This window comes from Onychostoma macrolepis, chromosome 21, assembly GCF_012432095.1.
Source record: "Onychostoma macrolepis isolate SWU-2019 chromosome 21, ASM1243209v1, whole genome shotgun sequence".
Lineage (NCBI taxonomy): Eukaryota > Metazoa > Chordata > Actinopteri > Cypriniformes > Cyprinidae > Onychostoma > Onychostoma macrolepis.
The window spans coordinates 24,053,541-24,180,983 of NC_081175.1; the positions used below are offsets into that span (position 1 = coordinate 24,053,541).

Here is a 127,443-nt window from a genome sequence, read left to right on the forward strand (position 1 = left end):
CACTGTTTGTGTGTCACTGTTGTTACCGTAAGAGCCATCACATCACATTTATATATAAAAGTTACTCTTTAAACTTTAAAAGTAAATAAACTTAAATGTTACTGACGTTATTCAATAGTATCTTGTAAAATTAAGCAGATTTTAGTTTTATACAATTAGCCTACTCCTGTTGAACATTACTTTGTCCACCAAATGATGTATTGCTGTTCTATGTAAAGCATTCCTGAATCTTAAATAGTAAAGCATGGTGCTGCTAGCAATGCCAAATTTGCATTGAATAATAAAACTGACATACAACATATCCAGCGCTGTATTCTGAGTGAGAACTGCACTGATCGCTGATGCACTGAAGACAGCTGTACATTTCTGTTGAGAGAGTGGAGAGATTTGACTATTAATATTTCGGTAACCAGTTATTTTATTATCACATAATTTATTATCATATCATTTACTTACAAACTACTTTTTAAATAGTCCGATTATTTATATGTTTAAACTAAAAAAAATATCAAATGCTAAATCTAGAGATGTATATGTGAATATTACACAATATAGTAATATAATATAATATAATATACATTATATAAAACAACATTTTAATGTATTTAATTAATGAAACCATAATATCATATGTTGGGTTGAAATAGTCATTTTTGTGCTAAATTAAAAATATGATAAATTTGTTGTTTTATATTGTAGATTGATATTTTGATTCTATTCCTTATTTTTGTTCAGGTGAAATCATAGACAGCTGTGTGATGAACATTTCAAATGAAACTGCCATATCTCCAACAAACGGAGCATGTAACATAACCTATCTGTCCAAATATTATAACATTGCACCCTATGATGCTACAATGTATGGCATCAGTATCCTGTTTGGTCTTCCTACACACTCCTATATTCTGTGGCTTATTGTCAAAGGGACAGGAAGAGGAATTGCATCTGAATTCTTCAATCTGAACATCTCTGTCTGTGAGATTATGTTATGTCTGCGTTCATCGATAACTCTGCTTGCCAAAGTATTTCCAAGGCTTTGGTACGTTAGAATGTTTTTGACAGGATTTAGCACCACTGCCCGTTTCTTTCAGTGTCTGATGTGTGTTGAGTGTTATCTGGCAGTGGTTCATCCTATAACCTTTCTGAAGTACAAACATCTCAGATACAAAGTTGCATGCTCTATTGTTACCTGGATAATGATTATTGCATGTTGTGTGTTTATTCTGGGACATGCACACCCATGTAATATACATATTTTTAAAAGCCTGTACCTGGTACACTTCATAGTCTTCCTCGTCATAAACCTGTTCTGCTGTCTAGCTGTCCTCAGAGCTCTGAAGAAGCCTGGACCTGGAGAGAGAGGAAGAGAGAGAGAAGAAGACAACCACATAAAGAGAAGAGCTTTTCTAATCATTCTAATAACTACTGTGACTTTAGTAATCACTTACGTCCCCAGTTCAGTTACAGGATTACACTTTATTTTATCAATACCTGCTAGCCTTGAACTAGAATCACTGAGTCTTACATGTTTCCTTCTGCCTGGTTTTGTGCAGCCTCTTCTCTTCATTCACAGGGTTGGAAAACTATCTTTCTGTAGGTCTCCATAGCTGATCTAACCCTCTTCATTAATAACTCAGTTTCTAAAGAATTAAAGAATTACATAACATGTTCATTGTTTGTGTACTCCAATAAAAACAATTCCCCTGAGCTCTGATTTTCATAAAGCTGCCATGAAGATGTCAAACTTCTCTGTATGATATTCATTAATACATCTTATGAAAATATGTATGTGCGTAAAGGTCTGTATATGTTGTGCATTTAAATATTATTGTAAGAGCTATCAAATCATATTTATAAATAAAAGTTACCCTATAAAACTGAAACAGTACTGATGTTATTCAGTAGTATGTTTGCAAAATTAAGAGTTCTTGTCTTTTACCATTGCCCATGTTAAAAATCATTTTGTCCACCAAAATGATGTATTGCTGTCCTATGTAAAGCATTAGCTCATAGAGCGTAAATCATGGTGCTAGCAATGCCAAATTTGCATTGAATAATAAAACTGTCATACAACATATCCAGCGCTGTATTCTGAGTGAGAACTGCACTGATCGCTGATGCACTGAAGACAGCTGTACATTTCTGTTGAGAGAGTGGAGAGATTTGACTATTAATATTTCGGTAACCAATTATTTTTATTATCATATTATTTATTATCATATAATTTATTACAAAATATTTTTTAAATGGTCAGCTTACATTAGACTAAAATAATCTAATGCTAAATCTAGACTGAATATATCGCATAATATAGTAATATAATATAATATACATTATATAAAACAAACCTTTAATATATTTAATTAATTAAACCATAATATTAGATGCTGGGTTGAGAGAGTCATTTTTGTGCTAAATTAAAAATATGATACATTTGTTGTTCTATATTGTGGATTGATATTTTGTTTTCTGTCTGATTCTGTTCCTTATTTTTGTTCAGGTGAAATCAAAGACAGCTGTGTGATGAACATCTCAAATGAAACTGCCATATCTCAAACAAATGGAGCATCTAACATAACCTATCTGTCCAGATATTATAACATTGCACCCTATGATCTTGTACTACATGTCATCAATATCCTGTTTGGTCTTCCTACACACTCCTATATTCTGTGGCTTATTGTCAAAGGGACAGGAAGAGGAATTGCATCTGAATTCTTCACTCTGAACATCTCTGTCTGTGAGATTATGTTATGTCTGCGTTCATCGATGACTCTGCTTGCCAAAGTATTTCCAAGGTTTTGGTACGTTAGAATGTTTTTGTCAGGATTTATTGCCACTGCCCGTTTCTTTCAGTGTCTGATCTGTTGTAACCCTTTTCATCAATAACCAATTTTTTTGAAGAATTAAAGAATGTTCAATGTTTGTGTACTCCAATACAACATATTGCCCTGTGCTCTGATTTTCATAAAGCTGTCATGAAGATGTCAGTCTTCTCAGTATGATATGCATCAATACATCTTATGAAAATGTGTTGGTGTGTACTTGTATATTGTTCTTTTAAATGTTATTGTAAGAGTCATCACATCATATTTCTGAATAAAAGTCACTCTATTAACTAAAACATTACTGTCATCATTCAATAGTATGTTGCAAAATTAAGCATACTTTAATTTCATACCATTACTTGTGTTGAACATTACTTTGCCACAAAAATTATGTTTTGCTGTTCTGTGTAAAGCATTGGTCCCACTTTATATTAGGTGGCCTTAACTACTGTGTACGGTACTTACATTTGAATTAATCATTTTGTACAATGCACTTATTGTGTAAATACATGTTTTTACATTGTGCTTATATTTTTAAAATACCTATATGTAATTACATCTGTAATTAATTTCTGTAATTACATTTATAATTACGCTGTTGACCCATCCCTTACACCTTAACCCACCCTTAAACCTACCCATACCACCAAACCTGTCCCTAACCTTACCCGTATCCCACCTCAATAGCAGCAATAGTGTTTTGCAATACAGTAGAACACAATAAGTACATTGTACTTATTTTTTAATGTAAGTACATAGTAATTAAGGCCACCTAATATAAAGTGTGACCAAAGCTCATACAGTAAATCATGGTGCTAGCAATGCCAACTTTGCATAGAATAATAAAACTGACATACGACATACGCAGCGTTGTATATTCTGAGTGAAAACTGCACTGATCGCTGATGCACTGAAGACAGACAGAAATTTCTGTTGAGAGAGTGGAGATTTGACTATTAATATTTCGGTAACCAATTATTTTTATTATCATATTATTTATTATCATATAATTTATTACAAAATATTTTTAAATGGTCAGCTTACATTAGACTAAAATAATCTAATGCTAAATCTAGACTGAATATATCGCATAATATAGTAATATAATATAATATACATTATATAAAACAAACCTTTAATATATTTAATTAATTAAACCATAATATTAGATGCTGGGTTGAGAGAGTCATTTTGTGCTAAATTAAAAATATGATACATTTGTTGTTCTATATTGTGGATTGATATTTTGTTTTCTGTCTGATTCTGTTCCTTATTTTTGTTCAGGTGAAATCAAAGACAGCTGTGTGATGAACATCTCAAATGAAACTGCCATATCTCAAACAAATGGAGCATCTAACATAACCTATCTGTCCAGATATTATAACATTGCACCCTATGATCTTGTACTACATGTCATCAATATCCTGTTTGGTCTTCCTACACACTCCTATATTCTGTGGCTTATTGTCAAAGGGACAGGAAGAGGAATTGCATCTGAATTCTTCACTCTGAACATCTCTGTCTGTGAGATTATGTTATGTCTGCGTTCATCGATGACTCTGCTTGCCAAAGTATTTCCAAGGTTTTGCACGTTAGAATGTTTTTGTCAGGATTTATTGCCACTGCCCGTTTCTTTCAGTGTCTGATCTGTTGTAACCCTTTTCATCAATAACCAATTTTTTGAAGAATTAAAGAATGTTCAATGTTTGTGTACTCCAATACAACATATTGCCCTGTGCTCTGATTTTCATAAAGCTGTCATGAAGATGTCAGTCTTCTCAGTATGATATGCATCAATACATCTTATGAAAATGTGTTGGTGTGTACTTGTATATTGTTCTTTTAAATGTTATTGTAAGAGTCATCACATCATATTTCTGAATAAAAGTCACTCTATTAACTAAAACATTACTGTCATCATTCAATAGTATGTTGCAAAATTAAGCATACTTTAATTTCATACCATTACTTGTGTTGAACATTACTTTGCCACAAAAATTATGTTTTGCTGTTCTGTGTAAAGCATTGGTCCCACTTTATATTAGGTGGCCTTAACTACTGTGTACGGTACTTACATTTGAATTAATCATTTTGTACAATGCACTTATTGTGTAAATACATGTTTTTACATTGTGCTTATATTTTTAAAAATACCTATATGTAATTACATCTGTAATTAATTTCTGTAATTACATTTATAATTACGCTGTTGACCCATCCCTTACACCTTAACCCACCCTTAAACCTACCCATACCACCAAACCTGTCCCTAACCTTACCCGTATCACACCTCAATAGCAGCAATAGTGTTTTGCAATACAGTATGAACACAATAAGTACATTGTACTTATTTTTTAATGTAAGTACATAGTAATTAAGGCCACCTAATATAAAGTGTGACCAAAGCTCATACAGTAAATCATGGTGCTAGCAATGCCAACTTTGCATAGAATAATAAAACTGACATACGACATACGCAGCGTTGTATATTCTGAGTGAAAACTGCACTGATCGCTGATGCACTGAAGACAGACAGAAATTTCTGTTGAGAGAGTGGAGAGATTTGACTATTAATATTCCAGTAACCAATTATTATTATTATTATTGTTGTTGTTGTTGTTTTTTCAAAATTGTATTTTTAGAATTAACAACATTTACAAATAAAATATGATGTGATAAAATTGTGAGATCTATAGTCAGATCTTGAGACTTAAAATGTTAAATCTGTTAGAGTTGTACATGTTAGTATTATACAATATAATTTACATTACATACACGTAACATTATTTGAATAATACTTTCATATATTTTGATGAATGAAACCTTATTATCTAATGCTAGGTCAAGGCAGCTGTTTTAAACATTCATTTTTGTAATTTTGTTTGATAAATTTCATTATTTGACATTCTAGATTTATTTTGTATACTATGGAAGCCCATTACTGCCACAGAATTTAAAAATTAAAAAGGTAATTGTGACTTTTTATAAATTCTTACTTACAAGTTAATGTCTTGCAATTCTGACTGATTTCTAAGTTTATATCTCACAATCCTGAATTTATATCTCGCGATTCTGAAAAAAAAAAAACACAATGTGAGATGTAAGCTCTGAGATACTGAAATAAAAGTCACAATTATCTTTTATATCTTTTATTCTGTGGCAAAATCTGGCTTCTATTGTTTTCTGCAGATTAAAATCTTATTTATTTTTTTGTTCAGGTGAATGCAAATGCACTTATATGATGAACATCTCGAATAAAACTGCCACACTTTCAACAAATGACACATGTAACATAACCGATTTGTCCAGATATTATAACAATGCACCCTATGATCTTGTACTACACGTTATCAGTATCCTGTTTGGTCTTCCTACACACTCCTATATTCTGTGGCTTATTGTCACAGGGACAGGAAGAGGAATTGCATCTGAATTCTTCACTCTGAACATCTCTGTCTGTGAGATTATGTTATGTCTGCGTTCATTGAATTCTGTGCTTGGCAATGTATTTCCAAAGCTCTGGAGCGTTATGATGTTTTTGTCAGGATTTGTCATCACTGCTCGTTTCTTTCAGTGTCTGATGTGTGTTGAGCGTTACCTGGCAGTGGTTCATCCTGTAACCTTTCTGAAGTTCAAACATCTCAGATACAAAGCTGCATGCTCCATTGTTACCTAGATAATGATTATTGTATGCAGGGCTGGACTGGGACAAAAAAAATCAGCCCTGGCATTTTTTGGTCCTGGTGGCCCACCACCATATATATATATATATATATATATATATATATATATATATATGATATACACTACTATTCAAAAGCTTTTGAACAGTAAGATTTTTATTTTCTCTTCTGCTAACCAAGTCTGCATGTATTTGATCCAAAATACAGCAAAAACAGTAATATTGTGAAATATTTTTACTATTTAAAATAACTGTTTCTTTGATGAATAGAAAGTTCAGAAGAACAGCATTTATCTGAAATAGAAATCTTTTATAACATTATAAATGTCTTTATCATCATTTTTGATCAATTTAAAGCATCCTTGCTAAATAAAAGTATTAATTTCCATAATTTATTTCCCAAAAAAATCAAAACAAAAATTATACTGACTTTTGAATGGTGTATTGTATTGTGTTACAAAAGCTTTTTTATTTCAGATAAATGCTGATCTTTGGATCTTTCTATTCATCAAAGAATCCATTAATAATAATAAATATTTCTTGAGCAGCAAATCAAAATATTAGAATGATTTCTGAAGGATCATGTGACACTGAAGACTGGAGTAATGATGCTGAAAATTCATCTTTGATCACAGGAATAAATTACATTTTAAAATATATTCAAATAGAAAGCAGTTATTTTAAATAGTAAAAATATTTCACAATATTACTGCTTTTGCTGTATTTTGGATAAAATAAATGCAGGCTTGGTCAGCAGAAGAGTATTCTTTAAAAAAAAAACATTCAAAATCTTACTGTTCAATAACATTTGACTGGTAGTGTAGATATGTATCATTGCATCTAGTTGTTTTGGATCTAAGTTGAGCTTTATTGTCATTCTGCTACATGTGTGGACATATAGTGGAACGAAATGTCGTGTCTCGCAGGACCACGGTGCTACATACTAGTTAGACATGAGATACACATACAGCAATGCAAATATAGGGAAAAAAATAAAAAAATAAATAAATTCAAAAATTTAAAAAAACACAATAGGGCTATACAACAGTGTAACCATCAGACTATACATATACTATAAATACTATAACTACTATACCTAGTTGACTACACATACACAAACTGAGACTGTACAAGAACTTTACATAAATACTGTACATGAAATAGTGCTAAAGAGATATTTGTACATGAAATTGTGCAGGAAATATATATTTTTTACATTAAATTGTTCAGAAGAGAGATTTTGTGGGAAGCAGCGCATAGTGCAAAAGAGTTAGTAGTGCAATGCTCCAGTAAACATTATTTTGATAGTAAACGACAGATAGTAAACGACACTCAGATAGTAAACGACACTCAGATAGTAAACGACACTCACCCACCTACCCCTACCCCTCACACTGGATTCCATCTACACACCAGTCACACTGACTCTGACAGGACTGTAGCATGTCTTGCACTGTACAGCTTGGAACAGATGCAGCTCCATCTTCTCTTCTGCACTAACTACTGCACTGCACTTCATAGTCAAAACACTAACAGTACACATCACTGTAAGTCAATATAAAGCAATAAGTCAAATATAAAAGCTATACATACATCTTTAAGTCTCTTGAGAACACATGTACTTACTATGTGTATATATAATATACTATGTGTATATTATAGAAATATGTATGTATAATGTATATTGTGTACATTATACATACATATATTGTGTACAACTGTATATTGTTTATTGTATACTGTGCAAATGTGTATATTGTGTAAAGTGTGTATATTGTTGTATATTCTTGTCTATGTATATTGTAAATTTTTTATATCTTGTTGCTTGTACTGCCATGGCACAGAGTCTGCACCTAAGAATTTCACCATTGGTACACTTGTGTACATGATGTGTGACAATAAAGAGATTTGATTTGATTTGATTTTGTAGTGCAATATTCAAGTAAACATATATTATCTTATTGAGTCTTTGTTGCAGGGAGTGTTTATAGAAAGTGTCTAGTGTGCATATAGTGGGACGAGTGCGTTACTACAGGTGGTTTGTATAGCCCACTCACCTGTGTGTAGCACACCCAGAATTGCACTTAGGAGAAATTTGTCAATAGTTATTTATAGTTGGGGGGCTGAGGTGTTCATGGTTTCAGAGCGGGGACAGGAAGATTGGAGTTAAGAGCTCTCACAGCCTGGGGAAAGAAGCTGTTGAACAATCTGACAGAACGAGCTTTGATACTCCGGTACCTTTTTCCTGATGGCAGGAGCTGGAAGAGGTTGTGGGAGGGGTGGGTGGGGTCCTTCACGATGCTGGAGGCCTTGCTGGAGCATCGTGCAAGGAAAATGTCCAGGATGGAGGGAAGAGGGGCACCGATGATCTTTGCGGCAGTGTTCACTGTCCGTTGTAGGGTCTTGCGGTCAGCAGCACTGCAGTTCCCATACCGGACAGTGATGCAGCTGGTCAGCACACTCTCAATGGTGCCCCTGTAAAAGGTGGTGAGGATGGGTGGAGGGAGACTTGCCCTTTTCAGCCGACGGAGAAAGTAGAGGCGCTGTTGTCCCTTCTTGTTGAGTGACGTGACGTTGGTGGTCCAGGTGAGATCCTTTGTGATGTGCACCCCCAGGAATTTAGTGCTACCGACTCTCTCCACAGTTGAGCCGTCGATGGTCAGTGGGGGGTGGTCAACAGAGTTTCTCCTGAAGTCCATCACAACCTCTTTTGTCTTACCCACATTGAGGGACAGGTTGTTAGCACCACACCATTCAGCCAGCTGTGCCACTTCCTCTCTGTAGTGCGTTTCATCGTTGTTGCTGATGAGGCCTACCACAGTTGTGTCATCAGCAAACTTGATGATGTGGTTGGAGCTGGACTTGGCAGTGCAGTCGTGGGTCAGCAGCGTGAAGAACAGTGGGCTGAGCACACAGCCTTGTGGGGCCCCTGTGCTCAGTGTGGTAGTGCTCGAGGTGTTGCGGCCGATACGGACTGACTGAGGTCTTGCAGTTAAAAAGTCCAGGATCCAATTACAGAGGAGGTGTTAATGCCCAGCAGGTTTAGTTTGTGGATGAGCTGTTGTGGGATTATTGTATTGAATGCTGAGCTGAAGTCGATGAACAGCATTCTTACATAGGAGTCTTTCTGTTCCAGGTGAGTAAGAGCTAGGTGGAGAGTCGTGGATATTGCATCGTCCGTGGAACGGTTTGAACGATATGCAAACTGGAATGGGTCCAGCGTGCTTGGGAGACTGGACTTGATGTGATGCATGACTAACCTCTCAAAGCACTTCATCATGATTGGGGTCAGTGCTATGGGACGATAGTCATTCAGACAGGACACATGTGACTTCTTTGGTACTGGGATTATGGAGGTGGATTTGAGACACGTGGGGACGACTGCCTGGCTCAGCGAGATGTTGAAGATGTCTGTTAAGACATTCGTCAGCTGTGCAGCACAGTCTCAGTACACGTCCAGGTATGTTGTCAAGGCCCGCAGCCTTCGTGGGTTAATCCTGGATAGGGTCTTCCTTACATCGGCTGGGGAGAGACAGAGTACCTGGTCGTTTGGAGATGTGGGTAGTTTCTGTGCAGGTGTGTCGTTCTGTATCTCAAATCGTGAGTAGAAGTGGTTGAGTGCCTCTGGTAGGGATGTGTCATCGTCACTGGCCTGTGGCGGGCCTTGTAGTCAGTGATGGTCTGAATGGCTTGCCACAGGGTCCGAGTGTCTTTACTGTCGCTGAAGTTGTTGTTGATTTTTTTAGCATACTGATGTTTTGCCTTCTTGATGCCATGAGACAGATTGGCTCTTGCTGTTTTGAGGGCTGCTTTATCTCCTGATCTGAATGCTTCATCTCTGGTCTTTAGCAGCCCACGAACCTCTGCTGTCATCCATGGCTTCTGGTTGGCACGTGTGGTGATGGTCTTGGTGACTGTCACATCATCTATGCATTTTTTGATGTAAGCAGTCACAGTTTCAGTGTACTCCTGTAGGTCTGTGTGGTTGTTGTAGATGGCTGCCTCTTTAAACATGTTCCAGTCTGTGTCCTGGAAGCAGTCCTGCAGTGCTGAGGTAGCATTTTCTGGCCATACCATGATTTGCTTTTGAACCGGTTTGGTGAGTTTCAGAAGTGGTCTGTATGCTGGGATTAGCATAACAGAGATGTGGTCCGAGTACCCGAGGTGGGGGCGGGGTTCAGCTTTGTATGCATTTTTCTCTATTGTATAAACAAAGTCCAGTGTGTTATTTCCCCTTGTTGCAAAGTTCACATGTTGGTAGAACTTTGGCAAAACTGTCTTTAAGTTTACGTGATTGAATTCACCGGCTATGATGAAAAAGCCGTCGGGGTTATTTGTTTGTTGTTCGCTGATGGCGCTGTACAGTTCACGAAGCGCGTCCTTAGCGTTTGCACACGGGGGGATGTAAACCGCGACAATAACAATGGCCGTGAACTCCCGCGGCAGATAGAACGGTCGACACTTCACAAACATAAACTCCACCAGCGACGAACAGTGTTTTGATACTAACGCAGCATTGTTACACCATTCTTTGTTGATATACACACACAAGCCGCCGCCGTGAGTCTTACCAGACAGTGATGAATCTCTGTCCGCTCGGTAGCAGGTTAGCCCGTGCAGCTGAATGGCGGAGACCGGGATGTTGTTCTTTAGCCATGTTTCAGTGAAAACAAACACACAACAATCCCTTGACTCATGCTGTGTAGACCGACTGAGTTGAATTAAGTCCAGTTTGTTTTCCAGAGAGCGAACGTTTGAGAGCATGAGTGTTGGAAGAGCCGGTCTTGAGGGGTTAGCCCTTAGCCTGGCTCGTATACCTCCGCGTTTACCGTGCTTCCATCCTCTCTCACACCGCTTGCGACGCCGCCTTGTGCGGGTAGCGTCAGTAGGCGAGGCCGCGGTCTCGAGGTCCGACTCCAGCAGTAAACAAAGGCCTCGTAGCTTCTCAGTAGCCGCCGGCGAGAGTTTGTGTTTGTATGTGTTGTCGATATCCAAAAGGCTTTGGCGATCATAGATGTATCCCGGAGTGATCTCCCGATGAATTAGCGGTAAATTGACATTGTTTGGAGACGAACAGACGACATTAAAGGACATTAAAGGACATAAAAGCACCGTCTTTGGGACCCGGAGAAGCCGCTGCGTCTGAGCGCGCCGCCATCTTGGATTTCATTTGGATTTCATTGGATTTCATTGGATTTCATTCAACTGCTCTCCTCTCCTCCTTCTCCTGGCTCTTTACGCCGCATCACTCACAGCAGAGCAAGCCTGTTCTTAATAAAGCTGCTGTGGGAAAACGTGGGAAAAGCCGTCGAGGAAGAAGTTGGGGTGAAGCGTTCTTTATATAGGCGGAGAAAAACACTTCATGGCTCCGTCTATAGCACATTGTGATTGGGTGGTTTATGCTGTCAATACAAGAGACAAACCAATGGGCCACTGGCTGCTCGTAGTCCCTGCGTGATGGTCCTTGGCAAAAAAAAATAATAATAATAATTCTGTCGGCCCCTTCAATGCGTCGGCCCACCGGGAAAATGGGTAAGCCATACCAGTCCAGCCCTGATTGTATGTAATGTGTTTTCTCTGCAACTTGTAAACCCGTGTTTTATGCGCGTTTTTAAATGCCTGAACCTTGTACACTTCATAGTCTTCCTCGTCATAAACCTGTTCAGCTGTTTAGCTGTCCTCAGAGCTCTGAAGAAGCCTGGACCTGGAGAGAGAGGGAGAGAGTATGAAGAAAGTCAAACTAAGAGAAGAGCCTTCTACCTCATTCTAATAACTACTGTGACTTTAGTAATCACTTACGTTCCCAGTTCAGTCACAGCATTACAATATATTCTATCAATACCTGCTAGCCTTGAACTAGAATCACTGAGTCTTACATGTTTCCTTCTGCCTGGTTTTGTGCAGCCTCTTCTCTTCATTCACAGGGTTGGAAAACTGCCTTTCTGTAGGTCTCCATAGCTGTTGTAACCATTTTCATTAATAACTCAATTTTTGAAGAATTAAAGAATTACATATGTTCATTGTTTGTGTACTCCAATAAAACATATTGCCCTGTGCTCTGATTTTCATAAAGCTGCCATGAAGATGTCAATCTTCTCTGTATGATATAATACATCTTATGAAAATGTGTTGGTGTTGTCTGTATGTGGTTCATATAAATGGTATTGTAAGAGCCATCAAATCATATTTATAAATAAAAGTTACTCTATAATCTGAAATATTACAGATGTTATTAAATATGTTTGCAAAATTAAGAGTTTAATTTTATATCAGTACCCCTGCTGAACATTACATTGTCCACCAAAATTATGTATTGCTGTCCTATGTAAAGCATTAGCTCATAGAGTAAAGCATTGTGCTAGCAATGCCAAATTTGCATAGAATAATAAAACTGATATACAACATACAGCATCTACAACAAAATGTACTTACCATGTAACTAAGTTATGGAACAGCCTGTAAATACAGTTTGTTATTATGTAGATGTAATAGGCAGCTACTGTTACACATATGTAACAGACCGAGTCTGTTACACAGCTACTTATGTAACCAAAAGATTGTTGCATATGTGTTGCAGACTTTATACAACGTAATTATAAATGAAGGTACACAGACATAAGCTACTTAAAATAAAGTGAATCAAGATTGTAATTAAGTGTACTTCATGTGTATCTATACTATACACCTTATCCAGCTGCACCTTAGTTTGATTTAACCCACCAGTCCACAGCTTAAATACATGTAATACTTTTCTAATTACATTAAAATTACAGAATATTACACAGGCATAAGCTACATAAAATAAAGTGTATCAAGATTGACAAGACAAGTAGCTGTGTAACAGACTCGGTCTGTTACATATGTGTAACAGTAGCTGCCTATTACATCTACATAATTACAAACTGTAATTACAGGCTGTTCCATAACTTAGTTACATGATAAGTACATTGTGTTTCATGTAAGTACAACAGCTACTACTAAGTACTAAATTAGGTAATTACTCTGTATTATGACACCTTAAAATAAAGTGTTACAGCATTACCCTTTTCATTTATTACTGTAGCATATTTCCTCTAAGTGAGATAAACATAAATCATAACGGGTTGTTATCAATTATGTATCCATGTTCAGGAATTAACTGTAGCGTTAATAGTACAATAAAATGATTAGTTCGTCCGCAGTACGGACCGTCTATTGACTCTAAGGAAAATTATTTCTCTGGCCAAGACAAATAATTTCCTTACTGAAACATTGCTCCTCGAGCATGTAACAAGACCGGACGTTAAAGTGACCTCGTTCTGAACTGACACAAGGCCAAAACCGCATAGACAAGCTGGCAGTGAAAGTCCAGGATGGTTTTAGGCATCAGACCACTGAGTTCCTGAGAGAGCTGTTGCACATCTCACGCTTCACAGACAAGCTCGAAGTGAAAACCCAGGATAAACTCAAGGTACCAGGTGGAGTGAAGCAAGAAACAAAGGAAAAAGTTGAACAGCTCCAAGAAGCCCTTGCAGTTGCTGAACGTGACCGACAAGAACTAAAGACTTCCCAGAAAGACATGAGAAGACATCTACAGTCTGCAAAACAGCTACTAGAGGAAGCCAAAACTGACATTAAAACAAAGACTCTAAAATAAATGCTCTGGAAGACCACCTGAAAAGGAATTAGAGCCAAGAAAAGAGGAGCCCTCATCAGCATCACCACCGCTGAGCAGAACGGAGTCCCCCATTCAAGAATTGCTACACAATAGAAGAAGTGAATGGCCGCAAACCAAAGCATCGCCAGCCCTCACCACAGAAATCTTCCCTTCTAGCAAAAGAAGAAAGCCCCTCCATGCATACCCCGAAACTGCACATGAGACGACTCTCAAAGACCTTGACAAACTGGCTAAAACGTCACGCAGTTTGAACAAACACTACAGAAGGCCAAGATATCCAGAAGTGGAAGCTCACGCGACTGACAGAGACAGGTTACACCTCCTCAGACCCACATCCAGTCCTGAGATTCAACCTGGTGCAAAGGTCCATGAACAGGTGCACAGCTGCATGCCCTCAGACCTTCAAACGGAACCACTGGAGAAGAGGGACCCAGGCAGAGACAATGCTGAACCTGACCAAGGTTAACACCCAAGCTGAGGAAAAGTAGAAACCACCTGTCATCAGTCATTTGTGATCCACCTGCCATCTGACCATCACGATCGACTGTTGTCTGAAGATGTCTCCAGGTGAACATTTTCAGCTAAAAGGGGGGAATTCTGTAACATCTGCTTATGATCCTTGATGGTCGTTGGGACTTTATGTCTTAAGAGACCCTTTTAGCCATTTGACATTTGCATATAATTCACAGCCTGGCCCCACATTCTACCTTTATATGGGTGCTAAATTGCCAAGAGTTGTCCCCCCCCACTGTCAAAAAGATGATAAACAGATAGACTATCTTTTCTCTCCATCGGACTTCAAATACATTCCAAGAGAACTAAATGACCCTCGGTACCAGGCCTGGGTGACCAGTGGACTACCCCCACGATTACAAGATACATAACACACACATGGAGGCATTTTCTTTATTTAGACCATAATTAATCAGTTACAAATGTATCTGGTATATGCATGTGTTGTTTGTATGTTTCCTTATTATATTAGCCTAGTTACCACTCGTTATTCGTATTAGTAAGCTCTAAACGCTCATATTCAGGAGTATGGATGTATCTCTGGTTTAATACCTTTTAGATGTCTCTTTCTTGATATCAAAATGATCTGCTCTTTATTCCTCACACAAGGTTGTACACTATGTGATCGTGAACACTATGTGATCATACTATTTTTACTGTACTGTGGGGAAAATTACACCAGTCTCCAGATCAGTCGTAAAACATGCAAATGAGGTGTCAAGTGGGGCAAAGAAACACTTTCCCGCTGAAACTATGTGCCTTGTTATTGGTCAAACTAACCAAAATGGGTGTTACAGGGAAACCAGATAAAACTTCTCCCACACCCAAAAGGCAGGTCTTCTCTTTACTTTCGGTGCCCTGGAGACACACATATCACCTTGGAAATCTCACGACTCCCCTTCCGGGAGGAGTCCGAGCTTCTGGCAGTTTTAAGATCAGTAACTTTGTCGATTCACTTCGGACTAATTAACCCATGGATGGAATGACGAAGCTTTCACTCCTAAAGGAATTCATCAGGAATCTACGCATTATACATGCACCAGGATGCTTTACTCAGCACCCACAAAACCATGCAAGTAACCGCTTGTTAACTATTTAGATCCGCTTCTAGGCTTCGACCCCTTTTAATTAAGGTGATGTGATTCTCTGATGGTTCTTAACAGGTTGTAGTTAGCTGATGTGTAAATCTTGCCATACTCTCTCTTGCGCGTGAGCACGTGAGCGCTCTCCCCCCCCCCCCCCTCTCTCTCTCTCTCTCTCCATGCCTTCCTTGTATTGGCATCTATGTTTAATGTGTGTATGTCTGTGTCTAGTTCGATGTTGCATGTTCCCCTGTAGTGTAGTTTAATAAACATCCATATGTATTCACACTTGGTTGTCTGTGTCTGCTGCTCTCAGAACGAGGTCACTTTAACGTCCGGTCTTGTTACATGCTCGAGGAGCAATGTTTCAGTAAGGAAATTAAATAGAGAAATAATTTTCCTTAGAGTAAATAGACGGTTTGTACTGCGGATGAACTAATCATTTTATTGTACTATTAATGCTACAGTTAATTCCTGAAGATGGATATATAATTGATAACAACCCGTTATGATTAATTATGTTCATCTCACTTAGAGCAAATTTGCTACAATTACCATACTATTTTAAAAGCACAAAAAGTGGCTGGTGGGTAACAGATGTCACAACATGTCATGCTCATTGTTTGTTCTATTCAGTAAAAACAAATGTCCTGTGTTCTGATTTCCATGTTGTCAATCTTCTCGATTATATAAATAGTATGAAAATGTTTGTGAAGGTGTGAACAGACATATACAGATGTTAGATTTAAAAACACTCGCCAACATTTGAAGTGGATCAAAACCTTTCATTAAAGTTGTCCTAAAACCTAAAACCAAAATGTGTTGTTGTCTCAGGACAACTTTGATTAACTTTTTTGATCCTCTTCAAATGTTGACTACTGTTTATAACTATTGAATTTACTTATTCTCACTTATTCATCTATGTATCAAGTATATAAAGACCTACAGTGTCCTGCTCTTATTGTGTGTAAATAAGAAATATATGTATGTTTTAGATGTTTATTTAACCCAAAAAACAAATAAATAAAATTTTTGCTTATCTCATACTTTGTTTGTCTGTGGTTTTGCACATTCATTTTAATATTTTTATTTACTCTGTTTTAATGTCAAGAAAGACTATATTCACTAAAAACACAATAATATGTCAAGTGATTTTTCTTTTTTTGAGAAGAAACATTTGAAACTAGCATGGAAATTAAATTTAAAAAAATTAATTCAATTAATGCAATCACATGCAGTGACATATGGCTCCCTATAGGGTGCATCAGACAAGTCAAGTCAAGTCAAGTTGAGCTTTATTGTCATTCCGCTACATGCGGGGGCATACAGTGGAACGAAATGTCGTGCCTCACAGGACCACGGTGCTACATAAATACAGGCATACAGCAATGAAGTAAAAACAATATAAACCTATACACAACTAACCTACTGATAGATTTGACTATAAATATACTATATATAAAAAAAATGTTTTACCTATACATAAACTAAAAAATACAAACAACACAAACTATACGAGTGCTTCAGATAAATACTGTACATGTGCGAAGAGAAACATTGTGAGTAAGCAGCTGGCTGGGGAACAGTGCAGGATGATTTGTAGTGCATGAGCATGTAAACATACGTATATTACTGAGTCTTTTTGTGGGATATGTATACACACAGCAGTGTGTGTGAAAAGTGACTAGTGAGCATAGAGGAGGAGAGTGTGCTACTACAGGTGGTTTGTACAGGCCCACTCACCTGTGTGTAGCACACTTCGATTTCACAAAAAAAGTTCCATAAGTTTCAGATCGTCCATGTTTCAGGAGGTAGGAGGGTTTTGTATGGGGGTTCAGAGAGGGGCGGGGTGATTTGAGTTCAGGGCTCTCACAGCCTGGGGGAAAAAGCTGTTGAGCAGTCTGGCAGAGCGGGCTCTGATGCTCCGCACCGCCTTCCTGATGGTAGGAGCTGGAAGAGACTGTGGGAGGGATGTGTGGAGTCCTTCACGATACTATTGGCTTTGCTGGAGCATCGTGTGAGGAAAATGTCCAGGATGGAGGTGAGACGGGCACCGATGATCCTTGCAGCTGTGTTCACTGTCCGCTGGAGGGTCTTGCGGTCTGCTGCAGCACAGTTCCCGTACCAGACAGTGATGCAGCTGGTCAGCACACTCTCAATGGTGCCCCTGTAGAAAGTGGTGAGGATGGGTGGAGGGAGACTTGCTCTTTTCAGCCGACGGAGAAAGTGTAGGCGCTGTTGTGCCTTCTTGGAGAGTGACATGGTGTTGGTGGTCCAGGTGAGATCCTCTGTGATGTGCACCCCCAGGAATTTAGTGCTGCTGACTCTCTTCACAGGCGAGCTGTCGATGGTCAGTGGGGGGTGGTCAACAGAGTTCCTCCTAAAGTCCATCACAACCTCCTTTGTCTTACTCACATTGAGGGACAGGTTGTTAGTGCCACACCATTTCGCCAGCTGTGCCACTTCCTCTATGTAGTGCGTTTCATCATTGTTGCTGATGAGACCTACCACTGTTGTGTCATCAGCGAACTTGATGATGTGGTTGGAGCTGGACTTGGCAGTGCAGTCGTGGGTCAGCAGCGTGAAGAGCAGTGGGCTGAGCACACAGCCTTGTGGGGCACCTGTGCTCAGTGTGGTATTGCTCGAGGTGTTGTGGCCGACACGGACTGACTGAGGTCTTCCGGTTAGAAAGTCCAGAATCCAATTACAGAGGGAATTGTTAAGGCACAGCAGGTTTAGTTTGTTGATGAGCTGTTGTGGGATTATTGTGTTGAATGCTGAGCTGAAGTCAATGAACAGCATTCTAACATAAGAGTCTTTGTTTTCTAGGTGGGAGATTGCATCGTCCGTAGAGCGGTTTGGACGGTATGCAAACTGGAGCGGATCGAGTGTGTTGGGGAGGCTGGTTTTGATGTTGTGCATGACTAACCTCTCAAAGCACTTCATTATGATTGGAGTCAGTGCTATGGGACGGTAGTCATTTAGACAGGACACAGATGATTTCTTGTGGAAATGATTGTTGTGGATTTGAGACATGTGGGGACGACTGCCTGGCTCAGCGAGGTGTTGAAGATATCTGTTAGGACATCTGTCAGCTGTACAGCACAGTTTTTCAGTACATGGCCAGGTAGGTTGTCGGGACCCGCAGCCTTGCGTGGGTTGATCCTAGATAGGGTCTTCCTTACGTCGGCTGGAGACAGACAGAGCGCCTGGTCGTTGGGAGGTGTGGGCAGTTTTTGTGCAGGTGTGTCATTCTGCATTTCAAACCGTGAATAAAAGTGGTTGAGTGTATCTGGGAGGGATGTGTCATCATCACAGGCCTGTGGCGGGGGCTTGTAGTTTGTGATGGTCTGAATGGCTTGCCACAGACTCCGTGTGTCTCTGCTGTCTGTGAATTGATTGTTGATTTTTTGAGCATATGACCGTTTTCCATTTTTGATGCTGCGGGACGGATTGGCTCTTGCTGTTTTGAGGGCTGCTTTATCTCCTGATCTGAAAGCTTCATATCTGGTCTTTAGCAGCCCACGAACCTCTGCTGTCATCCATGGCTTCTGGTTGGCGCGTGTGGTGATGGTCTTGGTGACTGTCACATCATCAGTGCACTTTTTGATGTAAGCAGTCACAGTTTCAGTGTACTCCTGCAGGTCTGTGTGATTGTTGTAGGTGGCCGCCTCTTTAAACATGTTCCAGTCTGTGTCCTGGAAGCAGTCCTGCAGTGCTGAGGTAGCATTTTCTGGCCATACCGTGATCTGTTTTTGAACCGGTTTGGCAAGTTTGAGAAGTGTTCTGTATGCTGGGATTAGCATAACAGAGATGTGGTACGAGTACCCGAGGTGGGGGCGGTGTTAGGCTTTGTATGCGTTCTTTTCTGTTGTGTAAACAATGTCCAGTGTGTTATTTCCCCTTGTTGCAAAGTTCACATGTTGGTAGAACTTTGGAAAAACTGTATTTAAGTTTGCATGGTTGAAGTCACTGGCTATGATGAAAAAGCCGTCGGGGTTATTTGTTTGTTGTTCGCTGATGGCGCTGTACAGTTCACGAAGCGCGTCCTTAGCGTTTGCACACGGGGGAATGTAAACCGTGACAATAACAATGGCCGTGAACTCCCGCGGCAGATAGAACGTTCGACACTTCACAAACATAAACTCCACCAGCGACGAACAGTGTTTTGATACTAACAGACAGCCACATATGAGACAGTAATGCCATCAGACTTTCATCAGAGTACTAACTTGAAGTGCTTTTTTGAAGTGATGATCACCTGAATGTCATTTATCCACAACTAGAGCCAATCAGGAATGGAGAAGGAACAAGGAGAACACATGAATACAGAGGCACAATAAGAGATACAATATGATGAAATCTACCTCAGGTATTTTTAAATACGAATATGTGAGAATCTAGGAATCTATGGTTAACTAATGATTAAGTATGTTAACACTCATAAATCACCATATGCATATTCAAATTTGCACAGAATAATAAAATTCACATACAACATATCCAGCTTAGAAGCAGTGTGAGAACTGCACTGATCGCTGATGCACTGAAGACAGCTGTACATTTCTGCTGAGAGAGTGGAGAGATTTGACTTTTAATATTTCGGTAACCGATTATTTTTCTTCAGAATGTTATTTTTATAGCCATACCATTTACAAATAAAACATAATATAACTAAACTGTGAAATCTAAATGGTGAGTTTACATATCTTTAAAATGATCAAATGCTAAATCAATTGATGTATGTGTGAATATTATATAATACAGTTAGTATTATATAATATAATATAATATAAAACAATACTTTAATACATTCTAATTAATGAAAATATAATATCAGATGCTGTGTCAAGATAGCAAATATAAAAATTACAAATATCATGAATTAGTTGTTTTATATTGTAGCTTGATATTTTGTTTTCTGTCTGATTCTATTCCTTATTTTTGTTCAGGTGAAATCAAAGACTGTGAGATGAACATCTCGAATGAAACTGCCATATCTCCAACAAATAAAGCATGTAACATAACCTACTTGTCAAGATATAATAACAATGCACCATATTATGTTGTACTACATTTCATAAATATCCTGTTTGGTCTTCCTACACACTCCTATATTCTGTGGCTTATTGTCAAAGGGACAGGAAGAGGAATTGCATCTGAATTCTTCACTCTGAACATCTCTGTCTGTGAGATTATGTTATGTCTGCGCTCATTCAGTTCTGTGCTTGCAAATGTATTTCCAAGCCTATGGTTTGTCAGGATTTATTGCCACTGCCCGTTTCTTTCAGTGTCTGATGTGTGTTGAGTGTTATCTGGCAGTGGTTCATCCTGTAACCTTTCTGAAATTCAAACATCTCAGATACAAAGTTGCATGCTCTATTGTTACCTGGATATTGATCATTGCATTTAATGTGTTTTCTCTGGGACTTGTAAACCCATGTAATATACACCTTTCTAAATGCCTGTACCTGGTACACTTCATAGTCTTCCTCATCATAAACCTGTTCTGCTGTCTAGCTGTCCTCAGAGCTCTGAAGAAGCCTGGACCTGGAGAGAGAGGAAGAGAGAGAGAAGAAGACAATCACATAAAGAGAAGAGAGTTTCTAATCATTCTAATAACTACTGTGACTTTAGTAATCACTTACGCTCCCAATACAATCACATCATTACAATATATTCTATCAATACCTGCTAGCCATGAACTTGATTCACTGAGTCTTACATGTTTCTTTCTGGCTGGTTTTGTGCAACCTCTTCTCTTCATTCACAGGGTTGGAAAACTGTCTTTCTGTAGGTCCCCATAGCTGATGTTACACTTTTCAATAATAACTCAATTTCTGAAGAATTAAAGAATTACATAACATTATCATTATTTGTGTTCTCCAATAAAAACAATTGCACTGTGCTCTGATTTCCACAGAGCTGCCATGAATATGTCAATCTTTTCTGTACGATATTCATCTATACATTAAAATGCATTGGTGTGTAAATGTGTCACTGTTTGTGTGTCACTGTTGTTACCGTAAGAGCCATCACATCACATTTATATATAAAAGTTACTCTTTAAACTTTAAACGTAAATAAACTTAAATGTTACTGACGTTATTCAATAGTACCTTGTAAAATTAAGCAGATTTTAGTTTTATACAATTAGCCTACTCCTGTTGAACATTGCTTTGTCCACCAAAATTATGTATTGCTGTCCTGTGTAAAGCATTAGCTCATAGAGAGTAAATCATGCTGCTAGCAATGCCAAATTTGCATAGAATAATAAAACTGACATACAACATATCCAGCGCTGTATTCTGAGTGAGAACTGCACTGATCGCTGATGCACTGAAGACAGCTGTACATTTCTGTTGAGAGAGTGGAGAGATTTGACTATTAATATTTCGGTAACCAGTTATTTTATTATCATATAATTTATTATCATATCATTTACTTACAAAATACTTTTTAAATAGTCAGATTATTTATATGTTTAGACAAAAAAATATCAAATGCTAAATCTAGAGATGTATATGTGAATATTACACAATATAGTAATATAATCTAATATAATATACATTATATAAAACAACATTTTAATGTATTTAATAAATGAAACCATAATATCAGATGTTGGGTTGAAATAGTCATTTTTGTGTTAAATTAAAAATATGATAAATTTGTTGTTTTATATTGTAGATTGATATTTTGATTATCTTCCTTATTTTTGTTCAGGTGAAATCAAAGACAGCTGTGTGATGAACATCTCAAATGAAACTGCCATATCTCCAACAAACGGAGCATGTAACACAACCTATCTGTCCAGATATTATAACATTGCACCCTATGATGCTACAATGTATGCCATCAGTATCCTGTTTGGTCTTCCTACACACTCCTATATTCTGTGGCTTATTGTCAAAGGGACAGGAAGAGGAATTGCATCTGAATTCTTCAATCTGAACATCTCTGTCTGTGAGATTATGTTATGTCTGCGTTCATCGATAACTCTGCTTGCCAAAGTATTTCCAAGGCTTTGGTACGTTAGAATGTTTTTGACAGGATTTAGCACCACTGCTCGTTTCTTTCAGTGTCTGATGTGTGTTGAGTGTTATCTGGCAGTGGTTCATCCTGTAACCTTTCTGAAGTACAAACATCTCAGATACAAAGTTGCATGCTCTATTGTTACCTGGATAATGATTATTGCATGTTGTGTGTTTATTCTGGGACATGCACAGCCATGTAATAGACATATTTTTAAAAGCCTGTACCTGGTACACTTCATAGTCTTCCTCGTCATAAACCTGTTCTGCTGTCTAGCTGTCCTCAGAGCTCTGAAGAAGCCTGGACCTGGAGAGAGAGGAAGAGAGAGAGAAGAAGACAACCACATAAAGAGAAGAGCTTTTCTAATCATTCTAATAACTACTGTGACTTTAGTAATCACTTACGTTCCCAATACAATCACAGCATTACAATATATTCTATCAATACCTGCTAGCCTTGAACTAGAATCACTGAGTCTTACATGTTTCCTTCTGCCTGGTTTTGTGCAGCCTCTTCTCTTCATTCACAGGGTTGGAAAACTATCTTTCTGTAGGTCTCCATAGCTGATCTAACCCTCTTCATTAATAACTCAAGTTTCTAAAGAATTAAAGATTACATAACATGTACATTGTTTGTGTACTCCAATAAAAACAATTCCCTGAGCTCTGATTTTCATAAAGCAGCCATGAAGATGTCAAACTTCTCTGTATGATATTCATTAATACATCTCATGAAAATATGTAGGTGCGTAAATGTCTGTATATGTTGTGCATTTAAATATTATTGTAAGAGCTATCAAATCATATTTATAAATAAAAGTTACCCTATAAAACTGAAACAGTACTGATGTTATTCAGTAGTATGTTTGCAAAATTAAGAGTTCTTGTCTTTTACCATTGCCCATGTTAAAAATCATTTTGTCCACCAAAATGATGTATTGCTGTCCTATGTAAAGCATTAGCTCATAGAGCGTAAATCATGGTGCTAGCAATGCCAAATTTGCATTGAATAATAAAACTGTCATACAACATATCCAGCGCTGTATTCTGAGTGAGAACTGCACTGATCGCTGATGCACTGAAGACAGCTGTACATTTCTGTTGAGAGAGTGGAGAGATTTGACTATTAATATTTCGGTAACCAATTATTTTTATTATCATATTATTTATTATCATATAATTTATTACAAAATATTTTTTAAATGGTCAGCTTACATTAGACTAAAATAATCTAATGCTAAATCTAGACTGAATATATTGCATAATATAGTAATATAATATAATATACATTATATAAAACAAACCTTTAATTAATTAAACCATAATATTAGATGCTGGGTTGAGAGAGTCATTTTTGTGCTAAATTAAAAATATGATACATTTGTTGTTTTATATTGTGGATTGATATTTTGTTTTCTGTCTGATTCTGTTCCTTATTTTTGTTCAGGTGAAATCAAAGACAGCTGTGTGATGAACATCTCAAATGAAACTGCCATATCTCAAACAAATGGAGCATGTAACACAACCTATCTGTCCAGATATTATAACATTGCACCCTATGATCTTGTACTACATGTCATCAATATCCTGTTTGGTCTTCCTACACACTCCTATATTCTGTGGCTTATTGTCAAAGGGACAGGAAGAGGAATTGCATCTGAATTCTTCACTCTGAACATCTCTGTCTGTGAGATTATGTTATGTCTGCGTTCATCGATGACTCTGCTTGCCAAAGTATTTCCAAGGTTTTGGTACGTTAGAATGTTTTTGTCAGGATTTATTGCCACTGCCCGTTTCTTTCAGTGTCTGATCTGTTGTAACCCTTTTCATCAATAACAAAATTTTTGAAGAATTAAAGAATGTTCAATGTTTGTGTACTCCAATACAACATATTGCCCTGTGCTCTGATTTTCATAAAGCTGTCACGAAGATGTCAGTCTTCTCAGTATGATATGCATCAATACATCTGATGAAAATGTGTTGGTGTGTACTTGTATATTGTTCTTTTAAATGTTATTGTAAGAGTCATCACATCATATTTATGAATAAAAGTCACTCTATTAACTAAAACATTACTGTCATCATTCAATAGTATGTTGCAAAATTAAGCATACTTTAATTTCATACCATTACTTGTGTTGAACATTACTTTGCCACAAAAATTCTGTTTTGCTGTTCTGAGTAAAGCATTGGTCCCACTTTATATTAGGTGGCCTTGGGTTGGGTTGGGCCTTAACTACTGTGTACGGTACTTACATTTAAATTAATCATTTGGTACAATGCACTTATTGTGTAAATACATGTTTTTACATTGTGCTTATATTTTTAAAAATACCTATATGTAATTACATCTGTATTTAATTTCTATAATTACATTTATAATTACACTGTTGACCCATCCCTTACACCTTAACCCACCCTTAAACCTACCCATACCACCAAACCTGTCCCTAACCTCACCCGTATCCCACCTCAATAGCAGCAATAGTGTTTTGCAATACAGTATGAACACAATAAGTACATTGTACTTATTTTTTAATGTAAGTACATAGTAATTAAGGCCACCTAATATAAAGTGTGACCAAAGCTCATACAGTAAATCATGGTGCTAGCAATGCCAACTTTGCATAGAATAATAAAACTGACATACGACATACGCAGCGTTGTATATTCTGAGTGAAAACTGCACTGATCGCTGATGCACTGAAGACAGACAGAAATTTCTGTTGAGAGAGTGGAGAGATTTGACTATTAATATTCCAGTAACCAATTATTATTATTATTATTATTATGTTGTTGTTGTTTTTTCAAAATTGTATTTTTAGAAACAGAACATTTACAAATAAAATATGATGTGATAAAATTGTGAGATCTATAGTCAGATCTTGAGACTTAAAATGTTAAATCTGTTAGAGTTGTACATGTTAGTATAATACAATATAATTTACATTACATACACGTAACATTATTTGAATAATACTTTCATATATTTTGATGAATGAAACCTTATTATCTAATGCTAGGTCAAGGCAGCTGTTTTAAACATTCATTTTTGTAATTTTGTTTGATAAATTTCATTATTTGACATTCTAGATTTATTTTGTATACTATGGAAGCCCATTACTGCCACAGAATTTAAAAATTAAAAAGGTAATTGTGACTTTTTATCTCACAATTCTGAGTTATAAATTCTTACTTGCAAGTTAATGTCTTGCAATTCTGACTGATTTCTAAGTTTATATCTCACAATCCTGAATTTATATCTCGCGATTTTGAAAAAAAAAAAGTCACAATGTGAGATGTAAGCTCTGAGATACTGAAATAAAAGTCACAATTATCTTTTATATTTTTTATTCAAAATCTGGCTTCTATTTTTTTCTGCAGATTAAAATCTTATTTCTTTTTTTGTTCAGGTGAATGCAAAGACACTTATATGATGAACATCTCGAATAAAACTGCCACACTTTCAACAAATGACACATGTAACATAACCAATTTGTCCAGATATTATTACATTGCACCCTATGATCTTGTACTACACGTTATCAGTATCCTGTTTGGTCTTCCTACACACTCCTATATTCTGTGGCTTATTGTCACAGGGACAGGAAGAGAAATTGCATCTGAATTCTTCACTCTGAACATCTCTGTCTGTGAGATTATATTATGTCATTGAATTCTGTGCTTGGCAATGTATTTCCAAAGCTCTGGAGCGTTATGATGTTTTTGTCAGGATTTGTCATCACTGCCCGTTTCTTTCAGTATCTGATGTGTGTTGAGCGTTACCTGGCAGTGGTTCATCCTGTAACCTTTCTGAAGTACAAACATCTCAGATACAAAGCTGCATGCTCCATTGTTACCTGGATAATGATCATTGTATGCAGGGCTGGACTGGGACAAAAAAATCGGCCCTGGCATTTTTTGGTCCTGGTGGCCCACCACCATATATATACAGGTGCTGGTCATATAATTAGAATATCATCAAAAAGTTGATTTATTTCACTAATTCCATTCAAAAAGTGAAACTTGTATATTATATTCATTCCTTACACACAGACTGATATATTTCAAATGTTTATTTCTTTTAATTTTGATGATTAGAGCTTACAGCTCATGAAAGTCAAAAATCAGTATCTCAAAATATTAGAATATTTACATTTGAGTTTGAATAAATGACCATCCCTACAGTATAAATTCTGGGTATCTCTTGTTCTTTGAAACCACAATAATGGGGAAGACTGCTGACTTGGCAATGATCCAGAAGGTGAACATTGACACCCTCCACAAAGAGGGTAAGTCACATAGGGTCATTACTGAAAGGTGTGGCTGTTTACAGAGTGCTGTATCAAAGCATATTAAATGCAAAGTTGACTGGAAGGAAGAATTTGGGTAGGAAAAGGTGCACAAGCAACAGGGATGACTGCAAGCTTGAGAATACAGTCAAGCTAAGCCGATTCAAACACTTGTGAGAGCTTCACAAGGAGTGGACTGAAGCTGGAGTCAGTGCATCAAGAGTCACCACGCTCAGACGTCTTCAGGAAAAGGACTACCAAGCCACTTCTGAACCAGAGACAACGTCAGAAGCATCTTACCTGGGCTGTGGAGAAAAAGAACTGGACTGTTGCTCAGTGGTCCAAAGTCCTCTTTTCAGATGAAAGTAAATTTTACATTTCATTTGGAAATCAAGGTCCCAGAGTCTGAAGGAAGAGTGGAGAGGCACAGAATCCATGTTGCTTGAAGTCCAGTGTGAAGTTTCCACAGTCAGTGATGATTTGGGCTGCCATGTCATCTGCTGGTGTTGGTCCACTGTGCTTTCTGATGTCCACAGTCAACGCAGCCATCTACCATTAAATTTTAGAGCACTTCATGCTTCCTTCTGTTGACAAGCTTTATGGAGATGCGGATTTCATTTTCCAGCAGGACTTGGCACCTGCCCACACTGCCAAAGGTACCAAAAGCTGGTTCAATGACCATAGTGTTACTGTGCTTGATTGGCCAGCAAACTCACCTGACCTGAACCCCATAGAGAATCTATGGGGTATTGTCAAGAGGAAGATGAGAGACACCAGACCCAACAATGCAGATGAGCTGAAGGCCACTATCAGAGCAACCTGGGCTCTCATAACACCTGAGCAGTGCCACAGACTGATCGACTCCATGCCACGCCGCATTGCTGCAGTAATTCAGGCAAAAGGAGCCCCAACTAAGTATTGAGTGCTGTACATGCTCATACTTTTCATTTTCATACTTTTCAGTTGGCCAAGATTTCTAAAAATCCTTTCTTTGTATTGGTCTTAAGTAATATTCTAATATTTTGAGATACTGATTTTTGACTTTCATGAGCTGTAAGCTCTAATCATCAAAATTAACAGAAATAAACATTTGAAATATATCAGTCTGTGTGTAATGAATGAATATAATATACAAGTTTCACTTTTTGAATGGAATTAGTGAAATAAATCAACTTTTTGATGATATTCTAATTATATGACCAGCACCTGTATATATGATATACACTACTATTCAAAGGTTTTTGAACAGTAAGATTTTTATTTTCTCTTCTGCTAACCAAGTCTGCATGTATTTGATCCAAAATACAGCAAAAACAGTAATATTGTGAAATATTTTTACTATTTAAAATAACTGTTTTCTATTTGAATATATTTTAAAATGTATTTTATTCCTGTGATCAAAGCTGAATTTTCAGCATCATTACTCCAGTCATATGATCGTTCAGAAATCATTCAAATATTCTGAGTTTCTGCTCAAAATACATTTATTATGTTGAAAACAGCTGAGTATATTTTTTTTTCAGGTTTCTTTGATGAATAGAAAGTTCAGAAGAACAGCATTTATCTGAAATAGAAATCTTTTATAACATTATAAATGTCTTTATCATCATTTTTTATCAATTTAAAGCATCCTTGCTAAATAAAAGTATTAATTTCCATAATTTATTTCCCAAAAAAACTAAACAAAAATTATACTGACTTTTGAATGGTGTATTGTATTGTGTTACAAAAGGTTTTTTATTTCAGATAAATGCTGATCTTTGGATCTTTCTATTCATCAAAGAATCCATTAATAATAATAAATATTTCTTGAGCAGCAAATCAGAATATTAGAATGATTTCTGAAGGATCATGTGACACTGAAGACTGGAGTAATGATGCTGAAAATTCATCTTTGATCACAGGAATAAATTACATTTTAAAATATATTCAAATAGAAAGCAGTTATTTTACATAGTAAAAATATTTCACAATATTACTGCTTTTGCTGTATTTTGGATAAAATAAATGCAGGCTTGGTCAGCAGAAGAGTATTCTTTAAAAAAAACATTCAAAATCTTACTGTTCAATAACATTTGACTGGTAGTGTAGATATGTATCATTGCATCTAGTTGTTTTGGATCTATCAAGCACTTTACCGATTCAACTGCTCTCCTCTCCTCCTTCTCCTGGCTCTTTACGCCGCATCACTCACCGCAGAGCAAGCCTGTTCTTGATAAAGCTGCTGTGGGAAAATGTGGGAAAAGCCGACGAGGAAGAAGTTGGGGTGAAGCGATCTTTATATAGGTGGAGCTAAACACTTCATGGCCCCGTCTATAGCACATTGTGATTGGGTGGTTTATGCTGTCAATACAAGAGACAAACCAATGGGCCACTGGCTGCTCGTAGTCCCTGTGTGATGGTCCTTGGCAAAAAAATAATAATAATAATAATTCTGTCGGTCCCTTCAGTGCGTCGGCCCACCGAGAAAATGGGTAAGCCATACCAGTCCAGCCCTGATTGTATGTAATGTGTTTTCTCTGCAACTTGTAAACCCGTGTTTTATGCGCATTTTTAAATGCCTGTACCTGGTACACTTCATAGTCTTCCTAGTCATAAACCTGTTCTGCTGTTTAGTTGTCCTCAGAGCTCTGAAGAAGCCTGGACCTGGAGAGAGAGGGAGAGAGTATGAAGAAAGTCAAACAAAGAAAAGAGCGTTCTACCTCATTCTAATAACTACTGTGACTTTAGTAATCACTTATGTTCCCAGTTCAGTCACAGCATTACAATATATTCTATCAATACCTGCTAGCCTTGAACTAGAATCACTGAGTCTTACATGTTTCCTTCTGCCTGGTTTTGTGCAGCCTCTTCTCTTCATTCACAGGGTTGGCAAACTGCCTTTCTGTAGGTCTCCATAGCTGTTGTAACTATTTTCATTAATAACTCAATTTTTGAAGAATTACAGAATTGCATATGTTCATTGTTTGTGTACTCCAATAAAACATATTGCCCTGTGCTCTGATTTTCATAAAGCTGCCATGAAGATGTCAATCTTCTCTGTATGATATAATACATCTTATGAAAATGTGTTGGTGTTGTCTGTATGTGGTTCATATAAATGGTATTGTAAGAGCCATCACATCATATTTATAAATAAAAGTTACTCTATAATCTGAAATATTACTGATGTTATTAAATATGTTTGCAAAATTAAGAGTTTAATTTTATATCAGTACCCCTGCTGAACATTACATTGTCCACCAAAATTATGTATTGCTGTCCTGTGTAAAGCATTAGATCATAGAGTAAATCATGCTGCTAGCAATGCCAAATTTGCATAGAATAATAAAACTGATATACAACATACAGCATCTACAACAAAATGTACTTACCATGTAACTAAGTTATGGAACAGCCTGTAATTACAGTTTGTTATTATGTAGATGTAATAGGCAGCTACTGTTACACAGCTACTTATGTAACCAAAAGATTGTTACATATGTGTTGCAGACTTCATGCAACATAATTATAAATGTAAGTACACCGACATAAGCTACTTAAAATAAAGTGAATCAAGATTGTAATTAAGTGTACTTCATGTGTATCTATACTGTACACCTTATCCAGCTGCACCTTAGTTTGATTTAACCCACCAGTGCACAGCTTAAATACATGTAATACTTTTCTAATTACATTAAAATTTCAGAATATTACACAGGCATAAGCTACATAAAATAAAGTGTATCAAGATTGACAAGACAAGTAGCTGTGTAACAGACTCGGTCTGTTACATATGTGTAACAGTAGCTGCCTATTACATCTACATAATTACAAACTGTAATTACAGGCTGTTCTATAACTTAATTACATGATAAGTACTTTTTGTTTCATGTAAGTACAACGGCTACTACTAAGTACTTAATTAGGTAATTACTCTGTATTATGACACCTTAAAATAAAGTGTTACAGCATTACCCTTTTCATTTATTACTGTAGCATATTTGCTCTAAGTGAGATGAACATAAATCATAATGGGTTGTTATCAATTATATATCCATCTTCAGGAATTAACTGTAGCGTTAATAGTACAATAAAATGATTAGTTCGTCCGCAGTACAAACCGTCTATTGACTCTAAGGAAAATTATTTCTCTGGCCACGACAAATAATTTCCTTACTGAAACATTGCTCCCCGAGCATGTAACACGAACGACGTTAAAGTGACCTCGTTCTGAGAGCAGCAGACACAGACAACCAAGTGTGAATACATATGGATGTTTATTAAACTACACTACAGGGGAACATGCAACATCGAACAAGACACAGACATACACACATTAAACATAGAGGCCAACGCAAGGAAGGCATAGAGAGAGAGAGAGAGAGAGAGAGAGATTTGAGATTTAAAACACACTTTTATTCCATATTTAACAATTTATAAATATCATCATCATTATTACATCAACTTTACACAATCTTTGAAATATTAAAAAGATAAAGCCAACTCTCCATCACTATCAACAACACACAAAACATTTCCAACAGACCATTTTTCAACAAAAGTCTGTAAATTGTTGATTCATTTATAATAAACATACTCAATTCTGAGTCGAGCTTCTAACAATCCCCGGAAAACCCCATAAACGTCTTTTGACCCTTTGTTCTGAATTTGATTTTTTCTGGAAAGCCATATAGAAAGTTTAGCTACTCCAAAAACAAAATTCATCAAAATATGTTTTTGTTTTTTCTTAAAGGGGTCATATAATAGTACATGCACTTTTACAAGTTGATTGTACTGAAATGTGTGTTAGCAGTGCCTGTACACAACCATCATAAAATGATAAAAATCCATCCAGTGTTTTTTTTTAATCTCCTTATTTGTTTTACCCTGTCTCAAATCAAGCCGTTCGACTGTGTGACGCCACATGGTCGGACGCCCCTCCCACGATGGTTGATTGACAGCAGTGTTTCAACACAGACCCGCCCTTGCTCGTGAGCGAGCTGTCAATCATAGTCCGCGTCATTGTTGATATACGCTGGAGCTGTCTATGAGCAGAATGGCGCCTAAGCGATTGTGGTGTTCTGTTCTCGGTGCAATAATGAACACAGCAGTCATTTTGATGTTCCTAAGTCCGAACCGCTGAAGACACAGTGGCTGAGTTTTGCTTTTGAAGGGAATATTTCCCACAAGCAACGTCAATGTTTTCATGTTTGCGCAAATCATTTTTCACCAGACTGCTTTATAAATGAAGGTCAGTATGAAGCTGGTTTTGCTAAGAAGCTGCTCCTGAAAAAAGAATCGGTACCAACTATTCGTGTTCCTGCTGAACCTCCAGAAGAAGTGAGTGTAACGTTTAATTAACCTTTATATTAATCTTTATATTAATCTTTGCAAATCGCTAGCACGCTTCACGATGTATGTGGCTAATGTTTACATTCAGGGTACATGCATGTTTTCTATTTACGACGTTCTCAATATACTTAATAATCCCACGTTTATAATGAACAAAACGTTATGGTTATTGTGTTATTACAAACTGTGTACGCAGATATTAAAGTTAACATTATAACACTACACTAAGCTTACTTTTGTAGATGGTTTATAACGGTGTCTGTTAAGAAGTAATGTAAAAAATTTAAATAAATAAAAAACAGTTATAACTGCATGAAAATTAATGGTAACACAATACCTGCAAAATACTGTTTACATCCTGCAAATGCATATGATCCAAGACTATAAATACTCTAATTGATGTTTTTCAATATTATGCCAGAATAAGTTATGTTATCTGATCACATATTTACTTTTGTATAGGCAAGCACATCTTACCCTCAACTGTTGTCAAGGCAACACTCCACGTGTGTTGTGTCAAAAACGCCCCACAGAACAGAGGGGCGGGGCGAGCAAAGCTCATTAGCATTTAAAAACACACGCACTAAAACCGTGTGCTGAAAACAGAGCTGTTTTTGAGCAGGTAAAATGAGTGTTTTCTTACAATACTAATGAGAATTTTTAATTAAAGTATATTACAAACTTTCAATTTAGACCCTAAAGAATCATATTAGCTTGTACAAAAATGGCATTATATGACCCCTTTAACAGAATACCTTGGTCCAAAAATAAATAAAGGAAAAGAAAAACATTCCCCCAAATTCAAACACCACTGTTTCAACAAATTAAATAACACCCCCAATCTACCACAACCACAAAACAAATGCACCAAAGTTTCATCTTGAATACAAAACGGACATTCCACTCCTTGAGTAGAATCTAAATGGGCTACATGTTTATTGGTAGCTATAGCCCCATGGACTATTCTCCATTGAAGATCTCCTGTCCGTTTATCAATAGGCATCTTATACAAAGATCGCCAACAACCTTTCACTTGCTGATCAGGACCAAAAAAATCAAACCACTTTGATGTTTTCATTCCTTCAAAAGATCTGCTATGGAGTACTTTCACACACAGTATATAAGCCTCCTTCTTACCCAACTCTTCAAAAGAACCCAGATTCAAATTTGTAAAAGAGAGAAAACCATCTTCTAACCCAAATCGTTCACTCACAGTTAGAGAGATATCAAGATATGGGAAAATATATTCACCCCCATCCTCCCACTGATTAACCATATCATGATCTTCAACAAACTCTCTTAATGACTGTGGCAATGATTCACAAACTTCTACCACAATCCTTTTCATCAGTCTTTCAGATCTTATATTTGCCAATTGCCGTAATTCAACAAGAGATGAACGCATAGCTTTTAAAAGATGGCCTAACTTTGTACAACCAGCCTCTCTCAATGCTGAACACAAACTAGCAGAGTTTAAAGAATTTACCTGTAGGAAATCATTATAAAAAAGTGGCTCTTCAAAGATCCACATACCAGGTAAAACACTGGGATCTCTGGATACTTTCAAAATTTGCCACGCCTGCAAAACTGAATCATAAAAAGATGTTAAACCTGTGACTTGTGCCTCTTCAAGTTTCAGCAAAAAAAATTGTTTACTATAACCCAACCTCCCTACCTTCTGTAAAAGCAATTTTGCAGTTTCATGCCATCTCAATCCATTTCCATACAAAAATCTTTGTACAGTTTTTAGTCTAAAGGCCCCTATCCGGGAAGATAAATTAACAAGTCCCTGACCTCCCTCACAAAGTGGGAGATCTAGGGCAGCAGCTCTAATCCAATGATACCCTGACCAAAAAAAGTCCAGAATTATCTTCTGCACACTTGTAATCAGTGCCTTTGGTGGATTTAAAACCATAGCTTTATGCCAAAGCATAGAAGCAACCAAATTATTGATTACTAAGACACGTCCTCCATACGACATCTGAGGAAGCAACCATCTCCATTTAGAAATTTTTGCACATACCTTCTCCTTTACCCCTTCCCAATTATTTTCTTGGAATTATTGTGTGCCAAGGAAAACACCCCAAATCTTTATACCATTACTTCCCCACTTCAAACCACCAGGTAGGCAAGGTATATTTTCCTCTCTCCACTGCCCCACTTTTAAAGCCTCACTTTTATCCCAATTAACCTTTGATGAAGAAGCCTTTTCATAACACTTCAAAGCCTTTATAATTATATGTATATCTTCTTCATTTTTCACAAAAATATTAAGATCATCTGCATAAGCCGATACAACTAAAGGAGAATCAGTTATACAGCCTGGTAAACAAAAACCAGTCAAATGCTTTCTTAAAAAACACAAAAGAGGTTCAACAGATAGTGAATAAAGCTGTCCAGAAATAGGGCAGCCTTGCCTTATTCCCCTTTTTACTAGTATTGGTCGACTAAGGCCCCCTCCCACCTTGATCAAGAAGCATTACTATAAAGAAGACTCACCCATGCAATAAACTTTTCTCCAAACCCAAAAGCTTTGAACACAGAAAACAAAAATTCATGATCTATTCTGTCGAAGGCTTTCTCTTGATCTAGGGATAAAATTCCAACACTTTGGTTATACACATTACACACATCCATCACATCTCTCATTAAAAACAAATTATCCATTATAGTACGATCTGGAATGCAATAGGTCTGATCCATATGTACAAGTAAGCCTATATAAGGCTTTAACCTATTAGACAAGGCTCTAGAGAGAACTTTATAATCAGTACACAAAAGAGCAACAGGTCTCCAGTTCTTAAGATCCATTAAATCTCCCTTTTTAGGAAGTAATGTTAGAACAGCTCTTCTACAGGAGGCTGGGAGTACATTGTCATCATACGAGCTCATTAAAACCTCATGCAAATCAGGTCCAATAACCTCCCAGAAATGTTTATAAAAGTCAATAGTGAGTCCATCTATTCCAGGTGCACGTCCAGATGCCAATTGATTAACAGCAATAGTAAGTTCTTCCAAACTTATTTCCTTATCCAGTTCAGCTTGTTCCGTTTCACAAAGCTGAGGAAGACCTTCTAAGATATCCTGAACACACTGCTCATCACATTGTTCCTTGTCATACAACTTTGTATAGAAGTCCATAGCGCATCTCCTCATTTCCGCTCCATCTGTTGTTACATGACCATCTGAACATTTTAGACATGACATGCGCTGATGCTTCACAGAAGTCTTCTCCAAGTTGAAAAAGAAAGTACTTGAGGCATCCATATCTTTTAATTGAATATATCGTGACCTCACAAGTGCACCTTTCACTTTTTCTTGCAACAAGGTCCTCAACTCCAACTTTTTTGCATGCAATTCATTATTATTTCCAGTCTCTTCTCCATTTAAAAAGTTATTTTCAATGCGTCTTATGGCCCGCTCAACCTCCTCTATAGCCTGTTTTAACATAACAGAAGAGAAAGAGGTATATTGTTGACAAAAAATTCTAATTTGAGCCTTCGCAATTTCCCACCACTGATTTAAAGACTCAAATGAACTTTTTTTAACTTTCCACTTATCCCAAAAAATCTTAAAGTTCTCACAAAAAACATCATCTTGCAGTAGTTTGTTATTAAAATGCCACTGAGATCTATTAAATTCTTGCTTTAAGAGAAAAGTCACAATAATAAGATGATGATCAGAGAAACCAACTGGTCTAATAGAGCTATCAATTAACTTAGATCTAAGCCCTTGTGACAAATAAAATCTATCTAATCTGGCTGCACTCACTCTTCCATCCACAACCTTCACCCATGTATATTGTTTTACATTTGGAAATTTAATTCTCCATGCATCTATTAAACCAAAATGAAGTAATAACTTTTTTAGGTTTTTACTGGATTGTAAATGAGGCTCTTCGCTAATCCTATCAAAATTGAAATCAACAGTACAATTCCAGTCTCCACCTAAAATAAAATAATCACAAACACTTTGTTCAAGGCTTTCCTTTATATTATTAAAAAAATCAATTATTTCAGTCCCAATATTAGGTGCATAAATATTAATAAAACAATAAATTGAACCCTCTATATCAACTTTAACCATTAAACCTCGACCTTTAACTAACTCACAAGAATTTAAAATCTTCATTTTTAAACTATTAGAGAAAAGCACAGCTACCCCTCCACTAACATTACTCCCATGACTTAAAAAAAGTTGACCCCCCCCAAAAAAAAAAACCACTCAACTTCATCCTTTATAGTGCTATGTGTTTCCTGGAGAAAAATAACATCAAGTTTGTTCATATGGACTATCTCCTTTACCAATTCTCTCTTCTGCCTGTCCCTTCCACCATTTATGTTTAAAGATCCTACTCTTAAACTCCCCATAGAGAAAAAGAGAAAAAAGGACAGATAGAGAAAAAAAAGAGACACAAACTGTGCAACATGATCAAGACAGACATCACTTATTTTCCCCTAAACCTGTCTTACATTTTCTAGTTTTACTTGCCTTGGAGACCTTTTTTAATGCAGTGACATGTTTCCTCAAACGGTACCTCTTCCTTTCATCCAACAAATCAAATCATCTTTTGCAAAATTGCAACTGACCTAATAAATTTTTCTGTGTCAGCAAAAAAATCCTCAACCTTAATAGACTGTCCAAAAGTTTCATCGAGAAAATTAGAGAGGGTGCGCAAGAGAGGGTGTAATGGCAATATTTACACATCAGCTAACTACAACCTGTTAAGAACCATCAGATAAACACATCACCCTAAAGACCATTGAACTTGACCATTGAACATTGAATATTTGGAGTAATAGTCATGATTTGGAAGAGACTCCTGACACACGACTCAAGCCAGAATCACCACCACGGGGAGCTAAACAAGGCCATCAGTTCCTTAAGCTACGCCCTCAAAGCCCAGCTGACACTAAGCGAAAAGCACAGCACCCATCTGCAAAAGGAACTGACACATGGCCAAAACCGCATAGACAAGCTGGCAGTGAAAGTCCAGGATGGTTTCAGGCATCAGACCACTGAGTAGCTGAGAGAGCTGTTGCACATCTCACGCTTCACAGACAAGCTCGAAGTGAAAACCCAGGATAAGCTCAAGATACCAGGTGGAGTGAAGCAAGAAACAAAGGAAAAAGTTGAACAGCTCCAAGAAGCCCTTGCAGTTGCTGAACGTGACCGACAAGAACTAAAGACTTCCCAGAAAGACATGAGAAGACATCTACAGTCTGCAGAACAGCTACTAGAGGAAGCCAAAACTGACCTTAAAACAAAGAGTCTAAAATAAATGCTCTTGAAGACCACCTGAAAAGGAATTAGAGCCAAGAAAAGAGGAGCCCTCATCAGCATCACCACCGCTGAGCAGAACGGAGTCCCCCATTCAAGAATTGCTACACAATAGAAGAAGTGAATGGCCGCAAACCAAAGCATCGCCAGCCCTCACCACAGAAATCTTCCCTTCTAGCAAAAGAAGAAAGCCCCTCCATGCATACCCCGAAACTGCACATGAGATGACTCTCAAAGACCTTGACAAACTGGCTAAAACGTCACCCAGTTTGACCAAACACAACAGAAGGCCAAGATATCCAGAAGTGGAAGCTCACGCGACTGACAGAGACAGGTTACACCTCCTCAGACCCACATCCAGTCCTGAGAGTCAACCTGGTGCAAAGGTCCATGAACAGGTGCACAGCTGCACGCCCTCAGACCTTCAAACGGAACCACTGGAGAAGAGGGACCCAGGCAGAGACAATGCTGAACCTGACCAAGGTTAACACCCAAGCTGAGGAAAAGTAGAAACCACCTGTCATCAGTCATTTGTGATCCACCTGCCATCTGACCTTCATGATCCACTGTTGTCTGAAGATGTCTCCAGGTGAACATTTTCAGCCAAAAGGGGGAATTCTGTAACATCTGCTTATGATCCTTGATGGTCGTTGGGACTTTATGTCTTAAGAGACCCTTTTAGCCTTTTGACATTTGCATATAATTCACAGCCTGGCCCCACATTCTACCTTTATATGGGTGCTAAATTGCCAAGGGTTGTCCCCCCACTGTCAAAAAGATGCTAAACAGATCGACTATCTTTTCTCTCCATCGGACTTCAAATACATTCCAAGAGAACTAAATGACCCTCGGTACCAGGCCTGGCTGACCAGTGGACTACCCCCACGATTACAAGATACATAACACACACATGGAGGCATTTTCTTTATTTAGACCATAATTAATCAGTTACAAATGTTTCTGGTATATGCATGTGTTGTTTGTATGTTTCCTTATTATATTAGCCTAGTTACCACTCGTTATTCGTATTAGTAAGCTCTAAACGCTCATATTCAGGTGTATGGATGTATCTCTGGTTTAATACCTTGTAGACGTCTCTTTCTTGATATCAAAATGATCTGCTCTTTATTCCTCACACAATGATGTACACTATGTGATCGTGAAATGCATCATACTATTTTTACTGTACTGTGGGGAAAATTACACCAGTCTCCAGATCAGTCGTAAAACATGCAAATGAGGTGTCAAGTGGGGCAAAGAAACACTTTCCCGCTGAAACTATGTGCCTTGTTATTGGTCAAACTAACCAAAATGGGTGTTACAGGGAAACCAGGTAAAACTTCTCCCACACCCAAAAGGCAGGTCTTCTCTTTACTTTCGGTGCCCTGGAGACACACATATCACCTTGGAAATCTGTGTATGTCTTAATCTGGAAATCATGTGGAAATCTGTGTTAATGTGTGTATGTCTGTGTCTAGTTCGATACTGCATGTTCCCCTGTAGTGTAGTTTAATAAACATCCATATGTATTCACACTTGGTTGTCTGTGTCTGCTGCTTTCAGAATGAGGTCACTTTAACGTCCGGTCTTGTTACATGCTCGAGGAGCAATGTTTCAGTAAGGAAATTAAATAGAGAAATAATTTTCCTTAGAGTCAATAGACGGTTTGTACTGCGGACGAACTAATCATTTTATTGTACTATTAATGCTACAGTTAATTCCTGAAGATGGATATATAATTGATAACAACCCGTTATGATTAATTATGTTCATCTCACTTAGAGCAAATTTGCTACAATTACCATACTATTTTAAAAGCACAAAAAGTGGCTGGTGGGTAACAGATGTCACAACATGTCATGCTCATTGTTTGTTCTATTCAGTAAATAGATCTCGATTATATAAATAGTATGAAAATGTTTGTGAAGGTGTGACCAGACATATGCAGATGTTAGATTTAAAAACACTAGCCAACATTTGAAGTGGATCAAAACCTTTCATTAAAGTTGTCCTAAAACCTAAAACCAAAATGTGTTGTTGTCTCAGGACAACTTTGATTAACTTTTTTGATCCTCTTCAAATGTTGACTACTGTTTATAACTATTGAATTTACTTATTCTCACTTATTCATCTATGTATCAAGTATATAAAGACCTACAGTGTCCTGCTATTATTGTGTGTAAATAAGAAATATATGTATGTTTTAGATGTTTATTTAACCCAAAAAACAAATAAATAAAATTTTGCTTATCTCATACTTTGTTTGTCTGTGGTTTTGCACATTCTTTTTAATATTTTATTTACTCTGTTTTAATGTCAAGAAAGACTATATTCACTAAAAACAAAATAATGTCAAGTGATTTTTTCTTTTTTTGAGAAGAAACATTTGAAACTTGCATGGAAATGAAATTAAAAAATTAATTCAATTAAATGTGACATGCAGTGACATACGGCTCCCTGTAGGGTGCATCAGACAGCCACATATGAGACAGTAATGCCATCAGACTTTCATCAGAGTACTAACTTAAAGTGCTTTTTTGAAGTGATGATCACCTGAATGTCATTTATCCACATTTAGAGCCAATCAGGAATGGAGAAGGAACAAGGACTAGAACTACGGTGGCCGGGAAGTGCAAAACAACATTACAAAGTGTGAAACACTTTTACGAAGCTCGAGACAAATTTACATTTTGGAAAACATTTTTACCTATCATAAAACACAATTACATGGGGAAAATACTTTTACCAAGGACGAAACAAATTTACATTTTAGAAAACAAATTAACAAGACCCAAAACACTTTTACCAGTCCCGAAACAAATTTACAATGACAGATTCTTCATGGAAAGGGAATGTACCACACACCGGAAGTGACGCGGTGAAAGCACAGTTGCCAAGTCGGCGTATTATACGCGATTTTGGGTTTCTTTTTTTGTAAAGTTGCGGGAAAAAAATCCCTGGTCGCGGGTTGCGATTTTTTGGGTTTATTTAAAAAATATGGTTGCTTGTTAGGGAAATCTGACAAGCAAGCCGTATTCTCAAATGCATTGATTGACACTCTGTCTGCTGCAGTTAATAGCCAATCAGTGCAATAATATAAGTGCTGTAATTTGCCATATGTTCCGCCCCCTCACTGGAGAAAAATCACATTCAAAAAGAAGACGCGTGACGCTGTAATCCAAGCGATGATAGAAGCAGACGAAGAGGAGTGGGATGACTTTCTTTTAGCCTAATTTTTACAATGTTTTTGTAATGTATTAATTATCACGGGCGTCGGGCTGTAATAAAAAAAAAAAAAAGTAGTCATATCCTAATACTGTGTAAATACATTTGGTTCTAATAGCCTGGTATGGCAAGATGTCTTAAAATGTATTTCTTGTTTTAACATTTAAACTTAGACCACATTATTAGATTACCTTTTGACTTCATGAATACACATAAATGACAGCTTAATGATTTTTAAAATCTTTTTTATAATCTTTTTAATAATATTATATAATATTTTATATCTTTTTAAATATAATATATTAAATATAAGAATATTTGTGGAATTTCGTTTTTTATGTCATTTATTTGATAGTTATTTTATTTTGAATGGAAGAAAAACCTGTTTTTGACCTCAAAATAAAGCACTTTCCCTCTGTACATGGCTGTGGGGACGAGCAGTTTTGTGGTGCTTGGAATTCTTTATAATTAATTAAAAACAAATATTGCCACATTGATGGCTTAAGAAGGTATAATTGTTCAAATAAATAAATAAATATATATATATATATATATATATATATATATTATATATATAAAATTGTAACCAAGTGTTTTTCAAGTGTAATATTTCTGTAAAGGCTAGGGACAGAAAAATGGACATTTCCAATAGAATGACCCCTATATATTTTAGGCTATAAATATGTGGCTATTACAGCTCCCCTTTGAAGCTCTTGTGCTTTTCTCCTTTTCCATCTCTCCAATCCTATTCTGCTCACAGGTGATTAAAGACGTGTTTTGATCCCACTTTTGTTGCAGTTTGCTCATTTTTGTAAAATAGCTTCTGTTTTTGCTTTTCAGAAAAAAGAGTGGTTTCAGTTTAATATGTTGCAGGCTCGTTTATTGGTAATAATTGATAATAAATCATCAAAAAAAGAAAAAAAAATATTGGGTTTGTTTTTGAAGCTGCGGTTGCTTATTTGTCTCGCGAGAGTTGGCAACTGTGGGTGAAAGGTGTTGTTGTTGGTGAGCATGGTAAATTCATGTTGTGGTGTAAATGGCGTAAATAAAGTTTATTTTTTTATTTTATTTTATTTTTTATTAATCAAATAACATTCACAGGGGATACAGTCAAGGCAAAAAACAAAAACAAACAAACAAAAAACCTACACAAGTCAAAATACAAATTATTTACCTAAACAAAAGTAGTAACAACAAATAAATAAGTAAAATAAAAAATAAAATAATAATAATTAAATAAGTTACACATAAAATATCAACTTCAAAGAATACTCAGGAGGTAACCCTTACAGTCATTATTTTTTCCATCAATACGGTTGTTTTAACAGCTTTCTTATTAAGCGATGAGCAGAGAGATTCATAAAATAATTTCAAATCAATACAAAAGATCCTAAAATCGGGCATAGAATCAGTAACTTTACATTTGTGAAGATGAAATAGGCCACAAAGAGTCAAGAGTTTTAACATATCATCCAGCTCCTTTGATCCTGATTCCCAAATCAAAAACAGTACATTACTTATTTCAAAACGAAAAAGTTTGTTGTAAGCTGAGAAAACAAGCCAAGGCATTTCTTTCCATAAATCCTTTGCATAGTCACATTCAAAAAATAAGTGTGATATTGTTTCCAAATTAGAATTACAGAATGTGCATTGTGAAGAGATGTCCAACTTAAATTTTGAGAGTAAAGAATTGCAGGGATAGTACATATGAAGAATTTTATAGTGAAGTTCTTTCATCTTGTTAGGTAACATAAACTTGTTAATACCAGCCCAAATTTTAATAGTAGGAAGAAAAGGGTAATTTGATTTCCACTTATAAAATGCTTTAGGATGGCAAAAAAATTTCTGAATAAGGGTTTTTCTAATCCAGAAATTGTTACATTTAATATTACCAAGCTCCAGACCTCCAATAAAAAATTTGAGATTTCACATTTTAAAGAATTGTGTAAATAAAGTTTATGGTGACCGAACATGGACTGCGGCCGAGGGATGTTTTGCCCGTTTTGTGGCAAACACATGAGCAGCTTAACGCGGTTTTGCTTTACGTGTGGTCGGTGTTTGGAGTTTCTAAAGGACGCGGACCAGACGGAAACACAGGGGACGTCTCGACAGCCGGACAGTGTTAAGCTGCTCATGTATTTGCCACAAAACGGGCAAAACATCCCTCGGCCGCAGTCCATGTTCGGTCACCATAAACTTTATTTATACTCCACAACCACAAAACGAATTTACCGCGCTCACCAACAACAACACTTTTCACCGCGTCACTTCCGGTGTGTGGTACATTCCCTTTCCATGAAGAATCTGTCATTGTAAATTTGTTTCGGGACTGGTAAAAGTGTTTTGCGTCTTGTTAATTTGTTTTCTAAAATGTAAATTTGTTTCGTCCTTGGTAAAAGTGTTTTCCCCATGTAATTGTGTTTTATGATAGGTAAAAATGTTTTCCAAAATGTAAATTTGTCTCGAGCTTCGTAAAAGTGTTTCACACTTTGTAATGTTGTTTTGCACTTCCCGGCCACCGTACTAGAACACATGAATACAGAGGCACAATAAGAGATACAATATGATGAAATCATTACCTACCTCAGGTATTTTTAAATACGAATATGTGAGAATCTAGGAATCTATGGTTAACTAATGATTAAGTATGTTCTATGTTAACACTCATAAATCACCATATGCATATTCAAATTTGCACAGAATCATAAAATTCACATACAACATATCCAGCTTAGAAGCAGTGTGAGAACTGCACTGATCGCTGATGCACTGAAGACAGCTGTACATTTCTGCTGAGAGAGTGGAGAGATTTGACTTTTAATATTTCGGTAACCGATTATTTTTCTTCAGAATGTTATTTTTATAGCCATATCATTTACAAATAAAACATAATATAACTAAACTGTGAAATCTAAATGGTGAGTTTACATATCTTAAAATGATCAAATGCTAAATCTATAGATGTATGTGTGAATATTATATAATACAGTTAGTATTATATAATATAATATAATATAATATAATATAATATAATATAATATAATATAATATAATATAATATAATATAATATAATATAATATAATATAATATAAAACAATACTTTAATACATTCTAATTAATGAAAATATAATATCAGATGCTGTGTCAAGATAGCAAATATCAAAATTACAAATATCATAAATTAGTTGTTTATTTTGTAGCTTGATATTTTGTTTTCTGTCTGATTGTATTCCTTATTTTTGTTCAGGTGAAATCAAAGACTGTGAGATGAACATCTCGAATGAAACTGCCATATCTCCAACAAATAAAGCATGTAATATAACCTACTTGTCAAGATATTATAACAATGCACCATATTATGTTGTACTACATTTCATAAATATCCTGTTTGGTCTTCCTACACACTCCTATATTCTGTGGCTTATTGTCAAAGGGACAGGAAGAGGAATTGCATCTGAATTCTTCACTCTGAACATCTCTGTCTGTGAGATTATGTTATGTCTGCGTTCATCGATGACTCTGCTTGCCAAAGTATTTCCAAGCCTATGGTACGTTAGAATGTTTTTGTCAGGATTTATTGCCACTGCCCGTTTCTTTCAGTGTCTGATGTGTGTTGAGTGTTATCTGGCAGTGGTTCATCCTGTAACCTTTCTGAAGTTCAAACATCTCAGATACAAAGTTGTATGCTCCATTGTTACCTGGATATTGATCATTGCATTTAATGTGTTTTCTCTGGGACTTGTAAACCCATGTAATATACAACTTTCTAAATGCCTGTACCTGGTACACTTCATAGTCTTCCTCGTCATAAACCTGTTCTGCTGTCTAGCTGTCCTCAGAGCTCTGAAGAAGCCTGGACCTGGAGAGAGAGGAAGAGAGAGAGAAGAAGACAATCACATAAAGAGAAGAGAATTTCTAATCATTCTAATAACTACTGTGACTTTAGTAATCACTTACGCTCCCAATACAATCACATCATTACAATATATTCTATCAATACCTGCTAGCCATGAACTTGATTCACTGAGTCTTACATGTTTCTTTCTGGCTGGTTTTGTGCAACCTCTTCTCTTCATTCACAGGGTTGGAAAACTGTCTTTCTGTAGGTCCCCATAGCTGATGTTACACTTTTCAATAATAACTCAATTTCTGAAGAATTAAAGAATTACATAACATTATCATTATTTGTGTTCTCCAATAAAAACAATTGCCCTGTGCTCTGATTTCCACAGAGCTGCCATGAATATGTCAATCTTTTCTGTATGATATTCATCTATACATTAAAATGCATTGGTGTGTAAATGTGTCACTGTTTGTGTGTCACTGTTGTTACCGTAAGAGCCATCACATCACATTTATATATAAAAGTTACTCTTTAAACTTTAAAAGTAAATCAACTTAAATGTTACTGACGTTATTCAATAGTATCTTGTAAAATTAAGCAGATTTTAGTTTTATACAATTAGCCTACTCCTGTTGAAGATTACTTTGTCCACCAAAATGATGTATTGCTGTTCTTTGTGAAGCATTCCTGAATCTTAAATAGTAAAGCATGGTGCTGCTAGCAATGCCAAATTTGCATTGAATAATAAAACTGACATACAACATATCCAGCGCTGTATTCTGAGTGAGAACTGCACTGATCGCTGATGCACTGAAGAGAGCTGTACATTTCTGTTGAGAGAGTGGAGAGATTTGACTATTAATATTTCGGTAACCAGTTATTTTATTATCACATAATTTATTATCATATCATTTACTTACAAAATACTTTTTAAATAGTCAGATTACATATATGTTTAGACAAAAAAAAAAATCTAATGCTAAATCTAGAGATGTATATGTGAATATTACACAATATAGTAATATAATATAATATAATATACATTATATAAAACAACACTTTAATATATTTAATTAATGAAACCATAATATCAGATGTTGGGTTGAAATAGTCATTTTTGTGCTAAATTAAAAATATGATAAATTTGTTGTTTTATATTGTAGATTGATATTTTGATTCTATTCCTTATTTTTGTTCAGGTGAAATCAAAGACAGCTGTGTGATGAACATCTCAAATGAAACTGCCATATCTCCAACAAACGGAGCATGTAACACAACCTATCTGTCCAGATATTATAACATTGCACCCTATGATCTTGTACTACACGTTATCAGTATCCTGTTTGGTCTTCCTACACACTCCTATATTCTGTGGCTTATTGTCAAAGGGACAGGAAGAGGAATTGCATCTGAATTCTTCAATCTGAACATCTCTGTCTGTGAGATTATGTTATGTCTGCATTCATCGATGACTCTGCTTGCCAAAGTATTTCCAAGGCTTTGGTACGTTAGAATGTTTTTGACAGGATTTAGCACCACTGCTCGTTTCTTTCAGTGTCTGATCTGTGTTGAGTGTTATCTGGCAGTGGTTCATCCTGTAACCTTTCTGAAGTACAAACATCTCAGATACAAAGTTGCATGCTCCATTGTTACCTGGATAATGATTATTGCATGTTGTGTGTTTATTCTGGGACATGCACACCCATGTAATATACATCTTTTTAAATGCCTGTACCTGGTACACTTCATAGTCTTCCTCGTCATAAACCTGTTCTGCTGTCTAGCTGTCCTCAGAGCTCTGAAGAAGCCTGGACCTGGAGAGAGAGGAAGAGAGAGAGAAGAAGACAATCACATAAAGAGAAGAGCTTTTCTAATCATTCTAATAACTACTGTGACTTTAGTAATCACTTACGTCCCCAGTTCAGTCACAGGATTACAATATATTCTATCAATACCTGCTAGCCATGAACTAGAATCACTGAGTCTTACATGTTTCCTTCTGCCTGGTTTTGTGCAGCCTCTTCTCTTCATTCACAGGGTTGGAAAACTATCTTTCTGTAGGTCTCCATAGCTTTTGTAACCCTTTTCATTAATAACTCAGTTTCTAAAGAATTAAAGAATTACATAAAATGTTAATTGTTTGTGTACTCCAATAAAAACAATTCCCCTGTGCTCTGATTTTCATAAAGTTGCCATGAAGATGTCAAACTTCTCTGTATGCTATATGTGAAAATATGTAGGTGCGTAAATGTCTGTATATGTTGTGCATTTAAATATTATTGTAAGAGCTATCAAATCATATTTATAAATAAAAGTTACCCTATAAAACAGAAACAGTACTGATGTTATTCAGTAGTATGTTTGCAAAATTAAGAGTTTTTTTTCTTTTACCATTGCCCATGTTAAACATAATTTTGTCCACCAAAATTATGTATTGCTGTCCTATGTAAAGCATTAGCTCATAGAGAGTAAATCATGCTGCTAGCAATGCCAAATTTGCATTGAATAATAAAACTGACATACAACATATCCAGCGCTGTATTCTGAGTGAGAACTGCACTGATCGCTGATGCACTGAAGACAGCTGTACATTTCTGTTGAGAGAGTGGAGAGATTTGACTATTAATATTTCGGTAACTAATTATTATTATTATCATATCATTTATTATCATATGTGACCCTGGACCTCAAAACCAGTCTTAAGTGTAAATTTTTCGAAATTGAGATTTATACATCATCTAAAAGCTGAATAAATAATCTTTCCATTGATTTATGGTTTGTTAGGATCGGACAATATTTGGCCCGAGATACAACTATTTGAAAATCTGGAATCTGAGGGTGCCAAAATATCAAAATATTGAGAAAATCGCCTTTAAAGTTGTCCAAATGAAGTTCTTAGCAATGCATATTACTAATCAAAAATGAAGTTTTGATATATTTACGTTAATACATTTACAAAATATCTTCATGGAACATGATCTTTACTTAATATCCTAAAGATTTTTGGCATAAAAGAAAAATTGATCATTTTGACCCATACATTGTATTTTTGGTTATTGCTACGAAAATATACCCCAGCGACTTAAGACTGGTTTTGTGGTCCAGGGTCACATATCATTAACTTACAAAATATTTTTTAAATGGTCAGCTTACATTAGACTAAAATAATCTAATGCTAAATCTAGACTGAATATATTCCATAATATAGTAATATAATATAATATAAATTATATAAAACAACACTTTAATATATTTAATTAATTAAACCATAATATTAGATGCTGTGCTAAATTAAAAATATGATACATTTGTTGTTTTATATTGTGGATTGATCTTTTGTTTTCTGTCTGATTCTATTCCTTATTTTTGCTCAGGTGAAATCAAAGACAGTTGTATGATGATCATCTCAAATGAAACTGCCATATCTCCAACAAATGAAGCTTGTAACATAACCTATTTATCCAGACATTACAACAATTCACCCTATGATGTTACACTGCATGCCATCAGTATCCTGTTTGGTCTTCCTACACACTCCTATATTCTGTGGCTTATTGTCAAAGGGACAGGAAGAGGAATTGCATCTGAATTCTTCAATCTGAACATCTCTGTCTGTGAGATTATGTTATGTCTGCGTTCATCGATGACTCTGCTTGCCAAAGTATTTCCAAGGCTTTGGTACGTTAGAATGTTTTTGACGGGATTTAACACCACTGGCCGTTTCTTTCAGTGTCTGATGTGTGTTGAGTGTTATCTGGCAGTGGTTCATCCTGTAACCTTTCTGAAGTACAAACATCTCAGATACAAAGCTGCATGCTCTATTGTTACCTGGATAATGATCATTATATGTAATGTGTTTTCACTGGAACTTGTAAACCCGTGTAATATACGTCTTTTTAAATGCCTGTACGTGGTACACTTCATAGTCTTCCTCGTCATAAACCTGTTCTGCTGTCTAGCTGTCCTCAGAGCTCTGAAGAAGCCTGGACCTGGAGAGAGAGGGAGAGAGAGAGAAGAAGACAATCACATAAAGAGAAGAGCGTTTCTAATCATTCTAATAACTACTGTGACTTTAGTAATCACTTACGTTCCCAGTTCAGTTACAGCATTACAATATATTCTATCAATGCCTTTTAGCCGTGTGCTAGAATCACTGAGTCTTATGTGTTTCTTTCTGCCTGGTTTTGTGCAGCCTCTTCTCTTCATTCACAGGGTTGGTAAACTGCCGGGTCTCCAAAGCTGTTGTAACCGTTTTCATTAATAAATCAGTTTTTGAAGAATTAAAGAATGTTCAATGTTTGTGTACTCCAATACAACATATTGCCTTGTGTTCTGATTTTCATAAAGCTGCCATGAAAATGTCAGTCTTCTCAGTATGATGTGCATCAATACATCTTATGAAAATGTGTTGGTGTGTACTTGTATATTGTTCTTTTAAATGTTATTGTAAGAGTCATCACATCAAATTTATGAATAAAAGTCCCTCTATTAACTAAAACATTACTGTCATCATTCAATAGTATGTTACAAAATTAAGCATACTTTAATTGTATACCATTACTTGTGTTGAACATTACTTTGCCACAAAAATTCTGTTTTGCTGTTCTGTGTAAAGCATTGGTCCCACTTTATATTAGGTGGCCTTAACTACTGTGTACGGTACTTACATTTGAATTAATCATTTGGTACAATGCACTTATTGTGTAAATACATGTTTTTACATTGTGCTTATATTTTTAAAAATACCTATATGTAATTACATCTGTAATTAATTTCTATAATTACATTTATAATTACACTGTTGACCCATCCCTTACACCTTAACCCACCCTTAAACCTACCCATACCACCAAACCTGTCCCTAACCTCACCCGTATCCCACCTCAATAGCAGCAATAGTGTTGTGCAATAAAATATGAACACAATAAGTACATTGTACTTATTTTTTAATGTAAGTACATAGTAATTAAGACCACCTAATATAAAGTGTGACCAAAGCTCATACAGTAAATCATGGTGCTAGCAATGCCAACTTTGCATAGAATAATAAAACTGACATACGACATACGCAGCGTTGTATATTCTGAGTGAGAACTGCACTGATCGCTGATGCACTGAAGACAGACAGAAATTTCTGTTGAGAGAGTGGAGAGATTTGACAATTAATATTCCGGTAACCAATTATTATTATTATTATTATTATTATTATTATTATTATTATGTTGTTGTTGTTGTTGTTGTTTCAAAATTGTATTTTTAGAATCACAACATTTACAAACAAAATATGATGTGATAAAATTGTGAGATCTTTAGTCAGATCTTGAGACCTTAAAATGTTAAATCTGTTAGAGTTGTACATGTTAGTATAATACAATATAATTTACATTGTATACACATGTAACATTATTTGAATAATACTTTAATATATTTTGATGAATGAAACCTTATTATCTAATGCTAGGTCAAGGCAGCTGTTTTAAACATTAATTTTTGTATACCCAGCACTGCCACATAATTAAAAAATGATGAAAAAAAAAGGTAATTGTGACTTTTTATCTCGCAATTCTGACTTTTTGAACTTTCTGAATCTCACAATTACGTTTTTTGGTTTCTGCCATAGAATAAAAGGTAACTGCGACATTTTATCTCACAATTCTTACTTATAAACTCTTACTTGCAAGTTAATGTCTTGCAATTCTAACTCTTTTCTGATTTCTAAGTCTATATCTCACAATCCTGAATTTATATCTCGTGATTCTGAAAAAAAAAAAAAAAGAGGCACAATGTGAGATGTAAGCTCTGAGATACTGAAATAAAAGTCACAATTATCTTTTATATTTTTTATTCTGTGGAAAAATCTGGCTTCCATTGTTTTCTGCAGATTCAAATCTTATTTCTTTTTTTGTTCAGGTGAATGCAAAGACACTTATATGATGAACATCTCCAATAAAACTGCCACACTTTCAACAAATGATGCATGTAACATAACCGATTTGTCCAGATATTATAACACTGCACCCTATGATCTTGTACTACATGTCATCAATATCCTTTTTGGTCTTCCTACACACTCCTATATTCTGTGGCTTATTGTCAAAGGGACAGGAAGAGAAATTGCATCTGAATTCTTCACTCTGAACATCTCTGTCTGTGAGATTATGTTATGTCTGCGTTCATTGAATTCTGTGCTTGGCAATGTATTTCCAAAGCTCTGGAGCGTTATGATGTTTTTGTCAGGATTTGTCATCACTGCTCGTTTCTTTCAGTGTCTGATGTGTGTTGAGTGTTACCTGGCAGTGGTTCATCCTGTAACCTTTCTGAAGATCAAACATCTCAGATACAAAGCTGCATGCTCCATTGTTACCTGGATAATGATCATTGTATGTAATGTGTTTTCTCTGCAACTTGTAAACCCATGTTTTATGCGCGTTTTTAAATGCCTGTACCTGGTACACTTCATAGTCTTCCTCGTCATAAACCTGTTCTGCTGTCTAGCTGTCCTCAGAGCTCTGAAGAAGCCTGGACCTGGAGAGAGAGGGAGAGAGAGAGAAGAAGAAAGTCAAACTAAGAGAAGAGCGTTCTACCTCATTCTAATAACTACTGTGACTTTAGTAATCACTTATGTTCCCAGTTCAGTCACAGCATTACAATATATGCTATCAATACCTGCTAGCCTTGAACTAGAATCACTGAGTCTTACATGTTTCTTTCTGCCTGGTTTTGTGCAGCCTCTTCTCTTCGTTCACAGGGTTGGCAAACTGCCTTTCTGTAGGTCTCCATAGCTGATCTAACCCTCTTCATTAATAACTCAGTTTTTGAAGAATTAAAGAATTACAGTGGGGCAAAAAAAGTATTTAGTCAGCCACCAATTGTGCAAGTTCTCCCACATAAAAAGATGAGAGAGGCCTGTAATTTTCATCATAGGTATACCTCAACTATGAGAGACAAAATGAGAAAAATAAATCCAGAAAATCACATTGTAGGATTTTTAAAGAATTAATTGGTAAATTCCTCGTTAAAATAAGTATTTGGTCACCTACAAACAAGCAAGATTTCTGGCTCTCACAGACCTGTAACTTCTTCTTTAAGAGGCTCCTCTGTCCTCCACTCGTTACCTGTATTAATGGCATCTGTTTGAACTCGTTATCAGTATAAAAGACACCTGTCCACAACCTCAAACAGTCCAACTCCAAACTCCACCATGGCCAAGACCAAAGAGCTGTCAAAGCATACCAGAAACAAAATTGTAGACCTGCACCAGGCTGGGAAGACTGAATCTGCAATAGGTAAGCAGCTTGGTGTGAAGAAATCAACTGTGGGAGCAATTATTAGAAAATGGAAGACATACAAGACCACTGATAATCTCCCTCGATCTGGGGCTCCACGCAAGATCTCACCCCGTGGGGTCAAAATGATCACAAGAACTGTGAGCAAAAATCCCAGAACCACACGGGGGGACCTAGTGAATGACCTGCAGAGAGCTGGGACCAAAGTAACAAAGGCTACCATCAGTAACACTGCGCCGCCAGGGACTCAAATCCTGCAGTGCCAGACGTGTCCCCCTGCTTAAGCCAGTACATGTCCGGCCCGTCTGAAGTTTGCTAGAGAGCATTTGGATGATCCAGAAGAGGATTGGGAGAATGTCATATGGTCAGATGAAACCAAAATATAACTTTTTGGTAAAAACTCAAAGAATGCTGAGTTGCATCCAAAGAACACCATACCTACTGTGAAGCATGGGGGTGGAAACATCATGCTTTGGGGCTGTTTTTCTGCAAAGGGACCAGGACGACTGATCCGTGTAAACGAAAGAATGAATGGGGCCATGTATCGTGAGATTTTGAGTGAAAACCTCCTTCCATCAGCAAGGGCATTGAAGATGAAACGTGGCTGGGTCTTTCAGCATGACAATGATCCCAAACACACCGCCTGGCAACGAAGGAGTGGCTTCAGAAGAAGCATTTCAAGGTCCTGGAGTGGCCTAGCCAGTCTCCAGATCTCAACCCCATCGAAAATCTTTGAGTCCGTGTTGCCCAGCGACAGCCCCAAAACATTACTGCTCTAGAGGAGATCTGCATGGAGGAATGGGCCAAAATACCAGCAACAGTGTGTGAAAACCTTGTGAAGACTTACAGAAAACATTTGACCTCTGTCATTGCCAACAAAGGGTATATAACAGAGTATTGAGATGAAATTTTGTTATTGACCAAATACTTATTTTCCACCATAATTTGCAAATAAATTCTTTAAAAATCCTGCAATGTGATTTTCTGGATTTTTTTTTTCTCATTTTGTCTCTCATAGTTGAGGTATACCTATGATGAAAATTACAGGCCTCTCTCATCTTTTTAAGTGGGAGAACTTGCACAATTGGTGGCTGACTAAATACTTTTTTGCCCCACTGTACATATGTTCATTGTTTGTGTACTCTAATAAAACATATTGCCATGTGCTCTGATTTTCATAAAGCTGCCATGAAGATGTCAATCTTCTCTGTATGATATAATACATATTATGAAAATGTGTTGGTGTGTAATTGTCTGTATGTGGTTCATATAAATGGTATTGTAAGGGCCATCACATCATATTTATAAATAAAAGTTACTCTATAATCTGAAATATTACTGATGTTATTAAATATGTTTGCAAAATTAAGAGTTTAATTTTATATCAGTACTCCTGCTGAACATTACATTGTCCACAAAAATTACAGTATGTATTGCTGTCCTATGTAAAGCATTAGCTCACAGAGAGTAAATCATGGTGCCAGCAATGCCAAATTTGCATTGAATAATAAAACTGATATACAACATATCCAGCGCTGTATTCTGAGTGAGAACTGCACTGATCGCTGATGCACTGAAGACAGACGGAAATTTCTGTTGAGAGAGAGGAGAGACTTGTCTATTAATATTCTGGTAACCAATTATCTTTCTTCAACATTTTTTTTTTTTTTTTTTTAGAATCACAACATTTACAAATAAAATATAATTTGATAAAATTGTGAGATCTATAGTCAGATTACATATCTTAAAATGTGATTAAATGCTGTATTTGCTAGAAGTGTATATGTGTATACAATATAATATAATATACATTATGTATAATATTATTAGACTAATATTCAAGCAATACAAAGAAACCTTAATATCAGAGGCTGGGTAAAGATAGGTGTTTACAACATTTTTAAAATCTTTTTTTATTAATTTAAAAGTTTGATTAATCATTAGTTTTACATTGTAGATTTATATTTTGTTTTCTACAGATTAAAGGCTGATTCTATTCCTTATTTTTGTTCAGGTGAATGTAAAGACAGTTGTATGATGAACATCTCAAATGAAACTGCTGCACATCCAACAAATGAAGCATGTGACATAATCAATTTGTCCAGATATTATAATGCACCATTTGATCTTGTACTACTTACCGTCAGTATCCTGTTTGGTCTTCCTACACACTCTTATATTCTGTGGCTTATTGTCACAGGTAAAGGAAGAGGAATTGCAGCTGAATTCTTCAATCTAAATATCTCTATCTGTGAGATTATGTTATGTCTGCGTTCATTGAATAATGTGCTTGGCAATGTATTTCCAAAGCTCTGGAGTGTTATGATGTTTTTGTCTGGATTCATCAGTACTGCCCGTTTCTTTCAGTGTCTGATCTGTGTTGAGCGTTACCTGGCAGTGGTTCATCCTGTAACCTTCCTGAAGTTCAAACATCTCAGATACAAAGCTGCATGCTCCATTGTTACCTGGATAATGATTTTTGCATGTTGTGTGTTTTCTCTGCAATTTGTAAACCCGTGTTTTATGCGTGTTTTTAAATGCCTGTATGTGGTACACTTCATAGTCTTCCTCGCCATAAACCTGTTCTGCTGTCTAGCTGTCCTCAGAGCTCTGAAGAAGCCTGGACCTGGAGACATAGGAAGACAAAGAGATAAAGAAAACCACCTAAAAAGGAAAGCATTTTACCTCATTCTAATAAATACTGTGGCTTTAGTAATCACTTATGTCCCCGGTTCAGTCACAGCATTACAATATATTCTATCAATACCTGCTAGCCGTGTGCTAGAATCACTGAGTCTTACATGTTTCTTTCTGCCTGGTTTTGTGCAGCCTCTTCTCTTCATTCACAGGGTTGGAAAACTGCCTTTCTGTAGGTCTCCATAGCTGTTGTAACCCTTTTCATTAATAACTCAGTGTTTGAAGAATTAAAGAATTACATAACATGTTCATTGTTTGTGTACCCCAATAAAAATGTTCATAAAACCGCCACGACAGTCTTCTCTGTGTAATATTAATCTATACATCTTATGAAAATGTCTTGATCTGTAAATGTGTCATAGTTTGTGTAGGATATTTTTAAATGTATGAGTTAATAAAAGTTAAGGCCCATTCACACCAAAAACAGTAACTATAACGATAACGATTGACACTGCAGTTCATTTGTCTTTTTTTTTTTCTGCTTGATTACTTAGCAAACATAGAGTAGCATGGGGTCTGTGGAAAATTTTAAATGAGAAAAAAATAAAATAAAGTTAACATTTACATTCTGCTTTCAAAAGGACACCTACAATTATTCACAATTCTAGACTAACATGGATTCTGCATTTGAAACATTTGAAAATCACTGCTTTAAGATGCAAAGTAAAAAAGCATGAATAATGGAAGAGATTAATATTATTTGAAAACACCACTGATTTGTCAAACCTGCTTGCCTATGCTTTGTAGGTCTCGTTTTACTCTTTAGTAACAGGCAAAGAAACTCAAAGAAAATTCTAAATAAATAAACAAAGTTAGAGAGAAAATAAATGCATAACACTTTTGCTCTTCTCATTTAAGCCAAATAGAACTGCAAAAGTGTGATGGGACTGATAAATGAATTGTTTGCTTGTCTCAGTAAAACCAATTACCTGGTAAGGCCTACTTCATTTGTTTGCCATTCCAGGTGGTACATATGAAAATGTATCGGTGTGCCTTTGTCAAAAAAAAAAACTGAAAAGCACTGGAAAGGTCCAATGGGACAAATCACCGAATTGCCTCGTATTTGTTTGACGTGAGACGCTTTTCAATTTGTCTAAAGCTCTGAACACATCTCAACTAATAGGCTATTTCATCACAACACAACAGATTATTACAAATATAATCTAAGGATTTTTTATTTTTTATTTTTTTTTCATCAGTTATCAGTCGTCTTCTCATGAAGACTGTGTAATCCAAGCTCCGGAGAATTGAAGACGCGCCAGCGGTGAGACGTGCGACGTGAGCGGACGGTGAGAAGTGTTTGTGCAGCCCAATAGGTTCTGAGACCAACATTTCAAATTATGTACATGTTTTGAGTTTAAGTCATGCGAATATTTCAATTTAGCTACTGTTTGTTGAAACGGTTAACGTGGCTTTTAAACATCGAGACTAGCGCGCATGCGTGTCAATAAATTAGAGCGCAAGAAATTAGATGTTTAAAGGATCAGGAACTATGCGATCTTAATAAAAACAGTCCTTTACATTTACGGGGAAAATGTTACTTTTTTCTATCTTTGATCAACTGCACTGATAAAAATTATTTTGTGGTGAAGTAAATACTACAGAGAAACAAATGTAATTTCTACATTAAATAATTTAGTTCAGGCAAGAATTTAAATAAAAGAGTAAATTCAATATTAGTACTCAATTTAAGCTTGTAGAATTTAAAGTTTGAACTTATAAGTATATTTTACTTGAAATTGTTTGTTATTTTTTACAAATATTGTTTAAGTAAATATCAACGTCATGATCCCGTTGTTCCGTCATGCACTTGAGCATGAATAATTAATAAGGTAATATATATATATATTTTTTTTTTTTTTGCTGTTTTCGAGATGTATTTACACTGTTTTATGGTTGCTTTTGTTGTTAGGTTAAGTAACTTGCTGTTTTGTGACATCTGGTGTAAATTTTTTACTCAAAATGACCCATTCATACTCAAACACCATTCACTGATTGCCACCGTCGTTGTGTATGGTGTGCCAAGTATTCAGGTCTCTGTGTTCATTCAGTTAATAGCTATATTGAGTCAACATGTTACCTTAAAATGAATAACAAGCATTCTACTTGCTTACATATGTGCTTGTAACTTAACCACATGCTATAAAGTCACTTTTTTTCAGTGCTATGTTGTTTGAATAAAGTTTACAAACCGTGACTGAGTGAAATGTACTTGAGTACTGCAGGGTAAACTTAAAATAATTAAGTAGAAATTACTCATCAAACTCTACCTGGTCACGTTAAATTTACTTATTCCCTTTACTAATTTTAGATAACTTAGTTAAGTAGATTTTACTTAATTCCTTATTTAAGTTTTACTTTAAAAATATTTGTGCAAAAACTTGCAAAAGAAACATTAAGTAAATTTAACTTCTTATTTTTTTCAGTGTGACTAACAATTGTTTTTTGTTTTTTTTTCTGCATATAGGCCTAGTGAAGATGAACACCTCCTGCTGTGAGATCGCCTCCACAGATGGATCGAATTATTTTGATGACTTCAATAACACTGCACTGGACATTTATTTTCGTGAATACCCAATATATGCCATAAGTGTGCTGTTGGGTTTTCCTACTAACTTCTATGTGATATGGCTTATAGTAAGAGGAACAGGGAATGGACTTGCGGCAGAGTTCTTCAGTCTGAACATCTCCATCTCTGAGATCATCCTCTGTCTGCACTCTCTCACTTGTCTTCTCGAGTATACATTTGAAATTCCCTCCATAATGTGGCCTATTCTTATAGGACTAATCATCACTGGTCGTCCTCTGTTTCAGTGTCTGATGTGTGTTGAGCATTACCTGGCAGTGGTTCATCCTGTAACCTTTCTGAAGTACAAACCTCTCAGATATAGAGTGATCTGCTCTGTTATTGCCTGGGTGGCATCTTTTGGTGCCTCTGTGCTTTATTATATAATTTGGTGGTTCATCTTGATGGAGTATTACTTGTATTACATGCTGGCACAGCAGATCCTCTATCTCTCCATCCAGTTGTTTTGTCTTGTGGCTGTTCTCAGAGCTCTGAAGCAGTCAGGACCAGGAGAGAGAGTGAGAGAGAGAGAAGAGGAAAACCACATGAAGAGAAGAGCGTTTTATGTCATTCTAATAACTACTGTGACCACGGTTGTCATGTATACTCCTCATATTATTGCATGGATCATTACTGTTTTTTTTACATATAGCGGCATTACCTCTTTAATTGCTAATGCTTGTTATTCTTTATCTGGTATGGTGTTGCCTTTTCTCTTTCTCCACCGGGTGGGGAAACTACCTTTCATCACGTGTAAATAGTTTTACTTTATTTGAGCCCTAGTCGATAGCGGTCTTCCACTTTCCAACTAAAAGATATAGGAGTGTTTCTTTAATACGTACACTGTTATGTGTCAGAGCTCGATTTTGATTAAAGCTAGAAACAACATAAAACTTGATTTATTTTTACCATGCTTTCATAATGTTCAAATTAACTGCCTTTTATGTATAGATTTTGTTGAATCTTTAACTGTATATAATTATATTTTTAAAACTATGATATGAATAATCTAAACAAAGAGTGAAACAAACATTGACAGATCTTCATAGCTAGATGACTGCAAGATTTGCCTATTGTGAATAATCTGATCTTTTGGTTTGAACACTTTATTGATTATTAACACTTTTTTATTTAAAAGAGAAAATAATCAAATGGATAAAGTACATGAAGTATTTAATTAACTGCATGCTCTTAGACAGTTTTGCCATATTGATCGGACAATTTTGTACAGCAATTGATTAACCGATGTATCTTACAGAACGCTGAATGAAAAGTATTTGAGCTAACATATCAATACATTTCTACCTCGCAAACCTTATCACTGACTTGCTGCCAGTCATTTAAAAATAATATAATTTTTCTTCTCTGGCACATGAAGGTAAAAATCCTTGGTCAGTCTGGAGGCAAAGCACGGCATTTGTCTCTTTCTATGTGTATCCGGGTCTGTGGTGTAAGACTGGAAGTTATTGGCCACACGATGGTTTACTCTTGTCAGAATCTGAATAATCTCTAGATGACAGTCCTTCAACATCTCGCAAAGTTCATGGATAAATACAGAGCCTTTTTCTGGATTTCTCCAAGAGTAGTACCCTGTTGGCAAATAAATGTTTTTAAATACATGAGTGCATGTGGAGAGAGTATTAAAATTCAGTAAATCCACCTATGCTGCAACTATGTCAGTGCGATGCAAACCTTCCACTGTGGAATAACAGCAGAGAAAATCTGCCTCGGGAACGTCAGAAATTCCCCAAAATTCCCCCGGTGCTTCTACACTGTCTGCCTCAACACCAGGGTCATATTCCAGCCCCCTGCAGGCCTGAATGTGTAATCAAAACAACCACAAATAGTCAAATAATAAACAAAATGTTATGAAATGCTCTGTGTGTTTTGCTGGTGACCGCTACCTGTAGGAAGAAGAGTTTTGGCTTGTCCCGCAGACTAGGGCAGAGGTCAGAGGTCATGAGAGAGGTCAGGGTTTTGACAGGCAGCCAGCGCTCATCCGATCCAAGGATTGTTCCTTCCTCTCCATGGCTCATCAGTACACACACAAAGCAGGAATTGTCTGTGTGGTTCTCCTTAGATACTGAGGCGCAAACACCATGTTTATAAATTCATACAGACACAATAACACATCCAGAATACTGGAAATGACATCATACTGTACCTTTCCTCAGTGCACCAATCATTTCATTAGCTGACAGGTTCTTCTCCACCTGTACATGAAAACCCAGGGACTTGAACGTCTTCGACAGGAAGTTTTCATCTACAGAACAGCCCTTTCTACGCAAATGTGGTGAGCCTGGAACAAAAAGACGGAACTATGGAATGGATATGTAAGGAATTTATCGTTTCTGGTTTTTCGTTCTTATAACAATTCCATTGATGGTCCAATAGAACTATTAAGGAAGTTGAAAATACTGAAAAGAATGACTTTCAATTCAATGAATGATTCAAATTTTAATTAAATGACTGACACAATCAGTGAGTGCATGATTCATTAGACTGATTTAAACCCAATAACAGACTGATTTGAGTGTTTTTTTTTTCTTTTGTCTGAAAAACAATGATTTAACCATTTCGACTCATCGCTTTATTTGATAAGTAACCATGTAAAAGTGGTTATAATGCTACAGTCAGGCATTCGTTATCAGAAAATAAACCCAGAATGATCAGGAAAATGCTAGAGTGTTATTTTTCAGGAAGGGATACTTGGAGGAAAGCCACAAAACAAGACTTACATGATAAAAATCACATGAATAAGAACTCAAGACTGTAAGCAGATGTGGTATAAGAACTCAAAACAGAAAAGCTGGAGTCAGCAAGAATCAAGGTTAAAGGCAAGTGTTAAAAAGTTAACACTTAGCTAAGTTAAAATTCAGAATAGTAGCATTAGGTTCAATATTACAGTTATTTTAGCCATTCAAAAGGGTAGATATGCATCAAAGAACAGTTCCAAATACTGGAAGCAGGTCAAAGACAACTTCAACCTGGCTAACATAATACTCACAGAAGTGCTCATTACTGATGATTAGACATTTGCCTATGTTTTTATGCTTCTTATAAGGCTCAAACGCACAGGGCATCTTGACAGCACTGTGAACACACGACAGTTAAATCACCATAACAGAAGTTGAGAAATGTATTTAAACATGAAGCTTGACTTCAGCCGGAGTCTTACCTGTGATCTTCAGAACGTTGTGAACTCATTCTGAGACTTGATTCGCACCACAGAGTCTTGCGCAAGAAAGTCCAGCTTCTTACAATCTAATTTCTCTCATTCTAAATTTCCCTCCTTTTGCTTTCATTTTCCTTTCAAGGATTTCAAAGTCCGCTACCTCACAGAGGCGTTACTACCGGCAGAGCAGGCGGAACAGGATCCCTGACTTTAATGTTTTTTTTGTTTGTTTTGTTTTTTTACATTCGCACTCAATCTGTTATTTAATGACATGGAAAAGTGCATACACTATATTGCAATTCAGTATATGTAATTGTTTTCACCCTATGTGTCTCATTTATGGTGGCACGTTGTTGTTACAATTTTTTGCATATTCAAATTTCGCTTAACAAAAAGGCGGGTTTTATCCACCTCCTTTATCTCCTTATATGGCGCTGTGATGAAAGCAACTGCGCGTGTCGCAATTTGAACTTCAGAGCAGAGACCAGAGAGATAATTTCTGTGAGTCATCAGTTAAAATTAGTCATGTTCCTCAAATAATTGCCGTTTTATGGCCTCAGAAGACTGAAAATAGCGAGAATTAAACGTATGAAATATGGTAGGCTACTTTTTGGATCTTGGTAGCAGTGATGTAACTAACGTCAGGTTTGTGGCTCTTGGACGTGAATTATCTATCATACACAGAGTTTCTCGACAAATCTAAAATCCCAATTAGACCCAGAGAATATGCCATTGTAATGGACGCTATTCCCAGTAAGGTATTATGTCTTCTTAAAAATGAATGTAATGAAAACCCTAATCTGGATTCTATAACTAATTCAATTTTTATTGGAAATATTAATATAAAAAGAAAAAAGAAAAACAAACAAACATACCAAATAAATACATTAGAAATTTAGTAAATTATGTTACATATCCTCCAGCTAGATTTTTCTGGTCATCAATATTTGGAGACTTAAATTGGTGTAAGGCTTGGAGAATTGTTGATAAATTCTTTGTTAATAACAAAGTAAAGGAAGTTTCGTATAAAATATTGCATAGAATTTATCCAGTGAAACGTGAACGTTTTAAATTGAATATTGACTACTCTTGTGAATTTTGTAGTAATGAAAAAGAAACAATTTTTCATTTATTTTTTCATTGCATCTATAAAAAGATATTTTGGGTTGATGTTGAGAATTTCATTACAAGAAAACTTAATACAGCTGTTAAACTGGGTGGGACTGATATAATGATATATGTTGATGATTATGGGATAGAAAAGGGTAAAGCGTATATTATTCAATTACTGGTTGTAATGGTGAAGTTTCATATACACAAAATGAAGTGGTTGGGTGGTAAACCAATTTTTTTTTTTTTTTTTTTAATCAACGAATTTAAACAATACTGTAATATGGTATATAAATGTAAAACAAAAAAGCTCTCAGGACTTCTAACATTATCTGCAAATTTGAAATAGACAAGTAAACTGTACCGTCTTAATTTTGTTTAGTTGTTTTATTTATTTATTTTATATTTTCTTTTTTCCTCTGGCTAATTTTTTATTTTACTTGTAATCTTGTGTACTGATGGCATTTATATGCAAAGTTGTATTTCTCTTGTTGTTATATATGTTCAAATGCAATAAAAAAAAAGTTTAAAAAAAAGGGACGTGAATCATTTAAATACAGCTCTGTTATTAGATTCATATTTTGATTAAATATCTCACTTCATCAGCTGCTTTATATTTATAGTTTATCAATCCCCTCAATTATCAGTGGCCTACAGTTCCTCTAAAACATACTGAAGTATAAAAATGACTCATTTCAAACAATGCATCAAACTGTTTACATTTTCTAAATTAAATGTAAATTGTCTGTGACTCAAATGTCACTACAGAAAATGCTTCATTAATTATAGGCTATACAACGGTAGGCCTATATTTAGGAGACAATCTTATGACTATAAACTATAACTATAAACATTTTTATGTCATCATATTCACACACTGTACAGTTTCAAAAAGCTTTATAAGTTATACACAATTACTGTGATGTTCTAAACGCTTACATCAAAACAGAATACTGCTGTATTCTTCCCTCTGCTGGGAATTAGCAGCAACTACTCCAAAGGACACTGATGAAAGAAAGAATGAAAAACAAATTATGCAGATATATATTGATACTTTGATCAAATAGTCATATATTTATCTCAACATGCCACTATAAACACTTGTAAGCACAAAATAGATGTTAATGTTGTATGATTTTAATCTTGAAATCATGTGTTTTCCTAATTCATTCCAAATACAACTTGCTGTAGAAAAACAAAATGCTCAGTAATTACTGTAATGCATTAAAATATATATACATTCATACTACACCTGTATAGGTGTAATCTGTATAAAGAGTTTCATGGCATTACATGTGACAGTGCAGTTAAGTGCTCATGCTCTATGTGCTGTCAAAAAGATTTGCGACTCAATCCAATCACACTCATTGTTCTGTACTAAGCCTTGCTTACGGTTACAAGAGTGGTGGGCATGTGCTGTTGTATTGTAGACAGCAACAGATTACTGTTTATTAGTGCACTTACGGTTACATCTTGGGGGGGGGGGGGGGTCTTACAGCAGTGAGGGTGCACTCTTTTGTTCCAGCCATATGTGCAGGTTTTGAAGTCCCAATGGTCATTTGGGGGGTGTTGATTAGTTTTCTACTGGTGATTGTAACTTTGACTAGCATTGTCATTTCAGTGCATCTTAATCTTATTATATGGAGACGCATATCCTGAGCTCATGAGTAACCCAAATTAAACAAATTAATTGCATTTTTCTGTTTAGGTTATTGCATCATTTAAGTAGGGTGTCAACTTAACAAACACATCAGCAAACATCACTAAATAGCGATGAAACATGAAAAATATTATATCATAGAACGTTAAATGTCTTCTTTTTTTTTTTTTTTTTTGCATTATATAACTTTTCAGACATAAAAACCCCAATGTAAACATTTCACAGCCAGACTCAATGACAAAGCATGATGCAACAAGCTACAATCCTATTTTCTCAAACCTGCCTAACATAAAGATCCAATTTGCTGAGCCACTTAAATGCCAACATCCAGTATAGCTGGTAACCAATCAGATACTTGACAATTTTATCCACTTAAATCAGCACACATCAGGATTACATCATCCACCAGTTCACACTTTGTATTTGGGAAACCAAAGATGATGTGACATTGCATTTTGTTGAAAAACTACTACTGTATTTTGGGCTTTTGCCACTTTTATCAAATGTTCTGCTAAAAAAAAATACAGGAAACAATGGGGAGACGGGTGGTGATGGGATCAAGGAATGACTTGAACTCGGGTCACGTGCGGTCGTACACAGTCCACAAGATCACGTCTCCAAAAGATTAATGGTTTTAAATTTAAAAATGTACTCAAATGTATCTACAGTTCTAAGACAATTTAGAGCTTTAGAGCTGAAAGCCATGCTGTAAAGATCAGAACGCTGTAGATAAACGCATCTCATTAGTATCTCACAAGAAGCACTGGATATCAATGAGAACGCATGGGTTTGGATACAAGGATAGCCATACAGTACAAGAACCACTAAAGCAAATCTTTAGAGTATTGAGTTAAAGTAATCATTCTGGCAAAAATGAATGTTCTGTCATCAGCTCACCTCATGTCCTTCCAAACTTGTAAGACTTACTTTCTTCTGTGGAATATAGAGGTTTAGCAGACTGGCCAAGCTCCTTTCTTCCATTCTTCCATATATAATGGGGACTCAGGCTGTCAAGCACCAAAAATAACTTAGCAATATATTATAAAATATTATTATAAAATGTGTGTGGGGGTGTATACACAGTAAAAAACGCAGTGTCAGTTTTACACTTAGTGTTAATTTTAACACTACTAAAGATCATATACGGTCCCAATCTATCTAGTGTTAAAAGTACACCATTCATAGTGTTGAATTTTTAGTGTCAATATATAGCACTTTACAGTGTAGAAAAATTACACTCCGAGGATGAATTGTTACACTTGCAATTGTTGTTCAAATTTTACACTATGGGGTATTTAACACCCCTGGTGTAGTTTTAATCCTTTAAGTAAAGTATTCTTCTCAGTGCAAAAATAAAAATGCTATTGTATGGTGTTAATGTACAAGATTAGACATAAAATCATGAGTCTTCAGACAGATGTACAAATTCCAACTTTTATTTAACAAATGGGCAAAATGGCAACTTTAAAGCATATACCAGATGTGTAGAGGTTAATTAGTCAGTCACATTCATTAAGTGTTGCACGGAAACATAAAAGTTAATAAAACACATAAAATCATCAAATTTACCAAGACATTAACAAATATGACAGGTAGATTTGAACAAGATTGCAGCAAGATAGTTGTTGACAGTTGAGTAGCTTCCATGAATGATGTTCCTCTTTGTCCCATCAGCGAGCAGGTATGGCTGTGTGGTCTCTTCTATGCAATCAAGGTGTTCTTCTGGTTAGTGCCTGCAGATCAAATACAAAAATAACAATTAAGGTCAGATCTCCAATTTATTTTATTTTTATTAGTCTTTCATATACAACACATCTGGCAATATTTTGAGGCAGACAATAGGTAGTGACAAAAATGTACCTTTTTGAAGATGTTTTTCAGCTTCATAGGAGGACGTTTTTCCACATCCCTTGCAGCCTTGTGGTGATGGTGGAATCAAATGAAGTAGGAGACAAATTGATGCAATATCACTGTCCCATTCTAAATAACAGATATGACAACTTCATGAACACAGAATAAAGATAATAAATGAATATAGATAATATTATTCTGAAATATAGTCTAACCTTTATAGTCTAAATATAGAGGTTTCATCCTCCTTTACAGCTGATTCCGAGGTCAATCGTATCCTTAAAGGTCTTGGGAAAAGCCAGGAACTTGGCTTCTTGGGGGAAAAAATTTATAATAAAATAAAAAATAATGACAATATCTCTCTCAGGAAGCATTCTGCTAAGTTGACTGTGTAGTCACACAGTGGCTCTGTTCACACCTGGCATTAGCATGCATCTTGAGTGATGCACAAGTGAACACACACATGACGCATATGGCTGCATTCTTTTATTACAGGGTTAGTTCAAAAATGAACATTCCATCATTTACTCAACCAAGACTTTCGTTATCTTTGAAACACAACTGAAGATATTTTGGTAACACTTTACAATAAGGTTCATTAGTTAACATTAGTTAACAACATTAGTAAACATGAACTAAGAATGAACAATACTTCTACAGCATTTATTAATCTTAGTTAATGTTAATTTCAGCATTTACTAATGCATTATTAAAATCACAAGTTGTGTTTGTTAACATTAGTTAATGCACTGTGAACTAACAATGAACAACTGTATTTTCATTAACTAACATTAACAAAGATTAATAAATAGTGTAATAAATGCATTGTTCATTGTTTGTTCATGTTAGTTAATACATTAACTAATGTTAATAAATGACACCTTATTGTAAAGTGTTACCGATATTTTAATAGAATATAAGATTTCTGCAGGGGCGGTTCTAGAACACAGTAACTGGGGGGGCCAGACAGGGGCCACTTGTGCTTTTAGGGGGCACAATTAAAAAATTTTTAAGTATTATTAATTCAGTCATTTTTCACCATGTCATGTATCATTGCAATCTCTATAAGTAATCTATAACAATTTCAACTAAAATGAATATTTCATCATGTTTCATTTATTTTTACAAATAATTTTGTATGTCAGGGGCATCATTTTTGAGGGGGCACGAGTGAGGGGGGTGGGGGTGGGGTCTCATGCTTGTCATATGACACACAGCAGCCACAATACCACTGTATAACTGATATAGGCTTATGTATTATTATTTTTTTATTCGAAATATTCCCAAAATATATCATGAAATATCTCGATTCTCCAATATGTGTAAGTAAATGCATTTTTCACCTTTACAGATTATATTAGTTGATCTATAATGGGCGATATAGTAAGTTAGCCTAATAGTGTAATATTAACTTTGCATAAAAATTCGTCTTTTTACTTAAGTACCAGATGTCATACCATAAAACGAGTGCCATACCATAAACATATAATATGAATGACTTTGTATTTTATGTGGATTTAATTAAAACATTATAAGTTACTAATTAGCCCATAACACTTTCATTGTACAAAAAGAGCAAAGAACGTTTTCACTTCAGTCCAGTGGGTTCAAGCACTCTCAAAAACTCCCATAATAATCTCTAAAGCTGTTTACACTGTGAAATTAATATCTTACTTACATTCGTACATCTTCACTTTGTTGTTTCTGAGGAGAGGATTCAGTCAGCGAGCGCGCGCGGTGACGAAATAGCGGCGCTTCGGCGATGACTCATCTGAACGCTTCTGATTGGTCCTTGCATTCATAAGCTCAACAGAATCTTATGTGATTGGTTATAATGTGCAGCGCTTTAAAAACGTGTGTGTCTCTGGCTCTGTGCCAGCCAGCGAACGCAGATTTTAATTTAACGGCTGTTTTTATTTTTATATAGTTTACAGGACAAACTGCGCATTTCACCCAAAATTGTTTGGTGTGATATGGTTCCAAATTTAGGGGGGCCAAGCTTGTTCATCCGTTTTGATATCTTAAATTAATCATTAGTAAATTCCAGGTGTGGACATAAGTAGATATTGTGTGGCTGCCCAGTTAAATTTTAATTTGTCATATTCATTTGTGTGTTTTAAATGTTTACTGTACACAGAATAACATATAAATGACACAGACTCACAATTCTGGCTTCATCTTCAGCATTCTGCTCACTCCATCACTCTCGCTCAGTGTCATCAGACTCCCAGTTCGCAATCTTATGAGAGGAGCTTCCTTCACTTGACACTGCAGAAGTCTGGGCCAATTCTATTGAAAAATAAAAATAATAATAATAATAATAATAATAAAAGCACTTGTTTCAGTAATTTAATTTACATTTGGACTGTAAATATGGTAAAATAATTGTGATTACCCCTAATTTTGAGTATGCTGAGAGCTGTCTATAATATATGGGTGTCAAATCATAAACTTATTTTTATTTACATCCTTCATTCTAGGGTCGATTAAACGACTGTTAAAGTTAATAGACACAAAATCTTGTGCAATATTCACATGGAGGCATTCCTGAAACAAGTATTTATTTAATCTGATTATTAAACACATTTATATAATTTGAATGAGTTACATGAGTAATAAGGCATCTTAAAATGAACATAGTGTACTACATTAGAATAAATTAACACGTTTAGAATTTATCTTACTGTTAATTTATTATTTATAATGTGAAAAGAAAATACAGATTGATTCAGACATATCTTTCTAAATTAAAACTTAACTTTGTATATCTGGAATTATTTAGGACATTATTTACCCAAAATAGCATGCCATATGAATTGACTTTTAACACTGCAAATATTACACTGCTGATTTTACTGTGTAAGTTTTAAGATATCATAAGTGTAGAGTATATTAAGAGTCAGAGTTGAGATGCTAAATCAGAATGAGACTAAATGTGTTTGCATTGGCACCGTTTAACTTTATGGATTTGTCTTGACAGGCTTCTTGTAGCACAGAGATGATGTTAAAGATATGCTAGATGTACTAAGTGAATGAATGTGAGAAACTTCTGTCCATATCTCAAGGCCAGAAGTGACACATTGTCACAAGCTCGAAAGTCAGCATCTGGCCAAATGTGCACAAACATTTACAGACAGGACACTTCATGCTATTCCTGGATCAGAGAACAAAACAGTGAGAAAATTTCCTCTGATAATCAAAATGTGTGATGAGTCAGAAATACATGAAATGGGAGTGTTTTTCTAATCAGTAAATCTTGTGGGATGAACCTTACAAGAGCTTGTGCAGACACGCTCATACATTTACATCATATTACATGAAAATAAGGATTTTTTTAATATATATATTTATTTGGTAGGCATTGTATTAGGGTCACTATCTTTATACGATTAACTGAGCATTATGTTTACATATTTAATGATTGCTTTATTTGAAATGGCTGCACTGAATTTTTCAAAACTAATACTTAACATAAGAAGCTTAACATAAAAAATGAACATAAAAAATGTTTTGAACATAAAAAATTCTCACAGCACACACCAATAACATCTTACATCACAGTGACTGGCAGTAACACAGCAGGAGTAACAACAGAAAATGAACCCAAACAACACCATGCTAATCTCTGGGCTTTCTTTGTTTGTTTGTGTGTGTGTGTGTTTTTGTTTTTCATTAATTGGGTTTGAGTCAAACTCTTTAAACAATCAATAAGGAGAAGTCCAATCCAAATATTCTTTGGAATATTTTTAGAATATACAGCATGATTCAGAGGCTGGAGTTGGATCAACAAGTTGCATAGTTCATAAAAACAGATCGTTGTTGGTTTAGTAAGTATAAAGAAATGCAGCCTTGAATGACTAATGCCAATGGAGTGTGTGATTGCTGAACTCAACAGGATAAAAGAGCTCACCTCATTATACACTGTTGGAAAAAATCAGCAGGGAGTCATTTAGGAAAGGTTTTTTGATTGTCTTGATATGTGAAAGAAAATATCCAGCTGGGCTTATTGTTTTCTAACAAAACAAATTCTGAATTTCCAACATTACATTACGGTGGTTAGTGTAGTATGCTTTTCTAACACAAAACCTCACATTACCCTTCATAGTCTGATGTCCACCTGTTTATATTGGACAACAAAACAATGTCAAATTATAGGTGTGAAATGCATTTTAAATATAATCATATTCTATATGTAGGCCTAGTTTACAATATAATTTTAGGAATAAAAATCTCATACATGAATCAGCTAACATAATTAATTACAAAGAAACAGCAAATAAAACTTAGAATTAAATGTAATTTTTTTTTTAATTATTATGTACTTAATAATTTTAAGGCAACGGGTTTCCTCAATTATTTTTTTAAGTTAAGCCAACTTTCACTTTTTACAGTGTACAGTGTACAATAAATTTGAATATAATGCGAAAAAAGGCTAAAGATATGATACCTTTGTACACACACACACACACACACACACGTTGGTATTTGTGGTTTATGGGGACTCTCCATAGGCGTAATGATTTTTATACCGTACAAACTGTATTTTCTATCGCCCTACACCTAATTCTACCCCTTACAGGAAACTTTGTGCACTCTTAGATTTAAAAAAAAAAAAACACCATTTAGTATGTTTTTTAAGCCTTTTGAATTACGGGGACATAGGCAGTGTCCTCATAAACCACCTTCAAATTGTAATACCTCTGTCATACCCATGTCATTAAACAAATTTGTGTCCCTGTAAACCACAAATACCAACCCACACACACACACACACAGGAGTCCAGGTGCTGAAGTCCACTTCTGGTTTTCCGGCCCCTCCCCTCTCAGGGTGATTAGTGTGGTAAACCGCAGCGGGATTGGGTGAGAGAGTTAGTCTCATTACTGCATGTACAATGAGCCACTGCTCTCAGCCTGACCACTCCGATGCTGGACAGAGGAACTTTATATGAACTACACGACCTGACGCTTATAGGAATTAACAGACCGAGGAGAATTTCAACAGAGCAGACATTCAACTTTGAGATCATGCAGGAACTCAGATGTTTCATGCTCCCCAAGAAGGTTTAATTTGAAGGTTGCTCCATTATGAAGGACTCACAGAGACATTAAGCTTAAAGGATTTCTAGTTTGGTTTGTTTGGTTTGTTTGGATTGTTTCACATCACCATGGAGATCAGGAAAGTGCATCTGAAATGCCCCGGGACAGTTTTATTGACCATGATGATGTTCAAATGGGGTGAGTTTTCTCTCTTTCTCAATACCTACAGAAATCCCAGAAAAAAAAAAAAAAAGTTGTAATATTTTATAAACATACATTTTCATGAATGCATGTTTTACATGGCAGTTCTGAACAACGCATGGTTAAATGAAAGAAGGAACTTCTTACGTGCTGAAAAAAATGTCTCCCTGTATGGGACACTGATCATTAAAAGCTGTTGAGAATAGAAATAGAATGTAATGATTTGCTGATATTTGGTCCTTTAGATGTGTTTTATTCTGAGAAAGGCCAAGTTTTATCGTATGTATATGCTAAAGTCAAGAGCAACAGGATGGATGTTGTGTGTGGCTCTACTGCCTCTTTTTTGGAAAAGTTTGTAATAAGGTGAATTAAGGCAAATGCATGTACTTTTATCCACACTATAAAAACAAAAATTGTCTTAATAATTGTTCTATAGTAATGTTATATCTAGAGACCAGAATGTAATATAAAAGGAGTGATGGGCTCTTTTGACTTGTACCAGTAAGCAGCCACCTAGCAACTACTCAGAACTCCCTAGCAACCACCCAACACTCTAGTGTTCTGGTGGTGACTTATTCATAAAAATGTATATATATATATATATATATATATATATATATATATATATATATATATATATATATAACACTTTGTTAATTTTATTGTTTACAGGATAAAATATTTGTATTTCTTAAAAATAAAGCTTATTGGTATCTGTCGTTCCATGAAGATCCATGAAAAAAAAGGTTATTTTTGGGAACTTTTCACTGAAAGGTTGTTTGAGGAACCAAGATAGTTCTACACTCTTAAAAATTAATGTTCCTAGAGGAGGTTTTCGCAGCAATGCCATAGAATAACCATTCTTGGTTCCTCAAAAATCCTTTCAGTTAACTGTTCTTAAAAGAACCGCATTTTCTTAGCGTTAAGAATATTTCAATAATCTAAAAACCCTTTTCCACTTTAAAGAAACTTTTGCGGAATAGAAATGTTCCATGGATGTTAAAGTTTCTTCATGGATCCAAAGATGCCAATAAAGAACCTTTTTAAGAGTGTATGGCATCACTGTGAAAAACACCCTTTGGAACCTTTATTTTTAAGAGTGCATCATATTGTCTTCTAGTTTACTTTTGTTTTATGCTTTATCTGTTCTACGCTGACAAAAATTCCTGGCACTCTTTTTTAGCATTAGTGTAGTGTTGTGGTGATTTTCGGTTATCTGGCCCTCCCAAAGATGTGCACTGGAGTGTTACTTGCGTCCCTCCTCCTGTCTGGAGTGGATATAACTGGTGCATGGTACAGACGGGAGTATATGGGGGAGGATACTCATATATTTTCCCTCCTTCCATCCATCCAGTCCGATTCTGCCTCGCTCTCAGGCTGAAAAAACCTGAAAAACTTTGGGGGGTGGGTTCCATTGTGTCCCGTTGCCATGACACCAGGGCTGAGTCATTTGGACGTTGTGTGAGGGTGGAATCTGCGTTAAGCACTTTTAACGAGCTCTGTTTGCTTTTGCGTCCCATAGGCTTAACGCTCTTTCATCTGACTGCACGGCCAAGCTGTCTCTGAGTATTTAACTCTATGATGATCATAAACAGGGAATATTTCAGTGGAGAGTAACAAATCTAAAGTTTTGAGTCTAAAGTATTAATAGAGGGTTTTCTGAAGATTTATATAGAATAGTGCATGCTTTCTGATAATGTAAGTCCAAACTTTTCTATTTTTTACACAACACTGATTTCCACTTTAAATAAATTTTGAGAGCAATATTAATAAATTTCACTGGGACAAAGATTCAGTTAAATGAAGTGCAAAAAAAAAAAAAAAAAAACAGCATGCTAATACCGTTACATATCTTTCCATCCAGGTCTCAAGTATGGAATAGCAATTACAAACAATGCATCTGTAGTGTATTTGCATTGACTAATGCAAGTCAATGGGGAAATTCAACGAGAGGAACAGTGGGTGAAACTGGTTTGATGTTCTGACTGAGCTGATAGTTCATGTCAAATCACGCATGCAAATGTGACATCAGGCGCTTAGGGAAACGAGGGGGATCCTGGAATTCACATGACTTTTTCAATGAAAATGTCTACAATGGACCCTGCCCCCAACCCTAATCCCACCAAGAACACAGCGAGGGAAGAATAAATTCACACGACGCAGTCCACCGCACTCTCACAGTCAAGATTCTGCTAATAAAACTGAGCCTATAATTAAATTAATGTTTTGGGTATTTGGGTAAAAAATATGTATCATGAGTAAATAATAATAAGTAATAATAATAATAACAATAATACTATAAGCAGGCTTAGGCTAACATTGACATATTTAGTTAAATTAATGTTTGGGTAATAGAGTATTTTAATAAGTATATAATAAGAATAATATACAAGTAAATTCTGTGGATAACATTTGTGACTACAGAAAATAATTCAGACTAAAAGAAAAAGAAAAGAAAAATGTGTAGAATCACTTACCAACCTTGCCAATGTTAATCTAGATCCAATCTTTTAACATCAATGTCACAACCATGAAGAGAATCCATGTAAAACAACCAGAAGTTCATCCACCTGTGTAAGAAAATACAATTTATACTGCAGTTTACCTCAATAAACAGTAAATAACATGTTTGCTGTCACAAAAATACAAGCTCAACATTTTTGCTTTTAAACTCTCAGACGCTGACCTGGTTTACTCGGCTTACTTTACTTACCTACTGTTGTGTGCTACTACAACCGCTAACAGATATCATGCCACAAAGTTGGTTGATAAAACTCTTTAAAGCACTAATATTATGTTCTGTTTTTGGATGCATGTGAAAAAATAAAGCTCACGTCCCTCAGCCAGAACTAATGCTAAAATCCTCGTGTTGATGCTCATGTGGCGTAAGCATCACCTATAAAGTCTTGGTTAAAACTTTGTGTCTTAGGTTTAGGAGCAGTGGGGAATAAAGCTAATTAGCGATTGAGACTAGAGCTAATGACAAAGATTTGCTAAGTCTGACTTCATGTTGGTACTAACAACAGCTATTAATACTCTTATATTCACCATGAGTCAAAACATCACTTATATTTAGTCTGAAAAGTTCAGTTTTTAATCTCTGAACTCTTATTTTTAGGTTCACGTGGAAGAATTAAGCATGCATACAGACAGACAAACACTTGAAACAGCTCTCCTACGTCTGTGAAAATAAACAGATCACAGGTTATCACAGAGTCCTGTCACACATCACACACACGTCCCAGCCGCTCTCACTCTCATTCTCTCTGTAACCTGTCCATTCCCACTTATATCTCCGGACAGATGCATATTAAGTGAGTGTTATCTCATATAGATCTGACTGGGCCATTAATCCTGTGACAAATTTCACAGCCATTGTAGAGACAGTATATAGGGCTCTTAACTCCCAAGATCCATACAGTGTGTTACACGGTTATTATTGTTGAATGAATGAAACTAAAACTGCAAATGCAACCAAAAAAAAAAAAAAAGATAATTGCAACATTTTCTCTCACAATTAGGACTTTTTTCCCCTCACAATTCAGAGTTTATTTCTCATAATAAAAAGTGCGTATTGTGTGAGAATAAAATCCATGCATTTATTTTTTATTTTATTTATTTTTTTATTATTCTATAGAGGAAATGGGCTTCCATAACTGAAATAAAATAATACAGACACACAGGGGTATATGTGTGTGTGTGTGATGTGTGTATATATATATATATATATATATATATATATATACACACACACACACACAGTATAAACAAACTGAAATAAACATTAATAAAAATATAGGAAAAATATAAAGGGAAAAAATGACAAAAACAAAATTACTAAAACTTTAAAATACAAATGCAAAATATAAAAATAAAAAACTAATTAAAAAACAAAATATTCACACAGCTATAACAGTATTTATACTAGAATTTATAATAGAATTTATAATAAAATAACTCTGGTGTGTTATTGTTGCATTTTTTTTTTTATTTAAAAAGCTTGAAAACACACATAGAGATGCATTTTCCCACCTGACCCCTCTAAAACAATCTGTAACCCCTTTAAATTGTAAAACTAACCTGTCACACCCCCTCTCAGCAGGAAGTGAGACACAAGCAGGGATGATTGACAGTGATGTAAACAAAGGGGGAGGAGTTTCTCTTGATTGACAGCCAGTATCAGTGCCCTAGCTCTTAGAACAGAACCTGCATGGCTAACATTCTTCCAGTGGTCTCGCGCAGATAACCTTAAACACTGACACACACATGGAGAAAGATGTAGTGCTCAAGACAGATGTCAGGAGAATGTCTCTGTCAGCCGTGGGATGCCAGACGCAGATCTCTGTGAAACCTCAGTGTTAAGGTCTGGATAATCAGATCCACTACAGCCTGTCTCCACCTGGAGCTTAAACGTGTCACATTTGGTTGCTGTCCACATTCCAGCAAGATCACAGTTAAGAATATGTGTAAGAATGGGACATGACCAGATGAAAAGGTGACAAGCTGCTATTGTTGGCAGTCTGATATACTGTAGTAGAAGCAATGTAGTGGATATTATATATAAAATTATTCAGAACATTTGGGGTTGGTCTCTTGTACTCACCAAAGCTGCATTTAATTAATACAATACAGTAAAAACAGTAATATTGTGAAATATTATTACAAATTAAAATAACTGATTTGTATTTTAATATATTTTGAAATGTAATTTATTCCTGTGATGTAAAGCTGAATTTTTAAAGCATCATTACTCCAGTCTTCAGTGTCACATGATCTTTCAGAAATAATTATAATATGCTCAAGAAGCATTTCTTTGTATTATCAATTTTGAAAACAATTGTGCTGCTTAATATTTTTATGGAAACTGTTTTTTTTTTTATTATTTATTTTTTTTTCAGGATTCTTTGGAGAATAGAAATTTAAAAAGAACCGCATTTAATAATAAATAGAGGTATTTTGTCACATCATAAAATGTGACCCTGGACCACAAAACCAGTCTTAAGTGTCAATTTTCCAAAACTGAGATTTATACATCATCTGAAAGCTGAATAAAAAAAGCTTTCCATTGAAGTATGGTTTGTTAGGATCGGACAATATTTGGCCGAGATACAACTATTTGAAAATCTGGAATTTGAGGGTGCAAAAAAAATCAAAATATTGAGAAAATCGCCTTTAAAGTTGTCCAAATTAAGTTCTTAACAATGCATATTTCTAATCAAAAATGAAGTTTTGATACATTTATGGTAATAAATTTACAAAATATCTTCATGGAACATGATCTTTACTTAATAACATAACGGTTTTTGGCATAAAAGTAAAATCGATAATTTTGACCCATACAGTGTATTTTTGGCTATTGCTGCAAATATACCCCAGCAACTGGTTTTGTGGTCCAGGGTCACAAATGTGTTTACTGCCACTGTTGATCACTAGAGTGCATTCTTGGTGCATAAAAGTAATGATAACAAATTATAATGGTTAATAATGATTAATATCTATTGTCTTTAATTGTTATATGTTTAATACACAGTAATATATATATATATATATATATATATATATATATATATATATACGGAATGACATGAAGAAACAGAACAAACTGAGACAGACTAAATCCAGAAGAACTGTGGTAACGACTCCAAGATGCTTCAAGAAACCTACCTACAAAGCTTCCTGAAAAAACTATGCGCAAGTGCACCTATAGGGCAAAAACTGCTTTAAAGGATTAGTTCACCCAAAAATGAAAATCAGCCTGTGTTTTACTCACCCTCAAATCATCCTAGGTGTATGTGACTTTCTGCTTTCAGACGAATCCAATTGGAGTTATAATAAAAATAGTCTTGGCCCCTCCAGGCCTTACAATGGCATAAGCAGGGTTTTTTTGTCAACAGTTCAGAAGACGTGTGCGCATCCGTAATAAAACGTGCCTCACATGGCTCTGGGGGGTGAATAAACGCCTCCTGTAGCGAATCCATGTGTTTTAACGCAATAAACACTTTTTTCTCACTTCCGCTGACTGTCATACGGAAGCCGTCCAGGCGGATGATGTAGGACGTTGGCGTTGTGTGATTAGTGACGAACGTGGAGAGAGAACAAAACAAAACGCCGGTCACAAATTAGAAGCACAAAACGAGGATTTGTAAAGAAAAATGTCTGAGGATTTCAATATAAACCAAGAGGAGCCTGGTTTTCCTTTAGTAAAGTAAGAAAACTTTGTTTCCATATCTCAGATATCTCAGAGGTGCGTGCACTACGCCTACGTCCTACGTCATCCGCCTTCCATGTACGACAGTCAACGGGAAGTGAGAAAAAAGTGTTTATTACGTTTGGAATATGGATATTTATCTTACAAAAATGCATGGATTCGCTACAGGAGGCCTTTATTCATCCCCCGGAGCCGTGTGAGGGATGTTTTATTACGGATGCGCGCACTTTATTTCACGCCTTTTGAACTGTTGACAAAAAACACCCGCTTACGCCATTGTAAGGCTTAAAGGAACTAAAGGAAAACCAGGCTCCTCTTGGTTTATATTGAAATCCTCCAACATTTTTCTTTACAAATCCTCGTTTTGTGCTTCTAATTTGTGACCGCCATTTTGTTTTGTTCTCTCTCCACGTTTGTCACTAATCACACAGCGCCAACGTCCTACGTCATCCGCCTGGACGGCTTCCGTATTACAGTCAGCGGAAGTGAGAAAAAAGTGTTTATTACGTTAAAACACATGGATTCGCTACAGGAGGCGTTTATTCACCCCCCAGAGCCATGTGAGGCACGTTTTATTACGGATGCGCACACTTTATTTCACGTCTTCTGAACTGTAGACGAAAAACACCCACTTACGCCATTGTAAGGCTTGGAGGGGCCAGGATTGGATTCGTCTGAAAGAAGAAAGTCATATACACCTAGAATGCTCTGTGTGAGTAAAACACGGGCTAATTTTAATTTTTGGGTGAACTAACCATTTAAACACAAAGGATGGTCACACCAAATGTTGATTTAATTTAGTTAATAAAAGTTAATTGATGAAGAAAATCTATTTATGACATTATTTTTGACAGCATCCTCATTTTACAGAATTTTTACACAAGTGCCTAAAACTTTTAACAGTACTGTAGCTTTGCAGGTAGGTGTCTTGAAGCATCTTGGAAATGTTGCCACAGTTCTTCTGGATTTAGTCTGTCTCAGTTTGATCTGTTTCTTCATGTCATTCCAGACAGACTGATGATAATCAGATCAGATCTCTGTGTGGAGCACTGGCTGTTGTCAGACTCTTTGTGCAAACAAAAATCTCACTGGATTATCACAATTAATGGCAAAATGAATGTCTGGAAATATAAACTGATATTTCCTACTGACACACTACAGCAAAAGATAGAAATAACTTACTTAAAACCATTTTTTAGCTGGTGAAAATACTAGAGTTCTAATCATTTTGGCCACCACTATATATAGTGTCTATTAAAATAACTAGCAGTTTCTATATCTAACACATGGTTATGCTAATGAAAAATAGTCACTCTCTGTAATCTCTTTAAAAACAAAGTTGTAGAGGACTGTATCCTAAGGTAACAAAAGCTGGCTTAGTAGTGTAGACTAACCTAAAGCTGTCCTGTTTTACACACCACTCTTGAGAGGATTACGGTCAGCTCAGTACGTGAAGACACTGGCCTACTTGCTCTCTCTGATGGTACGCACATCTAACGGACTTTAAATAGTCTATTCACTGGCTGTAAAGGACAGAAAGAGTAAAACATTCCTTCTAAAATGAATGGTGACGGTATTCAAGGTGTCCAGAAATACTTTGAAAGTCAGTGAGTGTTTAAGCACACGTTTGTGTAAGAGAACATAAGCTAAATGAGGTACAGACTGTGTAATCCACTTTAATTTTCTGTAAACAAACCGTACAATATACAGGTTAACAGAGGGCAGAGCAGAAATAAGATAATCAGTGTCCTTCAGTTACAGGAAGGAGAGAATTTGAGGGAGATAAAGTAAAAAAAAAAAGGAAACTAGAGAAGTCACTTCCTGTATGTGTGCCAACTGGATGATTGTGATTGATATCATTATGTGTCATCTGGATCAGTGACCGTTCATGTCTATGACAGTGTGAGCTGGTAAATCTTCTTTACTTATCAGACTATACTGACAGGAAATGACATGAGTGTTAAAGAGATCCGAGACAGTTAAAACGACAGAAAATAAATGGAAAGGAGGAAAGAGAGGAGGTGGATCTGGGGTCACAGAGGTCAGCATCTCTTCGTCTCAGGGCCAAATTAACTCAGAAGTAACTATGGAAACTGAGACCCACTCAGTGGACACTTGCTGGGTCAGTCTGCGTGGAGCTCGTTTTCCCAGGCCGGGGGTGGGGAGTGAATGCTTGTGCGGGTGTCAGACGTATCTGCATCCTACACAGTTTACGACACAAACTAAAATCGAAGTATTTTTAAAACCGATTTTGAGGTTTTGGTCCACTTTCTTGCATGAACAGAAGAAAATAATGTGCGTATGGGAGGAAAGAAGCGATTACTCTTAACTTCCACTTCTCTGCATGTTTGTTTTGTTTGCTTTAAGATCATTGTGTAAGCCACATGTTCGTTCTAAGATCAATGTGAGTGCTTTCACACTAAGATCAGTGTGTAAGCTCTCGGTTGTGTTGTGTAAGAACAGTCTGTGTGTTCTGAGACAGATAAGATGTTTCTGTTCTAAAAGTAACACGTCCATGCTGATTAAAGTGTCTGGGCAAACACATTGGGTCCAAAAGTCTGAAACTGAAAATCCGGAATTCGAAATCTTATTTAAACCTGGAAAGAAATAATGATTTAGGAACATTATGATGTAAAAGAAATAAGAAACACTATGATGCAAGTAAGCAAGCAAGCAAGTAAATAAATAAATGCATACATACATACATAAAGTTCTATATGTAATGTAATATCAATAAATAAATAAATAAGCACAACTTAGAATATTAGTGTATGCAGATAAACAATTTACAGTTTGCTAAATAATGTTAAAAATTATATATAATTTTGAAAAATACAAAATGGATTAATTTTCACTAGTGGTGTCAAACTTTTGGACTTGTTTTTTTTCTAGCATTAAAAAAAAAAAAAAAAAAGTGTGGGGGTAGGCAGCTACAAATAAAAAACAAAAACTGAAAACAAAAACAAATATTAAATTGTGAGGTTCAGGAAATAAGACTATACCAGGGAACTGCAACAAACAGTTGTTTTTAAGCAACCACCAAAAACACATTAGCAGCTACTGATTACACCCATGCAACCAGTTAAAAAAATGGAATAATGAATAATTTTCAAGATATTCAAAATATTTTCTTTTGATATTTTGGCTTTTGGTAAAATCTGGGATAAGGGTGAAATAATATAATCAATACTGATAGCATGGTGAAACATTTCCAGTTTTAATGTGACCTCCATGTAACAAAAAAGTTTAAGAATCATGTTTTACCATTGTGGGGAGATTTGGTTCCAACAATCATAGAAAAAGCTGACACACACACTTCTGAACCATATACCTCCCCTTCAGTGCTTCACCTTATTTCCACAAAAAGACTACTCCATTCCTGCTACACTGCCCTGCTAAACACTCAATGCTCAACATGCGCACACGGACAGATACACACACACAGGACCTCATTCCTTCTGCCCATTCATTAATATCTTCCGCCTGAATGAATATTTGGGATGAAGGTCTGATCAAAGCGGCATGGAGGGGGCCAGGGCAGCAAAGTGGTTTAGAGAAGATGGGGGAGTGGAGTTTAGGGGGACGAGGGGCCCCACAAGGGTTAAGGATGGGTGGGCCACATTAATGGATCCAAGTTGGACGCGTGGTGGGGGTTGAGGGTCGAGGTCATGCAGATAACAGGAATTTGGAATGACTCATGGAGCTCTCATGCGATTGGCTGATTTGTACGAGAAAATCCCCATGAATGCTTCGTTCCGCACTCATATGCACAAACAAAATATTTAACTTGCAATACTCACAAACAGATAAGGTCACAACTCTCAACATCTCTCAAATGAGATATTTTAGTTCAAGGTCTAAAGTACATTTTTAAAGACTTGTTAGGACTGAGAAATGTAAAAAATGCTGAACCTCACAAATAATCAACCTCACAGATGGGCTTGGTATTTGTAATGCTGACTTTGAAGAGATTCTCTCTCTTTATTCCTCAGGCTCAGTCAGTCTCACCCAGGATTAAGGTTTGGGATCAACAGCCTGTTATTAACTGATGTCAGTCTTACCTATGTCTCAGATGGTATATGTCTGTTTTCTATTTTGCTATCATAGTAATATATTACAACATAATCTTTAAATTATTATAAAGAAAATGATTAGTGTGCAGAACTCACAATCACTAGAGTGACACAATGTGGTTGCTGGGTTGTTATATTTTGCAAAGTAGCTGCTAGACAGCTGCTTACTGGCCCAAACAAAGGAACCCGCCTCCAAGTCTCTGACATTGCGTCACTAGATATGTTTTAGATTGTCTGTTTTATTGTAAAGGCAAATAGGCAACTATGATGTGTCTGTTTGCCTAAAAATTAGTGGGACATTTCTTCTCAACAAGCACACAATTTTAGGTACAGTATCTTTCTTGTCTGTAGGACAAATGTGTAGGATGTTTAATACTTCGGTTTAGGAGCTTGTTCAGATCCCTAATCCCAAGTATGATTAAACACTTGAGCAAGCAACACAAATAATAAGATGAAAAAATGGAAACTAGAATTCACATTTGGTTACCCCAGGTGTACCCAATCCTGGTCCTTCAGATCAACTTTCCTGCAAAGTTTAAATGCAACCCTGAACCAGCTGATTAAGATCTTCATGAACACTTGAGAACTCAAGACAGGTGTAGGCGCAGGGTTGGAACTGAACTCTGCAAATAGGTAGATGTTCAAGAACAGGATTGGGCACCCTTGGGTTTCCCCATTGGAGAGATGCATCACTAAGATTTACATTATCTCTTTTTCTCCAGGCATATTCTGTTCCGGTTCATCTGACATGTGTGCATCTTCACCCTGTCAAAATGGGGCGACATGTGTGGATACAATGGACGACTATGTGTGTTTGTGTTCACGGGAAGGAGTGCGGTACACTGGGAGGGACTGTGATGAGCTGTACAATGCTTGTCTGTTTGCTGAATGCGAAGGATGTGAGACTGAACTTGGCACGGAGCACTACACCTGTCCAGAGGACATCAATGAGTGTGAAAGTGGACCATGTGTGGGTGCCCTCTCTGAGTGTGTAGATGAGCTGAATGGCTACAAATGTCTGTGCCCACCTGGTTTCGGAGGAGAGGACTGCAGTCATCGCATCACAGACTGTATTGATGAACCCTGCCTCAACAATGGCACTTGTAGACGAGTAGTGGACGGATTTGAATGCACCTGTTCACAAGGTTTTCGTGGTGAGACCTGTGAAGAGAATGTGGATGAATGTGATTCACATCCTTGTCAGAATGGTGCAATATGTGTGGATGGCACCAACAAGTATCACTGCTTCTGTGTACCCGGATACCAAGGACACAACTGTGAGATTGACATAAACGAGTGTGCATCACGACCTTGTTGGAACAATGGAACTTGTATTAATGGAAAAGACCAGTACCTGTGTGAATGTCTTCTGGGATATACAGGTAATCTGTGTGGGTGTGTGAGCTTGTAAATTTCGCCATCTTGTAAATGTATTATTAAAGCATTTGTGCTCAGTCCCACTTCTGCCAGGCTAAGGTTCTACAAAGTATAGCCCCAACATACTTACCTCGAAGTTTCTAGTAATCCTAAAGACCTCGACTGGCTGGTTCAAATGTATTTAATTAGGGTTGGAACCAAAATCTGCAGGATTATGGCCCTCCAGAAGCAGGATTGGGCACTCCTGGTCTACAAGGATATTCACACTGACAACAATTGGCAAATCATTGTTAGTCATGTATTGTTCTAAATCTCTGTAGGAGTAAACTGTGAGATGGAGATCGATGAATGCGAGTCAAATCCCTGCCAAAACGGAGCCACCTGTCATGATCTAGTGGGGCTGTACACCTGTGACTGTGTGCTGGGGTTTGAAGGTTCTGACTGTGAAATCAATATCGATGAATGTGACAGTGATCCATGTCAGAATGGAGGAATCTGCCACGACCTCATCGATAGGTAAGTGAACTCAGGAATTATGGGAATGCCTGAGTCATGCAGATGGCATATCCACAGCGCTGCTCACTGTTTCATCACTTACTCACTGTGTGTAAAAAATATCTTCATGTCTATTTATTTGGTCATTGGACAGAAAAAGCTGCAATGCAGATCTGATTTTATGTTGATAGTTAAATGCATAACACTATGCATGTACTGACTGTCTGATTTAGTGTGTGTTTGTATGCAGTTATAGGTGTGAATGTGAAGGCACTGGCTTTATGGGAGACCACTGTGAGGAGGATATTCCGGAGTGTGCATCACATCCTTGTCAGCATGGAGCAACTTGTCTAGAGGGCATTAACCACTACAATTGTACCTGTTGGCCAGGTAGCTCTCATTTATCCAAAAATTGCACTCTTTAGTCTTTAATCTAACTTTGCAAAAATCATAAATGATGTTTATGTGTGTATAGGTTTTGAAGGGGATAACTGTGAGGTCGATATAGATGAATGTGTTGATACTCCCTGTGAGAATGATGGTGAATGTTTTGAGAAGTCAAAACCAGAACACTGGGAAACAGACTGGGAGTTCACCTACGCCACAGTTGCAGGTTACATCTGTCAGTGCCAACCAGGATACACAGGTACTGGCAACATAAAAACAGTATGGTAAAACAACAGATCATACAACAATACATTTAACAATACAACAGCTTTCATTTTAAAAACTTGTTCCAGAGCTGAGCCTAACTATGTTGTAGCACAATATGTGACGGGTGGTCAAGGTTACTCAAATATTGATGCAAAGTTCTACTTGAAAAGAGCTTTTCCATGCTGTTTATTTGTTTTGTTTGTTTGTTCTCCCCAGGAGAGAACTGCTCAGTGAACATAAACGAGTGTGTATCTGAGCCATGTCACAATGGAGGAAGCTGCGAGGATCTGGTAAACGGATACAAGTGTGTATGCCCGGAGGGGTTTGCAGGTTGGTGTTTGCACATGGGAAAAAGTTTGTATGTGTTTTTGTTTGTATTGTTAACTTTGTTGTCTTTCTCAGGTGTAGAGTGTGAGGTTAACATAGATGAGTGTGAGAGCGCCCCCTGCCTGAATGGAGGTGTATGTGAAGATAGAGTGGCTGAATATAAGTGCCATTGTGCAGAAGCTGAGGAAGGTCTCTTGCCATGGGGGGGACCCCAATGCACTGTGCAGATGCTTGGTTGCATTGACCATCCATGCCAAAATGGCGCCACCTGCTTGCCATGGTTGAATGGAGAGACACATGGACATACTTGTCTTTGTCCACCTGGATTCTATGATGATGTATGTTCAACACCAACCACATTCTCCTTCTCCTCACCAAAGTTCTTTCTTATTGAAGTTCCACCACTCGAGCGCAGAAAGAGAGATATAGAAGAACAGGAACACCCCCTGGGTGTCCGCCTACGCTTCCGCACCACACTGCCTGACATGGTGCTGTTCTTTCGTGGCACTGCTGAGTTCTTCCTCTCTCTGGAGATTGTTGGGGGTGAGCTGCGTGCCAAGGCGACATCAAAGGAGGGAGGGTCGCTGGAGGCAAAATTACCAGTGCTTGTAAGTGATGGAGATTGGCATGAGGCAGTGGTAAACATTGATGGATGGGATCAGGATAGCAGACTTGTGCTGCAAGTTAAAGGTCCAGGCTGTGACAATCAAGCATGCAAAGTTGAACACAAGCTACCAGATGGTCAAGAAAGTTTCTTGCACCATGACAGCCTCACAAAGTTATATGTAGGTGGAGTACCATTGGAGTACATGGAGCTAACCTTAAGTGGTCATGGCTTTTTGGGTTGTATGGAGGACCTACAGGTGGATGGCGATCCTGTTATGCCACATGATCTTGGAGATGAAGAGGTGAGCGTAGAGTTGGGCTGTATAAAGACAGAATGGTGCGGGGTGGACCCAAATCCCTGCTCTCAACAAGGGCACTGTGTCGACCTCTGGACGGGCTACCGATGTGACTGTTATAGACCTCACTATGGCCATGACTGCAGCCAAGGTATGCATACACATATGCTCATACACTCAAACACTGATTTTGTGGTAATGTTTAGAGCTGGGGCATTAAACTCCGGTGCTGGAGGGCAATTTGTCCACTAAGTTTAGCTCTAACCCTTTCTCAAACACCTGAACTAATCAAGATTGAGAGTTGGACAAAAACTCTGGAGAACAGTGGCCCTCCAGGGCTGGAGTTGTGGTGTAGGGGAACTTATGCTTGACTTTTTACTCTGTTTCTCTTTCTTCCACAGATTTCTCCTTTTGGACATTCGGTCATGAGGGCTCTACAAGCTATCTTGCATTTGAGCTGCAGTCTGATTTTGGCAGGAACTTTAGTGTGTCATTCTTTCTACGATCTCTTAAGTCAAGTGGTTTATTATTTCAGCTACGTAGGGCAGGGCTTCAGGGGACAGAAGAGGATAATCCTTATTTTACCATGTACCTGAAAATGGGACGAGTACAGGTGACCTCTGTGGCTGGGTCACCCATCCTATCATCACCAGTGTTTGTCTGTAATGGCGAGAAGCAAATGCTTAAGATGGATGTACAGGAGGGTCAGGTGTTCTTTAGCCATGGTGGATTACATTATGGGCTTGGCTCTCTGCCTGACTTGGAAGTTCTGGAGGGAGACATGGTGTATGTTGGTGGGGTTCCAGGTGAAGAGGGTGCAGCTGATTGGGGGGGTCATTTTAAGGGCTGCCTGCAGGACCTGAGACTAGACGATGTGCATCTGGATGTGGAAGCCTGGAATAGTACCCTCAGCAAGACTGGATGTATCTCCAGTGATGCAGAAAATGTGCTTCCTGGATGCATAAGTGATGACATATGCAAGGTATCTAGACACACATGTAGCTTTTATTCCATTAGATCTGTTTAAATTGATAATTACTGGAAAGAGCTGATGCTGTGTTTTTGGTTTGCAGGTTGAGCCTTGCTTAAATGGTGGAGAGTGCACAGTCACATGGAATGACTTTACTTGTTCCTGTCCACGGGATTTCACCGGAAAGACATGTGAAATTCGGGTTTGGTGTGTCAGCGACCCGTGTGTAAATGGTGGACGCTGCATGGATCTGTTGGATGGTTTTGAGTGTACGCTTATATTAAACATCCGGTTGATATGTAACAGTTTCCTAAAGGTCCTATTAGTAAAGAAATTAATTCAGAAACATTAATAATGTGCAAAGGTTGATAATCATGTAAGAAAAATGTATGTGTAAAAAAAAATAGTAAATATATATTGTAATAAGACATTTTTTTGTTTGTTTTTCCAGGCATTGCAAATGCGACCTTTGACAACACACCCTTACACTACAGTTCTAAGGGATCTCTAGTTTACCAGGTGACCAATGTGACCATGGAGCTCCGTACAAGGCAGGAAAATGCTGTGTTACTTCGTGCGTGGAGAGGGGCGGAGCTTCTACTGATTGGTCTAGTGGATTCAGCCATTCATGTAGAGCTCCAAACCGAGAATAGTGTGGAACCAGTGATATTCTCTGGACAGAGACACATTGCAGATGGAAACTGGCATCACCTGCTGGTTGCCATGGCCAGTCCAGAACGTGATGCATCGCAGTGGTTCATTTTGGTGGATGGCATCATCGATGGTAGCAGTGCACCGGAACTTGCTGGAAGTTTAAGTTTTGTTAAAGATTTGTCAAGTGAAGTTGCACTGGCAGAGACGTACACAGGATGTCTAGGTGCTGTCAGAGTGGGTGAGGTTTACCTTCCATTTGTAGACAATGCCAAATCACCCCAAACATCACGGTTTTGGCGACGACAAGATGAGCGTGTGCGCATAGGCTGCTTTGGTGCTCCAGTGTGCCGCTCTCATCCCTGCAGACGTGGTGGTACGTGTGTGGATCTCTTCAATATATTTGGCTGCCAGTGCCCATCAGGCTGGGAAGGGATCACCTGCGAGAAAGAAACAGACGAGTGTGTCTCAGGACCCTGTCTTCATGGCAAGTGCAAAGACAAGTTTAATGGGTTTGACTGCTTGTGTCACCCAGGATATGCTGGACCTACATGTTCAGAAAACATAGACGACTGCAAAGGATCGAAGTGTAAGAACGGGGGAACCTGTGTGGATGGAGTTAATGACTTCACCTGTATCTGTCCACCTAAGTACAGTGGAACACGTTGTCAGTAAGTTCCTACAGATCACACACACTGATGCCTAGATTTGACTCAGTGGTAACTTGCAGTACATATGCCCTCCAACAGAGAACAGGTGTAATAATGTGGCCTTCATTGAGACAACTACAAACCTGGTTGCAAATGTAAATGCTTGTGAACCCCAATTGAAAAATATCAAATAATTGACTATTAATGTTTTCAAATCTCCCACTTTCTTTCACATTAGTTATTTCTTGTTACCGGAGTTTGAATGAGCCAGTGAGACTGACGTTTTGGGGGTTCATCCATTTGTTTGTTTGTGTTCTTGTGCATCAGGTATAACTACCCTCCTCTAAAGTGTGAACTGGATGTTGAATGTGAAAATGATGGTGTTTGTCATGACACTCAATGGGGGGCAAACTGCACCTGCCCTCCAGGATTCACAGGAGACAGGTAGAATTAACCCTTACATCACTGTCCATTAGAAATAAATTGAATATACAAATATATTAATATAGATTACTAAGTGCATATGTGTTTGTGTACATATTTCCACAGATGTGCGAAAGAAATTGATGAGTGTGCATCTAGCCCATGTCTAAACGGTGGATCGTGTTTGGATCGGCTGAACCGGTTTCAGTGTTTATGTCCAGCAGGATTCAGTGGCCAATTCTGTGAAACAAATGTAAGTAAACACTGTATAATAATAAGCATGCAATTTAGGAGTGGAAATGAGAATGCAAACTAATACAGTAGTGCTGAGTGTTACTTTTATACCTGCCAACACTAACAATTTGAATCTCTCTCTTCAGAAACAAGCTCAGCAAGAACATATACCATGGTTGGTAATAGCGGTTCCATTGGCATGTGGCTGTATCCTCTTGGTGGCCATTGGACTCATTTTTATGTTGATGACAGCACGCAGGAAGCGGCAATCTGAAGGAACTTATTCCCCAAGCCATCAGGAGATTGCTGGTGCACGCCTGGAGATGGATAGCATGCTGAAAGTACCACCTGAAGAGCGACTAATTTGAACACACAAAGAGATGTAGATAAAGGGGCTCTAATATTATCTGTGTGACTCTGGAACTACACTGGAACTTTCCAAGACCTTGTGGTATTACGGAGCCACAACAAGTGGCAAGTGCTACATCAAACAAGCAACCTGAAGATGTATGGTAATACGAGTGAAAGAGGAAAAACATGAAGGCATTAAATATGGTTGATCTTTAATGGAGACCTAAAACTTTGGAATTTAACCAGCAACTCTCTCAAGTGTAGTTGAACTTGAACTTGGTGATCCTTTACCTCATGGCATTGTATGCCTGAACGGCTTTGACAAATATTGCAAAGAGACGGAAATAAGAGTTAACATTCTTCCCACAGCATTTAAAATCTTTAACCAATCCCTCTCAAAGATAAGCACTAAAAATAGTGCTAATGAAGGAGTGAGCAACATTAAAGAAAAAAAATAAAATAAAATTCACAGCATTTGAATGTACAAGGTATGTCTGTAGCAAGACTGTTAACTAGCTACTATTCCTGCTGTAGGCAACACTGGATATGATAATCAACACGGAGGAATGTGGCTTCATATTCATGCCAATGTGAACAATTAGCCATATATTAGTATTTTCAAGGGTGAAAAACAACTGAAACTAGTTACCCTTTTAAAGTAATGCATTTTCTTAAAAGAAAAACTGGGCATTGCTGCTTTGCATAATACATTGCATTGTTGTGTTCACATTGTGTCAGAATTACCATAATTATACATTCCCGAATACTAAAAGCTATTTACGTCTTTGCTGAAAATTACAAAAACCTTTGAATATTGAAAAGAAAAAAGCTCTGGCTTTATTTGACTGTTGTTACATCATGTATACACAACAAAAAAGACTACAAGTAATGCTAGTTATGTAGCAATCTCAGCACATCTTTGTCTGAAATGCTATTTTATTTTAGCCAATAACCTGCACTTCCAGTATTCATTAAATGAGACAACAAGAAGTGTTTTAATGTACTGATTACATTTTTTGCTATCGTAGACAGCAAAGCTGCACAGCTATTTAACAGTTATGGGTGGAGTCACAAGACAAACAACTTTGAGCTGAATCTGAGTATTAGCAAAAAAGGAATTATGGTAATTCAAACTAAATGTGAACACAATATATTTTTTTATTATTATTCTGTTTGAGGCCATTATTGGAAAAACTGTGAACATGTTACTGTTTGACAATCACTGCACTTGACATTTTTTAGGAATGTGTGTTCATACTACTAAAGATAAACCACCACCACCACTGTTTATACACGCTTACCTCTGCAAACACATGCAAATATGATCGCTATAAGCAGTGAAATAAAATTCTGCCTGTGTATGAAGATGAAATAAGAGATGAGAGATAAACAGAAGAACAAATCCTTGCTGATGTCTAAATGCTGTAAAAAGTGAGTGAGTGTATATGTTGTAAATTATGGCTATATTTTTTTCTTTTTTGTCGCATATCAGTCAGACTTTCTTCAAATGCATGCATAGGACTTATTAAAACTAAACAGTACAGTGTGAACTACAACATTTTAGGAATACATTTTTGAATGTGTATATGTGCAAAAATTGTTTAATAAAAGTGTTTGTGTTTGAATGTTTAAAAGGAGTTACAGCTAAAATAATTAGGAATAGTCATGTGCATTTTAACATGTTAATAATACAATATGCGCAAGAATACTGGGAAAGAGAACGGTTAAAAATAAATGAATAAATGTGAGCAAAACAAATCTCAAACTCACCACTTTCACATGAATATACCGTGTGCTTTTTAATTATGGCAAACACAAATAATAACATCCAAATAATAATTAAAAAATAAAAAAGTGCAAGATGATAATAACAGGATATGAGTTCACATTAGGATACATTCCAAGAGAAAATTGTATTTTACATATCAGAAACATGTTTCGATAGTTCTGCCTTGCTGAGAGTCACACTCTCTTACCATTCAAGCTGAGAAACCTCAAAGGATCCTGTCAAAATAGGTCCTACAATGTTTGTTAAATCCATGCCAGCCATATTTTCAAAACCTCTTTTACCCAGACATAGCAGATTATAATTTGACACTTTTCCGCTGGAATACAGAATACAGTCACATTCAGTGACGTGCCTCATTGACTGCTGTGCAGTGGTCATCTACAATACTTCACCCAGAACGGCTTTTAACACTACACATGTTTGAATGTCTTGCCAGTTAAGTCACTGTATGGGGAAAAAAATATCACAGCTTCAGCTCATCTGACGATTTCCTAAAAAGAAAAAATACTGTATCTGCTGCAGTTAAATGTGTAGGTACTTTTAACAGAATACTTAGCAAATGTTTTTTGTCAATTAAAAAAAAAATAAATGCCTCGTTTTGCATCAACCAATTAATTTTTACTGAATATTTCGATTTTAAAATGTTTTCCATTTTATAGTAGCACTTTAATATGCACAGACACACACATCTTGCTGTAATTCATTTTAAGTTTTGTGTTTGTCAAACATTATTAAAGTCTCCCTACTAGAAGCTCACTGCAATGCCGCTCAGTGTATTCTGTGATGGTGTATTGGCTTCCATTGCGCCTGAACTTTAGTTTTAAACTTTCTGTATAGATTACTGACCAAGGACAGTGTTTCACCAATCACATTTCAACCTAACGGCTGATGTGAAACATAAAAAATCATATTTTTTCACATTAAGACAAAATTTGAACCAAAACACTGGAACAACCCATGCAGTAAGACTAGGAATACACAACAAACCTCTCACCACAAACAGCTCTGAATCTACACACAAACACGCACACACACTCTCATATAAGGCCAAATTCGAAAGGTGATATAAACGGATAAACTAACAGAAAAGTGATCTTCTAACAGCTCTACAGGTTGAATAGAGATGTTCAAGAACACTTTAATAACACAAATAACATTATTTCATATCTTTAAATACAACAATAAAATCAGAGAAGTAGAGACACCAGTTCACTCCCTGATGTTCCCTGACATGGACAAAAACATGTTTCTTTTGGATTTGAGCGTTTGGTTGTACACAATTCTTTTCCATGTCAAGATCTGCACAAACAGTGTTCTCCTACTTGCAAGTCTCAGACAAAAATGTAGCAAAAAATGGCATGAAACAAAGATCCTCCAACACAGATTGTGTATAGTGTTGAACTAAACCCAGAAAACAGGCACAGTCTTTGACAAGAAAACCAGCTGTTAGAGTTAGGATTCATTTTAACACACTTTATAGCAGTATGTATGTTTAAAATGCGCAAAAAGGCTCTATTAGAATAAATACCCATAATACAGAGTGCATGGCAGTAGCAGATTAGATGGGAAGGGTAGTGCTAAAAAGAAGGGTGGTGACTGGTCGCTTTATGAAAGCTATAAGTCTATCGTGTGATGTTCAGAATGAAACGAGAGAACTTCAACATCAAATCAAAGCAAGTGGACAATTAGCATCTAAACTAAACTATTTTGAAACCAAACAGCACCCTGTTCCAGAAGACCCATTTTAATACTTTTGGACTGACACGCAGGCAAGCAGAACTGGAGGTAAAGCCGGTACCAGTGAGGGCATTCACCATGTATTTTAACCTAAAAACACACTCGTGATTGGTTTACCTACTGTAAATTACACTTTTTTTGTTCAAAAATTAATGCATCAAATGCATACTGCATTTTTTACCTCTGACTTCAGACCTCTAGGGGGCAGTGTTGTGTTCTACAGGGCTGTTTACTCTGATCCGTTCTGAGCACTAGCATTCAGCTGCACTTTATCACACACTATGCTCTAAGTGAGTGGAATATAGCTTCTACTAGGGCAGGATATAAATTTCAGTATGCATTATTGTATGCTGTATGTAATGTAGTGCAAATATGAAGTACACGGCAGGTACCGCAATCACAAAGTTATATGCAATTTGCATTACTGAGTCCAGAATGTAGTATGCCCTTGTGTCATGTAGCAAGTAGTGTGGGATGTGTAATATGCCATCTACTAGGTATTTGCAAATATTTGTATTCAGGTGCATTATAAATGCCAATTTAACAATCGTTTGTAGAAGTTTGCACAAGAAATTGGATGTGAGGGTGTAACGGTTTGAATTAATATGTGTGTAGGTTTAAAAAAAACAAGCTTCTTATTAAAACAGTACTGATTATTAAGAGGATATGCAATTGCCGCCATAAATGCAGCAATGGCAGTCTAATCACTAATGTAGGACTTGGGTCATATTACTTTGCGGTATCTTTAGTATTGTAGTCTGATGCCGATGGAAAGTAGACTGCTAGCTACAGAAAATACAGTGTTATCCTGCTAATATGGTTTTTCAGTGTTAAACTTGTTATTGGAACAACACGGTTCATCCGGATGCTATGGGAAATACATCATTAGCATCTGTGTGCATAAGGCTAAGTGTGTGAGCTAGGCGCAAAAAAAAAGCACGACACACTCTGAGAGGGAAAATGTCCAACAGTGCTTTCAGGCCACTAGGGGCGCAATCTTAAGTACCCACTGGCTCTAAATTTGCAGTCCCTCACTGGTTGGTAGCAGCCATAGAGGAAAGATGTGGGCACAGCTAGTCAAATGTTTCCCACCTTCTTCGCAAATCCTCTACCTTCTTTTTGGGGGGCGTGGTCATTACAGTTGGAGTGGTTGCCATAGTAAGAAGGTCACTGAATGGGTCACGGGGTTCGTCTGTAGAGACTTGCGCAGGCTGGGCCAGAGTAGCAGGAGCAGGTGAGTCCAAGAGAGTTGAAAGAGAGCCGCTACTGCTGGAGGATGGAGGAACACGTCCAACTGGCCACGCCCCTCCAGTTGGGGTCACACCCACAGCAGATGTCTGACTGAAAACAGAGAACGGGTGGGCAGAGGTGGGAAAGTAGTTGGCACCTTGGGGATGCATGTAGGCTGGGGCAAATGGGTTACCTGGGACAACAGGACTATAGTGCCTTTGTGGCTGGTACTGGGGTGGTTGGGTAAAGGGGTTCAGTGATACTGGAGGGGGGAAGGCGGGCAGGTTTGGGGGGTTGGGTCGAGGAGGTATAGGGGGTTTCGTGAGGGACGGGGTGGCCTCATTCTTCGTTGCTCCGCACAGAGGGTCCAACAAGCTGAGCAAGTCCTGTCCCTCATTTGACTCGTTGGACTTTAACAAGTCCGCCTGAGTTTGTGATTGGGAGTGAGGAGACATGTTCAGTGCTTGCCGAAACTCTTGCCCTCCAACGGACACTCCTCCCTCCTTTTCACTGGCCTGTTTAGCCCCGCGCAGCAGGGTCATAGCGGGTGGCAGAACTGCACCCGGTTCAGGTGTTTTTCGACCTTGGGGACGAGGGATTGTGATACAAGCCCCTTCGGTCTTATCTGCACTGGGATTTGAACTCTCTCTGCTGGGTGGCCGTGCTTCCGGGGGTTCCAAGGGTGGCACAGAGAGAGGTCTCTCCCAGGAAGGTGACTCTTGGCCAAGCAACGTGGACGGGTCTTCTCTTTGGCTCCAGAGCTTGCTGTACGGATTAGTGGTTTTAAGACCAGGGAGTGTGCGTGTGCGCTCACCAGAAGTAAGATCCATCCGCTGGAGAACAAACAATTAGAACAGGTTTTAAGATAGAAAAAGGCCATATACACTGATAAATTTGGTTGCTTTGGAGTGCTTAAAAATCCCGTTTTGTACACCTACAGTTTGGGTGCTTAAAGGAGTGACAACTGTAATCAACTGTAATAAGATGACAAAATGTTGCTATGGTTCTCACCATAAACCATTGTGAGTTTGGCTGAGTCTCCTGTATTCCCTACAAGTGGAACAATAATTTAGAGCATAATTTCTCAAACCTGATTCATGCATTATCTCTGATCGGATGGCTATCTGATCATGAAAAGACCAGGTGTAAATGCCCTCCAAATCGCTTTCAAGACGGATTTAAATCCAATCGCTCAAATCACTTCAGGAGGTGGTCTGGGCCACATTCCAGATGAAACTGGACAAATGTAAATGCATCCGGTTGTTGAAACCACATTTGCAAATTTCACTCCCAAAATATTAAAATAATAAACGTGTGAGAGTGTTTTATAGGTTATATGGCATGTTATAGTCACACATGACTGCTCTAATCACCGCGGATGAGTAGCTGAGTATCTCTTCAGCAAGCCAATGCTCAAACTGCCGCAAATGAAACTGAAAGTAAGTCGCAGACGCTCAACACACAGTCATCTTCATTAAAAGTAGTGAGACTAACTTATCTTTCCAGTGCTGATGCCGCACTCTCTCCTGTTGTGGTCTTTGATCTTGAAATTAGCAGTTGATGAATAAAATAGCATAAAATGCAGTGCATATCTGTTGCTTTCGTTGACGTAAAATCTGTTAAATTTGCATATAGTGCAGGAATTGAGGATCGGATCTGTATCCGTTTTGCGGAAACACATTTATGTGGCCAAGTATAAATGGAACCACTTTAATAAATCAGATAGCTATCCGATCAAAGAAAACGCATTAAGTGACCAGGTGTAAACAGACCCAAAGAGTTAAAAAATGTGTACTTCTGGTGTGCCTCCAGGAACAAAGTTGGGAAACACTAATTTACGGGATTCTCTTGTGCATTAAATTGTGGCTGTCACTCCCAAAACTTTGCAGCATGATCTAACCTGGTAGTTGAAGTTGACATGTTGTGGGTCTGCTCGAAGCTCCTCCAAACTTCTGGCGGAACTGAGTGTAGAGTGTGTGCTGTGAGAGGGTTTTGTGGTATTTGTGGTTTCTGTACATTCTGGCTCCCCCTGCTGACTACGGAAGGCATCCTGCAACAGGCTCAGGTCAGAGAACTTGTCTAGCACAGGGCTGGACGGAGCAGTGTTACCTTGGAAGCGCTCCCCAACCTCCTCACCTTCTTCCACAAGCTCTGCCTCTTTCAGAGACCTGTATGGCTGGGGCCTAAGTCACATACGCAAACAATAACACATTCGCACACATCCACGCGACAAAAACACACAAACAAGCATACGCACGCACAACACATGCATAAACAAGCACAGACACACAATTATAATTTTCATGTTAGATGAAGAGCTGTTGAAATGGGCAGATTTGATCAACAAAACAATCAAAATCACTTTACATAAAAAAGCAGTTGCATGCCTCAGGATAAGACATCATGTTCATTAAATCTCACCATGCAATAAAACTGATTTAAGCCAACATTAAAAACAAATCTAGCAGGCCACAGCTTAACTAAATACTATGGCGTACAGTGGCCCCAAAAAGACACTAGAGACACTTGAAAATGAGGTTGTCATTGCATTACATAACAAATTGCCCTCTGGGCCTGATCCAGGGCTAAACACTTTGCTGTTTTCTTGATTATATGCAGAACTTTAATGGCACATACATGAGAAATGTAGAGATGACAAGAGTTTGGACAAGAAGCTTTACGACATGCTCAGATATGAAAGGTTTGTTAGTTGGAGATTAAACACGTTGGCCCATTCTGTATTACATGCCTATGCACGAAGGTCAGCTAGAGGAACACTGGGAGAATATTAGGGGGCCAAGCATCAAGCCCTGGGGTATCTCTATGTACAGTTGATACAATTTATGCTGACAAATTGGTTCTACTGTACTATGGATAAGTTCCACAACTAGAATGTGTTTTGAACAGTATCAGCATATTTAATGGTTTAACACTTGGTTTGATATTTTGTTACCTAATGCAGTGACATCTTTACATTTTTTAGAGTGTCCAAATACTTTTTGCGGGCATAGTATTTAAAAAAAAGCCATCAAATATTCACTTTAAGACTAATGGACAATAGATAAATCAAGAATGAAAACCACTTGAACAGAGACCATTCAAAAGGAGCAGAAAGCAGGAAGTGTTCAGGAAAAGCAGCAATGGAGTTGTCATCCTGAGACAGCTCGTCACCCGATGAATCCTCACACAGAAACACTGTATAGTGACGGGTTGGACGCATGTAACTACAGCGTCAACACGCACGCATACAGAGATGGACAGCAGCAACAAAAAAAGAAAGCATAAACAAATTGGCAGAGACAAAGAGAACCAATCAGGTGTAACCACACAAACACAAACACAAAAACGACCATCCCAGTGTGAAAGAGAACACACAATAGTGAGGGAGAAAAAGAAAGAGTAAGTGAGACATGCAATCACACAATCAAGACATTTTTACTGTGCTGATTTGTATGTGATCGATATTTGGGATAATGTATAGCCTAAAACTATTACAAATATAAAACTAACAAAAGACATAATTTTTAACTGAAATACAATATAAATATTGAAAAACGCTGCCTTAAAAATTTTGTTTTCGCAACAAATTAAAAACAGGTTTTGGTTAGTTCATGCAGGTTTAATTACTAAAATTACTAACTGAAATAAAACTGAAAATTTAAAATACACTGAAAATATTTTGAATTTAAAAAAAATTAAAAATTTAAATTGCAAAAGTACATAAAATCAGTAAACATTAAACAAATTAAAATGAAAACTTAAAAAGCTAAATCAAATTGTTAATTTAAAAAAAAACTATAACAGTATACAAAAAAAAACAACAAACAAACAACAACTTGGTCTCAGCCACCATTGCAAAATAAAATGAGAACAGCACCCGGATGCAAAGCAGAGGCGTCTGTTTATTTTGACCGAAGAAGTTTATTTTGAAATAATGATCTGGTGGCTCTACATTATCCCACTTATTATATTGCTATTAATCCAATAAATAATGGAAATAGATTTGAGTTAAAATTTTTTCATTATCTTTATTTAAGATTGGCTTAAATATTCTGCAAAACAGTTCATTACAAATGTAAACAATCTGCCTAACAAAAAGAGAAACACTAATACAATAATACAGTATTACCTTTATATACAACCCAAATTCCAGAAATGTTGGGACGTTTTTTAAATTTGAATAAAATGAAAACTAAAAGGAATTTCAAAATCACATGAGCCAATATTTTATTCACAATAGAACATAGAAAACATAAATGTTTAAACTGAGAAATTTTACAATTTTATGCACAAAATGAGCTAATTTCAAATTTGATGCCTGCTACAGGTCTCAAAATAGTTGGGACGGGGGCATGTTTACCATGGCGTAGCATCTCCTCTTCTTTTCAAAACAGTTTGAAGACGTCTGGGCATCGAGGTTATGAGTTTCTGGAGTTTCTTGCCTGATATAGATTTCCAGCTGCCGAAGAGTTTGTGGTCGTCTTTGACATATTTTTCGTTTAATGATGCGCCAAATGTTCTCTATAGGTGCAGGCAGGCCAATTCAGCACCCAGACTCTTCTACTACGAAGCCATACTGTTGTAATAGCTGCAGTATGTGGTTTTGCATTGTCCTGCTGAAATACACAAGGCCTTCCCTGAAATATACGTTGTCTGGAGGGGAGCATATGTTTCTCTAAAACCTTTATATAGCTTTCAGCATTCATAGTGCCATCCACAACATGCAAGCTGTCCCTACCGTATGCACTTATGCACCTCCATACCATCAGAGATGCCGGCTTTTGAACTGAACGCTGATAACACGCTGGAAGGTCTCCCTCCTCTTTAGCCCGGAGGACATGGCGTCCGTGATTTCCAACAAGAATGTCAAATTTGGACTCGTCTGACCATAGAACACTTTTCCACTTTGAAACAGTCCATTTTTAAATGAGCCTTGGCCCACAGGACATAATGGCGCTTCTGGACCATGTTCACATATGGCTTCCTTTTTGCATGATAGAGCTTTAGTTGGCATCTGCAGATGGCATGGCAGATTGTGTTTACCGACAGTGGTTTCTGGAAGTATTCCTGGGCCCATTTAGTAATGTCTACGACAGAATCATGCGATGAGTGATGCAGTATGGTCTGAGGGCCCGAAGACCACGGGCATCCAACAAAGGTCTTCAGCCTTGTCCCTTGTGCACAGAGATTTCTCCAGTTTCTCTGAATCTTTTGATGATGTTATGCACTGTAGATTTGCAAAGCCTTTGCAATTTGACGTTGAGGAACGTTGTTTTTAAAGTATTCCACAATATTTTTACGCACTCTTTCACAGATTGGACAGCCTCTTCCCATCTTTACTTCTGAGAGACTTTGCCTCTCTAAGACATCCCTTTTATAGCTAATCATGTTACAGACCTGATGTCAATTAACTCAATTAGTTGCTAGATGTTCTCCCAGCTGAATCTTTTCAAAATTTCTTGCTTTTTCAGCCCTTTGTTGCCCCCGTGCCAACTTTTTTGAGACCTGTAGCAGGCATCAAATTTGAAATGAGCTCATTTAGTGGATAAAAGTGTCAAATTTATCTGTTTAACATTTGTTATGTTCTCTATGTTCTATTGTGAATAAAATATTGGCTCAGGTGATTTGAAAGTCTTTTAGTTTTCATTTTATACAAATTTTAAAAACGTACCAACATTTCCGGAATTCAGGTTGTATTACCAATCTGCAAATCAAGTTACTGTTTCCTAAACAATTTAGCCAACGTGCATAGCCACAAATTAGCATGTCATCTTCTATTTTAAGTTGACTCATCCAGATCTTTGTGTATCTACCTGTTCACAATTCTTCTGAATGGACAAATATAAAGTTTAGCTGGCATTGAATAATAAAATCAGACCAAAGCCGTGAATGCAAAGTAAAATGCTCCCTAGATAGAAACACAAAGACCATTGTCTATTTGTTTGTGTTTTGCATTTGCATGTGAGAAATATTAAATGTTTGAGTCTTACTGTTCAGGGCTTCCTTCTATGCCAATGTTACTGCGTGGTCTCTTTGGCACCAGAGGCCGAGGAGGTCGAGCCTGCAAACACATGCAAACATAGGTTTTTTAAACAGTATACCAATGTCTTAAAAAGTTCTGGATTTGTTAAATCCTTGTAGATGTCGCTGCAGTCACTGTTAGGTCAGAAGTCAATTGCTCCTTTTAGACAGCAAGGATCAGAGGTCTAGATCCTGTCAAATGTAAACAGAAATGCGGTATCCAAGACCTGAAGAGTGACAGACAGAATAAAGCACCCTTTAAACTGAAGGAAAAAAGTTTGTGCGGTAGAAAAGTGATTGCAAACACACATGACAAACTCATTCATGTGTGTGAGTGAGCATTATTCTGTAGAAAAATAACTGATGTTAGATCACACAGGCATGTAAATACACACACACACACACACACACACACACACACACACACACGTACATGCACACAAACAGTATCCTGTCAGAACACACACATATAACACACTCCAGTGCAGCAGCCAGGGCAGAGGGGAATATTTGAGCTCAGGGTGACAGGTCAGAGGTCAGAGGTCAGGGATGAGAGTGCTGTACTCACTGGTCGTGTGCTGCGCTGTAGTTTGGAGGGATGGGGGGGGGGACGCTGTGGCCGAGGGGGCCGTGGGGAACGTGACTGCTCAGTCTGCTCCAAACATACATACACACACACACACACACTTTTATCTGTGAAAATATGACTTCTTTCGCACTTTCTAAAATGTAACAGTTTAACACAAGGACCGAATCCTAATTACTATGTCCAAACTTTCCATTTAACATACATCTGAAATAGGCATGTGGCGATATCAAAGCTTCATATCACAATAATTGCTGAAGCTTTTATCAGATATCGAAATCCATTGCATTAAAAACAGGTTGAAAAAGATGAGAAAACTTTACTGCTAGCTTCTTAATTACAAATTTAACAACTTTTTCAAATAACAAAAATAACTTACCATTAAATACAATAAAAACAATAGAGAATAAAAATGTAAAAAGTAAACAAATGTTTCAAACTGATTAAGGTGCAAAAGAGCACAACTATGAAAAATTACAATAAAGAAACAAAACATTTTTAACTAACATCATGACATCTTTTCTAGGCTGGTCTTTAGCCCATATTAAAATGTGAAAATGTTTGAGTGTAAACAAATGTTTAAAAATAAATATTAAGTATTTATTGTTGATAAACACCATAGCGAATAAAAAAATATGAATAGCTATAACATGTAAATACTCTTTGCTTGTCTTTCTTTCTTCTCCATGTCAGTTGCACATTGCAGTGTTCTAAATTTTATCCAGTTTATGGACAAGAAGCTAATGTACGTTCCAAAATTCTAAACAATTCGAATAATAAGTCACCTATAATTATTACACTGTTTTAAAGTTGTCATTTGAAATCAACAATAATTTACACTATATTAATGCTCTTTGCCGAAACTTTGTAATTTCCAAATCAGTTATAATTCCCCACACCCACCTGTCCAAAGTGAACTGTAATTGGACGTCTCTGGTCCCAAGTGAGGGAGTCTTTGCTGTGTGTGGATGGGAGGTGGGTGGAGCTAGGCTCTTCTGAGTAGCCATTCTCTGTAAGCTCCTGCAAAGCAAATACACAGACTCTTGCACATTATTAAAAAATGCATGTACATACAGTATGTTTATGCAAAAATGACAAATAATTGTGTTTTTGTGTGAGCACCTTTTGTTTGAGTCGACTCTTTACTTCTTTGATGCCCATCTTGGCATGGTCTTTGGCCTGTAGAGAAAACATGAGGAGATCCCTTAAACAGGCAGCACAGAGAAATTTCTCATAGAAAAAGAGAAAACAACTGAAGAAACTCTCTCACAGACAAAACAAGAGTTCACTCACACATAGAGAACTGAGAAAGAAAGTGTTTACACATGGATACATACAAATTTGTAAACGGTCTTCATTGCAGGATTTGCCTTTGTCTTCACTGTGTTTAAGATGGCCCCACTGCCCTTCTGTATGTCAAAGGTGAAAAAGACATCATCAGACTGAGGGGAAAAAGCTCATAGGCAATCACACAAAGAATCAGTACAAATCAGCCTCTCCAGCACACATAAAAAAAAGAAATTTCACCTTCACTGTGAAAAGCCACTGATGATATGTCTTATCACTGCCTGTAACACGAATATTAAACAATCACAGAGAAGAGTGAATGTAAAAACAGTAATAACTCAAAATGACATGACATTATAAGCTTTAAAGTAAATATAGACAAATTAAAAGTCTCTTACCAGCATATTCTCCCATATTGATCTCCTCCTCAAACTGATCACTGAACCCTTCACCGGAGTTCAACAGCTCCAGACGCCCATCTATAAACTGCAGACACACACATTAAAGCAATGATATCTTTGTAGGTGTCACATGAGAGGGACTACAGTGTTTCCCCTGTCATTATATTAGGGGGATGCCCTGTAATGTAAAGGTATTCACGCCAACCCGTCAAAATAAAAGTTTGGTTTCACTTGAAGACATTGCGGCAGAAATATATTACTATTGTTCAGTAGAATGTACTTAGGCTACTACTACTACTAAAATTATTAAAACCTTATTTTTAAGCCATAATCATTCAATATTTCTTCAATGTTTTAATTGTAATATTAAATCCGCTTTATTTTCCAAAAAATAAGATTTGTTTAATTTTCATTAATTAAAAGATAAATTAAATGAATGTTTTATGCCTTAAAAATGTAAATACACAACACAGAGTTTCTGAGGAAAAACCTTATAAGGCTATTGTAAGAATAAATGAAACTTTTTTATATACTAATAATTAGACATGCTAAAACAGAATTTGGTAACAATAAAACATAAGGTTGGAAAAAATAAAATATTTCATTAGGCCCTAAACATGTAATTTTTGTTACATTTTTATTCCAGTTTCAGTAATTCAGTGCAAGTTTTTAATGTAATATTTATTTTATTTCACCTCTATTTTAATTACCAAAAATTATTTTTAACAGTAACAATAACAACACTGAAGCCTGTTGTTGCTAAACAAGGTGCTGATATAACATTAACAAAATATGGAAGTGCCTCAATATGCATGAAAATACTATAAACACTGGTAAAAAGAAAACAGCTGCTGTTTTCTAAAACAAATGATAAACTTCTATAAGTCTATAGACTAAAAGAAGGAATATTTATTTGAAGCTGTATTTATAATTAGCTTTATATAAAACAATAAAAATATATTGTATGCTCTCATTTAGATAGTTAAATGTTTGTGTAATACCTGTTTAAAGAACTGTAGCTGTATAGCGTTCTGTAGAAACTGTCTCATTGTGCTGGATCGGTGTGTTATAAACGTTTCCTCACTGAATGTAATTGGCTCCTCCTGAACATATGCATGGGAAGTCAAAAACATGTCAACCAGAGCATTTATATTTACAAAGCCACATGGACTGTCCACTAGGGCAGGGGTCTCCAACCTTTTTTCACTACGGACCGGTTACGGTTTTGAAAAAAATTTAGCGGACCGGGGGGGTTGTGGATGGGGTCTTTAAAACAGGTCTATTCATTTATACTGTTATCAGCACATGTTGAAGTAGATTCATCTCTTGTCGTCTCTGAGAGAATATGCAGCATTAGAAAACCTGAGTTAAGACGTTAACCGGCATAACTATTGCGCAAAGTTTGCACGTTGCTTGTATGATATCCATTGGCTCGCCTTCATGGTTCAAAACAGAAATATTTCCAGTATTGTGACGTAACCACAAACCCCTATGCATATGTATCTTAAACGCAGGGATACATGAAAGAGGAATCAAATCGGTATGCCGCACTGTCTGAAACACGTCTCTATGCTTGTGCGCGCTTCGGGTGTGTGAGAGTACAGTGCGCAAATAACGAATTGAGTTCTGCTTCGTTTCTTCTTCTTGTGGTTTTAAATAGCTTGAACGTGTAAATTGGCAAATTAATCTGCGAATCACATGCTGAACGGTGAGGTCTGGACCTGGTCCGCATATCACGGATCAGCTGCGATCTGTTTAAGCCCTAATAGCCTATATGACAGATCAGAGCAATCTTTTATTAACAGTAATTAGAACAATCATTTACGCACATTAAATAACAGAGCATCATATCTATACACATTTTCCCCAGAACGTTCTCGCGACCCGGTGGTTGGGGACCTCTGCACTAGGGGACACTGTCTCACAGTCATCCTGCATATTCTTGCATGTTCAGCTTAATAAATACTTCATCAAATGCTCACAGCCAACATTTATGAGTCTGAACTTCATTCTCTCTCACCGGTTCAATGTGTAGCGCGTTCCTGTAACTGCCAAACAGAGCTGCCTGCGCCTTCAGAAACGCTCTGGCCACTCCATCTCCTGTCGTCGAGGAAACTTTTCTTAGGCGGTTCTTTAAAGATGAAACCTACAACACACACATATATCACTTGCTGCAACCATCATAAATATTTCCATATCAGACCATCAGTGGCATATCAAAATAAACACTACGCCCAAAATAGATCAGACTTTTTGGAGATCAGAGCAAGTCGTGCTCATGCTTATTTACTCACCACATCATTAGGAAGGCTTTGCAGGTCATCAAACGGCGTTTCAAGAGTGTTTGTGTCTACATTGAGAAGTACCACATCATCTAAAGCCATACCTCGCACCTTCTGTTACGACAACACACACAAACACAGACACACACAAAACATTCTAAATACAGCCTAGAAGTCTGCTACACTACAACAAGTAACTCAATACAACAGCACTGTGATTTAAATATGAATATGCAGGTAAGGTAAAATAAAAGAAAGCAATCCGTCACCTCCATAAGACTGGAATGCACTCCGATGAGGTATGGCATTGGAGCACTAACAAAAAATAACAATAGTTCAGTACAGTTTCTGCCTTTTAAAATTAATTTCATATATGATTATATTATATATACACAGTGTTTCTTAAAAGTTTGGAAATAATATGATTTTAAAATATTTTTAATGAAGCTTATGCCGAGCAAGATTGCATTTATTTTATAAAAATACAGTAAAAACAGTAAAGTTGTGAGATATTACAATATGAAATTATTTGAATCCTAGTGCTGTCAAACAATTAATCACGATTAATCACATCCAAAATGAAAGTTTTTTATATAGTATGTGTGCTGTGTATTTATTATGTATATATAAATAAACACACATGCATGTATATATTTCAAAAAAAGATGTTATGCTTATATATTAAATGTATTTATTTATTATACAAATTATATTAATATAAATATAGACATAAATCAAAATATATACTGTATGTGTGTGTATTTAAATATACAAGAACATACAAATATTATGCAAACAAAAATTGTCATTTGTATGCGATTAATCGCAATTAATCGTTTGACAGCACTACTGAATACTATTTGAAAATATTTTAAAAACTTAAGTTAATAATAATATTTAATTTATTTATATGATTTAACACCATATCAACAGTATTTAAATTTTAAAACAATTATGATTCAATATAATTTTAAAACATTTTGTATTAAAAACAACATACAAAAATACAAAGTACAAAACATATGCTTAAAATAATAATAATAAAACTAATAACAATTATATAGAATCTTTAAATTTAATGTATGATTAAAATTCTAAAATTATTCAGAGAGAAGCCTTTTTAAAACTGTCATTAATATACTTTCTGAATATAAAAAAATGTCTAATATAATTTAGAATAGAAATTCCATTAGAATTGTATTATTTAAAATCAAGAAATTCATACATAAACTGGTTTCTCTTGCCTTTTCAATAAATATGAATGAGTAAAATAAAGTAATTGGCTACTTAATTTTAAAACAATAGAAATATCAAGTTCTTAACAAGTATGTATGTGTAAATGTGTGTGTGTGTACGCACCAGCAGTAGTCTACTAAGTGCTGTGGCAGGACTGGAATGTAAACATGCTGCCAGTACATGGGATACAACATGGCTGCTGCGCCATGAACACATGCGGTTAACTGAGAGGGAGAATAAGGTTTATTAATACCTCTAAAATGAGCAAATACACCACCAACAATAGAGAGCGAGATAATGGTAGAGATGTTGCTCACAGTGCTCAGCTTGCTGCAGCTAATGAGCATTCGTCTTTCGTACAGCATGCTAGCATACAGATGCAGCATGTTATTCACATCCACTGCTACGAAATACTCTGTCAGATTTCTCTGCAAATACATAAAAAGAAATTATATATCCTTTTTTTAAATGAGAGTCAATGTGTTATATGGATTGATAAATTACCTCGAATTTTCCTAGGTAAATTTGACAATTTTCACTAGGGGTGCTCCGATTGATTGGCTACCGATCACTATCGGCCGATAATCGCTTGGGGATGTTTGATCGGCGGTCTCTAAAAAGGCCAATCTCAAAAAAACGATCTCAAGCTGAAGACGCGCCTGCTGTGAGAGATTTGGCAGGACATGCAGCACACCGTCTCAGTCTTTGTCCAGGGCGGGTGAAATAATTAAAATACTGAAGGTGAGGTACAATTCATATTTCTTCATTAAATAACTTATAAAGTAATTGGAAAACCTTATGTGAGACGTAATTTCACAAACAGCGTGAGCGAATCACTGCGCGCTCTCTCTCTTTCTCTCTCAAAATGCGCAAACGGCTTCAAATCAAACCGTGTCTGCACTATAAGCAAGCTGCACCCTGAACAGTTGACAGGAACTGTCACTTGCACAATCGAGGCAGGGTCACGTCGTCACTATAGTTTATAAATTGCATTTCTTTTTAATTCTTGCCAGTGTTTAAACCATTCAGCGCTCACGCGCTCTCCCAGAGACCATGCGCTCATGCACACTCGCAGCACACACACACACACATACACATAACGCCAGGTTCACTTTCGTTTGCAGTGCGTATTTTTTCCGCACTTATCATAACGGATTAGAGCAGGGTTCCTCAAATCTTTCCCTGGAGGGCCAATCTGCTGCAGAGTTTAGCTCCAATCCTGATCAAACTCACCTACCTGTGATTTTCTAATGATCTTGAAGACTCTGATTAGCATGCTCAGGTGTGTTTGATTAGGGTTAGAGCTAAACTCTGCAGGAGTGGGCCAGATTTGAGGATGCCTGGATTAGAGCGTTCCAGGATTGGTACGTCTGCAGCAGTGCAGAGATCGTTTCCAATTAAAGTAACGGTGCATTGTTTGCAGGAAATATGAACATGGATTGACACGAAAATGTAGTAATAACACCATAAATGCATATAATTAAAGTCTACTGTGTTTCACAGTCAACACATATGGCTTTTTGGCTAGGTTTAAAGGGAAAGAGCACTTTTAGATAAACAAGGCAATAATAAATGGTACTCGCGGAGGTAGAAAATCAAAGTTCATTATGAACCGCAAGATTGCTTATAATCAAGATTTAAATGCAAAATGAAAAGCAGTAGAGCTGACTGTTTCTGTCAATGGTAAGTTTGCGATTACGTAAGAAAAGTAGTTTAAATGTTTTGCCACTTGAGCAACTTAATATATAAATCTAGAAGTAAATGCAAAAGTAAAAAGCATTGAATTATGTGTTGCTTTGCTTATATTTATTGTGTTTAAACACGTCTATGAAAGATTGTATTACTATACTGTGTAAAAAAAAATAATCACAATGCTGAAAAAGCATTTTCAGTGACAATGTTTGGATTTGAAATCAAAATAATGGATAAATGTTGTGTTTGTGGTAAACAGCCACAGATCAGTTGCGGACTCCTGTGTGAAAGCACAGTCAGTGCTGCTTCTGCACCGCTGCATATCGCACATGGACTGCATACACACTGCAAACGGAGTAGGCCTATGTGTGAACCTGGCATAAAAGGCCACCTCATATACAGCTCACAAAATCAGGCTTGTGCTGTGTGTAAGCTATTGCACGACTGTAAAAACAAAAATGTATGATCTGTATGTTGATCTGCATGATCAAACATTTAGGTGAGATAAATATATATTTTTGAAAAATCTCTAAAAAATGCCCCCTAAGAGTCACCTAAGAGGGGAATTAATTCTCAAAAATGAAATTCAGGCCCTGAATAAATGTCCAAAAATCCTGATTGGAGTATCACTATAAATAATTCTACATAATAAAAAGAAGGCTTTAAAAAGATCGGTATCGGTGATCGGTATCGGCAGATGCTGCTTTCTGTGATCAGCAATCGGTGATCGGCTTAAAAACCTGATCGGAGCATCCCTAATTTTCACAGTCATTTTAAACATGCGTATTTTCAAACGCCCTTAGTTAAAATTATAACTAGGCCCAACCGAATAGTTATTATGTATAAATCTGTAATTGTTACATTGTGACTAACAGGGTCAATGTAATAAGTCAGACTCACATTTTCAGGAATACTGGGTAATTCCCTAGGATCAGGCACTGTGAAAAACAAATGCTAGAGAGAGAGATAAATATAATTAGCTTTATACAATAAATTGATTGTAATATGAACATCTTGTCTGATAAAGTGTTGTGTATGTTACTGTATATTACCACACTCAAATGCACAGGCACTCCAGGATCAGGGATGTTTAACGTGTGTAGAGACTCTAACAACTCTCTCCATTGACTGTCCTGTAACACAAATACACACAAATGAAAACAGCAAGTTTCACATAAAATTTTTTCACTATATATATATATATATATATTATTATATGTTAAATCACTTTAATCAAAGCCATATATGCATTATAAATAGTGCTGTCAAACGATTAATCGCATCCAAAATAAAAGTTTTTGTTTACATAATATATGTCTGTGTACTGTGTATATTTATTATATATTATATTAAATATAAATATAAATATAAAGACACACATACAGCATATATTTTGAAAATATTTACATGTATTTGCATGTATATATTTATATTCATACGTAAAATATTTTCTTAAATATATACATGCATGTGTGTGTACTTATATATACATAATAAATATACACAGTACACACACATATATTATGTAAACAAAAACCTTTATTTTGGATGCGATTAATCGCGATTAATTGTTTGACAGCACTAATTATAAATGTCTTTCCTTTCACCTTTGATTAAATTAATGTCTACTTGCTGGATAAAAGCATTAATTTAATAAAAAAATAAATAAAATACTGTCCAAACCTTATGAACAGTAGTTTAAATCTGAAGAATACTAATTCTGTCTAAGGGAAAATGGTAGATATTAAACCCATCCTTATAGACCCTTTTTCTGTTAGTAAACAATGTGACGTTTTTCTGTGGGCGGGGCTTAGCTGGAGGCAGAAAGATTCCACTGACCGCTTCACCAACGCTAGCCATGAAGTTTGTTTACCTTGTTTTTTTAACAATGGCTGGAGAAAATCCGATTTTACCTGCATATGTAAGGTCACTCACTGTGCAGGACCATTATTGTTATTTAAATAAGTTAACTTTAACGGACAAAGTCAGATTGGCCGACCCTATGCTAATGGATGGACGATCTGACAGGATTAATGTTACCTCCGATTGAGTGACTCGTTAGAGAAACCTAACGACTAGTAAAGAGAAACTCACCTGTGTCTATCTAGTCATGAAGATGTACATATATTTCAACTTCAGCGGGCTATTTTTACAGCTAACGTTATGTGAGAGTGAACTGGGCCAAAATACAAAAAGTTAAACATTCAATGTGATGATATATTATTTGAAGATGTATGTATCATGGCCAAATAGTTATTTTAAAGTATATACATCCTGTAAATTATGTAAGTTAAGTTTACAATACTTTACATACAGTACATTTAAAGGAAGATGTGAATAGTTTCTAGAAATAAAAATTCCAGAAATTAATTTTGAACTTTCTGTATTTGATTATTCTTTCTTACTGAGTTCTTAGAAAGTCCAGCCACTATCAATCACAACAATTACAGGTGATTAAGCATATACATCGTCAGTTTGTTATTTTACACACATGCACACAGACATTATTTCATAGTTGTGAGATGCATAAGAAATCTTTAGACACGTAACACAAACCATAATCCATAATAACAAAAGACAATACTTTATTTAACCTTTTCTGATAAGAAGTGTGTGCTGCAAACGCGAGCATTTCTGACGATAGTTTCTGTCCAGTCCGCTCGTTTTATCTCCTTTAACCACAGCTGTCATCATTTTTTTTGTCTGGGAGTGGCAGCAGGTATGCGTTAAAATTTCAAATTGGAGCCTGTACTACATAGATTCTTGCATCCAACATCACAACAAGGTGATATTTTAAGCTCCTTGTGTAGCCGAATCTGCGCTGGTTTGAATGGGCCGCCTCCAGTTTTCCGTTTGTTTTGCCTCCAGCTAGCGCGGTGACGTAATCGTGACGTCGGCGCAAAAAGGGTCTATTTACTTGCCTTTATTAAAAATAATGTCTTTATACAAAATGTAAAAAGCTATATTTCAGGGTCAGGTTAAAGTTTTTCAAGGTAATTGTAGTTTTCAAATTAATGTAAAGTATCCTCTTTGACGCAGCTAATTAAATGTGTATGTGTACATCAGCGTGTAAAAGACCCAGCGACATATGAGTGTTGCTGTATGTGCACTACTGACCTGTCCTTTGGTTGTATAGTCTGCCAGGATATTCAGCAGCTTGTAAAACACCTCAAACCAGGGTAAGTAGCTGAACAGAGACAGTTAAACTACAATTAGATTAAGCTGATCTGAAGTAGATGGATAACGAAAACAGGCCAATTGAAGTTAAAATTTAAACCCAACAGTTTGTACCTGAGGATGCAGTGACAGCTGTGAGCTCCCGATGAGAGCCGACAGAAACCGAAGCGCTGTTTGCTCTCAATATCCGTCAGAACAAATGTGAAGTTCTGCCCCACCTGGCCCACTGCCATACTAGAAGACAGGACAGGGTTAAAAACTAAATTTTGGTCAAAACATATAAATTCAAGGTTCAAGAGGTGCTGGAATCAAATGAAATGATGGCACTCACACAATCAGAAGAGAACAATACAAAATGAATCGAGCTGGGTGGTGACACTATTGTTTTTTGTAGAGCTGCTTTACAGCTGAATTGTGTATAATTGACAAATTTTGTGACTGAACTGACTCAACACTGAACTGACTCGAGATGAATAACAACACTAGACAGTAGTCGAGTCAAATTCAGTAGTTGCTTATAGCTGAATTGAACTTCCAAACAGCTGATAAAAACATGATAATCCACATGACTCCAGTCCATCAATTAATGTCTTGTGAAAGAGAAAAGCTGCATGTCTGTGATAAACAAATCCATCGTTAACATATTTTCAACTTCAAACCCTCAGCTAAAATACAAGTCCTCTATCCATAATATTGCTTTCTCCAGTGAAAAAGTCATCTCGGCAGAATCAAGAGAGAAATATGCACAGATCAAGCACTGTTTGTAAGCCAAAACAGTTCTAAACAAATATGTCGGTGGATTTTGATGTGAGAGGACAAAAGGAGACTTTTTTTTGTTTTGTTTTTTTTTTTACTGGAGGAAGTGTTATTATGGATTATGGAGCAAACACACAGCTCTTTGCTTCACAAGATGATAACTGAAGGACTGCAGTCATGTAGATTACTTGTGGATTATTGTAAAGTTTTTATCAGCTCTTTGGACTCTCGTTCTGACGGCACCCATTCACTGCAGAAGATCCATTGGTGAGCAAGTGATATAATGCCAAATTTCCCTAAATCTGTTCTGATGAAGAAACAATGTCATTTCAAGCGGGTGAACTATTCCCTGTGTAAATAAAGGTGACTTGATTTGATTAAAGATTGTAATATTACCTGTCCATATTGAAGGGGAAACAAAACTTTGGGATAGTCTGTAGCGTTTCCTGAAAACAGATTGTGAGAAGGAATTAATTCATACACTGAAACATAATCAATCACACAAAAGACCACCGTGTACAGATCAAACTGTGTGTGCGTGAGGGACTATTCTGTTGCTCTGGTACCCCTCCATATGGACTTGAGCCCCCAGGGAGTACGTGACTCTGTGAGTGTGTGTGTTTTCCTGCCCTCATCTGTGTCAGGAGTTACGGATTATACCTAACAATAGCATGACAGAGGAGAGGGAGGGGACACAGCCCAGATTACAGAGCTTCACCGCTGGGTACGACACCAAGAATGCCTTCTGGGACCACTAGACCCAACTATCAGGGTGAGTAAAGCTGTGTCTGTGTGTGTGTGTGCTGAGGGAGGAGTGAAACTGCAACCAACAGGTATATAGAGTGGACAGGTACACACATCTGTTCCAATTATATGCACACACAGAGAATTACACCTGCTTCAGTAGGTGAAGTTTAAAACAGTTGCTCCCCATTTCCTATTTAATGTATTATAGCTTCCTTAATTCCTGAAATTTTTATTTCGCTATTTTTACAAGTCATCAAAAAAAAAAAAAAAAAAATCAATTATTTATATGTATCTATACATATTTGTAAAGAAATCAATGCTTTTATTTAGCAAGGAGACATTAAAAATAAACGCATTTAAAAAGATGCTGTTCTTTCTATTCATCAAAGAATAGCTGTTTCCACAAAATATTAAGCTGAATTAAACTGAACTATTATTGACAATAATCATAAAAAATGTTTCTTGAGCATCAAATAAGCATATTAGAATGATTTCTGAAGGATCATGTAACACTGAAGACTGGAGTAATGATCCTGAAAATTCAGCTTTGCATCCCAGGAAAAAAATGAAATTTTAAATATATTCAAATAGAAAACAGTTATTTTAAATTGTAATAATATTTCACAAAATGACTGTTTTTACTGTATTTTTTTTTTAATGCAGCCTTGATGAGAATAAGAGAAATGTGCAGACTCAAACCTTTGATTTGGTAGTGTATATTTATGAATTAATTATTTAATTAACTTAAAATTACAATGATAAATCTTTCATTTCTTTATTATTTTATTTATTGGTAACACTATTGTTAAGATTTAATTCAAATGACCAAATACAAGTTATCACCTGTGGATAACAAATTTGTCTTCTCTAGTAAATGTTATTAATGTCTTTATTACTGATTTATGGACATATGGATTAAAGGAAATATAAAACATAAAATGATTGCTGGTCATTAATTTCAGAGGCACACAATATTTACATCAGCATACATATTTGCTCGCTACTTCCCCATTTGTCATTCACTGTATAGTTTAACAACTTTTTTTGGTTTCCAAAGAAGCCAGAGTCAGAATCTTAAGCAAGTTTGGTTAAAACTCCATAAAAAGGGTGTTTGGTACCACAGACCCCTCAGAAAATGACACACACTCTCTAGTGGTTAAACTCCATCTGTCAGAACAGGTGCTCACTGCATTATCACTGAGGTGAACAACAATTACGAGATCCCCACCCCAACATCCCCAGAGAGAGAGACAGAGTGCAAATAATGAAGTGCAAACCTGGTCAGCGTATGTGTCGGGGAAACTCCTTCGTACCTCTGGTCCTGAAAACAACCCAGAAATCATGTTATTAACATTATTATAAACAAACACATAGATAGAAAAAGCTTTTCTATATACGTTTGGTCTCCCCACATGTTGCCATCCCACTTAAATACCCTTATCAGACAGTTTTAGATGCAGAATACTAAACACAAAGACCATTTTTACTTTTGTTTTATGTGCAACAATGAGCAACACACACAATAAGACCAAGAACATGTACAGTGTATAGAAAGTAAAAGGCATCAGTTTTGATTTCATCAAGATTTGATCATACTTTTGGCCTTGTTATGCATCTCTGAGTGAGTACCATACATGTTATTATCAGACTCCAACTTTCACAACAAACCGTGCATAGTGAGAGCAGGTAAAAATAAACAGCTTTAATTTATCTCACATTTTCACTGTCAAATATGTTCAATGGGGGTTCAGATATCGACGCAACAGTCCCTCTAAAAGGGTTTCCTCTTTCGTTCAGTGGGATATGAGACTCTGTGGATGTGTGAACACTGTGGGAGGGTTTGTCTCAGGAGAACAGACCCAAGATGCTTTGCTCCTGCTGCCATCATCAAACCATACGGTCACCAAGCAACGTTAACCCTAGGGGTCTGCATGGTGGGAATTCACACAGCTCATGTACATACTACATACACTAGCATTAAAAGGTTTTATTTCAGTTAAGATTGTCTTTTTATAGAAATTAATACTTTTATCCAGCAAGAATGCATCAAAATATTTACTATTTAAAAAAACAAAAAGAACTTTCTATTCATCAAAAAGAAAGGAACTGTTTCAGTATTTCCTCAAAAATATTAAGCACAAACTGTTTTCAACTTTGATAATAATAAGAAATGTTTCTTGAGCATCAAAGCAGCATATTAGAATGATTTCTGAAGGATCATGTGACACTGAAGACTGAAGTAATGAAGCTGAAAATTCAGCTTTGCATCACAGGAATAAATTACATTTTAAAACATATTCAAATATAACAGTTCTTTTAAATATTTTTTTTTTTTTTTTGTTATTTACTGTATTTTTGATTAAATAATGTAGCCTTAGTTAGCATAAAAAACTTCTTTCAAAAAATCTTACTTTCTCCAACCTTATGAACGCAGTATATCTTGTTTACTGCTACTAAATGTCTCAAACCTCTTGAACCTCATGCAAAGATTTTAATGTATTAAAACGTATAAATTAAAATTTTGTGACCGGTACTTTGTCAGAAGTGTTCACCATAGCAGTCTGGTCCCTAGTAAACAAGTTTTCTGGTAGAGTGATAATACACTCGGTAGACTTTGTTCATTTAAGTGCTTGAACCCACATACACTCCCAATCACTCAACAGGCCTCTGACCACATTTCTCATCACAAACCAGGAAATTTAAAGAGTTACACACTTAGCTCACTTAAATAAATATATATATATTAAGATTTACTCATTGAACCATTACAGATTCATCATATATGGAACTAAATTTTCTAATCTAGTTCTCTTCCCTACTAGAAAAGAGAAAAGGAAATAGAATTCTAATTAAACAGAACTACAATCATGGATAACTGCATTGTGAGGAAGTATGTGTGGGTGACATGCATATTTTTAGAAGTATATTTCTGAAACATTAACCTATTGTGAGAGAACTCACCAGAGCCAGCCGTCCCAGAATGCACCACCTCCATGTACACCTCAAAGGGTGACCCAGGGCTCTCCCTGAAACAGAAATAACACAGGGTTAAGGGTCAGAGGTCACATATGAATACACTCTAAAGAATGTGACTACTAAGAAAGACAACAGAAAAATTTTGTATAGTTTAGTATTTTATATATTCTTTTTTAAGTGGATTTTTTAACACCAGATCTGGTACCAAGTTGGTGGAAAAGTGGTAAATGTGAGCGTGCAAAACATGCCTTCTGCAAAAATAACATCCAGTTATAAGGTCAGGCTACCACATGAAAAATGTAACTAAACTGCTCTTGTCATAAAGCTAATGGACCATGATCTGATGTGAGGTCAAAAGTGAGATGAATATGGTCACATTCCCCACATTACATATAGTAGGCTTTTCTAGTGTAGTGAAAATTAGATCCTATTTGACTACCAAAACAGAAACCACAAGATAAACTTTTCAGCTATTTGGAAATGAAAGTTAGCCTAAGAGTCACCTAAAAATAAAACACTGACTAACAACCTTTGCAAGTACTTTACAAGTATTGCAAAAACCAGTGTAAGAAATTATTTTAATTAACATTTGGTCAGAATACGGAGTCAGTGCAACAGACATAAATTCATAAAGATAATATTAAAATGAAGATAATATTTTAGCAAAATATAACCCAAATCTGTTCTAGAAGTGATATCAGAGTTCATTACATCTAATACCTCTACTATCTATTGACTATAAACAGAAAGGTCAACAAACTTCACACACTAAATGAATGTCTTTTCCATCATGTGGCTGTACAAGTGAAGCATGCACTAAGCTTTTTAGTGATGGAAAATGTGTTTATAACCGACTTTGTTCTGTCCTTCAGGCTGTTTCCAAAACAGTCTTATCATGGGCCGATTTTAAACACTGTGACCACAGCAAAGCACTGACTGGCTTCTATCATGTCTTATTCATAAAGTGCATTGAATTACCAAAGCAAGTAAGTGTCACTGAGCTGGAAACACTGTAAATAGACTCCAAAACCTCCATATAAATACGTGTTTCTACTTTCTTTCACGTAGATATGCGTTTGTTTGATCATGTTGTGAAGATTGTTTCTTAATAACACAACAAAGTAAAATACATTCATTCCTGTAAGACATGTAAACAATGATCAGTGACATGGACTTCGTGCGTCTCCACCTATAAGGCAGTAACGTTACTGTACAAATACACAAGAATCCAGGTAATATAATACATCAAAACATAATTAAGTACTACGTTAATTATGCAAATAACAAAATAAACACCTAAACCCCCAAAGCACAGTCTCTCTCTGTCGCAACAAGTCTAAACAGGCCTTTTAGGGAGGTCAAAACTCGCATTTGTAACAACACTGTATGAGATACAAAAGGGGATAGAGACAATGACGCTTACTTGATACGAGAGCCCATTTTATCCTTTATTTAAATCCAATCCGTTCCTCGGAATAATGTGACAATAACCCGCTGTCGGAGTTATATTTCCCGTTATCCCCGTCACATACTGCACAGGAACGCCATGGTCTCCACGCGCGGATCACGGTACTACGGCCTTGGGGAATTATGGGAGTTGTAGTTTTTTGGGTTTTTCTCCGGCTGTCAATCGATACAACGCCGAACTACATTTCCCACGAAACGAAAAAGCCGTGGCGTATGAGTCGCCTGACACAGGAGGGAGTGTGGTATGAAGTCTGGGCATTGCAACAATGAATTGCAACAACAACTGTCACAGCTGTATATGGCAGATGGACAGTGCGGATGTGTTTGTTGTTAAGACTGCAGACTGAGTCAGAGTCTAAAACTACTGTGGTGTAATTTATGACAGCAGAATATACCGTGGTATTTTGCTGATTGATTGGGTTGCCACGGAGCATGTTGATGTGAAATAAACTTAAGATGAGGTTGCTGGTAGTGTTATTGTTCTTTCTTTCTTTCTCTCTTCAAGACACAAAAATAATAATGATAATTAGGCTATTAGGATGATAATTGGGCTATATATATATATTACAAAATTGGTCTCATTTTTAAAAAGGTTTCTATTTAATGAAAAAAATAGCCTTATTAAATGAACTATTGCTTAAGTTTCATTTCATAGGAAAATGAAGAAATTGATTCCGCTTGTGCGCAATATCTGATTGGCCAATAGCCGTTATTTAGTTCGTAAGTGATCATAAGTAAAGAATTTTAACATTTAATGTGCATGATAAGTTTTACGTAATACAAAAAAATAATGATCCAAAGGGGATGGTAAGGGGGGATGGTGGTTTTACAGAGGGGATGCCTTTTGTCATCCCCCCGCATGCCCCCTCAATTTGAGCCCTATATATATATATATATTATATATTATATATATATAAACATTTAAAGTTAAATGCTTGCAGATACAAAATTAAAATATTTGTTATATACATGGAGATTACATAGGCTATAGACGTCACATATTATCTCTGACCGGATGCCAATGGTTTCTATGATCATTTTATAGTGCAATTCAGTTCGAGGACGAGTATCCGTATATTGTACTGCTTATACAATGTATATTGTTTATTGTATTTTTTATTGTATATTTCTGAATAACGTTTTCCGTTTTAGAACAGAATAGAATATAGCATGCGCAATAGGTAGCCTACATTATAGGCTATAAAGTGAATATGGATATGGATAAGCTTGCTATTTCTCAAGATGATTCAGTAATATGAGCTCAGGATCCACGAGAGCAAACAGCGGTAACCTCCTCCTGTCCCTAAGCGCACGGAGTCTGATGTAGCCTTATTCAAAAGCCTGACTGAGTTAACAGATCTCCACAAACCCTGATTCTGCGCAAATGCAACTACATCCCGTCCACTCTTACCCAAAAGAAAAAGGGGCAACTGAAGACGGAATTAGAGACATTGATGAAGACAGGCAACATCCTCACTGGGAATCTGTTATTCCAAACAAACTTTCTGATTGCAGTTCATTTAGACTCGGAGATTTAGTTAGTTTTGGACACGCATTTTGAACAGCTTAGTCACAAGTTTTCCTTTATTTACGTTTATACCTTTAAATGCATTTTAAATACAGTAAAAGATGATAGAAATTTGTATGAGTGAAATAGATAGGCTAGATAGGCTAGATAGATAGATAGATAGATAGATAGATAGATAGATAGATAGATAGATAGATAGATCAAGCAACAGGTGGAACATCCTCGAGGATAGCCTCCTCTTTGGAGACATCTCATTTCTCTGACTCAAAGGAGTTAAAATATAGACATTCATCCTTGCACCGCGGAGTGAAGGACCTCACTGCTATCAACATGGAAAACAATGAATCAGTAAGAATTAATTTTATTCTTTTGTAATGTAAATATAAATCCTATTTTATTATTTCAACTTTTAGCAATGTAAAAAGTGAAAATGTGCAGTAAACTGTCGTTCGATATGTGTTATAAAACCTTTTTAATTTAGATGTTACAATATTAAATAGGCCTACCTTTTTATTTTATTTTATTAGTTGCCAGAGATGTTTTTTTTTTGTTTGTTTGTTTGGTTTTTTTAGTTTTGCACAAGACATGGAATATTAAATTCAGTATATAGAAAATTGTTTTAAAGTAGGCTATATAGCCAAATTATAAGTATTAGGCTATTAAAGTTAACAATAATAATATTTAACACCATTAACAGCATTGCCAAGTTCTGCATTGGCACAATTAGCACAGTAAACCACACATGAATTATTTTTAGGTTGATTAATGAAGAAGTAGGCTAGTCGGCTTCAAAACATTATTTATTCATATAAATAAATTAAATGTTGATGCATTCACAGTCTTTGAAAATGGACGAGAACTTAAACAGCATAGGTTATAAATGAACCGATTTTGGTCAAATATATGACAACTTAAACTCAGGATGTTTGATATAGCGACGATAAATGTTTAGCTGTGGTGTTCCAGGGCTGCGAGTCTCCGGTGTGCGCGGGCTGCGGCGCGCTGATCTCAGATCGCTTCTACCTGCTCGCGGCAGACAGACGGTGGCACGAGCGCTGTTTGAAATGCAGCGCGTGTCACGCTGACCTGGAGTCAGAGCTCTCGTGCTTCAGCAAACACGGACACATTTACTGTAAGGAGGACTATTACAGGTAAAATACATTTATATTTAGATAAACTTCTCTATTAGGGGGGCTATTGTCACGCTTTTTACCCCAGCGAATATTTGTCAGAGCAGGTTTATTTTTAATACTTTTTTGGTACTTTAAAATGTCGAATCCCCACAAAAAGTAATTCATTTAACGAACGTTGACCTTGTGGCCTTGTTGCCAGATAGCCTACAGTGCAATTTGCCACCATGTGAACTTGCTGTTTATTGACACATTTGAAAAGAACAGAGCTATCTTTGAATGAAATATTATCTAATGTTAAAAAAATTAATTATCCACAACATTTAAAAAATATTAAATGTATAAATTGTGTAAATGTAAAATTAAATGTATGATAATTATAAAACAGAACATTTCATGAAAGACCAGAAATGCAAAAGATTCTAGCTAAATACTGAACCATTGTTTTGTGACAACGTGCCCCAACACCCCTGTCCAGAGTTTTTAGGTTTCACACATGCAGTTAAATGTATCTGTGTAATAAAGATGTATTCTCTTAAGTAGGAGGTTTTCTTTGCAAAGATGTGCGCGGTGCCACCTGGGAATCTCTGCCACAGAGGTAGTGATGCGCGCCGGGGATCTGGTGTATCACTTGAGCTGCTTTTGCTGTGCCACCTGCGACAAAGTGCTGCTCACTGGAGATCACTACGGGATGAGACAGACGTCAGTGTACTGCCGGGTACATTTCGAGACGATGCTGCAGAGGGAATACAATCATACAGATTTATATTGTTCAGACATGTCTCCAGGAGAGCCAAACCCTGAGAGCAATGAAGGGACCCCTGTGCACAGAGGACGGGCCCGGAAGAGGAAAAACTGTAATGCAACAGACCACGTTGCTTATAATTCAGGTAATGCATTTTAGATATTAGCATAATTTTATAAGATTTTCATAATCTGTATTTTTACACTACATGTCAAAAGTATGGAATAAGTAATTGTTTTTAAATGTCTCTTATACTCACCAAATCTGTACTTATTTGATTAAAAATACAGTAAAAAAAAAAAAAAGTAATATTATTACTATTTAAAGTAACTTTTCTCTTCTATATATTTTAAGTGTTATTAATTCATGCAATGGCAAAGCTGTTAAAATAGTTGTAAAAATAGCTGCTTATTTATTTATTTATTTAAACCATGAAACAGTACCAAAGTACCAAGTTTGGGGTAAGTAAAACAAAATGAAATAAATATTTTACCTTTTTATTCAAAGAATCCTGAAAAAATGTTCTGCATAGTTTCCAGAAGCAGCAAAAACAGCTTCAACATTGTTAATAAGTAACATCATTAATATTTAAGTGCCAAATCAGCATATTAGAATGATTTATAATGCATCATGTGACTCTGAATACTCAAAATATACTCACTGTATACTCAAACAGTTATTTGAAATTCTAATATTTCACAATATTATTGCTTTTAATATGATTAATATTATTGATTTTATTTTGATCAAATTAATGCAGCCTTGGTTAACATAAGAGACGTAATTATTCCAAACTTTTGACCAGTAGTATATATTTTGCATTTATTTGGGATTAACAGAATAAAAATATTAATATTTCTTATCAAACAATGTCAGCATTACAAAGTCAGATCCTATAAAAAGCAAATATAATTTAAATGTAAAATATATTTTTAATTAATACCATTTTACTTAATATGTAAATGTACTTAATAATATATAAAAATCATATTAAAATATATAATTTACTTAATAATATATGAAAAACTTATTAAAAAATGTATTAATTATTCCTATAAATATTATAGATTGACTGTAGTAAACCATGTTCTATATAAAAGGGTCTTTAAGAATAAATTGTCATAGTTCTGGTACTTTTATTCTCAAGTATATGCATGCAGAAGATGAAAATGAGAAGACAATGTTTGCTATTGTTGACTGTATTGGCCTGGCCTTTAGCGTGAGTCATATCAGTGATGATTAACTGTTTGTGTGCGCTCTATAGATGTGAGCGATATGGGTGTGGACCTGTCGGAGAGAGTGAGCTGTCAGAAGTCCAAACGCATGAGAACGTCTTTCAAGCATCACCAGCTGCGGAGCATGCAGAACTTCTTCACCCACAACCACAATCCAGATGCCAAAGACCTCAAAGAGCTCGCCCAGAAAACCGGCCTCACCAAACGTGTGCTCCAGGTCAGAAAAACCTCTCTGGACCTCTGTTTGACTTACACATACAGCGGGATCCAAAAGTCTGAGACCACATTCAAAATGTGGCATTTAAGCATGGAAATAAACACAAAGGTTTAGAATGGAAGCTTGTTTGTTTTTGTTTTTTTCAGAATTAAGAGTTTATTTCTCACAGTTCTGAATTTATACCTTGTAATTGTGAGTTTACATCTCGTTTACATCTCACAATCTCTAACGTTGTCAAATCCTAATGATGAATTATGAGTTTCCATCTCACATTTTTTTCTCAGAATTCTGAATTTACAAAGACAAAATTGTGAGATATATACTTGTTGCAAGAAAAACGGTCAGAATTGTACGATAAAACAGTCGCAAATACCTTTTTTATTTGCTTTTTATCTCAAACAAGCTTCCATAATTGCAGAATTACGAGAAAAAATTCAGAATTCCAAGATGTAAACTAGCAATTACAAAATTATATGATTTGCAATTATGGAAAAAAGTCATAATTGTGAGATTTATACAATCAATTGTGAGAAAAAAAAAGTGTGAGATATAAAATAGATGAGAATGGAGAGATGTAAACTCACAATTACGAGTTTATAACTTCAAACTGCAAGATATACAATTGAAATTCTGAAAACAGGTTTCACAATTGTGAGAAAACAAGTCAGAAGTGCAGATTGTAAACTTACAATTGCAAGAAAAAAGTCAGAATTATGAGATAAAAAGTTGCAGTTACCGCTTTTATTTATTTTTTATTCCATGGTGGAAACGAGCTTCCATGGTGTAGGGTTTAGAAACTGTTTAAATTAATGTTGTGATGAAAAATGAATACAAAATATTTGAGGTTTGGCACTATTTCTAGGCCACTTATCAAAGTAAATTTACAACATTGATCATGTGATTCCTTTGAATACAGACAGTCAGATGTTCTTGTTTCCGTGAAGAAAAACAAAAACAAAAAAACACTCTCTTATTCCCTCCATCACCGATGATATGTAAATAAGTCTAATTGTGTCAAATCCTAATGATGTCTTTATTTTCTGCAGGTTTGGTTCCAGAATGCCCGTGCAAAATTCAGGAGAAACTGTCTATATCAGGAGAGCGTGGGAGTGGACAATGTTTCGGACAATTCCACCATCACGTCCCCATCAGTGCCTTCACCCCAACTGTCCCACAGATCTCTGAGCCCATCCAGCCCCACCGGCACCTCTCCGTCGCAACACACACAAAACACATTAGCACAACACGGTCACAACACAAACTCCCCAATGCCTTCTGAGTTCCTCTACCACTCTTAAACATAGTTTTGATTGTTATATTACCTTAAGATCTGTGTATATACTCTAACTATCATTCATTAACTGAAGGAAAGAGAAGAGAATCACACAGTAAAAGAAAGGCCTCATCCAGCACTGTCTTTTGCTGTCACGCCATTTCAATTTGATTCGGAACGGAATTTGGAATACTTGCATAGTATGTACTGCATACTGCATATTGTATATGATGCCTGTTACATTTTAAAAGTAGTGTATCGATATGCAATATGCAATTATAAATGTTTCATGTGGCTTGTTAAATTGTCACTGGAAATCATTGTTTTGTATATCTGCAAGTTGCATCCAGATGGCATTTTTATCCAGTTGTTTATATATAAATGTCTAATATCATTTGTAAGAGAGCCCTGATCAAAAATTACAGTAAATACTTTTCAAACTTTCTATTCATCAAAACTGAAAAAACTGTTTTCAATATTGACAATGATAAGAAATATTTCTTGAGCAGCAAATCAGCATATTAGAATGATTTCTGACGGATCATGTGACACTGAAGACTGGAGTAATGATGCTGAAAATGCAGCATTGCATCACAGGAATAAATTACATTTTACAATATATTTAAATAGAAAACAGCTATTTAAAACTGCAATAATATTTAACAATTTATTATTGATCAAATAAATGCAGCCTTGGTGAGCAAAACAGACTAAATTCAAAAAACATTAAAAAAAAAAAATCCTACCAACCCCAATCTTTTGAACAGCAGTGTGTTACTAATATCAAGTCATTAAGACTCATGACTGAATTGAACAGTAAACAACATTGTTCTTGAACATGCCTACATACACCCACATGCGCACAGAGCATCAGATGTGGTAACTTTTATTTGAACTCTCTGAACACGATTAACTAGGCTTAAATAAAGTATTCACATTCTGGAAAAAAAAAAAGATGTTTGTTTATTCAGCACTGGAGTGTGTGTCGTTTGATTATTTTACTTTGGATTGTTGTTTTCTTATTTTGTGTGAGTGTGAGTGTTTGCGTGTGTAAAGTTTGTCCAGTGTAATTATCCTGATCCGTACTGAGGTGATTGTGGTTTGCATTGTGCAGTTACGAGCTGAGACTGAAGTCAGCCAGAGCTGGAGAGATTGGCGGAGATACGCGGTCACAGCATCAAACAGAGAAAGAGATTCGCTGCAGTCTTTCTTCCATGACCGCATTTTTTATTAGCTGCTAATGAAGCCTTAGGTTTGAACTGCAGAAAATATTTTCCGAAATTTCTCTTCGTTAGGGGTTCTTTAAAATTCTGCACAGTCATCAAATAAAAAAAAAATCAGAAGAACGCAGAAATAATGAAGGCGTGTTGTTTGATTTGGACTATTTCTATATGCTGCACATTTCATGCTTGTGGTTGTGGTTCAACCAAGTGTTTACCACAAGGAAGCACGTGTGTCTGGTTTGTGTTTACACATGTGTGCTTTTATGGATGAGAGATTACAGGACACGCTGCTCTCCTTCCCACAGACCACTACAGACACTTACATGGAAAGCATCTAGGCCTACACACGATTTAAGTGTATTTCTATCTTTGTATTTATTTACTTATTTATTTTTAATTTTATTATTATTTTATTTATCTTTTATTTTTGTCCATGCATATTTACTTTGCAAACTTTAAGACCTTAAACATGTACTAAAGTGGTCATTTTCTGATACATATACTATACTATACATATATATATATATATATATATATATATATATATATATATATATAGATATAGTGTAAAATATATTCAATTATATTTTTACATTTACTTAAATCAACATTATGTATTATAATATTATAATATATATTATAATATATGGACTATATATTATAAAAAGTATATTATATTATATAACTTTTACACCCATTTTCTTAAACTTGCCTAGTGCCTCACAAATGCACTGGCTAGTCGGGGTCTGAATGATTACTGTATTCATGGAATTCGTTGTCTAAAAATATGATGGCTATGACAGGCTCTCTCTCTCTTTTTGTTCACTGTCTGAGACCCCGAGGGGGCGCTAGTGAATTTCAAATTATTGAAATGCCTGATGACTGCTCAAGAAAGAATCATAAAAATCCACAAACCACACATTCATTCATAGTTCCTCTATATGCCCCCCACACACACAGTTAAAATGAAAAAGCAGAAGTCCTCCACACACTCTACAGTTTTGTCATTCTTTTTTTTTAATGCCACTAAACAGATCTTTGCCACTTCCTCTAGTACAACACGTGTCAAACACGACTGTGTCTGCAACAGCAAACTTTGACTAGGTGTCTGTGAGTGTTTGTGTGTTAAAGGCAGACACATGTCTGAAAGGTATTTGCTCATAATTTCCCCACAAGAATGACAACTATTCGGTTCAAAATGAGTGTGTGTGCGTGCGAGAGACCGAGAGAGGTGGGAGAGGCAGCAATCTCTAGAAAGGTGCGAGTCCGTTTCATAAACCATAGCAGGCCACATGAAAAGTCTGGGGGTTTTGCTGCCGTACTGTTAATTCACTTGGGGTTATACTGAAACAAATGTCGTCATGACACTGTCATAGACCTGTCTGAATTACCCATCCTAAAGGTCAGGTTTGGGACGTATTTGACTGCAGAGCTTCATTTATTTCTTTCTTTTTTGTCAATGTACCACCACTACTACTAATAGGTAGTAGAAATATGATAATATTAATATGTTATATTATAAATTAGAAATATGAAAGTCAACATTTATTATTATTATTATTATTATTATGAATCAACTGTGATATTGTCAATTAAATAAACTAAATAATATAAAAATATTATCAGACCCCTTATTACCGTTATTTATTTATTTACTTGTTTTGTTATTATTATTAATAATAATAATAATAATAATAATAATAATAATAATAATAATAATAATAATAATAATAATAATAATAATAATATTATATGGTTTTGGTATTATGTCAATTAAATAAAATAAAATAATATTATATAATAATATGACTTACTGTAAATACTACTAGTAGAACCACTACTAATAAAACAATAAAAATAATAATAATCATTGTTATTATCATTATTCATAATTAGTGCTGTCAAACGATTAATCGCGATTAATCACATCCAAAATAGTTTTTTTTTTTACATAACATATGATTGTACTGTTTATATTTATTATGTATATATAAATACACACACGTGCATGTATATATTTAAGAAGAAAGTGTTATGTTTATATATAAATATATTTATATATAAACATATTAACATATACAGTCATGGCCAAAAAAATATCGGCACCTTTAGTAAATATGATCAAAGAAGGCTGTGAAAATTAATCTGCATTGTTAATTAGGTGCTGTTTGACAATTTTTTTTAAAGGTTTTCTGACCCCGAGACTCAACTATTTTCTGCAATTCTCCAGCTGTGGTCCTTGGAGAGTCTTTAGCCACTCAAACTCTCCTTCTCACCGAGCATTAGGAGGATATAGACACACGTCCTCTTCCAGGCAGTTTTGTAACATTTTATGTTGATTGGAAATTCTTAATTATTGTCCTGATGGTGGAAATGGGAATTTTCACTGCTCTAACTCTTTTCTTAAAGCCACTTCACTAATTTGTGAAGCTCAATTATCTTTTGCTGCAGAAATATATTCTTTGGTTTTTCTCATTGTGATGGATGATTAAGGCAATTTGGGCTTTGTTTTCTCTCCTATTTATATTTCTGGGAAACAGGAAGCCATGGCTGGATAATTTCATGTTCATAATCACCCTGGAGTGCTCAAAATTGTGAATATGAATGAGAATATACTTCAGAGATATTTTACTCATAAGAATTTCTAGGGGTGCCAATAATTGTGTCCAACGTGTATTTGAGAAAAACATTTATTTCATAATGATATTTCCCCCAATTTTAAATTCTTATTGTCCAATAAAAGGTTCGATTTTTGTGATTTAAAAAAAATAAAAGATCAAAAGGATTAACAATGCAGACCATTTTTCACAGCCTTCTTTGATCATATTTACCAAAGGTGCCAATATTTTTGGCCATGACTGTACATGTAAATATTTTCAAAATATATACTGTATGTGTGTGCGTGTGTGTGTGTGTTTATATATACATAATAAATATACAGTACACACACATACTGTATATTATGTGAACAAAAACTTATTTTGGATGTGATTAATCACGATTTTATATTTTATTATTAGCTGTGATATTATTGTCAATTAAATAAAATAAAATAATACAATATAAAAATAATTATCAGAACCCTTATTGTTATTTATTTACTCATTTATTATTATTATTAGTATTATTATTATTATATGGTTTCGGTATTATGTCAATTAAATAATATTATAAGTAATATGACTTGCTGTAAATACTACTAGTACGACTACTACTACTAAAATTATAATAAATGATGATTATTATTATTATTATGTGTTTGTGATATGATTGGCAAAAACAAAATTAAAAATCATTGGACTTGTTAAAGTAGTAGTACTAGTTTTATTAGTAAGTGGTGATATTATTGTCATATTTAAATATAAAATAAATAATTATTAAAGTAATTATTATCATTCAATAATAATAAATACACCATGAAACCTTTTTTTTGTTTTTTTTTTACAAACCTTGCAGAGAAAGTTTTTTTTTTTTTACAAACCTTGCAGAGAAAGTGAAGGACACGAGCAGTGGGTTACTGTAGTCACAGATCACAGCCATGTGATGCGCGGGGTGTGACTCAAACTTGCGTGGCCCGTGACATTAGTGAGTCTGGAAACTGACCAAAGGGGCTTCGCAGCATTTTTCAGTCCTGTAAATGTCTGAGGCATCGTGCTGGAGAGGTAAGTGGAACTACTGCATGACTTTTAACCCAATTTGCTGTGAAAATGCTCGTGACGCTCGCGCGCCTCGCGATACAGCTTTACAGTTGCACAACGTGCTCATGTAGAAGAGAAATATCGTGCCAAATTATTCGTGGGGTGCATAACGTCGCCGTGCTGCAATAAGAAAGAGAGAGAGAGAGAGAATCTAAATGAACGCAAGGCTGTTCAGTTGCTTTGGATTAAACTAATTTACTTGGAACTACGCAAGGTAGGCAGTGCGAGTATTGCATATGCTTTAGTTCACGTCTAATGCTCTTGCGCGGAAAGTAGATCTGTTTTGAAAGTTCATGCATCTGTTTTCTGCATATAAGGGCCTAGTTCCGCTCATTGATATGCTTCCAGAAGCTTTAACGGCAATGAATAACACCAAAACAATCGCATCGCACTGTAAATGTTGTATAGGGAATAAAACACACATTAAGTATAAAGAAATGCTCCTCTAGCTCAACGGGAACACCCACCTTCACACTGTAACTTCGATTATATGTGCAAATATAACTTAATGCTCTGAATCAACACTTGCATGTTATTATGGCTTATTTATGATGATAATAAGACGCTTTTAATGTTTAGTTATTTGTATGATAGCACTGAAGAGCGCTTGTTTTTTTATAAGGAAAAGCTGCAGTTCTGACTCCGCCCACACACACTGTTTGTTTGTATCCATTCACGTGTTTTTGGACACAAAATAGCTCCCCCCCCCCCCCCCTATATTTTAGTGAGATGACTCATACAATTACAGGAAACATGTTAAACAAAAACACTGCATGATAGCAATAAATAAAATTATATATATATATATATATATATATATATATATATATATATATATATATATATATATATTAAAAATGTAATTAAAAATACATAAAATTACATATACACATCGCTTCGAATTCAGTAACTCTCAATAAACAAACAAACCTTCAAAGTATTAATTAACAATATTACTAAAGCAGCATAAACCTGGTTAACTAAGTAGTTGACATGATGTGTCACCTGTCAAGTTCGCGGCTTTTCTTCCTGTCAAAATATTTAGGCTATTTAGAATAATTATGCCTAGTTATGGCATGTAGTGTGATTAATGACTTTTAACTGTTCGTTATGTTGTTTTCATCCAGGCACAGTAGATCAGTGCCAAACAAGTCAAACATGTTCATTTTTGTGACACGTAGAACTGAATGCAGAACTGATGTGGACTTCTTTCACCAAGTCGAATGATATTATCATGCAGGTCTGTTTGATCAGACACGTGTGTGTGGGTTTCTGTACACGCTTGGGGCTTTTTGGAAGTGAGATTGTGGATATGTGACGGGGGTTTCTGCTATTGAGTT

At 36.3% G+C, this 127,443-nt stretch overlaps 6 protein-coding genes and 1 long non-coding RNA gene across 16 annotated transcripts in view; 4 read left to right on the forward strand and 3 right to left on the reverse strand.

Annotated features, from left to right (window-relative positions):
- The first annotated feature begins 56,050 nt into the window (after window positions 1-56,050).
- Window positions 56,051-58,191, forward strand: LOC131528376 (C-C chemokine receptor type 5-like). Its single transcript, XM_058757467.1, has 3 exons — window positions 56,051-56,071; window positions 57,223-57,922; window positions 58,179-58,191. The coding sequence occupies exons 2-3, from the start codon at window positions 57,234-57,236 to the stop codon at window positions 58,189-58,191; spliced, it is 702 nt and encodes a 233-aa protein (XP_058613450.1). The 5' UTR covers window positions 56,051-56,071; window positions 57,223-57,233.
- Window positions 58,192-58,420: 229 nt separating this feature from the next.
- On the reverse strand, window positions 58,421-60,832 carry casp21 (caspase 21, apoptosis-related cysteine peptidase). Its single transcript, XM_058758417.1, has 6 exons — window positions 60,500-60,832; window positions 60,329-60,414; window positions 59,486-59,620; window positions 59,226-59,404; window positions 59,014-59,137; window positions 58,421-58,911 (listed from the first exon to the last, which is right to left on the reverse strand). The coding sequence occupies exons 1-6, from the start codon at window positions 60,526-60,528 to the stop codon at window positions 58,658-58,660; spliced, it is 807 nt and encodes a 268-aa protein (XP_058614400.1). The 5' UTR covers window positions 60,529-60,832; the 3' UTR covers window positions 58,421-58,657.
- A 3,888-nt stretch (window positions 60,833-64,720) lies between these two features.
- LOC131528530 (uncharacterized) lies at window positions 64,721-81,795 on the reverse strand. 2 transcript variants are annotated; one of them, XR_009267867.1, is made up of 6 exons: window positions 81,665-81,795; window positions 72,837-72,925; window positions 67,282-67,406; window positions 65,333-65,430; window positions 65,127-65,246; window positions 64,721-64,999 (listed from the first exon to the last, which is right to left on the reverse strand). It is a non-coding gene; the product is annotated as an uncharacterized LOC131528530 (long non-coding RNA). The 2 variants fall into 2 exon arrangements; XR_009267866.1 differs by having other exon boundaries at window positions 65,127-65,430.
- On the forward strand, window positions 69,475-89,297 carry crb2a (crumbs cell polarity complex component 2a). The gene is made up of 13 exons (XM_058757742.1): window positions 69,475-70,352; window positions 81,359-82,018; window positions 82,334-82,529; window positions 82,759-82,898; window positions 82,984-83,154; window positions 83,379-83,492; window positions 83,565-84,542; window positions 84,793-85,373; window positions 85,465-85,630; window positions 85,813-86,683; window positions 86,990-87,106; window positions 87,212-87,338; window positions 87,466-89,297. Exons 1-13 carry the CDS (start codon window positions 70,283-70,285, stop codon window positions 87,685-87,687), a joined length of 4,413 nt encoding a protein of 1,470 aa, XP_058613725.1. The 5' UTR covers window positions 69,475-70,282; the 3' UTR covers window positions 87,688-89,297.
- Window positions 89,298-89,443: 146 nt separating this feature from the next.
- Window positions 89,444-115,151, reverse strand: dennd1a (DENN/MADD domain containing 1A). 8 transcript variants are annotated; one of them, XM_058757748.1, is made up of 25 exons: window positions 115,011-115,151; window positions 113,573-113,637; window positions 111,889-111,932; window positions 110,261-110,310; window positions 109,223-109,342; window positions 109,049-109,118; window positions 106,984-107,064; window positions 106,832-106,885; window positions 104,557-104,667; window positions 104,363-104,463; window positions 103,273-103,318; window positions 103,016-103,117; window positions 102,742-102,867; window positions 101,723-101,824; window positions 100,719-100,806; window positions 100,561-100,601; window positions 100,371-100,442; window positions 100,156-100,212; window positions 99,937-100,053; window positions 99,016-99,099; window positions 98,417-98,487; window positions 95,522-95,650; window positions 94,327-94,609; window positions 92,620-93,259; window positions 92,383-92,537 (listed from the first exon to the last, which is right to left on the reverse strand). In XM_058757748.1, the coding sequence occupies exons 1-25, from the start codon at window positions 115,025-115,027 to the stop codon at window positions 92,515-92,517; spliced, it is 2,694 nt and encodes an 897-aa protein (XP_058613731.1). In that variant the 5' UTR covers window positions 115,028-115,151; the 3' UTR covers window positions 92,383-92,514. The 8 variants fall into 8 exon arrangements, with proteins under 8 accessions (XP_058613726.1, XP_058613727.1, XP_058613729.1 ...); XM_058757743.1 differs by having other exon boundaries at window positions 89,444-93,259; XM_058757749.1 differs by lacking the exons at window positions 92,383-92,537; window positions 92,620-93,259 and having other exon boundaries at window positions 94,333-94,476; window positions 94,563-94,609.
- A 1,761-nt stretch (window positions 115,152-116,912) lies between these two features.
- Window positions 116,913-121,308, forward strand: lhx2a (LIM homeobox 2a). The gene is made up of 5 exons (XM_058759269.1): window positions 116,913-116,930; window positions 117,549-117,733; window positions 118,256-118,602; window positions 119,722-119,909; window positions 120,956-121,308. The coding sequence occupies exons 1-5, from the start codon at window positions 116,913-116,915 to the stop codon at window positions 121,205-121,207; spliced, it is 990 nt and encodes a 329-aa protein (XP_058615252.1). The 3' UTR covers window positions 121,208-121,308.
- Window positions 121,309-125,920: 4,612 nt separating this feature from the next.
- Window positions 125,921-127,443, forward strand: part of nek6 (NIMA-related kinase 6) — a 14,331-nt gene continuing 12,808 nt past the window's right edge. Inside the window, exon 1 of one of the 2 annotated variants that reach the window (XM_058759270.1) lies at window positions 125,921-126,067. The gene's annotated coding sequence lies outside the window, so the exon portion shown is untranslated. Of the gene's footprint in view, window positions 126,068-126,150; window positions 126,318-127,443 lie in introns of those variants that run through there. The other variant, XM_058759271.1, reaches the window with a different exon arrangement.

Excerpts from the sequence above, each read along its gene's own strand:
- casp21 (XM_058758417.1), bottom strand. The coding sequence starts at position 60,528 with ATGAGTTCACAACGTTCTGAAGATCACAG. Across the intron at positions 60,415-60,499 it reads CAACGTTCTGAAGATCACAG|TGCTGTCAAGATGCCCTGTG; the intron begins GTAAGACTCCGG and ends GTGTGTTCACAG. Across the intron at positions 58,912-59,013 it reads CTGTTATTCCACAGTGGAAG|GGTACTACTCTTGGAGAAAT; the intron begins GTTTGCATCGCA and ends ATTTGCCAACAG.
- crb2a (XM_058757742.1), top strand. The coding sequence starts at position 70,283 with ATGGAGATCAGGAAAGTGCATCTGAAATGCCCCGGGACAGTTTTATTG. Across the intron at positions 84,543-84,792 it reads TGGCCATGACTGCAGCCAAG|ATTTCTCCTTTTGGACATTC; the intron begins GTATGCATACAC and ends TTTCTTCCACAG. Across the intron at positions 85,374-85,464 it reads TAAGTGATGACATATGCAAG|GTTGAGCCTTGCTTAAATGG; the intron begins GTATCTAGACAC and ends TTTGGTTTGCAG.
- LOC131528376 (XM_058757467.1), top strand. The coding sequence starts at position 57,234 with ATGAACACCTCCTGCTGTGAGATCGCCTCCACAGATGGATCGAATTAT.
- lhx2a (XM_058759269.1), top strand. Across the intron at positions 117,734-118,255 it reads TGTAAGGAGGACTATTACAG|GAGGTTTTCTTTGCAAAGAT; the intron begins GTAAAATACATT and ends TCTCTTAAGTAG. Across the intron at positions 119,910-120,955 it reads TCACCAAACGTGTGCTCCAG|GTTTGGTTCCAGAATGCCCG; the intron begins GTCAGAAAAACC and ends TATTTTCTGCAG.
- dennd1a (XM_058757743.1), bottom strand. Across the intron at positions 106,886-106,983 it reads TGCCTGTGCATTTGAGTGTG|CATTTGTTTTTCACAGTGCC; the intron begins GTAATATACAGT and ends CTCTCTCTCTAG. Across the intron at positions 100,054-100,155 it reads AGAGTCGACTCAAACAAAAG|GAGCTTACAGAGAATGGCTA; the intron begins GTGCTCACACAA and ends TTTGCTTTGCAG.